Source organism: Colius striatus, chromosome 4 (genome assembly GCF_028858725.1).
Source record: "Colius striatus isolate bColStr4 chromosome 4, bColStr4.1.hap1, whole genome shotgun sequence".
In the NCBI taxonomy this organism is placed as follows: Eukaryota; Metazoa; Chordata; class Aves; order Coliiformes; family Coliidae; genus Colius; species Colius striatus.
Window position 1 is genome coordinate 82224997 of NC_084762.1, and position 144179 is coordinate 82369175.

Consider the following 144179-nt stretch of genomic DNA (forward strand, 5'->3'; position numbering starts at 1 on the left):
GTTGGAAGGGGCCTTTAGACATCATCTAGTCCAACCCCTTACTAAAGTAGGTTCACCTTGATCAGGTCACACAGGAACGCATCCAGCTGGGTTTTGCAAAATTCTGGAGGAGGAGACTCCACAACCACCCTGGGAAGCCTGCAATGTAAAGACTCAGCTGTTGACAGAAACATCCAACTGTGTAGTAACAAAAGAGTAAACACAAGTTTTTAGTCTGTGAGATTTATTTGTTCATGAATATAGTTCATAATGTTTAATGGTAATAGTGGTCTGTAGAAGAAAATGAATGAAAGAGTCATATAAAAGTCTTCATGGCCAACATTTACAATGGAAAAAATACCACATATCAGTGTTCAATAGAAGCTGAAGAAGCAGCAGCTAGGTGATTACTGGAGCAGAATGAGAGCAGTTGCAGTATAGAGTGGAGAGACTACTGATCTGTGCTGCTTTGTGTTAGAGAAATGCATCTGAAAAGCCAGAGGTATACTTGTAAGACTGTCAGGTGGCACTGTGTGTATACTTTAGACTGGGGAATCTTGGACAGAAGAATCCTGCCTGCTAGTTGGATCAGCCTTTGACACGTGCATATAGCTGGAAAGTGGTGTTGCATTTGTATTTGTTCATTCAACCTTAAAATCAGTTGGTATTCAAGGACACTTCTGATCCAAGTGAAGTGATCCAAATATTCACTCTTCCTGAGTGCAGTAACAACTGGAGTCTGTAAAAGATGCTTTTTTCTTGATTAGTTTTTAAATGAATCTTCTAAAAACAAATCCTGTTCAGGTTGGCTTTGTTTGGGTTTTTTTTTTTTTTTTTCCCAAAATCCTTCTTAATCTTTGTAGGAATTGGTTTGAAGATTTTAAATTAGTACCAGGCATCTTAAAAAAAAAAGGCATTTTACCTGAAACAATGCAAAATATTGTCTGTTCTTCGGTCCAGGTTGCACTAGAGGTCAAAGCAATCAGTGATGTCATTGGTCCTCAGATGTAGGAATCGAATGATACAGAGCAGAAGAATAGAATAAAAAGAGTGAAATGTCTTTCTCATTATATTCCCATGAAAAATAAAATCATTTTAAGAATTAGCATGTAGTGTGGTCCTGGCTCACTTAGGCAGATCAATGTTGTGTGGTGAAAATATGTTCCTTTTTTTAAAACAAAACAAACAAAAAAACCCCCTCTTTATCTGCAGGATGAATGAGCCCCTTCAATACACTGTAAATGTTACTCTGGCTGTGATCCAAGGGCTGTGATGTGGAAGGACTAAGTTGGTTAATTTATGTATTTGAAGCCTTTGTTATAAAATGTTTTAATCTTTTCTTGACTCCACTATAGTTTAAAGCCTGGTTTAACATTCCAGCTGGGCCACAACAAAGAGCATCATTGTTTGACATGCTTTTCCTACAGAGTCTGTCAGATGTGCTGCATTATCTAAACAATGTTGGCAGCAAGTACACAAGTAGCAAGTGTGAATCAAATCAATGATGTCCACAAATCCAGACTCCAGGCCTGAATGTTCCCAGACTTCAAGGGTATAGCAAGAGTGTTTTCTTATCAATAAGTCTAATCAATGATAATCCTATCATTTAGGAATCAAATCTCAAACTCTATGGCTTCCTACTGGTGGGGAATAAACCATGACACTGAGTTCCAGTTTCCACCTCACATTGGAAGCACTAAATTAGAAACTATTCAACCTTGTTCTTTACCTTAAACACCCAAAAGGAGGATTGATTGTCAAAGAATGTTGTCTGATCCTTGCTGACACACAAGAATAAGTCTTATTGCAGAATAAACAATGAAACTACAGGCTTGGCTGCTCATCCTCTTTTGAGTGGCCTGAACCTCACCTTCCAACCTATCCTATCCCGCTTGGCACAATTCTAGCAGCAGTAACCACCTCGATAGAACCTGCCTACTCAGCTCTTTGAGTGAGTTTTTCCTCATCTATTTCCATCCAAATGAATTAAGCTAGCAAAGACCTCCCATTTAAACTTTGAAACTGGTCTGACTCATGATGAGTAAAATGCATTTGGGATGGGTTGTATGAACAGTTCAGCCTGAAGGTCTTAGAAAGCAGCACAGAGAAGCCAGCTACGTTAGGTCTTTGATGCTATGAATATAGGCACCTTCCAAGTAAAGAAAAGTGTCTGTGGAAGAACTTCAGAACTTCATTATCTTATTTTATTTCTGTATCATCCCTACTTTCAACATATGATACTTTGAGAGAGATTTTAGTTTTCATAAATACAGTTTTGAAAGGATACTTCAGTACAATAAAAAACAAAATCAAGTGGTGAAAACAAGATTAAATATATTCAGTGCAATCAACTAATACTAGTAAATATGAATTGTGGTTACATATGTTTGTCATGCAATAACAATTAGTTTGAGGTTCTGTGAGAATACTAGAACTTTTACTGTGGGAGGTGCCACCATATAACACACAGATCAAGAGGCCAGGATGTGGTAGATCCTAAATGAAGATCCTAGTTTTTGCAATAGGGTAAAATTAGGTTCAGCTGTGTGGTCTCAGAAGGGATAGAACCTGCACTCAATTTCAACACATCACAGCAGGCCAAATCATGCCTCAATAACCTCTGTGAAAGGGGAGGATCTTCTCTTTACCACCTCATTACTCCATGTTGTCAAATATTTTACTTTCTACGCTTGCAAAAAGAAATCCTAATTAATTGTTATACAGGATTTCACTACTGTGACTAAACTTAGGCATAATTATGAAAAGGACTTGTCTTGTATTTGCACTGATATTATTCATCAAAAGCCAGCTCTAACTTTCAGATTTTTACTTTCTTTTACATAAAGAAATATAATTTATATCATGATATTAAATACACAGCAATAAATCTAGTAGGATTCTACACCATGGGACACATTTACCAGAAATCAAAACCATGTCAAGTTCAGTTGTTCTTCAATGTCAGGTCTGCATTCTTCCAAGGAGTTAAAAAGTAAATGCAGAATACTTACTTAACAAACAATTTCAGCAAAAGGTGTAACTATATATCTTTCACATGTACATTAAAAAATAACACACAGACAAAAAGACTACTTTAAGTTTGAACAAATGAGAAAAAAATCATAGAATGACAGGGGTTGGAAGGGACCTCTAAAGGTCATCTAATCCAGCCCCTCTGCTCAACCAAGTCCACCTAGATCAGGTCACATAGGAACTTTTTGTCTTCCAGCTTTTGTCCATTATCCCTAGTCCTATCACTGGACACTACAGAAAAAATTGTCTCCCCATCCTCTTGACATATTTGACATTCATTCTTGTTCTCTTACTACTGTATGGAATTTGATTTTGTGCTCAACAAAAAAAAGAAAGTATATTAAAATGAATATAGATATGGACAGTCTTTGTCTTTGTTGAAGAGTTGAGGGCCTAAACTTCAATAGTTTCACTGTTTCTTGGAAAAATAAGCTGGTCCAGGCAGCTAGAAAGAAATAGAAATATTCTTACTAGAGGTAGGAATAAATCTGTTCTTTTGAAATGGATATTCTAACTCTTATTTTTGTTCTCATTTTTTTTATTATATTATTTTGCAATGATGAAATAGAGCAATTTATAAAGAAAATAAAATGCCAGCACAAAAATGGAGAAAGTCCATTAGTATATAGTAAAAAAGGATGACAGCTTGCCAATAAGTGTGTATGTATCATTTCATGTACTTTGTGAGCAGGACAGCGAGTTCTATCTTTTTAAGAATTACTGATTTTAAATTAAAACAATATTATGGTAAAACTAGATTAATTTATGTCTGAATCTCCTTATTTATTTTTATACTTTAGTTACTAGTTTGAATCTTCTAGAAGATTTTAATTCTTGTATTAAGGAGCACTGCACTTCAACTTCTAAACGTCAAATCTTGTAAGAAGGAGATATGTCACTAAAAAGCCATATCAACATGAATAAAGCAGGGCAAGAGACTATTCAAATGAAGAACAAATGACATAAAGAATAGTAAAGATATTTAAGAAAATATTTGTTAATTTGCCAACTCAATTTTTTTTCTTCTGCCTGCGGGAAAACCATAGCTGACCATTGAATGTAGATGCAATAAAATGGTTTATGTCTAAATTCTTATCCTAACTTCATTCCAATTCACAAAGAGAACAAAGACTTGTGGTTCTGCTTTCTCCTGGCTTTGAAATTTTAAACAGGTTGCACTTCTGAGAATTTTCACAGAATTAGAAACATGATTATCTCTCCTCTCCTAACATGCTTTCCCCTCTGTAATTATTTGCTAGAATTTTCCGAAACTTGACTGCATACAAAAAACTTAAACTACTAGAATCTTTGCAGTCAATGACTAAGAAAATGGGCTTTGCATGGTAAAACTGGAAGAACAATACAACTCCTTTTATCCCAAAACTTGGAATACTCTTCCAGATCTAGAAAATCTTCTGGAATCAGATCATGAGCTATGTTACCCAAGTAAGAGTGCACATTGTATGCAAGGACTGCAAATGTGAATCTCATATCTGTGGTGCTTCATTCTCAGAGTTACAAAATTTTCACTTCAGGCTTCCTTTGTTCATCAGAAAAAGACTAAGATAAATAATGTAGCATGAGGGATACACTAGGCACATACTGTCAACTGTGCCATATGCAAACACCAGTCATGAACAGAAAGTTGTCTATTTTCTTCCACCTCTGCTTACTCTGCAAGTAGGGCAGAAGACTTTCTCTGTCAGCTTAGGCAGAAGAACAGTCTGCAAAGCCTGCTCTCTCTGCTAAGCACAAGTCATTAGGATGGCTGATAATACCTGGAGCACTCATGTCCAACTACCATTAGAAGAATGCAACATTACCTCTTAATCACCTAGGGTTGCTATGTGTGATTTCCAATCAATATTCCAGCTGAAAATTGTATTAGATAATTGTGACCAAAAGTTATTACATTTTTACATGACTATAAAATATAGATAATACATCCGCCCTCTTAGATGGCATCTCTAACAATTGCTATTGAGAAGTAATCCTTTATTGAAAAGTCTGGTTGGAGTTTAATGAAACCTGTGTAAAATTTTAAACTGTAATTATTTTAATCTTGCTTCCCTGGCAGATTAATGTGAAGCATTTAACATCCTTTCTCACTGATCTCTTTTAATTTATTTTTGCAATATTTATTCTCACTTTGTTTTAAGACCAGCCAGAAATGATATTGGGTTAACTCAGCAGATATGGAAGAAATCAGGTAACTGCTTTGATTCTTTTGATGTTGTGTTAAATTGCCTAATAACTGGCAGTGACCAGACGATGCTTTGTTTTTAAAGTGCTTGTAAACTGGCAACATCCATTTGTCTAACACAACTGAGTCATTTTTTTGGGTCACAATCCACTTACACAGCATAATCTTACTGGCAGAAGGAAGCACAGGCCTCCACAGCCCCAGAGGAATTTTCAAAGCAAGGTCTCCCCAGCTTCATTTTTCACATGAACTCCACTTTTTCCCTTCAAATTGAAGAAGACTAAAATTTGAAGAACAGGTTATTAGAAGCCATAAGCATGGATGCTTTTTTAGAAGTTAAATGTGTGGCATGAAATGTCACAAAAGAAAAGTCCTAGGTAACAATGTCTTGAAAGAAAAAAATGTTCTTAATCATAAGAGAGCTAAATAACTCCCTATAAAGCTCATTTTCTGTGATTTTAATGTGCAGTGACATATTTCAGGCTTTCCGGGAGACTCCTAGCACAGCAGAGTGAAGACACTCAGAGTCCTTCTCTACAGGTAAATGTCGCATAACAGGGACATCATTAAAAGAGAGTGCAAAAGATGGCATTGACAGGCCTACCAGTATTTTGAGGCAGACAACTGTTGTGGGAGATCATCTGAGCCCACATGGTCTTCTGGGTACTTCATATATATGGTCTGGCATTAAACTAGCAGTCAGCTCAGGTTAATCTCATAAATCTCTGATTAAATATATGTGGGTATCTGTGCCTATACTTCTCAGACTCTCTATTTATCTTACTATATTCATAATTTTTGAACCTGTTGTCCAATCTCAGTCAGCGAGAAAAAGGTGCCAAGGATTAAATTCCACAAATTTAGTAAAAAGTCATTTCACTCCTGAGGAAAAAGCACTCCTTAACATGCTCCATTGCTTCAGATGAGCGCATTCCATGAGGGAGAGATGGCCTAAGTGCTTGAAACGGAAGAAAAACTTTTTACTAGGCACCAAAGAATCCAGCTGTTGGCAAAGGCTTTATTTGTTCTGCTCACTGCACAGGAAGCTCCTTGTTTCTGCTAAAAGATCACTTTCTGCAGATATTATTTGTTTATACAACATTACAAATGTGAGTGGCATTTTACCTTTCCTCCAATGTTTCTATCTTGAGGAACTTCGCCCACAGGCCAAAATTTCATCCTCAAATTCACTTGCTTCAGGAATGATTCACTGTTAACTTGATATGGGAAGTATGTCTTCCCATTGAAGTCAATTAGAATATATGCCTCTTCCTGCCATGGCATGACGAGAATGGATGAGAAATGTCGGATGCTCCAGACTTTTCGCCTTGCATTCTGGGATTTGAAACAGTTAAGACACTAAGGTGACTATTTTTAACCCATATAAAGCTTGTTTTTTGAGATATTTTATTTTCTTCTTGAATTAAATTCATCACTAAATATATATTTGCAGAATATTAGATATGTTACCACTTCTATCATAAATTGAAAAAAACCATCACCAAAGACAGTAATGTGTCCACTTTTACATTCATGGACTCTGAATGTCAAAGGAAGTGTTAAAATATCAATGGAAGTGTGACACAGCCCACATGTTGAACTGAAATGCTGTCTTTCTATGCAAAGGTCAATCCTGCCAAATGCTCAGTGCCTTTGATTCACACTGGAAGCAGAAGATACTTGGCACCTTGCCTGGTGCTCAGCACCTTTCTCAGCACTGATTTTCTCCACAGCTTTTGTCAAAAGTAGAATTATTGACTAACCATTATATTTTTTTCTTACCTAAGTAATACAAAGGCTTGGTCATTTTGCAAAAGAGTTGAAAGTAGCACAGCTGATGTAACAGCAGTTCTGTGTTGTAATAAAAATGAGGAGTATCATTATAAATACAATGATATGTTAATGCGTGGTTTTATTTCAATTGCTCCATTTTAAAGCCATATTTCATCTTAGTTTGACACAGGAAGTAAATTTTTCCAGGTCACTCCTACCTTTATCCCTACAAACCATGTTCCATATGCTTTTGCAGCCACAGAGGCTGACTCTCATTTGTGAAGAAGACAGTTTCTTAACACCATTCTTTAAATTTTTTGAACCATTTCAAGGCTCTTCTGTATGGGAAAGAAGCTATACAGTTTTACTAAGTATTCCAGCCATTATATTTAAGCCCTTGCATGGAGCTGAATATTTAATAAGTTCTAAATATATTGCTAGTAGGCTTCAATTAAGGCATGTTAGAAGCATAATGTAGGTAGATCAGAATATACTTAATGCACAGTAAACGTACCCAAATGAGCTTCTCTCAGAGCTTACTCATTAGCTTAGCTAGTATGAAAAGCAAACTGCAGTATGTATTTAGACTTATCACATATAATAGTACACTCAAGCTAGGAAAAATAAGAGGTGTGTTCTGACCTTATGCCAGGTAAAAAGAAATACCTAGTGAAGATACAATTTTCACATGTTTAAACAAACAGAAATGATCAGTTAGGAAGTTTGGAGTTTATGGATTATCTTGATTTACCGGTATTTAGTTAATTTACGCCTTCAGATTTCACTACATGTGAATAACTGTAATCTTCACCAACAAGATAAAATGTATCTTTTATGCCTAGTGGAGGCAAGGACTCAGAACAAGGTTGCTCAAGTAACACAGTTGTAGCATGGTATATGTAAGAAAAAAACTTTCAGATGTATTGTCAGTTTAGCATCCTAAATCAACTATCACTTCTCATTCAGGTGTCCATGAAATTCTTAATAAATCAAGCACTTGCATTAATCAAGTAATTAACACTTATCTTTCAGTTTTGGCAAAATACTCGATTTCACTAAAGAAAGGTTATGTCATCTGTGATGTGAAGATGGTTACTAACATATACCAATTGTATACCAATATATATCTATAGGGTCAGAGATGACTGTAATGAATTGACAAAAAAAGAAGAAAAGGTCACCTTCTTCAGTTCAGGAATTTTCTTTTACAAGGCAGGCACCACAAAAACCTCCAAGTTCCACTGGCTCCTCTCTGCTCTCCTCCTTTTTCAGAGAAAGACAGGGCTGATCTTACTTCTTTTACATGGACTCTTTTGGGTTCCTAAGCTTCCTTTGTTGTCTGCAGAGAAAGACTGAGCAACAAACAAAATCTCTAAAAGATCCAGGTTTGGTCAGATGAGTTGCAGCACAGAGGTGAGGAAGGTCCACTAATATGCAATAGCTAATAGACATGTTCTGTGTGAAGAGCAAGGAGGCTTTTCCAGTAAGAGGAGATGTAGCTTCTCATTGAAAGTGTAAAAAAAAAAATCATGTTTTGCCATATGTTTAAGAATTGTCTTTTTTTAGAAGATTTATTTTGGGATTGGTCATAGAGTATTGCTTTATTAATATCACATCATTCTTGTCTGATTTTGACCTTTAAAATATTTTACAAAGCTTTCCTATATATTTAAAGATAATTAATTCTGTTACAAAAAACCTTTTGAAATTAAAATCTTAAACCTACTTGGTCATTTCTGACCACCTCAAAATGCTTTTTCCCTTTTTATCTTTCTTTGAAACAAAATGTTGTAAAGACGACATTTTGCCTTCAACCCAATTAGTAATTTTCCATCAAGGAATAATTTTTGTTCTGACTTGAAAGACATACAAGTCAATTGGGCACTGAGAGCACAGGGGAAAAGGGCAGGTTATCCTGTGGCACTTGCTTAGCTGGTTCTACAAAATAATGCAGAGAATAGTATTACATCAGAATCAAAAGATGTCCTACTTCTTACAAAGAGTAATATTCAGGGAAAGTCATCCTTATCCTTCCAGGAGACTCTCATGTGCTGTCACTTTGAAAAGAAGTAGTGAAGGAAAGCAGGAAAAGAAAGTTTTCAAATCAAACTGGAAATGAGTGCCACAAGGAAGTCCCTGAAAAGTGCATAGTCTGTGACATCTAAGAACCCTGGAAGACTCAGTGAGTTACAAAGGGATGTTGCTTCAGCATGAGTGCTGTCCCATACTCCAGTTCAAAAATCCAGCAAAGAAATGAGAGACTGGGGCCAGAGGGCTGGAAGGATCCAACCAAAGTGAAACAATAACTTGTCCAAGCACAGATCAGCCCAAAAAATTAAGAAAGCTAAGGTTTTACATAATTAAAGGTGTGGCTGCTCCAGAAAAGTACATGAGCCCAGGGGGATTAAGACTGGTCTAGACCAAAAAGGGTTACTCGGTGATAAATAACTCTTAGAAATGGTAATTATGTTATGCCCTAGTGTTATTTACTGCCTAATATTGTTCACTGTGACTCCTTTAATTAATCTACCTGACATTCTCACTAACTCATTCCTTTTATCCTTTGCTGAGATTAAAGGTCCTTTTTATCTTATTGCTTTTATGTTCATTCTTGGATGAATCCAGTATGAAATTAGATGCCCATGTGCATTTTAAACACACATGGCATTCACTTTTGGGGTTCACAGCTAATATTCTAATATTATTGAAAGTTCTTGACATTCCTTATCAATTTGAAACTTCTATGGCTCACACAACCCCTAAAAGCAAGTTCCTAGAGTCACTCTTAGGCTAATAGAAGACCTCCATCCTTTTTCAAGTAAAGATTTCTTACTAGGCTCTAAGTCACTTTGAGAAACCATCTAGCTAAATTACACAATAATTTTCCTTGACTGGTTTGCAAAAAAAAAAACCTAACCTCACAAACACCCCACATCTCGCAACACTGGTTTTGCTCTTTTAGGATATCTTTGAACTATTTTCAATTACTCTATCTGGTCAAACTCTCTGCTAAAAATTCTCCAATTCCCTGAAGCAGATCCTCCTGATGACTTAGGCAAGAAAGAAATGTAATCATTTCACCTTGTGGTAAATTGTCCATCATCAGCTCTATACTGCAAAGCACCATCTCATAGCCCTTTGTAATTGTGGTGGCTAGTTCATCAGCAACATTCTAACACATACTACAGGGCAGATTAAATGAACTCCTTGTTTACAAACAGTTTAATGAGGAGTAGCTATGATGCACACAACTGCTTCATTTCCCTCTGTATACGTAAAGGAGCTTGCTTCCTATTTTTTTATACAGATGGCACCAGCAAGATTCCTCTTTTGATGCCTTTCAACAAGTGACCCTGCAGCAAGAGAAACCTGTGTCCTGCTGATTTACATGTCAGTGCTCCTCAGCAACTGTGAAACAATGGCCAAGTCCAGCACTGCCCAAATCACTGGAAAGTATCTCACCTGCCTTCAGCCTCTTCCCTGTACATTACACACAAACTCAGCATTTGTTACAAAATAAGCTACCAGGACTGTTAACAAGGGAGCCTTTTCACAACCCCCTGTGGAGCTTAGCCCCAAGCTCTCAATAGCTGACATAAGCATCCAGATCTCTCTCTGTTTCCCCTCCCTGTCATGAGCCCTCCTTCTGCAGCCCTAGCAGATGTATTTGATTCCACCATCACTCAGAGAATAGCCTTCTTTTCTCCCATCACTTAATTGCCATTTTCCTCCTCTTCACATAAACCTGTGTGGTATTTTAGCCATTTTAAACCATACGCAATAAAAATTTCTCTGTGGCTTCTTCACAAAATGTGATGGTGAGCCAGACTGTTGCTCATTCTTTTACCTGGCTTGCCTACCAATGTTGTCTTGTGCTTTGATTTCTAAGCTTTTGGCAGGGATATCTTTTTGTTCTGACTTAATATACCACTAGGTGCAAAGGGAGATCTTGCCCAGGGGTAGAATGGTTAGACATATATTTTCTGGAAGTACAGTAACAGTAATAATAATAATAATAGCAGCAAAATATCTTCAAGGCTACCACACATGAGGAGTGAGACTGTAGATTAAATAGTGAGAAGTTTCAGTGGAAAAAAAATATAATGTAATGGCAATAATTTTTTCCCAGTTTCTGTCTTATCAGACATACTGAAAACTCAAATTGAGTGAAAAATTATGTTTTGTGATTATTTTCATCATTCTTGTGGGAATTTTCTTCAATAAGTCTTAAGTTAAAATGAATTTTGTAACTTCCTTTAATGATCATGTTACTATTACATCTTATCAAATTGTTTAACTAAAAGACATGGAGACATTCAAGATTTTGATGTAAAACTGCAGCTGTTTGAAAATGTGTAGTGGTTTTCATCTTTGTAGCACATTTTGTGATCATCATCCCACTGGGCACTTATGTATCTTCTGTTTTTCATATTACCACATATTTAAAATATATAAAGCAGAATGAAATTCAGAAAAGATAGATATCAAGCTACTTGCATGACATTACAACTTTCCATGACTACCACCATAATAATACCCAATACCCAAGGCTATGAGAAGGGATAATTATACTAAGTCTAGCATAGATTCTCACTAAACTGATGATCTCTGTTCTGATGCCTAGTGATATTAAATACCAATAAAATTTGAGCCCTTGTTGGGAGAAACTAATTGAACATATGTTCTGCCATTCTGATCTATCTCCACTATTATCATTTAATGATGATACTCCACAAGGCCCACAGAGCAGTACACAGCTTGATTCATTCCTCATTATCAGGTAATACACAAACTGTACTGACTATAGTATGAAATTTCTGGAGACAAAAGGGAAAAGTAAGAACTACATTAGTGTTAAAAAAAAGGAACAAATAGGAGGGAACTGTGAACTTACATCTATTAGCTTACGGAGGCCGAGAGTGCTATAGTTATATCTTATTGCTTGTACTACCTGTCACTATGTAAGATGACTTGTGACAGGATATAGGTGATGAATAGAAAAAGCAGCTTCATATCAGAGATATATTCCACTGATACGTACTTATAGTTCCATAAAACAATAGAATAAAACCTGAATGATTGGCATCCAATTTAGAAATCAGAATGGTAATTTTAATCCTAAAAGATACTTTTATTTGTTTTATAAAAGTGTATTTCCCTTTCTTGATTCCAGCTTCATTTTTCCCTTCCTATCACTCTTATGCTATAGGCACTTGTGTCTCCAAGTTAGGGGCAGGAATGGCTACAAACAGAAGCTGTGGGGTTAATGTGCAGTGAGGAACAGTTTTACTTAATTTACTTTGCCAGTTGTTACTAGTTTGCTGAAGAGACATCCCTCTCACCCAGGGAGACATTAATAATAGTAAAAAAAGTGAGAAATACCTCTGTAAAAAAGGTGAAACAGAAAAGTGTCTGTCTTGCAGGATGATACAAACCTTACTAAGACCTCTCAGAAATATTAGCCCAAGCAAGGAGCTTGTGGCAGTGTAGCTACAAGTTCAGAAATAACAGAGCTGTTAATCATCTTTTATTCCTCTCCTCCTGCATTGTACTTCATTCAGTAACATCAACAAATTAATGTTAAACAAGTCAGTGTTCTGGTGGGCTATATCAAAATGTTTCTCATTTTATAGTTTCTTTCCTCTTATTTTTAGGTTTTCAATCCAGTGTTAACTCTACATTGCTTGGAGACTGTCAGTTTTTGCTGTCTTAGCCATTATCGTTACTAACCAATGCATCTTACAAGTTAACATAGTCAGACATTGTAAACAACTATAGTCTTGAAAAGCAGAATTAAAAGTTGGCCTAGCTCATGGTTACAGCTCCTCCTGGGGCCATAGATGTTTGTCTTAGTTTCTGTACTTTGTACAGAAAAAGAGATTAAAGACACTAAGCCAGACAGAAAGCAGCAGTTGTAACAAGCCCAGGCAAAAAGGATGAGGGGACCTAACAAGCCTAGGCAAAGACTCAGCCCCTATTGGCACCAGTTCAGCAAGGCTGTGCAGAGAGTCAGAGATACAGTAACTTCTCTTTACAGAGCACATATGGTCTAACATTAACCATCTAAAGATTCTGCACTTGGCATCACGTTTTAGCTATAGTTGGTGGACAACATTCTCATAGGATGTGATTCACTGCTTTTGATGACCCGTATACAAGCAGACACTTCCACTACATTGTTAATCACACTTAGTTTTCTTCTTTTTTCCTGATTTTCTCCTATGATACCATCATTTATATTTAAATAGTGCATAGGTCTGTATGCAGAACTTGATGATTTTCTAGTTGCACAGTTTTGAGGGAGACCATGTGTTTTTGACACAGGTGAACAGAGGTGTTTCATATTCTGAGGTTTACAGCTGGTGTAACATTAGATTCAGTATTATACCTATTTGCAATAAGCATTGGGGTGCCAAATATCTGATCCAGGCAGCTGGGCTTTTAAGGTACCCTCATGAACTAAAGGAAGGAAACTTGGAGCACAACTTCCTTGCAGCATCCACATTTTGCAAGAGACTCTCTGTGGTGTTTGTGTGCAGATAAGGGGCAAATTCAGAATCAACTTTCTGTTGCTCACCAGTGCTCTCTTATTGAAAAATAAACTTTACATGGCTGGATGAGATGGAAAGACGAAGTTTCAAATATCACCAAAGCTCAAACTTAATATTTAAGTAGCTGAGCTCATATTCACATCCAGAATGCCTCTTTGTTGAAAATGAAAATGTTTATCGTCCTTCCTTCAAGAATTTTTCAAAGAAATTGGATTGTCTTTGTTGAAAATTGGATTCTGGAAAATATTTGGTTTTAATACTGAAAACCCAGTTTAAAAAAAATATAATTAATATTTGAAAACTGTCTTTTTTCCTGTTTTCAGTTATGGGAAATGTCGTATAATAACAAATTAAAAACAATCCTTTTTTCTCTCTTTTCTCAACTTTCCCATGAAAAACAAATGGTAATTTCCTTCAACTCCACTGGCAACAGAAATGTCACAGAATCACAGAATCATTATGGTTGGAACAGACCTTTAAGATAATCAAGTCCAACCGTCAGTGTAGAAAGCCTTCAGGCTTCTCTTCAAAAGCTTGAGGTTAATGAGCGTATTGAAAATCACCAAGAACTCACAAGTCTGAAGGAATTTCAGATTCATCTGTTGGACTGTTTGCTCCACAGCTTACAGGAGGGTGAAAGGCTGAATTACCAGCCCTTTCCTTCAAGATGATAGAAAACACTTTCTAAATCTATGATGACTGATCACTCTGAGAACCGGATCATGCACCTGGCTTCCAAGAGAGTAGAAATTCTCTGGAGGATGCAAATGTAATCTGAATGTATAGAAAGTTTCACTTATCTACCGATCAGAAATGTTTTCATTGGTAATAAATAAAACAAGATATCAGAATTGGGAGGCTTTGAAAATGTGTTGTCAAAAACCCTTATGTTGAAAAATAATCCTAAGAAGTACTACTAGTTTAAAACATAGGCAGCAAATTCCCTTCCCTTGGCTTTATTTAGAACTATTACCTGCTTTTCTAAATGCTATTAAAAAACCCCAAACAACAACAAAGCAAAACAGTAACTGTAATACATATAATTCCACATGCTAATGGCTAAAGATAGCCTTATGGGATGAAACGGTAAAGTAGCTGTTCTTGAGAACATCCTCTGGAGTAAGAAGCTGTTGCTTTTCCTGTTTTGTAGAGTGGGAAAAGTTTTTCATAACCCCTTTCACACTAAGGAGAACAAATTGTCAGTGGTAACACATTTGAATAGCTGCAGAAGTAGTAGCTGTCAATGTACTAAAAGGTACTATGAATTCTGAATAAAAATCTCACTGCCAGGCTCAGTGACACTACCTAAGTAATGTTAAAGCCTGAATCAAAACTGAAGAGTTTTATTGAAACTCTGTGGCATATTGTATTAATGAATTTTAATCTTGTTTGGAAAAAATGGAACTGCTCAAAAAATAAATTCTGGGTTTTTTTTTTAAATTATGTTGTATGAGTGGCTACAATGTTCTATATGAAACAGAAATATGGTAATACTGCCAAATATGCTATTTGCTACAATTAGATCACAGTTACACTTGAATCAGACTTTAGTGATTTTTTTTTTTTGAAGTAATTGCTTTTTAAACAAAAACCTGTCTTATTCTTAAATTGCAGTGTTAAGCTGCCATGCTAATCAATTAATAACATTTGTGATTATCAGGCAAATTGTTTTTGTAACACTGATTTTTATCATGATCATTGTTCTGGATGGGTACCTGATTGTTATCAACCTGTAGGACATGTCTGTGCAGAGACCAGGATAATAGTAGATCCTTACAGACTAGAGTAACAAAAACTGAATTGAAAGCTCTAGGCACTGTTGGAGCACTGCACCATGGAATAGAAATCAGTTGAAATGTCACACTAAGATTCCTTCATGTAATCTTAAATGCTCAAGGTACTTGGGAGACTATCTTACGTATCTGCACAAACTACCACAGAGAAAATCTCAGCAAATAGTAATTTTCTGGATTTACTGCATGACAGGAACATCAGGTGGTAAGTTAAATAATGCAACACACAGAAATTGAGTAAAAATCTTCCTGTGAGCCTGCTCATCACAGACATATGAGCAGCTGGTTCCCACTGCAATTCCTATTTGCTTCTAAGCCTCCCCAGCTGGGATAAGTGAAAGCCTTATCACGGTCACTGACAATCTGACAGTCATCTGAGATAGGCTGCAAGTCAGTCCTCTGTACGATGGGAAGGAATAGAAACTTCCTTGGGAAGTATTGACAGCAGGCAGCGTGTTTCTCACTTTAATTTCCAATTACAGGCTACCGTGCCTGCTCATGAAAAGTGCTGCACCTCAGAATGGAAATGAGAGAAGATTACGCTGATATCTCTCACATAGTTCAAATAAAGGTTAACATGCAATGTCTGAGTCTGTTATCCTTCTCACGATATAACAGCTTTTCACAAGAAAGGTGAAGAGATCATCCTAAAAGATAAGGGATCAAATAGTCAGAGACATTTTCTCTGTGAAGATTGGTGGCAACATTCTCATATGCCACACCATAAGTCGTGTCTTGAATATACAGGAAGATGGTTACAGGTTTGAGCACATCAGGGGCCTGATTCACAAGTACTCTGCACCTTCTGTTGGAGGTGGATTTGTGGACTTGTTCAGCTTAGCGTGAGATATCTAGGTGCAGATCCAGTGTCACCACTTGTGCCAGTAAGGTATTTCCTTCTGACTGGTAAATCATTTGAAAAGTAAAATGTTTACCATGGGCAAGAATAATTTAAAAAAAATCACTTTTCTGGTAGACTAAATAGTTCCAAGAGTCGACAGAGGAATGACTTACTGTGAAGACCAGAAAGATATCTGCTGATTTCCAGTAAGTAGGCAAATTTCTGTGTCATAGCTGGGAAGAGATATCTCCTTATTCTACAGTTTGATGACATGCATAGGCAAGATGTTAGAAATTTCACAAAAAGACCCACTGTATAAAGATGCTCAATGACATGCCTGGCAGGTAGTCAATGGAGACTTGCTAAGGCCGACTCTCATCAGGTTCTTAATGCCTGTAATCACAAATCAAATGAAGTCCTTCTCCAAAACTTGCTTCAAGTTTTCAGTATCTAACAGGATCCCTACATACATATGACAGTGTAGTGGTTTTGTGTGGGCCAGGTTTTGGTAGTGGAGTGCTACAGGGGTGGCTTCTTTAAACAAATTGCTGCTAGAGGCTTCCTCTGTATCTGATAGGGCCTTGGCCAGGTGGCTCTAAGATGGACCTACCACTGGCCAAGGCTGAGACAATTAGTGATGGAGGTAAACACCTCTGTGATTAAAACATTTGAGAAGGGGAAGAAGTTGCTACGCAGATGCTAAAAGACAGCAGCAACAGAAGGGACTGAGAATGTGAGAACATCTCCACAGACACCAAGGTCAGTGGATAAACAAGGGACAGAAAGTGCCCAGATGCTGGAAAAGAGATTGCCCTGTGAACTGCGGAGAGGACCATGGTGAGGTGAGTCATCCTCCTGCAGTCCATGGAGGTCACTGGGAAGCAGAGATCCCCTCACAGCTCATGGAAGACCCCATGTCAGAGCAGGTAGGTGCCTGAAGGAAGCTGTGACTCTGTGGGAAGCTCACTCTGCATCAGGTTTCTGGCAGGACCTGGGAGACCATGGGGAGCAGGTTTACTGTCAGGACTTGTGATCCTATGAGAGACTCAGGCTGAAGCAGTCTGTTCCTGAAGGGACTGTTCTCCTGGTGGATGACCAACATTGGGGCAGGGTGTGAGGAGCTGCACCCACGGGAAGGACTCATGACAGATCAGCTTGTGAAGAAATGTAGCCCATAGGAAGGACTCATGCTGGAGGAGTTTGTGGAGGACCATCTCTTTGGGAGGGACCCCACAGTGTAGCAGTGAGAAGTGTGAGGAGGCTTCTTCCTGAGAAGAAGCAGTGGCAAAGTTCAATCTCAAACTGACCACAACCCCCATACCCCTGTATCCTTGGTGGGGTAGAAGGGAGAGCCCTGGGAAGAAAAAAAGGGTGTGGGGAGATGTTTTAAGATTTGGCTTTCTTTCTCATTTTCCTTGCTCTGTTCAGATTGTTCATTAATAAATTAAATCATTTTTTCCCAGGTCAAGTCTGTTTTGCCCATGATGTTAATTGCTGAGTGATCTCTCTATCCTTATTTTGACTCATTTTCCCTCTCTCCTGTCCAGTTTAGGAGAGTGAGTGATAGAATGACTTGGTGGGCATCTGGCAACCAGGCAGGGCTAAACCTCTACAGAGAGGTAAATGTGTTAGGATACAAGAGGGCAAGAAGCTGACACCCATTTAATTAATGCTGGTTGCAGAAATGTATGTGTTCAAGAAATGCAGGATTGGGTTCAAAGAATAATTTTCTAAATCACAGCAAGTAGAATATCCTGTGTAGCTGAGCTAAATAGTCCAGAGACTTACATATGAAAAGACATCACTAACAGACACAGAGCAATGTTAAGTTGTTTTATATCAGTGAATATTTAAACAGGAAACATGAGTAACAGGTATTACAACTAATAAACTAATCAGTTTAGATATGTACTGTTCAAACAAAACATTATATTTCTCAAGCAGCCATAACCTGATACAGTGTTCCATCAAGAACGCTGAATTAAGCATTAGAATTTTTTTCCCTTGCTAATATCAGCATAAGTTATGTCTCCATAACAAAAAAAGTTAGAAGCCTCTTCATCAAGCAGATTGTGTCTGGGTGCAATTTTATGCTAACAAGTAAGAATTCCAAGTTTGATTTACTTTATTGATAATATAAGAAGTGTAATAGTGAAAGAGAAATACATTTTTAATATACTGTTCTGCAGACTCTGCAGTAAACCAGCAGATTAACTATAAAATTTATTTTCTGGATTTCATTATGATTGTATTAAAATGTATGAAAGATTATTATCCATATAGGTAAAATAAAATAAAAAAAGTTCTGTCTATTGTGACAATTATAATTTTTTTCTAAACTCCTTTGGGGTTGCAGTTTGTTGGCAGGTTGGAAAAGCTGGCTCGACTTCATCTCAGACTACAGGAGATGCAATAATTTACAGTATCTGAATGGTAAAACAGTATTCCAATATTTAAATTAGCCTTTAATAGATGGCATGAATCATTTTCATACTCATGCTTTTGCACATTGTACTGCATCACTAGAAATACAATGTTCTTGGTGACATTGTTTAAAGGTCTAATCTTATATTGCTGCTTCAATAAGTTTCCAAGAGCTGCAGAAAATGAGATGGGGTACACTGAACAAACTAATGCAAAAAGAACTTATTACAAATAAAGCATTACTCAGCTGTTTAGATAACTCTTTTGGAAGAAGACATTTTTGAGTTGTATTTCTACCACAGCACAGGATGCGAAAAATTATTTTAAATGAAAATTAAAAGCAGAAAATGACAAATTGTATCCAAATCTAAGATTGTGACTTCTTGCAAAGCAGTAAGTTTGAACCACGACTGTTTGTAATGTGATGAAGTATAATGTAAATTTAATGGCTTTCAAGACACAAGCTATTAAATGCCATATAAACCTGGTAAATCTATTTCAAAAGTCAATTGCTAGGCTTCTAGATCTTGCTACGCTTTCAGAAACTACAAATTTAATTTCCATCACCCCCATATGGGATTCAGAACTATAGCTAGAACAATGACTTTCTTTTAGGTTTTACATACCAGTCAGGAGAGTCACTATTCCAGAAGATTGCCAATATATACAGAGACAAATATATGCAAGAAGGCAAAGCCACATGGAGGGAGAGATGAAGAGCTGTCTCATCACTGCTAACCTGTGGTACCTCAGTCTCCAGGCAGCTGAGCTGCCATCACAGGGCTGTGAGAGAGTTTTGCCCAAAGACATTCCCCAGCCATTGGCTGAACTGAGACTAAAATGAAAGAGGGTAACAAATATACAGCTTAGAAAAAAAATACTAAACCTTTCTTCAACAAGGAACAACAAAAATGCCCAATAGACAATAGTAATAGCAGACCAAGTGATTCAAATGTTTTTTTCTGTTCCACTAAAAAGGAAAAAAAAGAAGAAATCGACTGCAGAACATTTTATCATTCTGAGTAGAATGCAGACTGACTACATGCTGCAATAAAGCAGCCACAGGATACCTGTCTCACCAGCTTTACTCCCACGGAGTTATCTCCCAGTTCTCATGGGCTAAGTTCCTTAGCATCAGCAAATAAATATTTCTCTGCCTATTCAGCTGAAATGTGTATGAATTTTTAAGGTTTTGGGTTTAAGACATTCATTGTTGAAAATTCAGGAATTGCTATTAAAACCCATGAAAAAAAATAAACTATAATTCCCCCCAAAAAACACAAAGGTTTCACAAATCTGACAGAGGTACATCCCTTGAAATGCAGTTCCTTTCATGCAGATACTAGGCTTGAATGAGCAGAGCACGAGCACTCCCCTCCTCTACCATGGTATTTCCTCCTTCAAAAGCAAGCAGAACTGGTGGTAAACACTGCACCTGTAATTGCTACTGCACATTGCAATCGTGCCTTTAGACTTCCTATCCACTTCCTGAAAATTATGATACAGGATGTCTGCCCCTATCTCACTGTGATTTTTTGGCCTTGGACCCCCTTTCATAACATCGAAATCTCTGAAATGATGTTTCCCATCTGCAAAGAAAAGATCGCCTAGAGAGGTTATATTTCTATCCTGTGATATTATCAAACAGTAGAGTTGTAAAGCTACAATTTAAATCTGGATGCTGAGCAAAAAGTTTAAATTACTCTGCTTGGGCAGTGACAACAAAGCCTTGGAGTGAAAATGTGGTTTCAGAACAAGACATTTAAGTTTTGTCTGTTGAACCTGATCCACAGGCAGATTATTTGGGTGAATATGTCTAGCTACCAGACACCACTGCTTTCAGTTGACTACTGTTCTTTATCCACACATAGGTAAGAACATCCAAGAATATCAAGACTGATGTTGTATGTCTTTTTCTTCTTTTTTTTTCAAAAAGTATTTTACATAACCAAGACAGAATAAATCAAGATTTTCAATCCACAATAAGCAAAAAAATCCCTGAGAGAGTATATTTCTCCTATAACAGAAACAGCAGTTTTATTGTAAAATAAAGCCAATGTCACTTTCACTCCAAACCTCCTGTGCCTATTTCACTACAGCATTCTTCCTAGGATCTCCCCTAAAACTTCCTAATGCCTTCTTGTCAGTTAAAGAAGCACATCCTAACAAAAACCCAACCCTTAAACATCACTAACTCCTGTATTGGCTGCAGTAGTCTAGGAAGACTAATGGCCAGTTATTCTCCCAAGGTTCCATTCTATTTCCCTGCTATATTGTGGAAGTGGCATGTAAAATTGTTTTGCAAAAGATTAAGAGAAAAATAAGTGTTTTATTACATGACATTCATGCTGTTACCTTGTCAATTCTGTGTCTCACAGACTAAGAAGTCACAAATCTCCAAAAGAACAAAGCAAAAATTTTTCTAATTCCACCATTACCAGGAAAGTAAATAGATGAAGTAAATTACAATAGTGGGCTGAAACTTTGGATTAAATCCTTTGCATCTCCATCCTAAAGTTAGGGTGTTTATTGAGTCTTCATTAAAGTCTGCAATACTTGTATTTGAGAAAAGTTTTCAACATATTCTGATAATTTCCACATTTGTATATATCATCAATAAACATCATTTTCACAAACCTTAAAATGTCAGCTAAAACATACAGCAAACTCAAAAATCACTTTTCTGTTTAGCTTCTTTGAAGCAATTATAGTTATCAGTAAAAAGTAAGGCTCCCATTTAGATACACCTATGCTCACACACAGCTCTCCCTAAGTAACCCCAAAGAAGTAAACTGTTGAAACACCTTCTAATTTGCAAAGTATACCCCTTGTAAGTCCAGCAAGAGAAAAAAAGCTCAGAACATGCTGCTCTGTTGAGATTCTAGCATGACATTGAAACTATTAAGACACCAGATGACAGTGACTCGAATAATTACTTTCTTTAAGTTCTCCAAGACCAAAAAAAAAAAAGCTGACAATCTGCAAAAGTAGCTAACCAGATCTCAGATGCAGAACTGCAAATGGTTATGAATTGTTAAAAATAATTTCTTAAGCAAAGTTTGCACAGAAAAGTAAGTACTGAGGTCAATTGATTTAACTGAGGAAAAACAAATAGGACACAAAATATTTTTTTGGATCCAGAGAGTTTGCATCCATTATTTACAACTGCTGTGTGGCTCTTTAAAGAATCTTTATTCACATACAGATAGTGTCCAAAACTGTAGGGGGGAAAAAAAAAAAAAGGAGAATTTGATAAGGGGGAGTAAGATGATGTTTTATTTTCTATAAAAATACCTCATGTATGTAGGTAGGTGAGATTTCTGATATCAAAGAAATCCTTGATAAGAAGCCAGAGTTAACTTAGAAAGGATATATGTTTGCCAGAACTTAGTTAATTTCTCTAAGGAATTACTTTGTAATTGTAATTTATTTCCTAGCCTCCCTATAAACTGGGGATACCACAGTAGAGACTGTTTTTGTGGTATTTACAACCCAGTCAGAATCAAAAAAATATTGGAAGTCTCCACTAAAAGAAGCCAGTACCAGGCAAAGAAATAAAGGAAAGCATTAAAATCTGTTCTACACAAACAAAATAACTCTCTGTCTTTTCCCTCTATCTAGAAACATTAATAACTCAGACAAGTGCCCAGTTAGCTTTGAGATGAGGTGGCTCCTGGACTGAAGTGAAAACTAATTTGCCAAGCACTCAATGGATTGAGGCCGAACTGGCATATTTCACTTTACTTTTAATTCCTAAAGATTGACTGACTTGCTGCAAACAGCCTGGCAGAGGATGTATAATTTTGCTGTCAGTGCTAGGCAGAGTTTTAAAGGAACTCAATGTCGTTCTTACTTGGCACCGTTTTCTGAGTGAAAGTACCTCTATGTGGACCCTCATGGAGTTTTATGTCTCAGAATACTTAAAAATTCTTCTGCCAGAAGAAAGTTTTCCCCAAATCAGATAAACATGAAATGATCAACGATATGGTTCTGCAAGGACATTTTTTGAAACTGCTTTTATTTTATAGGAAAATATGATTACCCATCTTTCACCTGTGCTCTGCAAAGACATTTTACCTTGCATAATCTTAAGTGTCAGTTGCTGGAACTTCAATTATTGTTCAAAGAGTAATAAATCACTTCATGTGTTTCTACCTTTTCTTTCCCCTGCAATTTGGTACAGTAACGTACTAAACTGTTGAAGAGGAAAGAATTTCCATGAAAGATGGGGGTTTTTTTTCTGGAGAAACAGTAACACACATTTTGAGTCTGAAATACAGGTTGTTACAATGTCACTAGCCCATAGAGCTTTTTCCATGAGATGCAGTAAAGTTACACTGGTAAGTTTGATTCATTATATCCTTTAGGTGTATGTGATTTTAAGCAAATATTTACCCAAACAAAATGTACCAGGTAACTGGTTTAACCTCAAAATCCTCCTGAGAGGCCACCCCAGTCTCATGGCCTGTGAGATACTGGCAATCAGCCATGGTAATCTAGTATTTTAGGAATGAGAAACACTTATCTCATTCTTCATATCCTTCCTATGTACCAGTCTCACTGCTGTATTATGAAACAAAATCTCAATTTGTTTTGGGTGAGGCTGCAGCAGCACTTGGGAAGATGATGCCTCTAATCCAGACAAAACCTCTGGCCAGTTTAAGCAAATCGATAATGAGCATTTTTAAAAGGAGAATGCCAAAATGGTGCCCCTGCTTTCCTGAAATAAAATTTGAGAAATCGTGCTGTGATGTCAAAGAAATTCCTTTGAAACTTTTAAAAAGATCACTTAAATTATAACATTTCTGTGTTTTTAAGAGAGATGGACATTAATCATTTGAAAAACCTGTTGAGTAAGCTGATTGTTTTCTCTCTATTGAACGTAATATGTACCCACTTAATGATAAGGCCTTTGTGTCACATAGGGCAGTTCTTAATAAAATGTTCACTTAATGGCTCTGAGACAAAATACTGCAACACACATAATCTTGAGGTGTACAACCAATGCAATACAAATATGATTAAGTGTTGTGCTCCCTTTTTTCCCTATGGCATTCAGAACAGCTCAGAGCTAAACACAAAAGGACAGAGGAGGTTTCTTTTTCTTCTCAGCACATAAACTATTACATTCCCAGGACATAAAGTAGCACTTATAAACTCTTGTTAGCTATTAGGATTGCTAACAGGATATCTATCTGTTTGCCTGGTGATTGTATAGCTTTGCCCAATTGTCTTCCTTGCTTCCAGGCCACCAGCCTAAAGCCAACATTGCTGTTAGGTTGTTAGAATTATGTCAGGGTCTGAATGGATCTTTGTCACAGTAATCATAATCCAGTGTTTGCCTCTCAAGGACTGTACTTGTGTAGACAGGGCTGTCTTGAACTTCTCCCAAGTACCCTATGCCTTTTGGGGTTTCCTATAGCTGTTCAACGAGGGAATAAGAGGAGCTCAGTATCAAGAAGGCGATGTTGATTTTATATGCAAGCTTTCAGAAAGATTTTTGTTTCATATGAGACCATCAGCTGTAGTGACTCAGCTAGGTGAGCAGGCAGAGCAGAATCACTTACAAACAGCCTCAATCCACGGTCAAATCCATTATAGAAAAGGAAATCCCAAAGAAGCTCAAGCTAGCTCAGCCTTTTATGGCAGTAGGACATTTCTTTCCCTCCTCTCTATACTGAAAAGGACAGTTTGGCCTGAGTCACAACATAAACGTAGCACAGCAAGACAAACTTGACTGATGAGCATAAGAATAGAGCAGTAGTTCATTTAATCAAATGCTTTTATAAGCAGCTAATGTAAATTAAAACGCTGAGAGGAAAAAATCAAAGTTACTTAGGCTGCTTGAATCTGCTTTAAAAGCATACCAACACCCATATCCACACCCTTTTTTTACTTCTTTAGTTCCTCCTGGAACTATAATATGGTTTTTTATAATTAAATAAAAACCACAAACCAGATCTTTTGAACAGGATTTTACTTTACATTAACAAAATGCTCCCTCATGAGTGAGTCAGTCTGCAATGCCCATTAATGGCTAACAGCTCCGTTAAAAAGGGTGAAGAAAAAAGCCCTAGAATGTTTTATTGTTTAACGTGAAAGCACCCAGAACAATGGATGGGCATTTTTTTTCTATGAATCAAAATAATCACATTTCATTAATTAAATACACAGAGCATCTGATTCTGTAGCTGTTCTGTGCATGGAAGTCAACTGAGTTTAATAAGATGCAACAAAAAAAAAAGAGTCAGTTAGTGCATTTGCCTCTAACCTACAAAATGAGGGCAGTTGGTTTTCTTGCAAGTTTACTCCTGAACAAGTATCTATGGTCTCCAGTGACAGATACTCCAGAGAGGTTTGGTTTTTTTTAGAAGTGGCTACTAGTTATGGGTGTTTCTAGCTTTAAATGCCAGACCAGAAACAAAGCAAAGGACCACCCAGAAAGCCACTCAAATTCATCAGAATCAGTGAATTGTTTTTATCCCTGAAAAACAAGACAAAGTGTCAGAAAGTAGATATTTCAAAACACAAAACCAATTTCTGAAATTTCCTATCTTTAGACTATGGCACATTCCTTCCACATTTAGTCAGGAATTTTCAAGAGATTGGAGTATTTATGTTGAGTGCAAGTACAATCAGAACAATATAGAGTAAGAAACCAGCACAATGTCTTGGATTTTTTTTTAAAAAGTGTTTAGGGCCTTATTTATTCTGTTTATTCTAGTCAATATGATTGCCTCCCCACAGAAAAGCAATCAGGGAATTATAATACCAATATCCTGACCATGCAGTATACCTACTGGGAAGTCTATTAATTCTGTGTTAGTCTATCGGATATAACTGTCTATAGTACAAGGGCAGGGATTGATTTTCAGTGTCACGTTTGAAAATAAAATAATCAGGTCACCCTAAGACAAGAATATATTGGCAACATTCTCTCGTCCCATCCCAAATAAATCCCAGCTTTCACACTTAGTTTATCTTGAATGAGAGGGCGATTTAACTCAGGAGAAGGAGTAGGTAGGTAACCAGTAAATTAACCTTTTAGAATATCTGTTGCCATTTGGAATTAGTGTATAGGAACCAAATATTTACAGGCCAAATGCCTGAAAGGAATGCACTCTGGAACTAAGGTTTTGCAAATGACTACTCCTAGAGATAATCTAAGCATCTCTTCCTTTAATAGCAAAATGGTGGCTAAAAAGGCAAAAAGATTATCTATCCTGGCAGCATTTTAGGCTTTGAGAAAATCCAGCTGAACAGGGAGGGTCAGAACAAATTATAAGACATCATTCCTCCAAATCATTTGCACAAGAAAAAAAATTTGTACCATAATCCAGATCTGCTAAAAGAAAGCTGAGTCATGGTATGAGGCGTTAGAGGAGATTCAAGTGCTGACCTGTCTTTCAGCAACAAAGTAGTCATGAATTATTGATTATGTGCTAGTGTGTGTGCATGTATAAGTGTCAAATAGGGAAAATAACTGGCACAGCTCATTTTCCATCCACATCCAGCAAACACACAGTCATATCAAATGTCACCACAATAAAAACCAATAAACTGAACTCATAGCAGTGAGAAGAAGGCTGTTGGTTCACCTTGCTTTACAACCATTGCATCATTTTGCCTCAAGCTAGTTTTACATTTCTTGGAGACAAAGAGATTAGTAACAAAGCAGCAAGCTGGTGTAAGCTGACTTTGGGACAGATAACCTTCAGAGGACCCTCCCAAACTAGATAAGTTTTTGGCTCTCACATTAAAAAAAAAAGCTGGAAAGTAGTGTATTATGACAGCCATTTTTAAAGGAATGATATTAAAGTATATGTACAATATTCTATTCAGTCATCTGTTCATGAGATGTTATACATTTCCAAATATCTATCACAACATATCTACTTGAACATTATTTTCCTTCCTGCACAGTTTTATTTACAGTACGTCTCTGCATTGGAAATCCAGGTGCTTTGATTTTCATATATTTTTACAAATGGGAAATGGCTGTAGCTGCCAATGAATCTTTGAAGGCTGATGTAGGGTACCATAGCCCATTTACAGCTTAGCCTTTCTTTGTCTACAACACAACTTTTTATGTGTAGAGGTTTTGATCACAGGACCCTCTGGGGTTGAAAGAAACATCAGCTTTCTGCAGCACAAAAACTTTCATTGTTGGGAAAAAATGAAAATTGAGAACCAAAATCCTTTCATGATAAAGTTCTGGTTTTGCACACAGACACCAGCTCTGGTCTGAGAAGCTATTTTGAATTGGTATTATTAATGGACTAGATTTCATATTTAAATCAAAAGGAGATAATTCTTTGTCTCATTAACATTTTAAAAATTATGACCGTTTGGTAAATATAAACCTTTGCAAAGTCTAAGGGAAAGGTATGAATGGACAGACAGCAGATGAAGTGAACAGAAATACAGAACAAACGTTCTTATAGAGTTTTGAAAATTACCATATTCTAATTTCTATATATGGTGAACATACTGCATTTCCTCCTTCCTTAGTCCTTTCACTGAATTTCCATCCCTAAAGACACTCACAAAGTGTGTGAACCATTTCTGAAAGATTTGTTGTTAATCCTGATTTGATCGTGAAGTTAAACAAGACAGTCCCTTCCATCCTCTGTGATCACATGATTTGAATTGAGTACTTCCACTATACTGAAGAGCTTTTTACTTATCTTTGTACACTTTGTGGTCATCTCACTCACCTGCTAACTCTTGTTTCCTCAAAAGCAGTGTTAGCTCAAGTATAGCCCAGGACCGGTATCTACTGCTATGCTAAATTTTATTGGATGCTATAGACCTAATGGTCTTGGCTGAGGTTATTATTCATCAATATTCTTCAGTTCATCTTATTACCCTACACATAGCTGGTGGCACGAAATGGCACTTAGAGCATATAGGAAAGGCATCAAGGTGATGTGGGTGGCTCAAAATTATACTGCAGCAGCAGCTACTAAACAGTTTTCTTAGTAAGTGCCCAGCATGCATATGTTAAAACCACGGGTTAGGCAATGGCATGCTACTGGAGTTTGCACTCAGTTATCTGGAAATTGAAGTGATATGTCAACACCATTAAATGAGCACTTCTGGGAGATTGTGAGAGAGAACTTGTTAACCTCAGATAGGAACATCAATGTTGTATTCTGGTAATGTAACTAATTTTCTTCTCCATTTATATACCTGCTTGCATATTTTATTTGCCAGAAACTTACTTAACTTCAACAATTGGTGAGTTTTCTCAATTTGCCACAATTTTTAATTGAAAAAACCTTGTTTTTCAAAAATACAAACGTTTTGTTTTGCTGTCTCTGAAATCAATTCTTTTATTTCTCACCTTTACATTTCATTAAGAAATTAATCTACTCATTAAGAAATTAATCCACTATCTTTTTTTTTTCTTTAACCAGGGATTATAAAACAAGGAATTGCAAATTATAAGTTTTGCTTGGACTGAAACAAATAATTTTTCATTACAGTAAAAAGAATTTTTAAAAAATCGTTTTTTTAAGACAACCTTTTATTCTCCTAGTTCAACAGTGAATTGCAAATGGAATAATTCACTCAGCTTTATTTAAACTATTCTGATTTCATGGGCACTTTGGCTCTGTGGTGACTTCATATTGTTCTAATAAATTACAAAGCCAAAAATCAATGGTATGGGCCGAATCTGCAAAGTAGATGCCCTGCTTGAGTGCTCACTGGTACACATAGAAAGATGCGATTATTTTGAATAACAGCTATTATCCAGCTTGTTTATGTCTGCTTTGAATGCTCCTAGAGAAAGTACTTTTTTGGCATACATGAGCACCAAAGTGCTACTAGTTCACAACCTTATTCATTCCTTATTGAAAAGCATCACCCTAAGCACCTTGGGAAAAAAAGTAACTTAGCCTCATGTCCTGAAGTTAATCTAACTATTAAGGTATCAAAGAATTTGGTACTGAGTTAATAAATCATTCTAGTAAGCATTGTTATGAAGTAGGGTGCAGAAAGAAGCGAATAACCCCATGGAAATCAATCTGTCAAGGGCTGAAATGAATTACTGTAGAATGGAATATGTTTTAACCGCTTCTCAACTGTTTGACTGCTGAGCTGTAAAAATACAGACCTTTTCTGTGCACTACAGATCATATCATGTCAATATGTCTAACTTCAGGATAGATTATTTATAACAGTGAAAAAGCAGCACCAAAGGATAAACTTAAGGGCTGGATAAGCAAACTAGAAAACTGATTTAGCTCCTCAATACTGTTATAATAAAAGTGTATTAAAAATATTTAAGAGAAAAGATAGTTCTACCTGGGTTAGAATTAGTTTACGTTGCTGGAGCAAGGCATGAAATCCTTTCATCATAGCCTTTCTAATGGAAGGTAAAACATTAGCAAACTCTGAATATGGATGTGGAAGTCAAGAAGTTTAATCATCAAATTACACATATGGGAGATTCAAACCACACACTCTGCACATACGTTCAAAATGGATGATGCTCCTATTCCCCATCCAGAATGAGAATAAACCTTGTGCAAGGACTGACTTCATTATATAGACTTAATACTTGAAAGAACTGTCATCAAGGGTCATTGACCTCCTCTCTGCTCCAACTGCACAGGCATCTTCCTCTTGAATTATGCATAACTATATTTATATTCTAATTTAAATATCATTTAATATTTAACTACTTGTTGTACATTTGCATGGTTAACTACATGGTCATTTTCTGTTTACTAAGCCTGCAGGTTTCAGGGCTATAGAACACAGCCTGCATTGACTTCCCTATAACCTTCCTATGTCTACTTGTGAGGGCTTACTCTCCTAAACTTGAAAAAGAGGTTAAATCATCTTCATAATTTGGGGGGGAAAAAAAAGAAAGAAAGAAAGAAAGAACAGACTCATGTTCTATCTGCCAAGGACCCAAAGGCACTCCTTTCCCTGGGAAGCACAAATTAAAGAAATGAATTTAGTTTTCTTAGGTTATTTAAAACTTCAATCATTTGGATGTTTATTAGGTGCAGGAAAGACATTGTGAAGATTTCTTTTTTATGCCTCACATTTTGTTAGGCAAGATGTTAAATCAGTTGTATGAGTAGGAAAGAAAAGATAAGGTCATAAAATATCAACAGTCCACAGTATATCTTATTCTAGTAGAAATCTGTGGAAAAAGAAGAAATGTTTGGTGATATGACCTTCCTAGTGCATCTTTCCCATAGGTGATACAAAGGAGCAAATATTCCCTCGGGAAAATAAAACATCTATGTCTACAGTGCACAGTGGAGAGACAGTTTAAGGCAGGCTGAGCACCATGATATACAGGCTGTCATTCCACAGCATGATGGTCAGCTGTAGCTAAGGCTCAGATATCAACCTTGACCAAGAACAGTGAACCTCAGGAAACCATAACCTGTAGCATGATTGGCTCCACACGTGACCACTGCCGCTAGTCTGAGTGAACAGGGAGTTGTATCTGTGCTGAGGGAGCTGTAGAAGAGGACTGTGGCTACCTAGTACAGTGTGGATATTGGGCAAGTCCTGTCATGAGACCAGATTTGCTCTCTCCTGGCTTCCCAAGTTACCCCAGAGGAGTGAAAAAGAGCCAGACCATTAATCCACTTGTCCTTGCACAAGCTTGCAAAACTGGCTGGATGCACCAGACGGATGGAGCAGCCTACATGCACAAACCTGTGCTCAAGATCTGCATGAGGGATTGTGCCTCAGGGGTCACAGTCCCTCCTCAGCTCCTCTGGAGTTTGTCTGGCTCCACATCACTGCCCAAAGGCCCCGGGCTCATGTGCCCACAACAGTCACACAAACCCCTGCCAAAACTTTTAAGATTCTTCAGGCCAAGATCAGTGACCTCTAACCCCACGTTATGCGTGGGATAAAATGCAATGTAATATGTTTAGATTAAAAACTCATCTGCAAAAAACTCTTGGCCAATTAAATACAGGAAAGCAGTTCAATGCAGGTATCATCAACTTTAAAACTGTGACAGGGATATAAGAGAGTTGTTAGCACTTCTGTGAATAGCACAAATTAAATGTGTGTTTTCAAAAAGATATACTCCCTAGTATCCAGCATATTACTGATAGAAACAAATAAATAATTCATCTACCTTATAATCTCTCAAAAAACACTATTTCTTGATTGGAACAAGTAAGCACTTTGTTTATGTTACAAGACAATGGAGTAGTGTATACCCTTCCCCTATTAGACCTGCTTCTTTGCAAAATAAATTGCTCCAGTAAGACTGCGAAATGCAAAATACAAAAGGTTTTGCCTTTTTTTGTCATAATTGAAAAATATATAAATATATATTTAGAGGGAGGTTTCAATTAAAAAAATTAAACCCCTCTCATTTTTCTTTGTACTTTAACTATTTTGCAAGTAGAAGGAGGCTTGTTGTCATTTCTGAAAACAAAATAGGGTTATCAAATCATGGCTATCTAATGACTTTCCTGCAATACTTTAAGAATACAGTTTTCTAAAGTGGGCATTGATATTTTCATCCCGTTTGCTGAGTGCAGATCCCAAGGCCAGGGAAGATCTTCGGGTTTTTTGTGTTTGCGTGTTTTGTTGTTTGGGGTTTTTTTAAGGGCTGCTGAAGTTCAGATATGACTCCATGGAGATGTATTTACAATTCAAAAGAGTGGATTATGGAGGTAGAGAAACTCTATCTGAACAAGCTCCTCTGCACAGCACCTTAAAGGGCTGTACAGGCTCGTGCTCCCAAAAGAGTCTCTGAGCAGACCAGTAGTCAGGTCCAAGTTCCCCAGCTGGGACATTAACCTAGGCAGCCTCAGTACACTGAGTTTAACACGCTTGAGATGAGCAAATGATGCTACCTAGGACTTTTTTTTACTAGTATTACTGGGTTTTTTAAGACCAGGACTGGAAAAGGGGCTTTCAGGAAAAGCTGAGGAGTGAACCTATTATAAGAAATGTCATTATGGTAGTAGGAAAAAAATGAGAAGATAAGCCAATTAGTGAAGCCAGGGAGAAAATTATGAGGGAATCCTGTGATCAATTGTGTTAACAATTGTATCAAAAACAGTCAAACAGGATAGTCTCCAGCTTTAGAGTAAATCTCATATCAACATTCGACATTATATATCAGAATACAGTCATTTTCTATATACATTTAAACATAAACTGTTAACTAAACATGGTATGTTAGCTTGGAAACTTTTGAAGTGCCAAGCAAACACAATTTGGCCATCATTTAATGGGGAGAAATGTACCATTTGATCAAGAATAAGTAATGATAAACGTATGGTAAAATATAACAGTGAAGAGAGAGAAAAATGCTTTCTTTTTCTAACTTACAGAGCGGTCATTTCAGCACTATTGCACATAGAGCTCCCTAAATATAAAATAACCAACAATACAAAATTTCTAGATAGTAAAAAAAATCAGGATAGGAAAACTCTACAGGAATACAGAATTTGGTATGCAAGTTGCTTACCTGATTGCCTATGACAGACTTTTCACTAAGACACCAACATCAGTATCATTTCTCTTGATAAAAGTCCTCATTTTAGACCAGAACATCCCTGATTCCTGCTTTGGTTTGGATTCAATCCTATGCTTGAGCCCAACCAACTGCTTCTGCCACTGTCAGCATCCCTTCATTTCTCTTGCTCTTTGAAACATTTGCAGATTATAATAGCTAGCAAATAATTCGCTGAGATTACCCTGAGCAGTAAATATCTATATACTGAAAACACTCAGATCCAACTGACAAGGTGGTTTGAATCTTTCTGGTATTCATGAGAATCAGTTCTGGGAACTAAGTAGGAAGGCATATACACTGTGGCCAACATGTGCAAACGCCTTGGCACAGTCAAATGAGAGAGACATCCAGGACAATTCTTTTTACCCATCTTCCACACTCCCAAACCACACTTTCTTGCTGCTTATCTAGATCACCACTGCCAATTAACGAATCTTCTGTATGTCAGTTCAACTGACTAACCTGAATGAAACCATACCTTGGAGAAACCTAACCTGACTGAAGAAAACTATTGGGGGAAAAAAAAAAAAGGGAAAAAAAAAAGGGAAACATAAATTAATGTTTCACCAGTTTGGCTGGTGAATGGAACTGGTTCTCCAAAGGTGTAAAGATTTTTAGGATCAAAGTAAAGCAAATGACTGTAGACCAGCGAATGAAAGACAGTTGACTGGAAGAGAAGATAAGAGCAAGTGGGATACCTCCTGTTCAGCAGTAGGTAATTGTTATGGTTCACCTTGGTACAGAATAGTATCTTCAGTTCATAATGGGTGCTAAGAATTTTGCAGGCTACTAGTCTAAGACCACTTTTACTTTGTGTTAAAATAACCCAAACCAATCAAAACACCAATTTAATAAAAAGAATAAAAGCTAAAAGGGTGGGCAGGCAGACTTATTGCATACTATTATTAAGTTAATGGAATTTAAATAATTAATGCTGAGAAGTACAGAACATCATTTATCTATGACAAGTTTTAACTTCTCTGGAAAAAGGTCTAAGTAGCTTCAAAGAACAGGTCAATGGAAATCTTTCAACCCCCCCCCCCCCCCCACACACACACACACTCTGCTTAAATGACAGTTTGCCAACAGAAGCAAAGTTATCTCTATTAATTGAAATTAATTGCATTATTGTCAGTTATATAACTTAGTCAAAACCATGGTAATATGTTGTAGGTGATGGCAAAACCCTAAGAGTTGTACCTAACTCACCACAGGGAGAAGAGTGGACTGGTGTGGATTCTGCCCTGTACCTGTTGCATTTAGGCCCAAGAACCTCAGCAGTCAGTCAGAGGAGCCACTAGAAGAGGGAAAATCTTCTCTGTGCTGTTATGCTTACTGACAAACCTGCAGGCTTCAGTTGTGTTCAAGTCATAAATGAAGATATTATTTGATATTTCATACCTCATTTCTGTTCCAGCTCAAGCAGGTAATGATGCAGGTCAAACTGCAGCTCTGCAGTGGAACACTGGAGAAGCAGATTCTTCTAGCACATAATCATGGAGGGAGAAAAAAAAGCTGTCTGCCAATTAAAGATGTAGTAAGAACTAACGATTTGCCTATCAGTGATACTCAGTACTCCTGGTCACTATTTGCTTTACCCTACCTGTTACTATTCAGCCACAGTTAGCTGCTGAATGGTGGAAGAGGGCTGGCAAGCTAGAGGATCATTATCTAATTAACAGTAGAAATAATTGTGTCAGCATCACGGGATGAGGTGACCACTGTATTAGCTGCCATCTGTGGAGCAATGGTCTTGCACTGATCCTTCCACCAGATGTTGGCAGCAGTAGGTGAAGATCAGAATACATGATGAATCAGAACACCTCCTTGGAGTAACATAGTAATGTTTAACATCACAGAACATGAATCAGATAACTCTGACTTTTCCCTCAGTGGATGTACTGCCAAACACCTGGGCAACACTGTAAAGACATTTGTTTATGGAAAGAATCATAGAATCACAGAATGGTAGGGGTTGGAAAGGACCTTTAGAGATCATCTAGTCCAACCCCCCTGCAAAGCAGGTCAACCTAGATCAGGTCACATAGGAACATGTCCAGGTGGGTCTTGAAGACCTCCAAGGAAGGAGACTCCACAACCCCTCTGGGCAGCCTGTGCCAGGGCTCCCTCACCTGAACAGTGAAATAGTTTTTTCTTATATTTAAGTGGAACTTTTTGTGTTCCAGCTTCATCCCATTACCCCTTGTCCTGTTGCTAGCTACTATAGAAAAAAGGGATGTCCCAACCTCCTGACACCCACCCTTTAAATATTTATAAGTGTTAATAAGATCACCCCTCAATCTCCTCCAGACTAAACAGCCCCAATTCCCACAGCTTTTCCTCGTATGAAAGATGTTCCATTCCCCTGATCATCTTGGTGGCCCTGTTCTGGACTCTCTCCAGAAGTTCTCTGTCCCTCTTCAGCTGAAGAGCCGAGAACTGAACATAGTACTCCAGATGAGGCCTCATCAGGGCAGAGTAGAGAGGGAGAAGAACCTCTCTTGACCTGCTGGCCACACTCTTCTTGATGCATCCCAGGATGCCATTGGCCTTCTTGGCCACAAGGGCACATTGCTGGCTCATATTTAGCTTATTATCAATCAGGACTCCCAGCTGTCTCTCTGCAGAGCTGCTCTTCAGCAGTTTGACCCCCAGCCTGTACTGGTGCATGGAGTTGTTCCTTCCCAGATGCAGGACTCTGCACTTGTCCTTGTTGAACCTCATGAGGTTCCTCTCTGCCCAACTCTCAAGCCAGTCGAGATCCCGCTGAACGGCAGCACAGCCTTCTGGGGAATCAGCCAGTCCTCCCGGTTTGATGTCATCAGGGAACTTGCTGATGGTACACTCTGTCCCCTCATCCAGGTCACTGATGAAGATGTTGAACAAGACTGGCCCAAGAACCGATCCCTGTGGAACTCCACTGGCCACAGGCCTCCAACTCGATTCTGTGTCATTGGTCACCACCCTCTGGGCTCTGTCATCCAGCCAGCTCTCGATCCACCTCACTGTCCACTCATCCAAGCCACATTGCTTGAGCTTTCTGATGAGGATGTTATGGGAGATCAGACCAAATCTCCCTCAAATTCTTTGATTTCTTCATAATATGGTTTTAAAGATGACTATCAAAAGAGAAAAACATCATGATCCTTAGAATCCTGGGTCTTTTTTAATTCTCTTGGCTGTTTTCCTTGTATTATGTGCTCACCTATTGTCACAAAACCCTAATGATTCATTCCGGTTAGTTAGATCTCACTTAGAGTGCCTGACTCATGGAGATTCCCTCAATTGCACAAAGAAAAATTTCTACTTTGGCAGCATGTCTCCAAGCACTTACATAATTTCATCCCGTTGATTTGACCTCCAGAGCTAAAAGATTCCACTCCTAGACCATACAACAAGATAAGCCTGTTCACAGCCAAGACCAGTGTAAGCTTCAAAAACTTAGGCTGCCTCCAAATCTTGAAATAGGTGCACATCTATGGGTAGGTAAGACCTTTTAAAGCCTCATTTCATATTGTTGAATGACAAGATGCAACTACAGAAGCCAGAGAGGCTCCATGTTTTGGTTTATGCAGTATCTACACTGTGAACACAACTGTAGCTATAAAGACAATTCTGGCCATGAAGTGGCATTGATCAGATTTAGAAGATGGCATGTTCTTAGCAGGCACCTAAATTCTCCTGTAGTGTAAGCAGTTTTAGTATTATGTAGAAGGAATGCATTTCATTAAAAGCATTGTTTCTTCTGATTCTTTTCAGACTCAATTTTGACTCAGAAGGTGGAAACCAACATTCAGACTCTTATGCTCTTTGTTTTTCTCTGAATCTACTTCAAAATTCCAAGTTTGTGCTCCTCCACCCTGTCTTTTTTTTTTCTCCACATCTCCTGACATTCAAACCTCAAGCCACACCCAAACCAAAAATAATCATTTTTTGAATGAGAGCAAAACACATAGCTTCTCTCTGAACGTGACCAAATGAGTCCAGCAGTTCCACTGCCCCTGGTGCTTACAAGCAGTCCCAAGGGCTCAGCTGAATGGCTGAATGGTAGTGAACTCACGGGCTCAAAGGAGATCATTTGTCAATGTCTAAATCTTTGGCAAGCATCTCACTGTGCTTCTCAAAATATTTCTGCAGTTACGGGAGATCTCCAGACTATTGGATCACTTTTTTGTATTTGGAAACATCTGTATTAAAGAAGCTCTCATCACCTCCACCAGTATCTGTTCTACAAGCCACTGGATAATACAAAGTCTGGATAGTTTGCTATACCTTATTCCAAGAAAGGACACTGCGTAGTCCGTAGTACATCAGACATTAATATTAGAGGAGATTACTTGGCAAACAGAATTTGAACAGTGCCAATTATAATTTAATAAGACATAACATAATATTCTAACTAGATTTTATCATTTAAATGCTTTTATAACCAATGGCTATATATAATGGGAAAACTTAACAGTAAGGAAAATTTTTTTCTTCTCATTCACAATTTACAACCCAGAAAGAGCTGAGGAAAAGAAATCAGCCATAATACTTTCTTGTGCTTATGCTGTACAGTGGATTTCATTACTGGTTACTAACAACATAATGCAATGTCCAGTCTAGTTTGGAGCTTTCTGATGCATTTCAGATTGTGTAGTGAAGAGTTCACTGTTTATCCAGAAAACCTTTCACACACAGTTTAAGGTACATCTCCCCTCCATAAAGACTTCCTATAAAATATTGCAAGCTTAAATACAGAATTATTTAATGAGGTTTTAGATGAAGAGTTATAAATTTCACAAGATTAATTACCCTTACAATATTATCTTTTCTTGTGAATCAGAAATTCTTGCCAGTTTTGGAACTAAAGTAAGACCAAAATCATGAAGATATTTCAGATTTTAGCAATGGTTTCTGATCACCTACCTGTTTCTCAGATAACTATTTTTTTATATTGCCAGAAAGCATATATTCATTTTTCTTGATTTTTAAAAGGCACATATCAGATACATTATCCTCTCTATACATTCATTTCTAAAAATATTTTGAGAAACATTCCTGATGGGAAGAGGACAGATTTGTGCCTGTGACAGGAGCAGTTTTGTTTGCTCTCATTCTCCACTGGTGAACATTGAGAAAGGTAGCTTCTCACCTAAAGGTATCTGTCACCCTCAGTTCAGGCTGAACTTTCTGCTGAAGCCAAAGATGATTAGCATTGAACAATCTGTCTTTAAAGGTATGAAACCCTCTTTTGAATGTATCTGACAAAGGTCCGTCTATATTTCTATTTAAGTATAATTTTAGTCATCTGTCCCTAAGTCATTGTCTTTCTATTATACTTTGAGCTTTTTTAGCTTCATGTCCTGTATTTATGCAATACCTCTTATTGGTGTGAGCCTGGAATTATATTTTTCTTTAAATCCCTTTTGTTTTGACAGCATCTGAAGTAGCAAAAAAGCAGAAGAGGAAATGAAGGATAATATTATTCAAGAGGAATCCTTTTAACATTTACCTCTTATAAAGGCTGATTTAGGTGCAGCAAAGCACTTCAAAGGATCAACGTTCTGATTTCAAATCACTACTAACCTTGCCTCATCATTTTTGATAGAATTTCTCTTGCTTTGCACACACGTAAATAAAAACACAGTCAGACCCAATTTATTTCCTTTTATATTGAAAACACAGCCTGGATTAAGTGGGAACCACAGGTCATCACAGTTTACTATCAGCAATTAAGATGTGTGCTGAGCTTTTCTTTTACTATCAGATTAATTTGTGTGTTGTATTCTCATTACTCAGTATTTGGTAAATAACCCTTCGTATCCTCATAACATTAATTTTGTACATTCATCGAGTTTATTCAGTCAATTGTATTAGACCTGTATTTTTTTACTTTCAAATTGATGCTTGATTTTATTCCAGTATTAAGAGGATTGGTATGTGGTACAGCTGTAGCATCTGATGTAGAACATACATCTTAGTGAGCTGACACCAGCTGAAGGACTAGCATCACCAAAAGATTTTGGTATCTATGTCTTCCCAATATCCAATGCCCCCACTTTTAATTCTCTCACCATGGATGTCTGGGCTATGAGACATTGCAACCCTATGGGTATCTTAGTGTGATTTTGGAAAACCTGCACAACCTAGAATTGTACACGTCCTGCACAACTATGCACAAAAATCCAACAGGGATCAACATAATATTTCACCTTCAAGGTTTGCAGTTAATGTATTCTCAAATAATACATACTTCAGACTTGACAAAAAAAATCTGGGGTTTAGTGTTCACGTTAGAGAGTAGGTTAGTAACAATGATCCTTCTCAAAGTGTGAAAGATGTGAGTTCAGTGACCTCACTTGCCAAAGAAGACTTCAAATTGCATTTTCTAAATTTTAGTGAATATATAAGTGACCAACATATAAAATACTGTGTAGCAAGATATTTTCATTCTTCTTTTCTTCAAAGTCTTTAAATTTTCATGGAATAATTAAATATTCACTGGGCTAGAACAGTGAAGTATGTGATTATGGCTCTATCAGACTAGTGTGTGCTTGAGAAAACTCACCTGACAAGGCAGAGATCTATATTGCAGCCCTTGTTTCAACTTATATCCAAGTATTCCAACTTAAGATCTAATTGAATCCGAAACATTGGATCAGTGGCTAATACTCAGATAAAACTCATGCGTTTTAAACCAATAGGATGTAGATTGGTGCTCACTCTCTTGTTCAAAAAATATTTGATCATTACAGTTTCAAGAAGAGGGATGGATAGCATCCATTTGACATGCATTCTCTTGCCTCCTTGTTTAAGCAATTGTATAGAGGGTTCAGGCAGGTTCATCTGAAAGAAGGAATTTAATCTTGATCTTCTACACCTCAGGTTTATTCTGTGATGATGGTTACACGAGAAGAAGGAAATGAAGAAAAGAAAAAGGAGTAAATGCTTCTGAATCTTTCTTATGGTGGAAGAGGTGAAGTGACTTCACTCTAAGACAGGTTCTACGGTTCCCATTTCCAATTGAAGAGAGACTCAACAGGGCCACAGCAAGTGCCTTAATTTCTCAAAGGCCTCAAGACAGCTGGCAGAGATACACTGACTGTCAACCACTGTTAATTTAGTGCAGACACAGCATAGTGCTAATGTAGCCACATCATTTGTGTGCTCAGATCACACTACTGTGCTTTCAGTCAGGTGTGTCTGTCCAGGGAGCACAACTCCTTTATTTCAAGGGCGAGCACATGTGGAATGACCTCAAGTGTTTTGGCACTCACTGGTCAGACTGACTTTTAGATGTCTGCTTCTGCTAAGGCAGTTATTAGGAAAACAAAAAAGGTCAGAGCTCTGGCTTTCATAGAATGACTGAGTCCATAAAGTTCTCAGAGTGTTCCTGAACTTCTTTCAACCTCTCATCGAGTTTTTACATTCTGCTGTCTGTGGTGGATTGACCTTGGCTGGACACCATGTGCCCACCAAGCTTCTCTATCATCTGCCTTCTCAGCAAGCCAAGGAGGGGAGAAAATAAGATGGAGGCCTCATGAGATAAAAGTAGTTTAATAAAGTAACAGCAAAGGTCTCACTCATTAAAGCGGAAGGACACAAAGATGTTACTACTTCCTACCAGCAGGTGAGGTCCAGACACTTCCCAGGAAGCAGGTCTGCAGCATGCGTAACAGTTGCTTTGGAAGGCAAATGTAAATCTCAAATATCTCCCCTTCCTTCTCCTCTCCTTGAGTATATATTGCTGAGCTGACCTCATATGTTATGTAATATCCTTTTGGTCAATTTGGGTCAGCTTTCCTGGCCATGTCTCCTCCCAGGATCCTGCCCACCTCCAGTCTACTGGTGAAGGTAGAGGGAGAAATTTTGGAGAGACAGCCTTGATACTGTGCAAGTAGTAGCCAATCATTGATGTGCTATCAAACACGTTTCAAACTAATAATAGAAGGCACAACACTGTGAGGTCTGCTATAGAAAATTGCCACTGTCTCAGACAGACATAATACACTCAATACATTTTTGGGGGTCTGATTTTAAGACCTTTGGGGTTTACATTAATCCTACCTATAGGCAGTATAAACCTGAAAATCAGACCAGCTTGTTAGGAAAAGTGTACATAATGTTTTCTCTGTTGTCCTTCATTAACGAACACTTCTCAGAAAACTTTTGATGTTAGGAACAAAAAGAAAATACTGATGGTTCTTTTCACTCTTAAGCCTAAGATAATTAGGCAAATTATTTCTATCTTAGACTTATTACATAACTTTCTAAACATATTTTTTCACTGCAAGTAATTAAAACACTCAAGTATTTAGTTGCACTCAGCTAATAAAAATACTTTATTCTACATTGATTTTTTTACAGTCTAATTAGTTGCATTGTTTTAATTTGCTGTCTAGGTGTCTTCAGTATCCTGGCTCAACTACTCTCAACTCTGTGGTTCAATTACTATTTTTGTCTTGATGGGAAGCTAAGCTGGACAATGTGGTTACTTGTCTGATGGCACTTGATGGCTTCCCAAAAATATTGTGGATAGATGCTATACCTGCTGATGTCTGGCTGGGTAAAAAGAAAATAACCAGTTACTATGGAACCTATGTAAGAATTTTATCTGATGACTTCTCTTAAATAATTCTCCTCTGGTTCTTCCTGGGAGTAGTTTTCCTAAAATACAACTTCACACTCTTGTATACTCCAGTTATATCCTTTTCATGGATACCTTAACATTGAAAATTGGACATAATAAGTTCCTATTACATTTGTTTAACCACTAAGGATTTATATTTCAGTATGAATAAAGAAAGGGGGGAAAATAATACGTTTCAATGAAATAACAAACACTGGGGAAAATTCACATAGCCTAGTTGTAGGCATATGACTGTTTTGTTTAAATAAAGACTAGTTACACTAAACTTCACAGGTAGTTAGATAGTAACAGGACAAGGGGTAATGGGATGAAGCTGGAACACAAAAGACTTAAACATAAGAAAAAACTATTTCATCATAAGGGCGAAGGAGCAGTAGAACAGGCTGCTCAAAGGGGTTATGGAGTCTCCTTACTTGGAGGCCTTCAAGACCTGCCTGGACATGTTCCTATGTGACCTGACCTAGGTGACTCTGCTTCTGCAGGGGTGTTGGACTAGATGATCTCTAAAGGTCCCTTCCAACCCCTACCATTCTATGATTCTATGATTCTAGTCGCTACAGTTAACTAAAGTGGTCTACAGCATCCACTAGCTAAAATTCTCTCTTTGTTGACTACAGAAAGACTGGGGAAATTTCTAACCTGGGTGTAAAGATTTTTTGTTATGCTAATTACTGACAATGGAGTCTGTAAAGATGAAAACGTTAATCTGAGAATAGACCAAAACAGTTTTTCCTGCTTTGGTGGAAGTCATTTATTCCAGCTGTGAACAGCGAATTGCACCTGTGGTATGAGTTAAAATGGATAATCTCATAAATTTATGGGTATTTTCAGACTCCTTTTGAAACAGGATTCACAAAATACCATCATTCTTATGAATTCACATACATGAATTGTACTTACTCAACATTCAAGAACGGATCTTTCAAATATTGTCAATAACTTGGGCAAAGAATTGTTAGTGAACTGACACAAAGAAAAGCCTACAGATAGAGGACTTAATGAAAACAGAACAAATAGTATCACATAATAAAATAGTCTATTTGTGTGTGCACATATGTGGCTACATGTTTGTTCAAAACCCAAGATGCGTTAACCTGCCAAGTTTTTAAAAAGTCATCACAGAGGGCTTGAATGTCATTTATTATGTCATTTGCAGGCTCAAAGCCTCCTTTTCAAAAGTATTGTGCTTTTTCAGAATGTCAATGGTCTGTCTGGTTATAAAAGTTTGCTTTCTGTCCAAGGAATGTCTGCTCAGCTTAATCATGCTTGAGTCTCTTAGAAAACAAATGAGAGAACTGCACATTAGTGTCTAAGCATTTTGTTCTGTTGTTTCTTCTCCTTCTTTTCTTTCCTACAAAGTACTTTCTCTGGTTTTGATGAAGGCGGCAACATACACCAGAAATATTCCACTACAATTGCTAGTACTCTCACTTTGTTATTTTCCTAGCAAGAAAGGATCATGTTCCTAATAGGCAATAATTCTGTTCGTCTGTGGCACTTCTAAGATGATTTCTGAAATTGCTGTTTTGGAAGGGTTTTTAAAAGAAATTTGGAAGTCTTCAGACAAAAGACAGTGCTACCTCTGCTGTCTGGATCATGTTGTAACAGAAAAGGAATGACAGTTGACCTAAAATTCTTCAGTGATAGTTCCCAGTCTTATGGTTTAATAAGCTATGTATCTCCTCGTACTTTGGTCTTCAAACAGGGAAGTTGACTCCATCACAGAAGTGCCTTTTTATTATGTTCTCTTTAATAGAGAATTACTCTTTGATATTATCACTTCACATCAAGATCCTGTTGCAAACTATCTAGTTTGCTCCTATATTCCGTTCAATTCATGCAAGCAAGCAATCAGTTCTATATCTTTTACTATACAGCAATTCTGTACCTAATCAGCATGGTCTTGAGTTAAATCCAAGGGTGGGGAAGGGGTCAAAATATCACACACAGTGTGGTAACTATTAGGAATTACCTGACAGGAACATGTCTTTAAGACATTTTGACACTAACAGTAGCATACATATAAATAATCTAAAGGCTGACTTAGGACACCTTAGGTAATTTGCAAGAGGTTGAAAATCAAGTCATTAGAAGCATAGGAAACTAAACAGAATCGATTTCCATAATCCAAAACAGCTAAACTAATTAGCAGATTATCTGTTCTCTTTGATCTTTGTCATATGTTTTGAAAGATATTAGACCAGATTGAACCTCTGGGTTTGTAATTGCTGCCTGAAAATGATGCTGAGAGCTTACCAGACCCCCTACACCACCTAGAATGGCAGCAAGGCTTTGACCTGAGTTATGTAGTTAAAATTTACATTTCCCATACCAATGCACTTTCTTCAGACTGCAAACTAGAGGGTTCCAAAACCTGGGTGGGCCACCATGCTCACTAGAATATCCCTATTGTGTTTGAGACTGGATTTCATTTAAGTTCTGTCTTTTCTGTCTTGCAAAGGATAATACATGTGGACATCTTATGTGAGATGAAGAAAGAGCATCCTATGAATTGGCTGGGATAAAATTGTTCAACACCAGAGCTGGTCTAATCCTATTCAGGAATGTTTTCCTCACTTCTAGGACAATCTCAAGATCTGCCCATAAGGAAAGGAAAATTTGGTTTAATGCCATCTTTGTGCTACTGCATAATCAGATCTATGAGAATATGCTGTAGGTGGCTTCATCTGGTTTGGTTAAATCTGCATTGCACAAGCTCTGCTCCTTACTACTGGTGCTTCTTTCCTTGAAAGCAGTTCATCTAAATTCAACTCAGCAATTTTTCCTCTCTCCATCAGTCTAGTCAACTGACCCACCTTATGTGGGAAGACAACCCTCAATAGGTCCTTGGCTGGATCTCTATATTTCCTCACTCATAAGGACCTGTTATGTCCCTTTTTTAGTACGGACAGTCTGACAGTAGAAACTTCAAGTCAATATTTGCAAAGTTGCAGTCTGGACACAGGTAAAACATTTTGCAGCAGATGAAGGGCTGTGAACAAGAAATATCACTTCAGACTCATGTCAAAGATTGCTTTTGGCTATGAGATGATATCCATCTGAAAGTAAGCAGGATTTCAAACTTACTAAGCAAGCAGAATAACATACAGTGACTGCCAGTATCACTTAACAATATGCTGTCTTTTACAAGCATGGCTGGTAGTTTGTATCTGGTGGCTAACTAATTAATCTAGACTGAAGGCAGAGCTTGCAATCTGAAGCAACCACAGATCTCTTACAATTTTACTCAAACATCTGTAGCTTCAGACCGTTATAGCAGCCACAAATATCCTGACATGCTGGCCAAGACCTTCTGAAATACAAAAAAAAAAAAAAGGTATAATCCTTCCACTGTGTGGAATCTTCAGTCATTTCTAAACACCAGAACTCATGTGAAAGGGCCATTTCACAGCCCACAGCTGTCACAATCTGCAACAATCATGTCCAAAATAGCATCTCGGGCTAAAGTAAAACCACAGGAAGATGAACACAGAGGAATCCAGGGATCAGTAATCTGATTTTTCAAGAATTCTACCATAATTGATGTCTTTCTGGTTTTTGGGTTTTTTTTCTAATATCTGTTGTAATATTGGCATTTTTACTTAAACTTAATCACAGCTGCATCATGATTAAACAGGACACTACAGTAACTCAGCTCACAGCCAGGAAAGTCATATAAGCATAAAATCTATACATAAATCTCAAACAAAACTGATTCAAATACCAAGTACTAGAGGCCCTTCATCATTTGTTTTCTGCCATAAATCTCTTCTTCTCATAGATTCACATTATCTGTATGCTGACATATTAATCATTCTTAAACCTTTTCATCTGATACTGATGCCGTCACCAATGACTTTACTCACTAGCTCCCTGAGAAGAATTTTGTCAAATGTTTTGTTAACATCCAAATAAGTGATGTCAAGCTTGTCTCCTTCTGTTATCAGCCACGTCATTGATTATGTCTGCAAAAGACAAAAAGAGATATTAATCTGAAACATCTAACAAGATTTTTGTTCATTCAGTGGTTTCTCAATATCTCTTTTTCTTTCTTCTTTGACAAATCATCTGGCTCATTATATCTAGATGTTCTCCTGCTGAGTATTCAGAGGCACCTAGAGTAGCCTCCAAGAAAGATTCTGAGGAAGAAAGGAGAAATCAGGCAATGAGAGACAGAGTAGATATTGTTCGGGGCCTCAGAAATGTTATTTCTGATTTTGCCACTGGCCCACCCTGGGATCTTAGACAGAATAACTTCTAGGATTGCAATTTTCCTCTCAGTCTTCTATCTCTTTCAAAGTTTTGCTCTCTGGAGCATGGATTGTCTTTTCTTAGGTATTTATAAAGTACCTTGTAGAGTAGAACCTAAGCACAACTTGATATCACTGAATTTTATGTAACCTATTACAAAGAATTAATAAAAATAATAAAATGAAGATGGACACGGGGAATAATAAAGAGTAGTATTAAGTGAGGTTATAACATCACAGAAGATGAAAGGAAAAAGTAAGCACTCTGAGTGATAAAGTTTGAAAGCTCAGGCCTTGGAAGTTATACCCCTTAATACAGATGTAAAGCCATAAAATTTTGTCCCCATTGTTCAAAGCTAAGGAGCATATCAGGGAAAAGATTTTTGTAAGGATTTTCTTGGAACTTTCTTTAAAAGCATAGGCTCAAGAAAACAAGCTTTGCCCCAGCAGAGGAGGAATGAGACCCAAATCTCTGTGAAATGGCCTCTGATTTATTTAATTTTTATTATTTTTACTTCCTGAATGACTTCAATACATCTGTAAAGATTGACTTAAACCCTCTGTTTTCCTTTATGACCATGCACGCTATTCTCTTCTATGTTCTGATTTCAAACCATTTAAGTTAACACAGAAGAATTCTTTTTATTTTTATAGAGTAATTTGCTACGCAGAGGCTGGTCTTTTCATTTTCAGATTTCTAATGTTTTCGAGTATCTAAAACAGGAGGGCTTTTTTTTCCACTTTATGGAAAAAAGCCACGCTGGCAGATTTGAGGGCTTAATTTCTTTATAACAATAGATTTAACACAAAACACATTTTTATTGTAATAAAAAAAATAAATAAAGGAAGCAATATGCATTTGAAAATTCTGCCAAACAAGGCAATGTTTGTTTATTCTTAACAAGAGCATCTAATATATTTTATGTTGGTATAGACTTTTTATACGTATTGCGTTTAGATATACGTGTAAGTATACATATAATGACTGCAATTTAATTTGATTTAACTATAAATGCCATTGTATCTAGCCCATTAGACCAAAAATAAGATTTATGTAGAGGATCTCTGTACGCTCTTATTCCTTTTTTGTTGTTCTTTGACTAATCAGTGTGATCTTTTCTTCTTGCTACTGGAGGGTTTTTTTCCCCCAGAACATTATTCCTACCTTGTTGAATAACATTAGTGCTCTTCCTGTGGTCCAAACACAATTGAAAGGGTTAGTGTCTTCCTCAAAGACCAAACAATTCAATTTTCTGAATAACCATTAATATGTAGTCATTAATTTTGTTGGAAACCAGCCTCCCATTGACTTTCATAAAAGTTGGCCTTAAGAGAAAAAGAGACTTGAGGAAACTCGAGACTCAAGTTTCTTCAATGCTAGACTTCCTTGCCAATGGCGTTGCACAAATGTTCTGAGCTCATCCAAATCTTAGTGAAATGTGTCCATTGACTTCACAATCCCAGGCTCAACACCTTTAGTGACCATATACGAGGCAGTAACTATATCCCTGAATGTAACAGACATTTCTTTAAAATTGTATACTACCCTTTTCAGTAGTATGACAGAAATCTAATGAATTTGACAGATTATTAAATACTACATATCTGCAAGAATCAGTAGACTTCATTAGACCTGAGGGCCTCATGTATTGGTAATAAAATGGAAGAATCATCACTGAATCAAAGCCAGCATTGCTCATTAGTGGTAGAATTTTGTAACCATCTGATCTGGAAGTATTTTATCCAGGTTAAGAGTCTTAAATATATTTTTCAGCTGCCTGATAGATACTGGATCTTATCAGTATGAGGAGTGGCATCTATTAAGATAGAAAAGTCATTGGAAGTTATTGTCAAAAGCAAAAGTAAATGAAGGTTTCTTTTCCAAGTATGGTCATGTTATTAATCCTTGAAAGCATGGGGACAAAAAGGGGCCCCCAACTTGTACTGTTCACCTAGTGTATATTGTAAATAGTTCCTGTAAAGGGATTTTTAACTCCAACTTAAATGCTGGTAGGTGTATGTTCATGCTATTTTTATTGGAAATATATTTTTAAAAGATGTTTTCTGAAATGAAATGCAACGTTCTAACTTCCAGATTAAATATGCTGATGACCTAGCCTGATGTACAGGCTGCATAGACGAATGTACAGGAGTGTTACAGTACAATATAAACCCATATGAGAGCTTGTCTTCCCTCTGAGATAATACTGCTGTAAATTCAGTGACTTTTCATCGTATTGCAAAGGAATACACTGCAGCGGGAGGTAAACTTGGTGGAAAATAACTTTCCTGTTCCAGGAAAGTTTTTGAAATTGCAAAATTCACATTCTACACTGAGCCAAACCCAAGACCTTTCAATTTTTTTGTATTTTTTCCATGGGAAAATAAGAAGAAAACATGATCAGAATAACTGCAAGTCCAGTAATTTAGGACCTGCCTCTGGGACATAGGAAACCTGGGTCCAAGTCTATGCTGTGAAGTAATCTAAACAGGGACTTGAATTTCATTCTCCCACATCCTGGGAGTTGTGCGTAACAGTCAGGTTACTAGTGGTTCTGGGTCAATCTCTTTTTGATCAGAAATTCCACAGTAGATTCCAAAAAAATCTCTCCTGTTGAAATGGAATGTGCTTCCCATAAAAAGAATGGATACTGATGGACCAACATTTTTAACAAGAAATCACGTTGCTGAAAAAAATTCATTCTAACTGAAGATAACAGTTCTTAGATGTAATGAAAAATTATGTTCTTACCACACTCAGTCCTTAGTGTTTTGGTGGCCCACTGTGCCAGAATAGCTGAGTTAGTCTTTGTATTCTGATCATTTTACCAATTTGGGTAATTATTTTCCCCCCATCTAAGTTTAATCTTACATTTCAATTGGATACAGGATTATTCTTCATTTCATGACTTAAACTATAATGTACTGTTGTTTTGTACTGTTAAACAGCTGCTTAGCTCTGTGAAAATAAGAACCATGTGTTCCACCCCAGAGGTGGCTGGCATTTCAGTGGTAAATGAATTCATCCTTGCTTTTTAAACTGTTTTTGGATTCAAGTGTTATGTAGATATAAGATATTTATTGTCTCAGTTTTATTAAGCCTAGCTCCCAGCTAAGAGGACTAGAGCCAGAATTTGGAAAAGGGACCACCCCTTATGATCAATAATAAGTCAATATAGGATTCAAAGAATTCCTTTATGGTAGGTAACTAAAAACATATTCAACAAAAAAACTTATCTTCAGACAATTAAGCCTGAAAGTGAAGGAAGAGTGTGACAAATTTCTAGAAAACATAGTATCATTAATCATTAAAAGATAACCTCAAGATTCAGAAACCTGTAACTTGCAGGTCACCCAGAGTCAAGATGTAAAAGTCAGTAGTTGTATTGATAATATTAATCTTGTTCTTCTCCAGCATGAAAACGAATGTAACTAGTCCATGTAGTATTTTTCTAAAAAAAATGTCCTTCTCTTGGAAAAGGTCTCCATAGAGATCTGCTGGGTCTCTGTAGGAAGCCATCCTCAGGAATGGATCTTGGAGATTATGAATTCTATGTCAAAACTGTTATGAATAGCCTAGTTTTTGTGATTCTAGTTTCATCTAGTTAAATTAGTGCCATTCATAAACCAATGGCCTTCAAAACTGTAGAAATTTTCACCTACTGCAGTGCAAATTGAATTAGATCTATAGGCTATGGTTAGACTTGCCCACAATAAATCCATATCATTCAGAACTCATGGGAGCGCCTCTCTCCAGACCATATTTCTGAGCTTCTGAAACCTGGAAAGGCAATAGAAAGAGCACAATATAGTTTGACCTTGACAAAATACAAAGATGGATCAGGACAACAACACACATTTGCATTTAAGAGCTGGGAAACTCTGGTCAAAAGGTCTTGACTCCATAATGCAAAGTGCTATAGCAATTTTCAAGTATGTTTTGGCCCAAACACAAACAAAGCTCTCACCAACAACATGAGTCATGCCAAGAACTCTTCTGCAGATGCTGAAGCACTAGGAAGTTTCTTCCTCTGCTGGAGTGAGGGATGCCCTGAAGGCAAAAAGTTCCATGGCACTCAGATGCTTCATGTGCTGATGGCTCTGGCTGGCTGGAAGGCCAGCAACAAGTATTCAGGCCTGCCAACTGCAACTGGTCATGATAAAAAGGCAGAGTCTGGTTTGATGAAGGAACTGTGTATAAGGAAGAAGAGAAACAGGATAAAGAAACTGCCTTCTCTTTTTGCCTGGAGAATTAGACTAAATAAGAATATATGCACTTTTCTAAAAAGGAGAGATAAAAATAAGTATATAAGTGATCCTTCTCATCAATGAATACTCCTAAAAGATGTGTATTTTTAAACCTTAAAGTTCAACTTGACTGACTTCAGTACACATGAATTAAAAATCTTTTTTTATTTGTAAAATACATCTAAAAGCCAAAGTAAATCTTAAGCTATTAACCTGGAAAATTATGCTGAAAAAATATTTTAAATTTTCAACTGGTATTACAAAGAATACACAGAAACTATAAAGGATGGTTTACTCAAAGACGTTTCAGCCCATTGACCTATTTGTTAAAAGAAAGAAGGCCAAGCTTGCAGTTTTGCATGTTGATCTATGCACCATCTAGAAATGTGCATCTAATAATCACAGACATTTGTAAGCTGTATGTATGTATAAGAGCTGATTCCATTTACAGTTGTGCAATGTCATTAACTCAAATGGATTGGTATAGCTTTAACTGGGGGCAGAATCTGTCCCAGATAATATTATTGAAATGTTTGGAAACATCTTCACATACTGTTTATTTTTATTTTACAAAAGAACAATGTGTTTCTCTGTTCCAGTTTCAAATCAAAAGTAGTAGGGTGCAACTCTACTGACATCAATGGAATCGCAATTACTTACAGCAGGTCTGAATTTATCCCTGTGAATCTATATTCATTTAGCCCTTCTCCCCTGGGGAGAGGAAGAGGGAACTAAAATGTGACAGATATTTGTCATATTGCCTAATGCACTACTGGAAGGAGATCAGATGCTATGCTGATGAGTATGGTATAAATGAAACTTTAAAGCTGAAATGTTCACCAATAAGCATGAAGGAGGGACACTTCAGACTACTTTTTCTTCTTCACTGAAGGGCTGCCACTGTCAAGGCCATCAAGAAAGGCATGGTGTTTGATAACCAGACATCTACTCTGTATTATCCTCCATGAAGGACATGAAGTCAACAATACAGTTACCATGAATGGAGATTTATATTCCAGAGTGAATAACAAATAGTTCTTTTTACATGTAGTGTCTTTTTTAAGACAACACAGTAGGTATCTTGTTAATTTGCTCATTACTAGTTGGATGAAAACATTTATCTCATTTGTGAATACCAATTATTATTCATCTTAAATGAGGCAATGTCAGTAAGACGGAGACTCTATTTATGTTTGCTTCAGTAGTTAGTTTGGCATATATGGTGCAATATTTTCAAATGCATTTCTAAAGTGGCTGTTACTTCTTTGTTACTTCCCCAAATCAGCAATTATTTCTCCGTGTAGGAAAATTTATGTAAGAAAGGGAAAGAGAAAATAAACAAAAGATTGAAGGTTCTTTCTGCCTTAAAGTCATTAAGAAAGAGTTGTTTTGAACCGTGGGCTACCTCAATGCCTACTCCAGTTAGGAAAACTGTTTAAACCATTGATAACAGCTGAAGTAAATTACTTGCATTGTTCACCTCTATTCTGACTTTATTCTGGTTCTTTTGTTATTTTTGCAAATAGATCCCATCCCTGTAAAAGTGAATAAAAGTATGGTACTGACTCAGTGTGATCCTAGAGGATGTGAAGTGACCTCAATCTTCCTGCTTAATCTCAACATTTAACAGCACACAATGGAAAAAAAGGAGAGCAGCCAGATTATGCTTATTATTTATAATTGTAGTCCAAAACTTTTGATTGTGGGAATTAAATCACACAGATTGAGATAGGCTGAAGCCAGCTCTTCACATCTAAACAGTATTAAATTTGAGAAGAAATTCCAGTATGTATCTGCAAGGTATTAGTTTACATAATCTCACCACCATAACCAAAACATTTCAAAAGATAACACTTAATATTTTCATGTGACAGAAACAAATCCAAAGGCTGTTTGTTTTAATAGTCATTTCTATAAAAGCATAAGTCCTGCACCTTTGTGCAATAGTATTCAAAGTTTTTTAAAGCATTTGAATTTATGAAAACCTCTTTGTCTTTATCATGTCCCCTTGTTTCCTGTCTTCTATTTTACCCCAAAAATAAACAAAAAACTTAAGGCTGATTAAATTAGCCATTAACGTATTTTCCCAGAATGGTGTTCCACATGGCCTACTATTATTAATTATCTCCATGTGAGCAGACACAATCATTAGGATACCACAGTAATAAGGTGGGTTTTATTCTTGTGATTCATTGAAAATTTTCATTACTGTGTATATCAGTGTTAAGTGACTAACATAAAAAGAAATGCAGGTGAGGGGACAAAGGCCAGACTCTTCTGTGACTACACAGAACATCTTGATTATTCTACAGTGTTTATCAAATAAATGTATTTTCTTCAATATTTCATCAATCTTCTGCTTAATTTTAAACTCAGAGGTTTTCAAAAACAGAAGTATCTTGTAAGATACTTACAAGGGACCTTTAGAGATCATCTAGTCCAACCCCCCTGCAGAAGCAGATCCATCTAGATCAGGTCACATAGGAACATGTCCAGGTGGGTCTTGAAGACCTCCAAGGAAGGAGACTCCACAACCCCTCTGGGCAGCCTGTGCCAGGGCTCCCTCACCTGAAGAGTGAAATAGTTTTTTCTTATATTTAAGTGGAACTTTTTGTGTTCCAGCTTCATCCTGTTACCCCTTGTCCTGTTGTTAGCTACTATAGAAAAGAGGGATGTCCCAACCTCCTGACACCCACCCTTTAGATATTTTAAAATGTTAATAAGATGCCCCCTCAATCTCCTCTTTTCCAGACTAAACAGCCCCAGTTCCTGCAGCCTTTCCTCATAAGAAAGATGTTCCATTCCCTGATCATCTTAGTGGGCCTGCACTGGACTCTCTACAGCACTTCCCTGTTTCTCTTGAGCTGAGGAGCCCAGAACTGGACACAGTACTCCAGATGAGGCCTCATCAGGGCAGAGTAGAGAGGGAGCAGAACCTCCCTTGACCTGCTGGTAGCACTCTTCTTGATGCATCCCAGGATGCCATTGGCTGCCTTGGCCACAAGGGCACATTGCTGGCTCATATTTAAGATATTTCCCTTTTAAGAAGGGAAAAAACATCCAACTGCATGTGACAAAAAATTTAAGTGCGAATTTTAGTAAATCAAATGCAGTTACATGGCTAGAAGTTTGCCTGAGTTGGTTTCAGTGCATCCCAGCTTCTGCTGTTAGTGGTCATGCAGATGTAAATGGATATAAATACAAAGATGAAGGCACCATTTTCCCTTAATTACTTTCCCATGGCAGAAGTTCAATACTCACTTAAAGAGATGATTATTATTGACCAAGACACCAATCTCACTTTAATATCTAGGGCTTCCTTGAAATCTTCCTATCCAAAATTGATCTCTCCAGATAATGTTTATGAACTCTAGCAAGACCGTATTGTAATTAAAAATGCAGAAATCTAATTAAGTTCAAATAAAAGATCTGAAATATTTGAAAGAAATAGAGGAGAACCAGCATTCTATTCAACTGATTGATCTGTGAGTTCTTCTCCCTTCCCTCAACATTGTTGGTATTAGCTCTGCCATAGAAGTTTTAAAAGATAACAAACCAAAAGTTGCCACTCAGCATTAAGAGGCAGAAAAGAGGACAGATTGGGAATTATTATACCATCTGGTTTAAATCTGAGTGAATATGTGTCCACCAACATCTACTTCAGATCTAAAGTAAAAATGAAAGAACTGTAACCAAAGAAACTGGTGATCTGTTTCATACTAGAATATCACAGCCAATAATCTTGGGTGTGAACATGATCTTTAGACTAGAAAATGACCATGTCTTTATTCGGGAGTCAAACTGTAGGTTGACTGTAATCTTCTCTGATGTTCTATCATGGAAGACACTCACCAGAGACATGAAGACAATAAATAAAAGGAAGGATATCAACAGGGACATTACAGGCTAAATCCATTTGTGATTATCCCAGGCTAGTGAGTTTAAGGGAATTGTCTCTTCCTGACTTATATAGGTCGTAGCTTTCTTGGAAACTAGAGTTTGAGTTAGGTGGAGACTTCTTTTGCCTTGCAGAGCAGGTCTGTCTTGTTTCTTCCCATTAGTCAATTTGCTCTTTGGAAGGATCTAATGTTTTACAGTTGTGTCTTTGAAATGTGTTTTGAATAAAGCTCTAGCCAAGAATGTTGTGTATGTCATTTGTGGGGAAAAGCTAAAGACTGCAGGAGCCTGCCATGGTTATGTAACTTGCTTATTTTTGTATCTGTTAACTACTGCTTTTGTTAATAAAGTTTATAACAAAAAGTTTTATAGATTTATAAAAAACTAATAATTTTAAAAACAATCACATATTTTGGCATTTTATATGAAGATTCAACTGTACAAATTTTGCAAATAAAAAACAAAATCCCAGATGATTAACAAAATATGTGTTTATTTAAACATACAAATAAATACATTTTAAAGGGTTTTTACTTAGAAAAATCTGAATTCAATATTTGTCTTGCAAGACTTAGAAATCTGAGCCATGTCTTTGGAACTTTTAATGCACAGCAAAACAAAGGGAATGGAGTTTCCAAAACTGGAAGGCATATAGGATGACACTTGAGACAATAGGGATATTTCCCAGAAGCAACATGAAAAGGTATAAACTGAACTAAACCAGACTGTACCCTTTTTGCCTCGTGGCATTGATCTTGTACTGTAATCTGTGAAAGTCTAAAGATTAATCAGAAATAGCAAATTTAGTCAACATGTGCCACACACTATTTGGATTGACAGAGCAACATGACTGTAGTAAGAAAATGTAAAGCCTCATCCAGCTAACATGAAACAATCTTTTGTTATCATTGTCTCTACAAGACTAAATAAAATCGAGGACTTTGTAGGCACCAGTGAACTCATTTTCATTCTTAAAATGTGAGAACCATAACTCAAAATACCACTTCTGGATTATGGTTCTTTATTGCAGCACGTTAAGATACTTAGAGCTGCTTCACACCTACTCTGTAGAAGAATTTGCACAGTCATGGCATAAAAACTACATGCTAAAGTAAGAACAAAAGAAAAACTATTGTGCCCAAAAGCTGATGTTGTCATAATCACAAGTCAACAAAGTTTTCAGTATGCTGCTACTTAAATCAGAGCAACCAGACTCGATTTACTGGCAAGAGACTATGTGGAAATCTGAAGAACAATATCTAATTTAGATGTGACTAGCTTGTCCCAGTGTGTGGTAGTCAGTATAACACAAAAGACAGCCTATTTACCTCAGGACTGGAGAAGATGGTCAAGAATCTACATACATACTCTAAATTATGAATCATGGTTATGTTCTGGAGCCTTATGGAATTTTTTTGGTAATTACTGGGTTTTGAATAGATGTGTAGGTATGCTCAAACCATTCTCAATTCATAAATGATCTATTAATTTCTTAAAGCACTTTATATTCCAAGCCATAATAAAAATAGTTCTGGATTTCTATCAAATGGTTAAAAACTTGAGATAAATTTAGATGAGAAGTTAGAGATTTTATTCAGATTTACAGTAGCTGTGTGGAAATTCTTTCTAATATAACTTTAGACAGGAGAAAAAAAAAACAAATCTTGAAAAAAGTTTCTGTAAATAGCAAACATATGATTTGTTTGACTCATTTCTATTTTAAACACTAAAGTATATATTATCCATTTCAAACAAAAGCAGACAGCTCTAGAAACTGGATTTCACAGTCATCTTCAACCTTCCAAAGACACATCAGAAGTGATCTCAATGGACTCATAGTAGAAAAATAAGCAAAATAAAACATCACAACCACCAAAGTCCCAGGTTACTTGAATAGCATTATTATCAAACAGCTTATAACAAGAAATCGTGTACCAAGTATGACAAATCATTATTTATTGAGGTAATATCAACCCAAACCTTTCTAAATTCCTCTATTTTTATTAATATTCAGATAAGTGTTTGAATTCAGTCTCTGTATGAAGGTGAATTAGATTTGTCCTGGACAAACCACAGACCATTTCTTTTGTCTTTATTTGTATTACCTTTACTTTTTCCTTTCTACTTTGCAAATTATGCCAGTCTTGACATCCTCTCAATTACTACCTCTGGACATTTCTTTCACCTCCACTCTATACTATTAATTCTGTTCTCTCAGAATATGACTTTCCTCAAATCCTTCACCAAAACTCATTCCAGTTGAAACATCAGAAGATCCTTCCCAAACATAATGTTTTATTTACCAAGAAAAGTAAACACATGCACTTGATTAGAATGACTCATCATATTATCAGATACTTGACAACATCTCTAAAGTTTTCCCTGTCTAATCTCTTGTCTCATTTGATCATCACATCTAATAGTAGGTTGCAAAATTCTCCAGGTTGGGTATCTTGCCCTTTTATCTATTTCTGTACAGAGTTAAGCACACTCCTCAACAATATTCACTGGATAATGAAGCCTCCTAAACTTATTTCTCCAGTCAGTCTACTGAAACGCAATACAAGCTTCTTAACACAGAACTTGAATAATAATCAATGTTTATCATCATGTAAACAACATAATCAATACAGAATTCTACATCTCTGAGAATTTGAATAAACTCAGTTTCCTGTATAAAAACTCGTGATAACTTCAATACAGTTTCAAGCAACATAAATTGCATGAATTGACATAATAATTCACTTTGACATATGATAGAGAATACTGCTCCATAAGTAGCTTGCAAGAGAAGGATCCACTCTGATAAGTTTGTAATATGTCTTGGATTTAACACAACAAGAAAAGGTAAAGTGAAGCAGTAGTAATTTTAAAAGATGTACAGTTTATGACCTCTCCAGACAAATCCTTTCTGTCTGTCTTCCTTCAAATATTTCCTACCTAATATGCACCTATCTGTGACTAAGTTAGATGGTGAATTACTTGAGACAAATCATGATAAATAAATGGTAAATAATAATTATAAATACACACAGAAAGAGAATGAACCTTCACTGGAGAGAACTAGATGTTTGAGGCTGCTGCTAACACAGCCACCGGGTAATATTTCCAGCAATATACAATATTTATCATGTTTTCAATCATAAAAATGATATTCATGTAATATCGTCTAGCTTATCTTATCCAAGTTAAGCAAGTTATCCACAATATATGGGTTCATCCTGGCTCCTAGGCCTATCGCATCATATATGTAAATCACTCCTGACTTAATACTGCAACTGTACATCAGTAACATATTCCCTTGGGACAATATGTATGAACTGAAGCTCTGCCTAATTAACCTGATGTCTGAAAGGTTAAAAGAGGGATGGTGAGGTTATTCTCACTATAACTTTAAGGGTGGTTATTCATGATGTACTCAAATAGCTATTGTGAATAGATGCCATTGCCCTCTACTGGATCAAGTCAAAACAGCTCAGCTGTTTATCTCACGGGGTTGACATAATTATCTCTACAATTTTTCCACAATTTAAAAAAAATAAGTATCAGACTCATGTTGTTAGACAAACAAACATATTAATGCTATTCTTGCAACAAATCCTAATGGCTCAAGTGGACTTAAAGAAACACAAATCTCAGAAAATAAAATACCTGGAAAAGGTTTAAATGCCCAAACAGTTCAATTTGCATAACTTTTATGTATATAGTAACATCTACTCCCATTTTGCTCTCACTTGAGTTATATACAAGCTGCATTCTTCTGCAATCAGCATTCCAGTTTGGTGTTATGTTTCATCATCTGACAGTCTCTTTATGTCATCATTGTTTCAATCTTCAAGTCACTGAATCCTTACATATTGTACACAGACTTTCAGCAGTTTGCCCTGTTACTTTCATTTGTGTCTCCTCAACAGCATTTCTGATTTCTGCTTGCCTTCAGATTCCATCCATACAACTAGATCAATAATTGTTGTTGTTGTTTGGGTTTAATTTGCCTTTGGACTTTTGCCCTGTGGGCTTTTGAAACAAGTTTAAAGCTCTTTTTGCTATGTTAATAAGTTTGTGCCTCAAAATGACCTTCTTGTCTGAGGGACATCATCTGTCTTCCAGACCTTGACATGAAACACTTCAGAAAAGAAAGAAGCTAAAAACCGTGCAGACAAATAGCCAGTTAGAATCAATTTCCATGGGTTTAAAACCAGTAACCAGTTTTAGGCAGAAGATATGCAAAACTCTTTCCTACTCCTTATTCTGGTTTGTTGAAGGAAACATGAGGTTTAATTTGCTCCAAGTTGGCCAGGTCATAACAATTACAAAATTTTTTAAGACCTAGAACTTGGATTGGCATGGAACAAGTATAGCCACTTCTCTAACCACCACAGTTATTTTCTTTTAGATCCCTTTAAGGTTACAAGAACACTTGGGAGCTCATATATGCAAACAATCAGGCAATAACTTAAGTAGGTAGCCCTCAAAAATACACAGCATAATTCCTAATTTTTGTAGGATAGTTGTACAGTGAAAATTACTTCTTCTGACTGTTCTTTGTTTCATTGTTTATTTGTGTGCTGCAAAAGCATAGTCCTGTTCCAGGCTTTTCCTCCTTTTTCCCAATAGGGAAAGTTTATAGATAAATATGAAGGGCAATCTTGCATATGCTGGTGGCCAGATCCAATAGAATTCTGTATGTTTTCACACTAAACTGAAAAACCTCTTTGTTTCCCACACTTGACCTTGATTTCCAGCTTCTGATTGACCTCAAAGACTGACTCAACTATTTAGTCATTCAGTTACAATTCATTTAAAGGAGTAATCATACCTGTATCACGTCAGCTATTTTAACACTTATGCGTTGCAGAGTATGATGAAGAGAAATCTTCGTCTTCTCAGACAATGAGAAAGGCCTCACTTCTCACCCTCTTCAGCTTTTTTAGAAACTAATGTAATTAATTCAGCAATGGCACTACCTACTTAGCAGCTCCCTCCAAGTGATGACTTAATAATAATAATTTAAAAAAAAATTAAATAATCAAGCCTCATTTTTTTAGAGGGAAATGCCAGAATTTGTCTTATTTCTACTGATAGGAATCATATTTTTAATGAGTACTTTGAAAATCAGGCATTTTTGAGTTACATAGCAAAGTTCATCCAGAATTTTCATCCAGTTTCCAAAGAATAGAAAGTTCAAGATTTTGGCTCTAAGTGTTCTCAAAATTCAGAAATGTTGAGAACTAGAGGTATAACTCTTGTTTATCCCTAATTGAAAACATAATGATGTTGTCCCAATATTTCCATCAGGCGAATACACTTTATCATGAACATTAAAAAGAATCCAAAATCAGGAAGATGACACACAATAACACAAAAGTTTAAACACAAAAGATTAAAAGTTCACTTGGATAAACACTCCAAGTTTATGAAAATTATCCAAACTATTAAAATCAGCAAAATATGAACTGATGTCACATGAGCTCCAGCTTTCTGCTTGTTTCTGCCTAATTCAGGGTTAGTATGAGAAAGAAAGAAAAAAAAAGTAATGATAAAGTACTCTAGAAGAGACCTAGTAATGTTATTACTAAATTAGAGCTATTCTGTCTTTACATATAAGACTTATAAAGTTACTGTCATGAAACAATTACTCTTTCATTTATGATTAAGAAATCACAGGGTAAATTAATGAATAATACAAGATACACGGAAAAGTCTGGTAAGCAGAGCAGTTTGGAATTGCCATGAGGAGGCCTGGATTCTTCTTCTTTCAGAAAACTGACTTCAAGGTCATGTCCTTTTTTAAGTTACAGTGTGTCAGCTACTTTTCAGCATGAAGTTATCAGTGTTTTATTGTATCACATCCTTTCTGCAGTCCTATCCGTGCCATGAGGCTAATTCAATGATATGGTCATCTTCTGCAATCAGTGGACAGGTCCCATATTAGTGACAGCCATGCATTGTTTCCAAGAGAGAACATAATATTCTTTTTCAAATGTCAAGACAAAAAGGTTAATCAAGATCTTATATGTAAAGGGAAAACACAAGTCTATTCTTCCCCCAATTTTGTGGACTTTCTAAGAAATTGTCTTATTTAATACCTTTTTTCTGAGATCACATACATCCCAGAGTTTATAATGTAGAGATCTCTGATGGAAATACAAAGATCAGTATGAATGCAGTAGAAATGCATTCCTGTGGTTCAATGATACTGTAAGACTTGTGGAAGATGGAAAAAGCAAGATTCTAAGGCAACAGGTCATTTTAAGGGTCTAGGTCTATTCAAAAACCAGTTTGTTGCTGCCAGTCAAGAAGAATCCAATAAATGAAGTGAGGACTGAGTAGCTGGTAGACTGGGCGTCTCCTGTACTCCATATGTGCCACAAATGATCCTAGTCAGACCACTTGGTGTCTTGGTGCTTGTAAGTATGTGAGTATGAGACGGTGAGTAAGTGAAACTGATGAGAACACAAGGGTAATGGAATTAAAAGTTTAGCTATAAGTGTTACCTGCCCCTTCCAGAAGCTTACTCATTAACTTCTCACAGATGTCCCGTTCCTAAGAGATAAGATGGATATAAAAGTAAGAAGGTTTTACAGGGCATTACATTTATGGCAGCATCTCTGTATTTTAAAATAGATAATTTCACAGGAATGTGTATCAGACTTAAGCTCTAAGAACTGTTTACTTTCAGGAAAAACAGAAAGAGGAAAATGTTATTTTTTGACCATTTTCATTCTGCATTTTATAATGGGAAGCATGCCTAGCTGTCACAGGGGCCTCTGGTGCATTTTTTTTAGGAATCTTGTCAGGTTTTCAGAAGTTACCAATGTAGACATGTAGAATCTAAATAAGAGCATCTTGGGCATAGGCTGAGATTTTCCTTTCCAGTCCACAACCAGGAGAGTGCTGAAGTCTTAGTAATTAGTAATGGATGTAGAGTACGGATTTCACAAAATATTCATATTATTTTAAGAATGGCAGAGTTTTATGAAGGAAAACAAAGGTATTAAAAACAAAAGTCTCCTTCTCTGAAGGTTTTCAAAATCCATATGGATGTCTTCCTATGCAATCTGATCAAGGCTACTTTTTACTACTTTAGCTGGGAGTTGGACTAGATGATGTCTAGAAGTCTGTTCCATCCTCTACTGTTCTGTGATTATTTGTCTTTGAATGGCTAAAGGAGTCTTCACTTTACCTGTCTTTGCCCTTCAGTTCAAGAAAGATAGGGAGCTGCAGAAGAGAGTTCAGCACAGGGCCACCAAGATGATGGAGTGGAGCATCTCCCTTACGATGAAAGACTGAGGGAACTGCGGTGATCTCACTAATGTTTACAAATATGTAAAGGGTGGCTTTCAGGAGGATGGAGCCAGACTGTTCCCAGAGATGTCCAATGATAGGACAAGGTGCAATGGGTACAAGCTGGAACATAAGAGGTTCCAAAGAAATACAAGGAAGAATTTCTTCACTGTGAGGGTGAGGGAGCACTGGAACAGGCTGCCCATGTGGATTGTTGAGTCTCCTTCTCTGGAGATATTCCAGACACACCTGGATGAGTTCCTGTGTGACCTACTCTAGGTGTCACTGCTCTGAAAAAACTGGCTAGCACTAAGAGAAAACTGATCTTGACTGAATTAAACCAAAGGTGATGGTGAACATTATTCTCACATGGTACTTTCCACCTTCTGCAACAAAGAGGGATGAAGATTAGGCTCCAGACTTGTTTGGGTTGATATTAATGATTTGTTTCTGCTTGTTAGATCACAGGAAAGATAATGATAGTGAGGTTGGACTCAGGTCTCAGTTCAGACAAATAACTGCCAGCATCTATCTAAATTACCATTAAAGGTAGAGCTAGTTAATACATTTACTGGAATCTAGAGCTAGACTTATGAATTTGTAGGTGTAAGTAAACATAAGTATAGTTACCTGCAAGATTAATTCTACCTTATATGTCAATAAACTGGTTGCAATGAGGATTGAGGGAGTCTGTAGTCCATAAAGGATAAATCAAAATATAAATGCTTTCAAACTCTTATATAAATTCAGCCAATCTGGAAAAAATCTAAAAAAATATGTATGTGCAGTTTTAAAACAATAGTACTGAGTAAAAGGAGAATCATCACAATTTTTCTGAGAAACTGAAACTGTATAGGAATGTACAAAAAGACCACCTTGTTTTGAACACCTTCTATCTAAAACCATATTTTGGAGCTGAGGAGTATGTAAGAACTGTGATGGAACTGATTCTGGAAGCATAAGAATATATATGGACCTGTTCTGGGAGCATGAGAAGCTTGAAAGACACTAGCAGGTAGCAAACATTAAAGTGTTCATTAGCAAAATTCTGCTTTAAAGTGTACTGGAGCAGACACTTAAGTTTTGAACATGTTTAAACTGCTACTGAGTAAGGAGACTAAGCTTGGGATTAAGTATTTTCTGAAATCAGATCAGTGAGCGATTTGATACATACATAACTTAGAAGTTACAGGAATGGACAAAATAGCAATGTGCTGGAGTAAAAGCAGATTAACATCAGAGATAAACTGAGCTTGGCAGAATGGGCCAAAGGACATTCTCCTTAAAAAGGAGAATTGTACTGGCAAGATCCTTCTAAAGTGCCTATGTTTTAATAGTCTGTTCCTTTTAGAAGTATATTTAAGATTCACAACATGTATATCAAGCATTAAGTTTACTGATGTTTGGTATTCTAGATTGTGAATAAACTTCTTTTTCTACAGTATGTTAAAACCGTCTAGCAGGTGTCATTTTCTAAAATAGACAGGAAAGTAAAAATATGTCCATTTACTCGAATTATGCTTTTGGTGAACATGTGAGATTTATAGCAGTGATTTTATCTCCATGTAATTTATTTTATTTCCAATTTTATTTGATTGCATTAACGAAGAAAATGGCAACCAGAAAAAATGGTTAAAAAAAAAAATAAAGCCAAATTCTAGATGTGAATAGTTTGTTTTCCAACAGTGTGTTTTTGAAACAGATCCATTCACTAAAAGATTTAATATTTTTTGAGAGGATAAGTGAAAATGTTGTCAAGACCTTCCATTTCTAGCTGATGGATTTGAGACTGATGAGAAGTAAAGACCATTCAAATAGTAGTGGCAGGAGATAGGAAATATGATGACAAGCTGGAGAAGTATGTTGAGCAACACAGGGGAAGTAGACCATGGTAAGAGAGATAACAAATAGAGCTATCTCCACGACAGGTGAGATGATCAGAACATGTGAACTAGAATTAAAGGAGTAAAAATTTTGAACCATTGCTATAAGAGAGTGAGAAACCAATCCAGCTATGAAGCGATTTTTTTTAATTTCTAAAGCCCTATGGGAAAATGTAAGATTAAGAATATAGAGAAAATAAAGCCTCATCATCAGTTTTCTCTAGGCTTCTTTCTGAGCATTTTATTCAAGACCTTACTGCCCCTGCCTATCAGAGAAATAAAACACAGCCTTATCAAATTTTTCTTTTTCTGCACAGGCTGCCAGAGAATTGTATGTGTTTCCAGTTAAAGAGAAGCTGCAATGCCAAAACCTTTGAGGATCCACACAACCCCTGGGACTGGTAGCAGCACAAGGCCAAGCACATGCAAGGGCTTTTTGCACCCTAGATTTGCAATGCAGTTGCTTTTTTCAGAGACAGGAGTGAGAAGGTGATCACTTTTAACCTCCCCCCAAAAAAGTACCATCATTAAAGATTTACCCTTTGGACAGAACAGTCATTGGTTTGGCTTCCTGACACTATTAGGTTAAGATACAACAAAATATGTTCACTTTCTCCTCTAATCCAGTTGTGATTAAACATTGTCTACTATAATCTCAATTCTTCAGTGCAGTCTACAAGTGGGTAAGAAGGTAAAACTTAAAGGCAGATCAGGAAAATTCAGGTTATGGATGTCAAAGCTCTGGGAGGATGAGAGAGATGAAGGTTACAATGAAGAAAGAAGATTAAGAAGAATATCAGACGAAGTAGTTCCTTCAGGTGAAGCAGTTCCTTAGCTGAAGACATTAATGTTTTGCATATTTGAAATTCTGCTTTCAAATTTTTTAGCGAATGTTTTATCATCTGAGACAAGTTTTAGACTGTGTTTATATATCATAGAATCATAGAATCATAGAATCATAGAATCATAGAATCATAGAATGGTAGGGTTGGAAGGGACCTTTAGAGATCGTCTAGTCCAATTTCCCTTCCAAAGCAGGTCAACCTAGATCAGGTCGCATAGGAACATGTCCAGATGGGTCTTGAAGACCTCCAAGGAAGGAGACTCTACAATCCCTCTGGGCAGCCTGTGCCATTGCTCCCTCACCCTCATAGTGAAATAGTTTTTTCTTATATTTAAATGGAACTTTTTGTTTTCTATGTAAATAAATACAGCTGTATATAAAAGTATATCTTTAAATAATTAAATAAAATCTAACTGTAAAGAAAGCATCTATGAATACTTAAGCATTAACAGTCATCTTTAGGAAACAAAAGGTCTATTTATATGTGGTTTAATGTGTTATAGCATAAAATGTCTTGCAAAATAATTAATATCATAGAATCATATTTTTATATGATAGAATTCAAGAATCCTTGAGACAGGAAAGCACCTCTGGAGATCACCTAGTCCAACACTCCTGGTCTCAGCAGCATCAGCTAGGCCAGGATGCTCATGGGCCATGTCCAGATGGTTTCTAAATACGACTACAATCTCTCTGGGAAAGCTGTTCCTGTGTTCAACCACTCTTATGCCGAAAAGTTTTTCCTTACATTTAAGTGATTCCACTTAATGATTTTTTTGTTTTCTCAGCTGTGCCAAATTACCTCTTGTCCCATCACTGAGCATCAGTGAAAAGAGTCTGGGTCTGTCTTTACCCCACCTTCCAACCCCATCAGATATTTATAAACATGGATAAGGTCCCCTAAGCCTTCTTTTCTCCAGCTTTTTCAGCCTCTCTTCATATGACAGATGTTCCCATATCTCAATTACCCTTATGCCTCTTTTCTGCACTTACAGTATCACCTGACCACACTGAAAAGTCTAAGTGTTATTGACTTCATCTGGAGCAAAGTTAGAGCAAAGCTTCGTGCTCTTAAAATCCAGCCTCAAAAAGCTTGTAAAGAGCATGGCTTTACACTGGCATCGATCACACTTTTTCTGGGAATGAGCCAAGATTCTTCCCAATGGAATATTTTACTCCAGAGACAACCACTGTATTGTACTGTCTTCCATCATCCTGTTTCAGAAGGAAACTTGAGTAATTTCTAAAAGAAAATTTTAGTGTCATGGATTGGCTGATGAAATGGAACTCCAAATCTAGTGCAGATACAACTGGGTTGTTTAGTTCTGATTATTTTTTTCTGTTTTAATTAGTAGTAAAGACAAAGACTACTTTAGAGGTAAGGGAGCACCTGGGGAAAGCTCCTTACATCTTTATCATTTGTTTTCTGTATGCTCATGTCTAATGACATCCTGCGTAGTGATCTATGTTCCACAGGAGGGGAGAGAGAGGTGGGGTCAGTGTGCTGTGGCACAGTGTGTCTGAAGACCCTATCAGGACAACCAGGCTCCTGGGAATGGGGTGGCATGTGACTCATAACTGACTCATGGATGTGACAGCAGTTAATACCACTGTCTTAACCAGCTTAAGTATGTCAGACTTGTTCTGAGTACACAAATCCATGGGCCCTGATGGGATGCACCCACGAGTACTGAGGGAGCTGGTGGAAGCTGTTGCTAAACCACTCTCCATCATGTTTAGGAAGTCATGGAGAACAGGAGAGATGGCTGAGGACTGGAGGAGAGCAAATGTCACTCCAGTCTTCAAAAACGGTAATAAGGAGGAGCCGGGTAACTACAGATCGGTCAGCCTCAGCCCCATCCCTGGAAGGTGATGGAATGACTTATCCTGGGTGCTGTGTCAAGGCATATAAAGGACAAGATGGTCATTAGGAGAAGTCAACATGATTTTATCAAAAGGGAGTCATGTTTGACCAACCTGAGAGCCTTTTATGAAGATGTAACCAAGTGGATAGATGGTGGTGGTGCAGTGGATGAGGTTTATCTTAATTTTGGTAAAGCATTTGACACTGTCTCTCACAGCACCCTCGCAGCAAAACTGGGGAAGTGTGGGCTGGATGATCAGGTAATGAGGTGGATTATTAGCTGCTTGAAGGGAAGAAGGCGGAGAGTGGTGATCAATGGGGCAGAGTCCAGCTGGAGGCCTGTATCTAGTGGAGTCCCTTGGGGATCGGTGCTGGGACTGAAACTGTTCAATACATTCGTTAATGATCTTGATGAGGGAACAGAGGCACTGTCAGTAAGTTTCCTGATTATACTAAACTGGGGGGAGTGGCTGACACACCAGAAGGCTGTGCTGCCATTCAACAAGACCTGGACAGTCTGGAGAGTTGGGAGGAGAGAAATCTAACGAAATTCAACAAGGGCAAGTGGGAAAGAACAACCCCATGTACCAATTCAAGTTGGGGAATGAAGAGAGTAGTGTAGGGGAAAGGGACCTGGGGGTACTGGTGGACAGCAGGATGACCATGACTCAGTGTTGTGGTTTAGCCCAGGCTGAAACAAATCACAATGACAATCTCTAGCTCGGTGCCCCCATTCACCCCCACCCTCGTTAGGATGGTGGAGGCCCCAGTGAAATGGGAGTAAAATGATAACCAAGGTTGTTGTGGATTGAGACAAGGACAGGGAGGGCTCACTGCCAATTATGGTTCCAGGCAAAACAGATTTCAGTACTCAACTTAGAGAGGAAAGTAAGGAAAGTTTGTTCTACTACCTACAAGAAACAGAACAGAACAAAAAGCAAAAACAGGGTAGGATGATGAGAAAATTGCAACCAGCACTTTAAGATTTCCCTCCCCATCTCTCCTTTCTTCCCGGGCCCAGCTCACTGCTCCCGATATCTCTACCTCCTCCCCCCGCAACAGCTCAGGGGGGCAGGGAGTGGGGAATGTGGTCAGTCTCTCACAGATGGGCTCTGCCACTTCTCTCTTCTCAGAGGAGGATGATTCCTGGCATTCTTCCCCTGCTCCAGTACAGGGCTCCTTCCCCAGGACACAGCCCTTAACGAACTTCTCTGGTGTGGGTTCTTCCCAGTAGCTGTGACTTCTGCTGATACAGGGTCTCTCATATGGGACACAATCTTTAGTGAATATCTCTCGCATGGGATCTTCCCCACAGTTGCAGCTTCTGCAGATACAGGGTTCCCCCCTTGGGACATGGCCTCTTCTGAGTATAGTTTTAATGAACTTCTTTGGTGTGAGTTCTTCCGCACAGTTACAGCTTCTATGAATATGGGAACTTCTGTCTCCTGAACTTCACAGAGCCTCTGGCAAGAGGTAGGAATCACTGCACTAAAGGTAGGGACTCCTCCACACATGATAAAGAGCACAGTTTTAGACTCATTTTTACCTGAAACACTTTATGTGGAATATGTTTGAGATATATCCAGACATTAAACAGGGTTTCCTAAAAACCACTACAGAATATTAGGGTCCTGAAATAGTGCCTTGTAGAGTTCCAGTATGAAAATATTTTATTGATTGTTGGTTCTTAGGGCCCAATATCTGTGTGTAAACTAACTACACACAACTAACTACAAAATCAGTAATATCCCACTCTCAGGAGCAGAGTGAATGTCTTTCAGAGTGACAGTACAAGGCACAGGCTGCCTCCAAACTGGAAGCTTGCTTAAAGCACTCACAAACCTCTGGCCTTGAAATTAAGATCAGCTAACACCGAAAAGAATTTCTTGCACTCAATCTCTAAATGCTGCAACACTAACCACTTAAATCTGTATGAGTAAAAGAGCAAACAGACAACCAAAACACTGCTCTCATTCTTCTTGTCTATCCCACTCCCAAGACTCTGAGAGATATTTCTCTGAAAAATGACATTCAAGACATAGAATTTCTTTAATTAAAAATAACAATTTAAGTGAGGCAGAGTGGGACCTTGTATCTCCAAGCTTGCCATTTATAATTGTGAGTAAGTCAGTCACAATCAAATCTGTGTGCTTTAGAATCCTGTTTTCCTTTCCAATATGTAGCATTGAATTGGAAAGTGGATGTAGTGGGTTTTCTGTATTAGATTTTGCTTTTCATATTAATTGCCATCAGATGCAGTGACACTTGCATGTGAGAGTACATTTGATCAGCTACAGACTTTCTCATGGCTGAGCTAAGCCAGAAAAACCCTCCTGACTGTAGCAGAAATGTTTGCAATAATCCTAGAGAAATTATGTGTTGCCAGCACTTAATGGCTATCTCTCTGATTGATAATCTGAGGTAAACAGAGGGCACTTAATAACATAAACCACTGTGGTTTATAATATCAATATAATGCCACAAAACAACCGAGTTTTGGAGAGCTATTGCTGCTAGAAATATGTTCAGCAACTTACACTAGCAATGTTATATATTTAAAGGAAGAAAAATGAGCTGAATGCAGCATCAGTTGTTCCCCACTATTAACAATCCTATTTTTCCTTTCTTAATACAGCTCTTTTGGCTATGTTTACAATTTTACTTTTGGATCAATACAAACTTTATAGGGCAGCATTTTTTCTCTGCTTCTCTCACAGCAGTAAGAAGTGCCAGCACAGTCAATATACAGAATTGCCTGGCTCAGCACCAGGGGAGATAGTGCTAATCAAAGTAACAGCAGCAAAACTTGAACCAGCCCTTAGAAGGAGAAGGTATTACAGACTAATTCATTAATCTGTTAAACCCCTGTGTCAGCCAGAAGTATTCTCTTTAGTCGAGTGTCCTTAATAGGATATATCAGGCTCTGAACCCAAGGCAGTTCAGTTTTTAAATCCAGCAAAAACTACCGGGACAGGGATCTGAAATGTACTAAAAACATTTGCTATATATATATATATATATATATATGCATCCGGGCATCATCTAAGCGATCTCTACTGCTGAATGAATTATTATCAACTTATGTCTGAGCAACTACAAAAATGCCAATTTTTTGTCTTTGGATAAATGATCACTAGAAAAATAGATCGAAAAAAAACATTTATATAACAGTGATTGCCTACTATTATTACACACATGCTAAACTTATGGTGCAATCTCTTTTAATAATTGTGAAGAATGTCTTTCCAAATCCATAGCAGGAGCAATGAAACCAGGAAGAAGCATGTTCTCAGAAATATACTCAGTGATGAGATCCTCTGCAAGGCACAAGTCAGTTAACTCATGCACCCATGTTTCCAGTTTTACTATAAGATAGTGTTAACAAGCCTCCTCAAACACTAAAGAATTCAACTAGCTGAAAACAATCAGGCTTCACTGAGGAGCCAAGGAATAGCCATTTTGTCTCCCAGTCCTTGCACTCTGAGATGGAAAAGCACAGACTTCCATAAAGCCAAAGTTTTGCCTCAGTGTCAAATAAAATATATCTAATGAGAATTTAAAGGAAAAACTGTGGTTTTATTTTGGGGATTTTTTTTCTCCTTATAAACTCTGAAAGCCATTAGAAAGATGAAGGAAATTTTATTCATGCTTTTAATACAAACCAAAAAAACTGCTTCTGGGTGACACCAGTGATGGAAAGTTTACACAAAAGGATTTGATTGCAGAAAGTTTGCAATTTCATTTAAAAAAAACAAAAAAAATTAAGGGCTATCTATTGGAATCTGGAAAACAAACTTGTATGTGGCTGAAAGGACAGCAAGAGCTGATGTTCCACATTGCGTTGAGTACCTACAATAACACTCTTTTCCAAAATTTGTTGTAGCAGAAAATGGAGAAATTACTGGGGTGGCAGCAGCAGGGACAGAGAGAGGGAACATTTTTTGCAAATAAAATCTACTATTGGTTGATTTTTTTTTAATATTTTTTTTTTTTCTGCCAAGGTGTCTACATTGGAAAATGAGGTGAAATAAAAGAAAAATTATTTTCACTTTGGGATTTTCAACAAGGAAACTCAACATTTAGGTTTTCAATGAAAACTCTTAAAAAAAAATAAACTAAATGTTTCCTTTTGTACTGAATTATTCTGAAAGAGAAGAAGGGTAATTTCTCAAGCAGCTCTACTGACAATGAAATTCTTCAGGATTTCACAACATTGCTTCCTACTGTGTTTCTTCCAATTCCAGAGAAAAACAAATGCAAAGATTTCCAAAACATTAAAATAATGGCATGCATATGATTTATTGTACTACAGATGACTTAGAGCGCCATGTTTATTCCAAGCTGGTAGCACATCTGCAATGCCATTACATGACTTTTGTCAATAAAGGAGAACAGTAGCAGGAAACAATTATATAGAAAGTCCCATTAATATAAGGCATGTAGCCTTTAAAAATAGGAGCCATTAGTTTCTATATAAAAGTTAAATTGAATCATGAGGATCACTCTGTAATTATTCTGTTTTCAAATCTTGTTATATATAAAGATTACTGATACTTGGGAAGAAAACAGCAGGGGCATTAACAGCAGTGACAGCTTTGCATTGTTCATCAGATTCAGAAATGAAATTAATATTATCACTGTCTTTTCACTGCAGTTTACCTGATTAATATGAACCTGACCAGCTACTCTCTCCTTGATGTCTACGCAAGAATGGCTAAAAGGAAAATAAAAAATCTCACTCAAAAATGTGCCTTACTGATCTTCTTGCAGCTCCTGTTGCCAAGGAAACCCAAGCAAAGTCCTCTCAGAGAATACCCTGAACTGCTTAAGCCAGTCATGCTTCAACCCGGTATCAGGAAAGGAAACAAAGACTGAAAACAAACAGGACAACATGGTTGTAAATCCTATTGGGAAGGGAGAGAAAAAGAAAGTACAGGACAAAGCATCTGCTAGCAAAAGTATCTTTCATTTAGGTCAAATCAAGGCTTTTCAATCTTTGTCTATTGTTCCTCTGCTGGAGAAACCCTTTGCTTCAGACAAATGGGAGAGAGAATAGGTCTCTTGTTTCAGTTATGGAGTTGATGGTGTTACAAATCATCTGTCTCTCAGAAAACCATCTATTAGTGTTCTCTGATCCTTCATGAAAAGGAAGCTGATTAAAATTATTAACAAAATTATCTTCCACTTTTTATTTTGAAGTGTGATCCTAGCTTGGAGAGGAGCAGTACCAGTAATTATCAGTGGTTTAATCAGATGCCTTTTGTACAGTTTTCTCTCTTCCTCTTCCCTCCTCCCTTTCCTATTTTCTTTTCTGCTTTTTCTGATTATAAATCTCAATGGTTTCATTAAATGTTTAGGGCCAAATTTTGGCACTCTGAAGAGCTGGCAAGAAAAACAGCATATATTAATGTTGCAAAAGCATTTATGTTACAAGCCCAGACCCTGCACACTTCATATCCCTCCCCTGCAGCCTCATTGCCTGAAAGGGTGATTAGTTCCAGGACCATGGGTTGGGGTACTCAGAGCCTTGTGTGTATGGCTTTTGAACTATGATAATCACATCTTCTAATCTTCTGGGCTCACCCTTTCTATCCTCATCATCATTGCACAGGAGCACTCCACCACCCTGGAATGCACCTCTGTCTGAGGAGCAGGACAGCCAAAGTAGACAAATATCTGATATCAGATATGCACTCGCAATTGCAAGGGGCAGGAGGAATTGCTCTGACCATCAGAGGTGGCTCCCAAGAGCTCTCATGCCAATCAGGTTTACACCACAGGATTTTTTCTGATATAATAAGAAATTGAATAGAAGCAATTGATCTCAAATCAAAAGACAAAACCTTCTGAACTGATGCCTTTTCTGCCAGGTTTACAGCAATAGAGTCTATAAAACATGGGATGATCATAAGATGGAAAGCAGTCAAGGATAATTTAGCCACTACTTGAAATAATAATTAAAAATAAATGAACTCTATAAAAATGTTTCAAATATATATTTGATTAAACATCTCTCTGATCCTCTGGTACAGTAGGAGAGGGCCTCTGAGGAGCTAGAAAAAGAAGGGAAATCACAGTGAGTTTGGGAGGGACGCCATAAGAAATCTGGGAAATAAATTGAAGAATTTCTGAGGCTTCCCTGGCAGCTTTAAATAGTCACTTGCCTCACTTATGCCGCAGTCCAGACTTGGCATCTTCCACTCTTGCTTTAATGTTATTTAAATAAATATAGAGTGTCTTTTCCCCCCTCTGTGAGTTTCCTTAAGGTTTTTTAGATAGCAGATAAGAGGAAAAGAGGCAAGAATGTGAAAGAAGCTGTGTTAGAGAAGCGTGTGAGAGTTGGCAAGAAATCTTTGGTGCTATTGTGATTGACCAGCTAAGAATTCAGCAAGAGCCAAACAGCCTTCTCTGTGGATTATTTCTGCACAGGGTATTCATGAGTTTGTGCTTATGGAATTTCTGCCTGATCCTTCCATTGGGAAGATGGGATTTGCTCTCCACGTGGATTGGGAGGAAAGTTCAACCGCCCAAACCTTCAGTTCCTGGCAAACTTGCGTACAATCAGAGCCATCTATGAAGTCTGTTTGATACTGGAGGAAAAATACATTTTTAAATACAACATAGCTAATACAAAACTCCATCTGTATGAGCAAGAAAGGTACATTTTGAATACTCAATAGTCAGCAGGTTTTGAAGTATTCAAAGCAAATTGCATATTTAATGCATTTTAAAAATTGATGTCGAAGTGTACTGTCTATGCAAAAATGTTTATTAGGTGTCAGTTAAATGCATTTGTAATTAAATACATTCTCTTTTTAGCATATTTTTCTGCATGTAAAACTGAAGTAAAATTCATAAGGGAAAAGTTAGAGTCAAAAAGCCCTATTTCTAGTCCCTCCCATTAAGAACCATACAATAACTCTTCTGCTGTTCTGGCTATTGTAGCTTATGAGATCTGCTAGGGTGTGTTCAGTAAGAACGCTCAGAAACCATTCACAGGGATACTAAAATTCACCCCACATGCTCTGCCATATCTGGAAGCTTTCACTTCTCTGAGTCCTGTGGAAGCTCTAAGTAAGCAACAAACCCCCATGAAATATCTGCCTTGTATGGCTTTCAGACAACCTTCCTGGAGAAGGAAATGAGAAATAGTACCCTCAAAATCACGCTGATTTGATAAATAGGAGTAATAAGACATACAGCAGCATCGTATTGCATTCTACAGCAAGTGGTCAAGAAGGTAAATATCACCTTGGCTTCCACCAGAACTAGTGTGGCCAGCAGGATTAGGGAATTGCTTGTCCCCATATACTAGGCACTGGTGAGACTGGAGCACATGCAAAGCAGGGCAATGAAGATGGTGAAGGGTCTAGAGCAGAAGTCTTATGGAAGAGCAGCTGAGGAAGCTGAGGTTGTTTAGCCTGGGGAAAAGGAGACTGAGGGGACACTTTTTATACTCTATATCCACCTCAAAGGTTGTAGTGAGGTGTGAGTTCTTATCTTCTCCCAAATTACAAGTGACAGATCAAGAGGAAACAGCCTCAAGTTGTACCAGGGAAGGTTTAGATAGTATAATAAGAAAAAATTCTTCACTGAAAGAGATGTCAAGCATTGGAATAGGATGCCCAGGGAAGTGGTTGAGTAACCATCCCAAAAGACGTCAAAAGATGTGTAGATGTGGCTCTTAGGGACACAGTTTAGTGGTGGATGTGGCAGTACTAGGTTAATGGTGGGAATCAATCACCTTTTCCAACTTGAATGATTCTATGGCTATCTATTGCTACCTACAGTCCTTCACGCTCTCAGGATGGAGAGAGCAGAACTATGCTTCATTTTCTGCCCAAATCCTCTACTTTTTTCTTTCTTTCCATTGTGCAAGATTCTACAATTTTTTAACTCCTTGTCTGTTGTTTATCTGATGTTCTGAATAATCTTACCATAATAATAATCCTACCATTATCTAAATTTTCCAGTTAGAAACAGTCAATTTCTTCCCTAGTGATTATGAAACAGAATATTTTTACAACTGGTAAACTTTGGTTTGATAACCTCTTAAATTCTGATCTGCATCCTGAAAGGATTCAAGCTACTGATTTTTTAAAAGTAAACTACTTCTCAACGGATTTCACTGGGTGGAAAGGGTATACTGCACCTGAAGCCACCACTAAATTTCTCATTAATAACCCCTGGAAAGAGAACAGTCAGCAGTTCAGCTCTTCTCTCCAGACCACCTATTCCTATCACACTTTGCTGGTGGTACCATCAAAGTATCAGCAGCTCCACGCAGCTCTTTGGATCCCTTGGTGGCAAGTGGTGCTACTGTACCTGGCTATCACATAGGTCATAATATCTCTTTTACATAATGAGGGCTGACATGGGAAGCTGTAAGCATTGCTGAGGCAAATACTAAAACATTCCTTGTGAGTGGCTCAGGGCAGCTAGGGTAGCTCTCCTTTTTTGTGATTGTATTTACTCAGGAGAACTGTTCTAAATTCAGTTTTAGAGGAACAGAAGGAACACTCTGAATGCTGGGGACGTGCAGGAGCTGGTCACAGACAATGAACCTCCTTCCTGCAAGACATGGCTGGAGATGCAGTCGCTTGGGATCAAAACATCAAACTCCCTTTGATGATATGAACTTTTGTGACAGGTTTGAGGCAAACAACATTTCCACTCCCTCATACATAGAGTGAAATAAGAAAAGAAACAACAAGGGAATTCTTTGTTGAAAATGGAAGAGGATAAGAAGGAAAGGAAACATGAGATCCATTTTAAATCATCGGAAGCATTCAGCTGTCAAGGGAAGGATGCTGCAAAAGGACCCCACAAAACAAACATTATTATCCTAGCTGCAAAAGCTCACTTAATCCTTATTACTGGTGAATCTAAAAGGCATGGTTTCTACATGCTTTTAGTATAACAATTAATTAAAACTTTTTTAAAGCTTAAACCCACAAGTTTTTAAAGAAAAAGTACTGATGCACCTTATTCAGTCCAGATATGTATTCCTGGACGTGTGTAGCCTGGAATAGAGCATGGAAATGGCATAGAGTAAGATGGGCAGTAACAGATTTCCTAATCTCCTCAGCAAGTTCTTGAAGGACTAGGTCTGATGCATTATCTGACATCTTCACATCTCTACTTTCCATAGTTTTAATATGCTGTTTATATGTGTTTATTACTCCAGCTGGAAGTCAGAAGTGCTGTTATTTGAGTGCTGTTTGTCTTCCTTTTTGTTTATGACTGCAATCAGTAAGATTGATCTTAATTAAAAGTTTAAAGTTCAATGATAGTTTAAAAATTAATATCTGTAGTTTTGATGGACTCTTGAAAAGGCTACCTCAATTTTGTTTAAAAAATGAGAATGCTGTATTTTTTGTTTTATTTTCTGTATTTTTTGTTTTATTTTCTGTATTAAGTTCTGCTTCCATGTCTGGCTTAAAAAGTTATTTTCTCAGTGAAAACAGCTGTACGTGTCTCTGATAAGCTAATTCTGTACTGAAGTCTCAAGTGCATTCTCCCTGGACCCCACATGCACTACAATCCAACCACTAATAACAATGTCAATTTTTTAAGAGTGAGTGACACCATGAAATAAAACTGGTACTTATTAAGTTTACAACTGTATTGTATGATTACAGTTTTTCATAGGATTTTAATGTAGTTTGATGCAGAAAAAATATAAATGTGCCCAAGTTGTTAACTACAACAGTCAATACAACAAAATTCTTTACAGGTATGTCTCCACCTTTATTGGCTCCTAAAAAATACAAATTGCAAAACATGTAGAAATTTAGTGTTTATTTCAGTCACATTTTCTATTTCCAATATTTAAATGTCATATCTCTGCTTAATTGAGGAAAACGCATCAGAGTTATCAACCTCACAATGTCTGGATTCAGGATGACCTGTCCACATCTTAGAAATGACCCATTTTACAATGAAGGCTAAAATTAATGCAATTCCACAGCACAAATCAGAGAGCTATATTTGTTCACATTTTTTCCATAGCTTTCAATCTTTACAAAAATCACCAAAGGCAAGTTTTAGTAGTCACATGTGGTCAAGATCCTAGTCCCCACAGCAAAGGATGACCCGTTAACAGTAACCATAAATAGCTCTTCAGGGCAGATTACTTCTGTGATGACAACACAGACTCTGGGAAGGCAGAAAACCCAGGTCCTGGCTGCTCTTCCAGTAACAGCCTAGGTCTGTGGAGGAAAACCACGTACCCTATCTGGTCTGTTGAAACACTGCTATCTTTAAATAGTTTGGAGGCTCTCATGTTTGTTCAGTCTCATGGCAGCCCTTCTTAGGTTTCATGTCTGCTTATAAGAGTCGCCCTGGTCTAGGCCCATCAGGGAACAAAAGACCACCATTAGCCTCAAGTACCAAAGACCTGAGGATTGCCAAAGGGCAGGGAGAGCTTAATTGCTGCTTAAGGTCCAGGACAAAACAGACCAGGCTACTCAGCTTGGGGAAGAACACAGAAAATAATTTAATACATCAACTAAAACATAACCTTAAAATCCCAAAACATAACCAAAATAAAACAACACAGAGTGTTACAACAATGAAGAGTTCAACCAGTCCTTTATGAACACCTTCTCCCCACTCCTCCCCCCTTCCCCTGCTCAGAGCCCTGATCCGGGTGTTTTTAGCTCCTCCCCTCCTGAACGGCTCAGGGGGACAGGGAGTGGGAGTTTCAGTCAGTCTATTCCTGATGGCTTCTGCCCTTTGTCTCTCCTCAGGGCAGATGTGCTCCACACCTGTCCACCCTGCATGTCCGTGGGGTACCTCACATACACGGCAGCCCTGCACGGGCTGCTCCTACGTGCATTTATCCCAAAGGCTGCAGCTCCTCTCTGCCTCTGGTGTGGGGCTGCTCTGCAGTGTGCAGGCTCCAGCATGGCCTGTGACATGGCCGTCTCCCCACACGGTCCTTCACCCATCCGGGGCACTCACAAAGAGCTGCTGGTGGCTCTCAGTCCTGCCATGGCCCTGCATGGGTTGTAGAGGTACAGCCTGTATTCTTGCCATGGCTTTCAGAGGGGTCTCTGGTCTAGTGCTTCTCCTTCCTTCCTCCTTCTCTGACTGTAGGGTCCATGTGGTTGCCTCCATCTTGTATCACTCTTACACCTCCTACCAGCACTTCAAATTCCTGTCCCTAAATAGTGATGGCAGAGGCGCCAGATTGGCCCAGCAGGGCCGGAGGTGGGTGTGAACCCAGGAGCCAGGGGAGAGTGCGAAAACTCTTTACCGGGTCTTCACTGCAACCCGCTCCCCCTGTTACCAAGCAGAAGCTGCTCCTTGCTAAACCATGTCAAGAGTGCAGGCCTCTGTCTTCTGTTGCATATTTTGAATGCAGAAAGTATTTTTATTATTAATTAGGGTAACAATTCCTTCATAATTTGAATTTTGAGAAGCACTTGCTTTTTATGTCTTATTAAACACATCAGTATGAAAATAAAATGCAAATTAACAACTTGTACATTCATTATTTGTTCTTCCTTTAAATGATAATGTGGTTAAAACATCTCATTCTGCACATGGCTTTCTTTTTGCTTTCTCTATTTGTCAGTCATTTCATGTTTGACTGGAATCAGATACAGAAGAAAAAGCTGTGCCATGCATTTAGAAGGATTCAAGTCTATTTTGAGTTATATGCACACTTTTGAGAAATAATTTCTCTATTATTAACAGAAAAGACAGTGTATTTACATAATTTTCACTCTCTTGTTTGGGGAACATATACCTTTTTTGCATGGTGTCACAAATTCCGTTGCTGACACTTGGGTATATGTACAAATTAAGATGTACAGAGTACTTCTGTAGGACACAGTCTAATTCTGTGTCATTCATTATCAATCTATCTGACCACATGTGTTCAAAACTAAGATGAACATAATTTTCATGATGAGTGGATATTGAGCCCAAAATATTAATGCAGTAAAATGTTTATGAGTAGATATTACATTTATTCTAATTTAATACTGATGTAATGGCTTGATGTTCTTCTGTCCTACTGAAGTATTACTGAATATTCAAAATACATTTTCTGTCACTTCAGCGCTGCAAATCAAGAGAAAAATACTCCAATACACAATGCTATCTACCTGAAGCTCTCAGGAACTTTAACATCAAAATGAGACTTACTTCTATATATCTAGATATATACTGACTGATTGCTTAACAAAACAAGGAGATTAAAAATTCAATCCAGCCAGAAGGAGGTTCCACTATTCATACAATAATGTCTGTGTGTTGCATTATATGAGAAATAAACATGAAAGGTCTTCTACAATGAGTGTAATACACAGTAAATAAAATGGAAATGTACTTTTCCCCAGGAGATCTGTCTAATCTGAGAGAATAAACATGCTCGTTTTGTCCATAGGCAAATCAGCTAAACAATTACGATAGGGATATATTTTCTCAGGAGGGCAATTGTACAAAAGGAAATAATGTGCACTCTATATACATAGATCATATTCCAAACCGTGTATGCCACAATGCGCTCATGCCAGAAAGGGTATCAGCAAGGTGAACAGACTTCTCCCTCTGATGGTATAGAAACTGAAAGGAGAAAAGATGAGAGAAAAGGGATAGTCAGCAAAGTTTCCTAATCTCTAAGGTGCCAGATTTATCCTCTCTGCTCCCAGCATAGCCATGTAGCATACTGGTGACAGCAATTTGGGCTGCCAGGATGCCAGGATGTCTGATGCAGATGTCCAAGGGCTCTGCTGGGCAGTGACCTTTGCAGGCAGCAGGTGCAGGCTGCCTGCTCAGAGCTCGGCCCAGAGAAGGTCAGCTTCTAACTCAAACCCTTTTTTCATTTTCACTTAGCCTCCAATACTTGCTTTATCACAAGTCAGTATCACCAGTGCTGCAGCAAGTATGTTTTGGTATCTGTAGTAGACGTTGCGGTATGTTTTCCCAGTAACAGGCAAGTAGAGACAAAGGTTCATCAGTGAGTAATGAATCAAATGCTAAGGTGGAGACAAGATTTAATTGTTTGAACATAGTCATTTCAGGCATGTATCAGCCTTCCCTTTGAAACACACTGAACTACAGACGATGGGCAAGAAAATTTTGAATTTTTTCAATTTAAATCTTGATCATATCAGTTGCTCCCAGTCTGAGCAGTTACAGGTTCTTTATTTTACTAATTATAAGAGTAATTATGCCATTAGTTCTCAGAAAGTAATTTTAATAATTAGGTCAAACACAAAACGACTCCAATCTCATGACATACTAATTTAAATTGTTTGGATATTGTAATTTAGTAGGAGGAGTCAGAGCTAGAGTCATTTTGGGGATTGTAAGAAGGAAAATACAGCTGGAGAAATAACAGAAGATGAATTCTCTGTCGGAGACGTTAGTTAAGTTGTTTCTTGAATGATGTTAAGTGAATAAGATTAAAGCTATTTGATAGTGATGACAGATAAAATTATCGTGTATTGAAAAATACATTAAAGATTTGATTCAGAGGCCATAATTTTGAATGAGCATGCCAACCCCCTTTCTTTATTACTGTAGCCACAGAAGAAAACACTTTCAATTCACCCATCTAATTTTCTTGAGAAATGAATCCATTCATATCTCTGAAGGATACATGCTATTCTCTAATCCATTTTCTAATCTTAGTTACATGACCATAAATCTTGAACAAAATTTACAGATATCAGGGGACTTAGGCCACCAAAGCCAATTACACTGATGTAAAATCCACGTATGTGAAACATTTGGGACAAAATAAGAGAAAGAAAATGAGAGATTTTTCTACCTAGAACAGGAAATCAAAGCAATGCCAATAGCATTTCAGACCTGGCTTCCAGTAGTCTATCTTTATCAATACTTCTATCCATTCATATCCAGACTTTTCGTACAAGGAGATTTCATTCTAGTGTGTTCTTATGAGATTGCTTTCTCAACAGAGTATTTTGCAGTGAAAGTAATTATGAGTGAGTGAAGTCCTTGCTACTGCATGACCCTGGACTTCTTTTAACTAGAAGTTCAAAACATACCTGCAAAAGCCCAAGAATTAAGGAAAGCTACTTTCAGCCAATCATGCCTAACATGATCTGGTCTTGAGCCTTTAGCAAGGTAAATAACCCAGGAGATGTCTAGCTCCCAAGCAAATCCTGTATAAATCCTATCAATAACACATCAAATCCTTCTGATCACACGGAAGTAGAAAGCCACGTTTGACATCTCTCTATCATGTCAAATTATTCAGAATTCTCTTCTCCAAAACCTTTAAAAGACAGAGAACAAGTACATGGAGTCCACACATCAAACAGTTTTTAAATTCATGACTGCACTGCCTGCTTCTATCAAGAAATGGAATACAATGACTATGTCCTCTAAAGCTTTGCTGACGTTCAAAGATTGCTTGATTTATTTACCCCTACCGAGAGTGTAGTGCTATGGAAAAGCAGATACAGAGGCTTTTTACTTGACACATGAGGAACAGAGGAGGTAAAACTTTAAAATTCCATTTTGTAAAATGTTTTTGCATGATTTTATTTAACCGGTAATCATTGCAGTGCACAAATAATCTTTATATAGAAAACATGTTCTTCCCAGCCAGCAATGACCTCTTAATTTGACATTTGAAGTTAAAAGTTAATGGTGCTGGCAGTTTGGTCAAATAACATACCTTTTTACCGACAATACAGACAGTTGCTGGTAAGTTTCATTATGTTTATTACAACTATGATTGTCTTTAAAAGCATATCAGTGAGCAGTGTGATTTTAGAAATTAGAAGCAGCAGTCTTGTGGAATTATGAAAAATTTCTGCATTTCCAGTTTGTTAAATAAATCAAGTACCTTTATTCATTTGATTAATCGGTACAAGACACCATTCAGAGTTTAGTTAGCATTTTCTGAAAATCCTTACTATTTAAAATTTGATAGGAAATATTAAAATAAATGTTACTCATGGATCAGATTGAAAGTTTTCAAATTCTCACCAATTTTGTTTCACATTTTCATGGATATTTTTTCAAAAATATTTGAAATCCAAAAAGGTCCTTGAGTGATTAAAAAGACTTATATGTTTATTTCTACAAAAAAGTCCTAAAAACATTTTTTTTTCTACTGCCTGTATAAAAAACTAAGTTTTAAACTAACAATGATAAGCCAAGTGTGTCTGGAATTGTTTGGGATTTTTACTGTCTAGAAGGAATGTTAGTGCTGGTTAATTTTTAAGCATGTCTACACACAACAGTTATGCCATTTGAAAATCATATGCAAAAGAAACTGATTTGCATGCAGCATGGAACATGAGATTTAGACCAACTACAAATCCCACAAAAATCCAGCCTTGCATTCCACAAAAAATAAAGATGTTTAGGCACTGTTTTCATTGAATTAATTACTTGTGTTCATAGAAACACTGACCATGCTTTCAAAATCTAGTAAAAGGATTCTTCCAAATGGGTCAGTATCTGTTCTCTAAAATAGTTTTGCAGAATTGTTCCCATAACTACCTCAAAGGCTGTTATATTTTTGGAACAAGTTTTGTGGTCTTTATACAAGAGAACCCAGATTTGTTTTACATAGTACAAGAACATGTAAAAAAAATTATCTTCCAATTCATTCCGTGGAGTGGAAATCTCCCAGGAAAAGCAGGTGGTGTTGACATCACAGTAATTGCAGTTTCCACTGAAGGATTCTATAGAAATTTAGCTGAAGTAATTTTTATTTCCCCTCAAAGTGAGTACCTCACTTCTTGGACAACTTTGAGCACACTCATGCAGTATTTGCAGGAAGATTTGAATACTCATATTCAAGATATGAATACTCTGAGATTCAGTTTGTGATGGCTCATGGCATAAACTAGTTTTGTAAAAAATTTTCACTCCAAAATGTTTCATTTCTCTCTCATAGTTAGAGCTAAATCAACATGGATTCAAGACTTTCGATCAGCCACAGACAGCAACTGGAAAAACTTAGAGGAACAGGGATTTCTGTTAAATTTAGAGGTCATTTAGTTATGAAATCCTTTACCACAAATTGTATGAGGAACCAATCAATTATAATAAAGCAGTTAAGACATCTTGCTAAAAGAATCTACAATTGGAATACAGAAGACATGAAAGTTGTTTTGGTTTTTTGTTGCACCTAATAGCTACTGAATTTTGCAAGGATATTTCTGACAATCCTTTTTCAGAGATCATCGTACCTACCTTGCAAGGCTCAAGGTAGATACTCCCTAAAGTCAGTGTTGTGAGGGACTAGCATCAGCAGGAGCATCATGCACCTTCCAAAATGCCCTCCCAGTTCCTGCTTGCCACAAAATCCTTACTGACAGCACTTGATGGTGGAGATCTCAAGAGGATAAGGTATCCAGCTCTCTTTTGCTACACATCCTAATTCAGCTTGAGTCACCTTCACCTAATCAACACAGCTCCTGACATTTCCATCATCACATCCTTCTCTAGCTTCTGAGTCAACCAGTGCCTGTTTCATACATTTTATCATGCTGCTTCTCAGCAGTCAGTGTCATACGCATATATATGCATGCAGTGTGTCCTAAGGATGTGCTTTCTCAACGCATCAGTTCTCTCCATCTCTCCATCTCTCTGTCTTTCTTCTCTGACGATTCATGGTTGCAGCAGTAAGGAAGAAAACTATTCACTGCCTTCACATATTTTGCTCTTCTTTCTCATTATTTTCATTATGGTGAGGAAGTGACTCCAAGATCATTGTAGAAGAGCCTTCAACCTAAGCTGTTGTGATTTCCTTAGAGGTTGTCATGCCTTACAAGAAGAATCACGACCAGCTCAGTTTCAGGTCTCATACATTTTTTATCTCAAGAACATCTGATCCATCCTGATGCCTATGGTAACCTCAAAGTAAAGTAGGCAAGTAAGGTCTTGAGCATGTTAGAGTATGCATAATAGGCTGAATGTTGAGTCTCCAGGTTTATCTGCATTGCACAAAATCAAATAGTTGCATAATGAAACTTTTCTGGCCAAATAGACCCACTCCTCCACACTGGTAAGATGCATCAAAGCAATACTTTCTGCTGTACTTTTAACCAACATCTTGGACTGCCAACTCCATATCCTGAAATCTTACAAATAATTTGCCAAACATTCCAGATATACTAGTCTTGAGGATTTCTCTGTTAAACAAAGACATTTAGCATTTGAGCGGGGAAAAAAACTCAATAGAAACAAAAGTGAAAATGCAAATCCAGCTCAGTTTGATCATCTGATAATTACTTCTAGTCTAGGGGTGAAAAAAAGTCACTATTTTTTGGTGCAGTCTTGAAATACAACAGTTGCACATACAAGTGACTGCTTTCAGAACATCTCATGTAGGAACAGAACCATATGCTTCAGAGATGCAGTCAGTATCCAACGTCTCCAGCATCCTTGAAGCCGCAGACAATCCTGGTCTCACCAGAATAAAGGTCTATTTGCTCTGGCAATTTGGATGAGTTTATTGCAATTTCACTATTTTGCAATAGTTTTATTGTAGACTATTGTTTATGTGGGTCAGAGGGAAAGTTCAAGAGTGTGATAATCAGGGCTTCTGCATGGTTGGAGAATGTGTGCTTTAGGTGGGATACAACATATTTAACTCTGTCATAAATAAGGGAAATAAGGGAAATGTCATTCCCTTAACAATGCAAAAGTAGTTTAGTACTCTTCTAATATTCATCATCGCTTTTGTATCATCCATGGTCTCTCTTAGTAATTAAAATCCAAATAGAGAAAGACAGGTTCACTGCCCCAAGGAATTCATGATCTAACATTGCAAACAGCGTGCTGAAGGTAGCAATGGCTCAAAGCAAAAGAGTCATCTACAAAACTAAGCAGTTTACATTGGGAACAAGTTCGTATCCCAGCAAAAAGAAAGGTAGAACAGTTTGTGTTGCTTTTGACATTCTGGAAATGACAGAAATGAAAGGTTTTGGTAACTCATTTCTTGTAGGGCTTCATGGAAACATATTCCCTAGTTAGGACCATGATCAATACAGTGAAATCCATCCAAACCCTTTAGAAGCCCCATCACGACAGGAACGTGCTTCTCAGAAGATGTTCTGATAATATTCATACTATTCTATTTCTATTGCCCTCACTTTGTCCTGCTACAAAAGACAGCAAAGTTTACTGTTTTAAATGTGGTCATTGTTATACAAAGAGCTAGAGTAACATTGCGTGACTTTTTTATTTGCACTCTTTTTGCCAGAGGTAATTTTATAGAAGCTGGCACGGCAATGACTTGTATCTATTTCTTTGGTAATGAATATGGTATGGTTCACTCACATCATTGTTTGAGCAATGGAGGAAATGTTTTACCGATTTTTAAAAATACTGAAAAGTGCCTCAAATCAAAATTTTAAAAGTGTGAAGAGTTAATTATTAGGGACTCTCATATTCTGAGCTCAAAGAAAACAATAGGCCAAATTAAAAGCTGAAAGCACTTTTTAGCTTAAGTAGAATTAATCTCAACAAATAATTTTGTTTTACTGTATCAAACTGGATTTTTTTCTTTTGCTTAACTAATTATTCCCCACTTATCCTTCAGAAAAACTATACATTTTCCATAACTATGAACTACACATGATATGCCATAGCACTGGCTCATCTTAGCATCTTACCTAGCTATGGGGGATTTACTCCTCAGACAGATTAAATTAAGATCATCTTATTCCTCTGTGTTGTTGATATCCATCACTGCATCTTATTTAAGAATGTAAATCCAAATCTCTGTGGGTCTTCATTCTTTATTGCAGCTTTGCAGGTCATACAGAGCTCTTCAAGTCACAATCTCTAAGCTCTGCACTTCACAGAAAGACAAAAACCACCCTATCTTTCTAAAAATACAAACAAGTCTTTCTTGTATGAAAAAAAAAGTATGCATCTGACTGCTGGCTCTGTGACTGATGTACTATATCACATCCTACATCACATGATATATCACATACACATTGCACGAAATTCCTTAGACCATTCTCTTTCACACAATAGGATTCAATAGAGGATGTTTCAAAGCAGAGGGGACTTCAGCTGAATACATGGCTCTCTGAGAAATTCACAGCAAGACCTCCATAGCAACAGATTTTAGTCTAAAAGGAAAAGTTTCTTCAAGGTTGTACCTCATTTAAGGGCCACAAATACGTACAGCAAGACTCTGCAATTGAATGGAACTATCAAAGAAAACAGTAGAATCACACAGGTAATCACAGCAACTTTTATCCAAGGATCCACAAAAGAAAAGGGACAAATTAAACATTCTGTTCTGCATTTTTAGTGATTTCAACACCGTAGTGTTTACCAATCTCAACAGTGGTAATGAAGAAGGTGACGGAAGTATTGTAGAGACCAATGTATTAAATGTCATTTATTTACTACTTATAAGAAAAAGTGAAAGTGGTGGATTTTAAGGTGAGGAGACCATAAAACACTGGCATTAAGTCTATTACAGAGCTCCCCCTGATGGTGTTTCTTTAAATATAGCCATGCAGTGGTGGAGGTTCCCAGGTGCTTCTCTTTCTATTTGTGCAGTAACAAAGACTATTCAGACCAGCTTTGTTTGTAAATGCCTCACACTGCATCCCCTGCAAAACAGCTTATGGATACTACACAGCAAGGCCCATATTTTTGTCCTCAGATTTCAGAGATCTCTCTCATCACTGAAGATAAATAGACTAGTTGTGGTGGTGGTACTGTACGAGGGCATTGTTGAAGATCTCATAGAGAGGAGACAGAGGAATAAACGTTAAGAGCATTTGGTCTGTTGTTGTTTTGTTGCATTTTCTCTCACTAATCATTTTTCCATGTAGAATAAACTAGATCATATTTTTCGAATCCTTCAGCTTGGTAAAACTATTAACATGTATCAGAATTTCTGATGATACACCAAAAACTACCTGTATGCAAAGTGACAGGACAACTTGTCATCAAAAGCAAATTCTCCACTGCAGGTTAACAGTATTTCAGTCATGAGTCGGATCCCCTAAAAATCACAAAATTGTCTTTAAAATCCTGACTATTACATAAACAAACACATTTTGGTTTTGATTGGTTTTTACATTGTCTGCTGGTCCTTGGAGCCTTCAGGCTACATATGAGTGATATTTTTTATTTCCAGATTTTTCCCATGATATATGGCCTCAAAACGTTTTTCTTTAATATATGAATACTGACATTGTAACAAAAATCATATGGTCCCTCAAACTAGGCCTTTAATGAAGACACCAAGACCCTTGCAATAAAATTGTGCTCTGGACAATTGCATGTTCTGAACATAAGACCACTAAATAAAAACTTCGAATTATAATCTTGTCTGAGACAAAAATCTTTACTTCGATTCCCACATAAAAATCTTTACCACAGTTCCCAGAAAAAAATCTTTGCCACTAGTTCAACTCCTGTATCCTCACAACAGATTTAATAGTATTTTATCCCAGGACTTAATGCATATGGGGATTTTACTATTTATCTTACTCAGATATCTTGAATGCAAAAACACTTTGTAAATTCTATATACTATTACTCTATACTAATGCTGACAAAAAACACAGTCATAGCATACATTCAGGTTTTTAATTTTCCTAACCAACATGCCTACTAACAGTTTCTTTTCATAGAGCTGTGACTGTGGAAAACAGAAGTCGGGGGCACCAAACCCAGCACCAGTGGGATGTCTGAGCCCTGTTTTGCAGTCACCCAGGCCAGCTGAGATCCCGGGGCTGACTGTCTGGCCTGGCACAGCTCTGACTGTCAGTGCTAATGGAATATTCCATTATACATTAAACAATGTTTTCCAAAACAGATGAGTTATTTCTTACTGAAAACAACAACAACAATCCAATCCCCTGGAAGAAAACTTAAATCATTTCTATTACTCAAACAGAGGAACACAGACTATCAATGCAGCTTCATTCACAGTGCTGTTGTCAGAGCCACACCTAATGACTTCCTGAGGTGATCTTCATACTCTAAGATTGTCCCATAAGTGTAGGCACTAATTTAGCATGACAAGTCATAGTGATTAACTTCAAATGACCAGATAAAATTATGTGGTGAGATACCTCTGAACCTGTGTCAGAACAACAGGCCAGTCAATAAACACTGGCTATCATGGTTTGCATTTATATTACTCCCTTCATCCAAAGCACATTTTTGCCTCACTCTTGACTGACACATAAAATATCACTTAAGAGATCCCACAGGGAGTGAAGTCAGGCATTTGCATTTGCTATTAACAACCCAACTGAGTGGTTTAAGGTCCAGCAACTCTGTCACCCACGTTTCCCCAAATAACCAAGTGCTGCAATACTGCTTCAGCTTAAGGACCGAAGTTCGAAACTGAAGTCAAAGTCTCTTGCACAAGATCATTAGTGAATGACTCCCTTAGTCTGCTAATGCCCTGGTTTCATACCGTAACCACTAATTCCTATAGGAAATGTATTACTCGTTATCATAGAAGTAAAGTACATGATTCACACGTTCTGGAAGGTTGCATTTTATTCCTGAACAACATAACTTTCATTTTTCAGATTTTCTGATGTGATCCTATATAAATTACTCTTTAGAGCTAGGAACATGCTTTAGGGGGGCAACTTCCCCTTTATTTTGAGTTGCACGTCTCCCGGGGGCATATCCAAAGGAAGTTACTGTACACATGTTGGATATGGGATTTAGTAAATAGGAAAGACATGAAATTTAAGTGATTTTTGGCAGTTATCCCTTTGTAAATGTTAGTTTTCTCTCTGTGAAGGGTGTGTAACCCTTAGTGAATCAGCCTTTTAGTGTTTTATTTGGTAACAGACTTAATAGTATGTTGTACAGTGTCTAAAGGCTTAAGATTAAAATGATACGTATCCGGTAAAAGGACTGAGCTAATCCCCACCAGCTGGAATACAGTGCTGAGGGGCCCTTCTCTCTGGATGAATTTTACATTGGAATTAAGACCTCTTCTTAAAACAAACGAAAGAAAGTTTGCAGAAGTGAAGACACACAGTAGTACAGCAAAATGAAGTTGCAGCAATAAAGATGCAGAAATCCTTCTTTTGACTGGCTCCAATCTTCCAGACTAGCTCAGACAGAATACCAGTCCCTGCTTGCTGCGACGTTGGGGCAGACAACCCTCTCTCTGCTGTATGCAGGCATTGGTCTAATAAAAAGCCTTCCCGATTTGGAAGACATATTACTTTTGGATTCAAACGCTTCCAGAAATATATGGGATGTAGAAAACACTCCTCATTTGCCAGAAACACATTGGAGTTTTGCTTACATTACATTCTTTCCTCGTATATGTTTAAAAAAAACAAAAAGAAAGAAAGAAAAAGAGAGAAGGGGAGGGAAAAAAGATACCATAATACACTGAACTAAAAACTTTCATCACAATGATAAGATATAACTTCGGGTAAAGAGACTGGGAGACAGCTCAGTCAATGCTGTCTTGAAATCTTCTTTTACACCTCTTTCCGAAATATAAATATGGACCTCATCCAGTTTTCCCAATCTGTACGACTTTGGCTGGGGGAGGTTGGTATGGAAGTCATTTCCCTTTTAGGTGCAGTAGCTGCTTTCCACAGACTCAACAAAGACATGAAATATCATTAACATCTGATTCTGAAAGGCTGACAACCACTTCTTTGTTTTACACAGCCGTCCGGGAAAAGCTGCTGTGTATTACCATATCGCTAGCAAAATTGTACCTATTAAGCTCTGATAGGAGCTCTGGAATATTTCTCTCATTTGTTCTGGGATACAGTGATTGAATATGTCTATTGTTCTCACAACAGGCATTTCACAATTTAAATGGGTATGATATGTAAACATGACTTCAGTTAAGGGTGAGTATTAATGGGTCAGCCTACTAAGCCCGACTGACTTCTTTGGGACACAATTTCAAGGATAAGGGCTAAAACAAGCATCTTTAAAAGGCACAAGGAGGTGAGAGAGTTTCTCCAATGAGTGCTGAATCATACCAAATAATATTCTCCTCCTTCAAACAAGCTGGAAGGCTCTGCAGGCCTCAGCAGCGCTTCTCTGTGCTGCGATGGAAGGAAGCAAGTTGAAAGCCTTGCCTGAGGGATTTCTCAGCTCCATAACTCATTGGAAGAGAAATAGGGAAATGTCACTTTTTATGCGCGCTTATTTCTAAAAAACAATCAAAGCATTCCTCTAAGTCTAGAAGGTGCAAAAAGTATCTTTGTTTTCTTCTCATTCTCTAACAGCCCATCACAATCGCCATCTCAATGTCAAAATCTTCTATCAGAAATTAAACTTCTTGGTCATATACAAGATAGAAAAATTATCACTGTCTTTTTAATTTTTTTTTGTAATTTGGTTGTGCGTAGGAAGAAAAAAGTAGAATTTTCATGTGATGGACTTTGCTAATTACTTGCAGAACTGAGTAAATCACTGTGAACTCTCATTGTTTTTTAAAATACACATAATTAATGTAAAGTTCTTCTAATACTATAAATGAAATGCTTTATTTGAAGGAAATACTTAAATCTGCAGGTCCAGACCGATCCAGTTTTAATCTCACTCACATTCTTAAATCTTGCAAAAAGTATAAATAAAAACTTCCCACTTCCTCTGTCAAGAAGGATAGTTAAGCAGTGTTATCAACTGTTTTACAGAGAACTTGGTCCTAAAGCAGGGAAATGCTTTGGTGCAAGGTCAAAAAGAGCATTGGTGCCAAATCTGAGAACAGAACTATTATCTGCTGCCTTGTAGGAATTTATTTTTACCACATCCTTCCTTCCAATACACTGCAACTTTTTTTCATCCTGAAAATCAAACATTTCTTTGCTGCTTATCTTTCCCTATAAGGTTTGTGAAATCTCAACTGGAAAAAAAAAAGAATGCGAAAACTCTGTGCAGGACCTTTATGTCCCTCTCATTCATTTTTCTGTAATAGGCTGGTGAAAAGCTTCTCCTGGAAAATCACAAGAATGATGCACAAAGATACCTACCAGCAGTATCATGGCATGTTCTTTTAGGAATATAAGTAAATATTCTGTGTTGTTAAGCTTTGGTATTTAAAATTCAGACATTGGTGGTATTTGCAGGGGTGGCAATGAAAGCCATTGGGGATACTCTGGTAAAGACTTGGTTCTTAAGACACCTTGTGCTCACACTAGTAAATAGCCCTGGAAGACATATTTGTCTCTGCACAGCGTAGTTTCCCCTCTCCCAGAAATACTGTATGTATGTGAATAAGATAAGTTACATTTGGAATCTAATACTCCTGCACCACTTTTTTTCTCTGTTTACAGGAAATTGTCCTTCAAAGGGCTGGTTTTCCCTTTGGAGAGAGGTAAGCTCGCTGTCAGAGCATGTCAGAAGACAGTTTAAATTCCCACTCATACTTCTCTCACATGAAGTATAATTTCAAGATCATAATTTGATTGTATTTGACATATTGCAATGAAAAATAGCTAAAGCTATATTTTGAAATTCCTGTTAATTTATCTTAATGAACTACCTCCACTTATTTTGATAGATATGTTTATGTCTTTCTCAATCACAGAAAAAAGAAAAAAAAAGAGTAAAATGTGTTTTTTATACTCTCATTCCCTGGTTTCACTAGCTAAATAGACCATTTACAATCACTTTATTTAGCCTCCTTGCTGCCATTATATGCTGAAAGCCCTTCCACTCCAGCTTCTACCATTTCCTGGTGTCAGGCAACTGGCTGCAAGTTCTCTGAAGTTTCGAAAATTGCTGCCAGTAACTCAGTCACTCTAAAATTTTCAGACAGTGTATTCAGCTGGAGTGTGCACAGATGCAGTGCCATTGGGGTTTTCTACCTGCTAATAGTGGCTTTTAATTTGGTATATTAAATTAATAGCCAATTTAATAGGGATTTTAATGCAACAGATTTTCATGTGGAGTTTCTTATTTGCACTACAAATCACATTGGGACCTGTGTAAGAATATGATGATTCTCATCCAGACTGGTAGCACAAAGTCTAAAACACAGATCTGTTTTTTGAGGAGTTTCTGTGATTAATTTCAAAAATCTCATGGAAAAATTACACATTTTGTACTAGATTTAAAACAAAAACTCCTTAAATGGTGCAGTTTATCGTAATACCATGTTTCACACCAAAATAAGCTGGTAACAGATTCTCTGTTAGGACTTCTATCCTTAATTACATGGATAGTGTGAAGCGGTATCTGACCGTGGAAATAACAAATATCCTTTCTTTCCTTTTAGTTCTCTCAATTTATTTGACTTAACAATTTGGCCTGTTAATATTTTAATGAAAAAAAAAAAAAGAAAAATTAAAAAATCATGTTTAAATCTTTTCCAAAGCTCCTGCCACTTGTTCTTTATTCAATTCGATTAGCTTCTCTGAAAAGTCTATCTAAATTCCATTAATGCTTAGCCCGTCTCATTAGTTCTTTTTCTCCATTCGTCTGAAACAGCCCATGAGTTTTAACCTTTTTCTGACATATGTTTTTCTTTATGAAGTCTCGTTCCTGGGCACAGTTGCAAATCCATGTTGGCGATACCTATGTGGAGAACAATATGGAAATGAGAGCTGACGTGACCAGACAAGCAAAGCACCTACCAAGGAGTTTGGCATCTAAATACTTCTGTAAATGCAAGCTCAACTTCAAACTAGACACCAGCAGTTTGTTAAAGGTATAATTCAAATATCTCCCATAGATATTCAGGGCATTTTTAGGCTAAAAGATTCTATGCAAGGCAGGATTTTCTGGACAAGACCTCTGCCTTATTACAAGTTGTTTGATTTCAGGACCGAAGTTCCTCACAGGTAGGGATTATCCTGAACTGTCATTGCCAGCATAGGGATTGACAGGGATGCCGACAGTTCAGCTGTACCTCTGTTACTTTTTGGTGGACCAAATCTCACTTTTTCATTAGACTGAAAGTAAAGGTCAGGTGCTAGGCATCTTTCTCCTTAACTAAATATTTGCTCTTTTCAAGCAGGCTGAGGTGCGAGGGAGCCAACCTGCACCCTCAAATGAGCAACAGTAAAAGAGAGACTTCTTTTGGTCTAGAATAGCAGCTCTCCAGCAGCAGAGATACAAAGGTGGTGTGACATGTTCAGCTGGCACTGCTATGCTGGAAACACCCTCCTAACATGAACTGATCAGTAAAGCTTTGAGAGATGTCTGAATCATACATATATAAGTCGTAAGTCAGCTAAAACATGGGAGTTTCATGCCGTATATAAAACCAGTAAAAGTGATAGACAAGAAGGGAAATTGCCATGGAATTAAAATTTGACCTCTTTTATCCCTTTGCTATCAAAACTTCACAATGCTGCCAGAGGAAATGAATTGATAGAATTCAATTTATAAACACGCAAGATCAGACAAAGCTGGTATTAATCATTTACCAAGCTTTCAAAATAGAGGCAGCAGTTAACATATCAATACTTAACAGGGAAATATACTTTTAGACTTTTTCTTATTTTATAAGCAGCTCCAGGGAGTAAAATATTTTGGGAATTTTAGGGGTAAGTTACAATCTATGTGCATCTGATACGATTTCCTTCAGCTGGAATCAGGTAGGAGTACTATATCAGAAAGGAAGCTATAACAGAAGGTCCTGTCACACAGATGGGGCATACATCAAGTGTTTATTTTTTCAGATTGGATGTCCAGACCCCAAGGTGAAACAATAATGAATGACATCTTGCTGACTGCCTAGCCAGATCTTATGTTGCATTTTTAGATAACATGTAGCAATATATATCAGTACTCATAAAATCTTATGTTCATGGAAACCAAAGAAAATTAAACTGCCTTTCTCAAAGTATGTTTCCAGTTAACAAGTTAAAAGTTTATTTTTTAAATGCGTTATTTGTATTTCAATTATTTTTTATATATTTTATTTTATTTTATTTGTGATGTGTTGGGTTTTCATACTTACATTTTTCTTTAAATACACTTGGACAATGTACTATATATAGTGTGATTTCATTTCAAATCCTTAAGTTGCTCTTTCTGAGAGAGGCAAAAACCACACAGGCTTTGATTTTCAGAGGTACAGTTATATTTGCACAGACACTATTAGTCTGCTAGACACATGCTTTAGCTTTGGGTCTTCTAAAATCATACATTAATCTTAATATTGATCAAAAAAGGAGGACTCTGCCCATGAAAATATTTTGGGAAAAAATTAATAGTTTTTCAAACAGATTTTCATAGGCTTATTTTTCCTTAGTTCTGACAAAAAGTCAATGTTTTTGTGGAAAAGAAACATGATTGATTAAAAAAATTATTTCCTTGGGAAAAAAAAACCACAAACTAATCCATTTCCTGTAGCAGACCATCAGAATGTCCAAGCCATACCTTTGGACAAGTGTATGCCTGCACTGAATATCAGCCCACCAGGAAATGCCCCTACTCTGTAGAATGCAGATATGTAAATATGTTTGTCACGTAAAAGACATATGCTTGGTAGTAAAAAGGAAAATATTTATTTAGAGTATAAAATGTCCACTACTGAGATGGAACCAGTCCAAGCGTCAAAGCAGCTTCAAAGGAATTAGAATGACTGTTTGATTTCCTACTACTAAATAAATGGGTCATATCACTATAACAGTCTGACCACTATCACAATAAAAGCAACTTATACATGTCCAAAGAACCATAGAGATTCCTAAACTTACACAAGCCATTAACAATTGAAAACCCAGAGGCAGGTACAGGCCTACTGCGAGCTGGTTTTGGTAAATATGTAAATGACATGAAAAAAGCAAATACTTTCAACAGAGTTTCCATCTGTGATTAAGCTGTAAGGCATATCAATGTCATGTAATGCTGTTTTGGAACAGAAAATCATTGTCTGTAATACTGAGGATATTTTTTCCAAATACAGACCTTAGTGATTCACATCTAGGAGTCTTCAAAGACTTAGCTAATTAATGCACAGAAGTATTTAGACAAGGGAAGCAAGAGAGCAAGTTTAACTTTATTTCTGAAAATGTGATGTTCAGAAGTTGAGCTTTTACAAAATGAAGGTGCTACTTCCAAGAAATTATAACAATCAAATTGTTAATCAGCTTTTTAGAAGAGGAACTTGATATTTTTAAAATCTAGTTATACGTCTTTTACTAAAACAAATTAATTTATTTTCCAATAAGATGACTGCACTGTTCTCCCCGGAGCTTGGGCATTCCTGTAGACCCCTTTCAGTGGCAGGTCATGGTAAGAATGTTCTCCTTTCTTAATATTTGTTTCTTTACATTTTATGTCTCCTTTTACAGTGAGGCAGGGAAAGGAATTCAAGCTGTAGTGAATTTAAATAATTATATGTACAATCTATATATAGCACAAAACAAAGCTTATGTATTAGTGCATGATTAAAAAAACCCAAAACTGAAGATGAAACCCCCAGCTTGTTATAATGTTGTCTCACATAATATTAGTAATACTTGGCATTAACTTCATGTTCAAAGCAATTCAGAAACATTAAGTAATTAACCTACATACAATTCAAAGCCTTATGCCAAGATTGCTGTATACAAGCAAGTAACTAGAATAAAAATGAACTAAAATCAAATTTAATCCGAGAATACAAATAACAGTTATAATAATTTTTCATTTTTTCCAAATGAATATTGCAATAGATTTTTGTCAAACACATTTTACTTTTTTTTTGTTTTAATGAATATACAAAAACTTCTGATGCTTAATTGTTCAGGAGTCACGCTGAACTCATGAGCTATAAAGCTTGACGACTCACAACTGGGTAGTGGAAGACTAGACCGACTGAATTGGATATTGTATACAGCATTTACCCTCTAGAATTCTGTCAGTAAGCTGAAATGTCTACTGAAAAAAGAACTAGTAATCCATTTAGATCAGTAGATCACTACAAGTAACTGTAAAAAGCAAGAATCCACAGCAGCAGCATAGAGCTACTGGCCGTGCCTCTTTGCACACATCCTGAACACAGAGCAAAAGCTGTATCAGTTTTTTCCACTCCTTAAACCTTGCAACTAGGGGTACATTTTTATCACTGATGTAGATATGTGTCTACCTCTCCAAGCAAAATATTCTTGTAACTATTATTGTCTCCAGCTTCTAAATATGTGCCATAGTTTTATGAGGTCTTTGGTGAGTGTAGGGTCAGTGCGAGTTGTGATGATACAGGTAAATGTTTATGCTGTTGTAAGAGAGAAGACAAAGATGGAATTGCACCAGCCACTAGGCAGATGTTCTCAAGATTCCCTCATTTCAATATTAATTAAAAAAATACAGGACTACAACAAAGTATGAAGCCACTCAGGGAAAAACAAGCAAAAGCAATGGGAATAGGCCAGAGGAATGAATTGTGAAATATAAGTCTTTGAAAGAATGTTACCTTCTATATTTTTGTTAAACAGGCACCAGAAAGATGGAGCTTGGTGGCAAGTTCAAGTGAGGAGGAGATACTAAAGATCACTTGAAGCCACAGAAAGAGGCAGATTGGTGCAAAGAGCAGTATTCTGCAAAACCTTGTAGAACTAGTGTATCCCTTGCACACTGTCATAGTGCTCAACCAAACAGTAGAGAACTGTCAACAAAATCACTGCAAAGAGCTGCAAGAGCAAAGTCAGCTCCACTGGTTCAGTCTCTCACCCACTGGAAGAAGCTGGGAGGATCTTGGAGACAGGATCTCCCTCCCCCCTCTTCCTCCCCAGCACTACTGGCACTATTTCTCTCTCTGTGCTCACTCTTTCCATGAAACATGGGGAAACAAGGAGGAGGAAGAAGGGGAGATGGCAACTGCTGTTGCCCCAGGCAGCAGCCAGGTGGTCTGTGAGGTCTCGGGGAGCTGCAGGAGCCATGCAGAACCACACTCCTTGCACGTCCATTGGTGCAACTCTGTGCTCATGGGGTGGGGAGGGGAATATTGGATATCGTTCTGGTCAGGGCTGAATCTATAATTGAGAAGATGAGAGTTCATTACAGATTTTGGCCTTGGAGTGCTTGTCTTGGCAGGAGGCTTGGCTGAGTGTTAAAATCATTACCGAGTGGCCTAAATCTAAACAAACACCCACCTTTTCCATTTATTACCAGGATGAAATGACTGGACTTGTAGAGCTGAAATACCTATAGTTGTCAACTTCTCATTTCCCAGTGGTGCATAAAATTCCCTCTCTTATGCCTGTCTTTCCCTCTGGTCTAGCTTTCCCTTAAGTTATTCTACTGACAAGAATATATATTAAATTGCAAGTTAATTGTCACAGAATAAGAATTCCACTTCACACCAACAGAGATCTGTTGTACAGCATTAAGAGTTCCTGTTTCTCTGGTGCAATGTAGTAAAGCAAAGCAAAGGTTAATATTTTTTTTTAATTTTTTTTTAAAGGCAGGATGATCCTCATACTATGGTATATGAAAATTCAGGCATATACAGCCATTTTTCACCATTATGAATAGGTAGCTGGAGAGAACCAGACAATATTCGTAGAGCTGTGCTTTTGCTGCTGTAAGTAAACCAACTGTTGGGATCATATATGTGGAGGAACTACTATTGTTATTTCTGAGCTTTTTACCCCATTTTTTGATGGTCTGTCTATATTGTCCCAGGCCTAATGAATGCTTCAAGAACTGTGACCTATTTCACAGTTCACTGGCACAGAGTACGGCCATCAGCTTGCAGAAACCACAGCATTCTTCCTAACAGAACAACTTTTTATTATTGCAAAACAGATATAAATGATGTATTATACATTATATTCCATTGCTGAAGACCATAACATATGAAATATATTTCTGTCTCTACTTGCCTATCTAAAGATATATTGAACAGTTAAGAAATTATTTGGGGACTTTCCCTCCAATTTTTCTGTGCGCAAAAAATATACATGAAGAAACGTGCAAGCAAATGACTCAAAGAGTGATTGGAAACAAATTTAAATGAGTAGTGTTTAAATAATTAACACCTGCCAAAGTAGGAACAGAGGCCTTATTGCCGATATTAAATCATATCCTTTAACGTCTGAAACAGATGACAGTAAGTAATTCCAAAACAGTCAAGACAGGAAACCAATTCTTAGTTCTTGGAAAGTTGAATTTGTTTCAATAAAGTTGATAAAAAGCCTATTTTGATTCTGTTAATTCTAGTATGGAAAGCTGATTTTACATGAGACTTTTTTTTTTCTAATTTAATATACTGTACCTTAGCATTTTTGAATCATGATTTAAAGTATATTCATTATTCAGTAAACTAATGATGTATGTTCCACCTGGTTGCTGCAGACCCAGCAAGTAAAAGCTGTGGGTAGTATCTTGTTACCAAGAACAAATACTGAACTTGCCAAGTTTCCAGTCAGTAAATATAGCTTACAATAGCTGTGCCAGGTAGGCAAATAAGGATGTTCCTTAACAGAAAGAAAACCAAAAAAGAGATACTGTGTTGCAGTTCAGTCCCAAAACACAAGTTTCACAAAAGCACCCATTGCAGAAATTGGCAATTTTGTCTGATTAAAGACTGTGGTGTAATGGCTTGGAGCACTGCCAAGATTTTTTTATTCAAAAAGAGTCAATTGGAGACTGTGTGACTCTGTGTGTGTGTGTGTGTGTGTGTGTGTGTGTGTGTGCATGTGTGTGTGCATGTTAAAATAACATTAATGCTGAAACACATGAGTAAAAGCAAAGCTATTCTGGCTGTCACCTCACTCCTAACTCACCTTTCTGTGTCTTGGTATTTCATCAAACTTGCTGCTGCACAGTTAGATCACAAGTTGTGTCTATTGGGAAATTCAAGTAAATAAATACGTCAGTTCATTTTAGATATTATTATTTTACAGTATCTGAACTTCCAACAGTAATTAATGGATGCTACTAATGCAGCATCAGTTTGAGGTAGGCCTGGGCACGCAATGGGCTCAGCCCAGCAAATCTGAATGACTGTCGTGTACCTCAAAGATGTAAAGCACAGTCAAGACATTCACTCCTCTGGCACAAGGAAGTTCTCTGCTAGAAGGATAATAGGTCACTTTCTGGAAGGGAGGACTTTCTAGGCACAGAAGCAGTAAATTCATTCCACCAATAAAACAAAGACCATTACAATTCTAACCACCTCCTGTTTCAAACACAAGCCTTAGTTCTTTGTCCTGCTGTCTAACACAAATATAAAGAGATATCTATCTGAAATAAAACACATCTTAAAAATCTGACTAAACTCAGGTGGCAGTGCCATCTCCAAACATAAACCAGGTGCCCAGAGCAACAGCTGCTTTGCGTTGCAAATCCGTCTGAGCAGGCCTGGCAGTGCTGATAGCAATAGCAAGACCAAAATTGTCCAGGCCAACTGGAAACTCAGGCGAGTGGCAACCCCAAACCCGCAAACTGTGTGCACATGTTCTCGAATGAGAAAAGGATGAAAGAACCAACATCATTTGAATGATGCATAGTCATATAGCTTAATGTAGAGTTGGCAGACATTCAGCTCCAGTAGCAATGGCTGTGGTATAAAAGTTAATATAAAAGAGTACTTTACAGATGAGGTAACTAAATTACAGACAGATCAAGTTGTCACTTGTTCCTGTAGGATTTGAACCTACCTTGTCAGTTAAAACATCCTTTTTTGTATGCCTCATTTCCAAAGCACAGCAGAGGATGCTTGAGTGGCTACGACATTCCTGAATGAGAGCTACAGAGTGGGGGAAAGTCTGGGAGGAGAAGGAATATTTCACCCCTTTGGTCACCACAGCTGCAATAAACTCAAAATACCGAATGTACTGACATCAGACTCAGCCTCCTTTTGATTTTATGGTGATCAGAACTGAGGCTCTTCTTCCTATTTACAAAAAGCTGGATAAACTTCCTTAATGAACAACATTTTTTTCTAAAAAAAAATAAATTACTTCTTACTGTCTCTTTTCCCTCTTTTTCTCCATTTTCTAGTAACATTTAACACAGAGAAAGGGAAGAGAAATGCTCAGAACTCCTTTATTTGTATTTGAAGCAAATAGACACAGAAACAAGACTCAGAGTTTTTGAGGTGGAAACAATAAAAGCTCTACTGCTTTTGTGCTTCCCCTGCAGTGAAAAAGTGCACTCTGCGTTCATTTCTTCTCTCCTTGCCCACTGAAGCCTCTCATTTGTAGAGCATAGACATGTATTACAGAATAAAGTACCTTCAGAGACAAATTTAAAAGTATATATTTCAAAAGTTGTATCTAATTTTGTAGTTATGGCAGGGCTTTTCTGTATTAGAAACTAAGTATTGGTAAAATCAACCAAGTTCGCCTTATGTCCTCACATACTTTTATTTTTTGTTTTGGTTAATTAAGAAACCATTTCCCAACTGCAGTCCAGCAAAATATTTGGGTGATAAAATTAACAACTTGAAACCTTTTTTTTTTAATATAAAAAATACATTTAGTTAAAATGTAAGAAGAGTTTTTCCAGGTTGCTTGAGCAGCTGCATACCTGCAGGGTCCCTGGGGCTGATTACACCTGGCAGAGCAGAGCAGAGCAGAACCTTCCCACTGTGGCTAGTCCTACTCCTTGTGCCTCAAGAGAGGCAAGAGCACTTCAGCAGCCAAACCAGCAGCACTGCCATCACATTGCACCCAGGAAAGATGCATGCAATCCCTCCAGCGCTGTCAAGGCACAGTACCACCAACCTTTACAGATCTGCAGTGCAGTCAATTGTTTTAACTCTTCCTCCATTTTTGCACATATCTGAGAAACTAGGATGCTTTAAAAATCCAGCATCTTCAAAGTCTAAGTGCAGTGCTGTTATCTAGGAGACATACCACACTCCTGACGATGATATTCTTTTAACAAAACCACTTTTAATGGAATATGTGAATTAAAAATTAAGTCTATAAATTAACCTAGGAGCTGGATGGGGCTAAGTTATTGCTGGAGAAGAGAACAACTTAACAGTATTTGTACAGAGAGGAACTGACAAGGCTTTGGCAGTTCATATAATATTATTTTCATTAGTTATGAACTAATGACAAGAATAGAAATGAGGTACTTTTAAATGAAATGATATTTCCCAACTGTCTTTGATTTGGCACCGATTTGCCAGGTCATTTCTAAACCTTGGATAACTGCATCCCCTCCAGCAAAAATGTGGTCTTAACTTCATACTGTCTTTGCAATTCCCCCTCTGCTCTCTCTTCTTTCCTTGTCTGTATTTCCAGTTTAAGTATCTAGGTATCTCACTCTTTTTTTGCCCTTTACTGGAAACATGAAGTAAAAAATATCAGTCTAGCAGCAAAACATCATTAACTTTCTTATAGATCTTTATTTCCTCGTTTCCTGTTTCTCCTTTCTAACTACTTTGTTTTCTTAAAAAAAAGAAAAAGAAATCTTTTGGACAAGTGAACAAATTCAAATGCTGAAGTGTGTTCATTGAGCCCATCAGAAATGCAAGGGTAAGTGCAGTGACTTGGCTATATTTACAAGGCTTTGCTCCTCACCCTCTATTGATGTGCAAACCAAATGATTCACTGTATGTTACTCACCAATCTAGTTTGTTGATCTATGTTTGACAATGTTTTGCATGACTACAAGGATTCAGTTAGAGAACAGTATCATACGATGTGGTGGCCCATTTAACATTCAAAATAATGGACAGTTAATATCCTGAATTAAAATTATCAAAAGCCACCATTACACATTGATCATACACATGTTTTGTTGCATACTTACTATTAGTAAAAACAATTAATTCAGCTCATCACACAGACTTTGAGAACACTGGAAATTAAACACATCAGTCAAGTACTTGACTAGATTTTGTAGATTTCTTTCCTGAAACAATAAATTCAGCTTTCCTGAAACTTGTTGTGGAGAAAGCCTCCCACTTTTTCTAATCCAAGAAGCCTGTAATCTTTCTGAAGAAAGCTCATAGGCTGTCTTTCACATCAGACAAAAATAACACACAAAACCCAATTAAAAGTATACTAAGCTCTGATTGTTTACTATCCATGTAGGTGTTTTACTGGTTGCCTTTATATGGATTAAAGTCACCACAGGACCACAAGTTTAGAAAAATCCAGAAAGAATATTATACTGAGAATAAACCAAGAAAGCACTACCTTGTCCCCAGAATACTGTCTGCTCTGTCATAATTTTTAACAGTGAAGGAGAAGAAATAATTGCTTCAGGCATGTTGCCCACTAATATACTATAAAGTCGGTGAAACTTCAGCCTTAGGTTCTTTGTCCCTGTGGCTACAAATGGAAAGCTATTAGCAAAGGGCTGACAATGGAAGAGCAGCACTTCCCACTGAACCCTGGAGGTCGCAGAGAGTCAATGCTGTTCTTATTGAGGCAAAAATATTGAAAGCGGTACCTTATATAGCAAATTATATGTTCTGGAAGTGCACAGAGGATATTGTGCTTTAGATCTGTGAAGAATGTAGACTTCAGCATCATTAACTAATTTGATTTATAATGAAAATTAATTATTATGGTCATTAGACTAAATGGCTTTTGTCATCTCCAAAGACATAACTGGCACAGAAAACTGTTTCATACCTGAGGATCAATCAACATGAGCTGAAATGCACATACGTTCTTTCCTCTCTGTTCTCTCTCATAATGAAAACCTAAAAACAGAGTGGGGGCCTGGGATGTAAACCAGCACTTCCCATAGTGAGTGATGTGCTGATGCAGATACATCCCAGACTAGATGAAAAGATCAGAAATGGGATAGGAAGGGAGACATGGGGCTTAAAGGGCTAAATCCACGTTACATACTGCTGCAGTCAGTACCACCTTGGTCAATGCCAGCAAAGGACTGACAGCTCTGCAGTTCCTCCAGTAAATATGCATCAGATATAGGTTTATACTTATTTATTTCCAGTCTCACTGGCATTTAATGGAGGAGAGGAAATATTACAGAGCTCAAGTGTAAAGAAATGTGTTCCTCCTTTCATTCCCCTCTTCGGAATCAAAACACTTAAAAGGGTAATGACAGATGCAGCACTAAAATTATTTTTTTTCCTTCCAGTCTCCAGCAGTCTCTCAGAGGCATGATACGAAAACTGTTAGTTAATTTTAATTTACTTTACTATTTGGTTGGTTGCCTCTGTTTCAGAAATACATCATAAGCAAAGGTGGGAATTTTCCAAACCACAGTTGATAATAGATCAAAGATTAAATGAATAATTTCAAAAAGTTATGATTAACCAGTCTTTCAATTAAAATCTTCCAAGGATATAATGTCTTTATTCAGCAAAGTTTGCTGTAAAAAAATATATCTTCCACATTTAAGAAACTGTAAAATACAGAGACTCAGAAAAGCAATGTGGGGGAAGCTAAAGGATCCTGGATATTTTTTAAATGTTTTGAGCATTCTTTTAAGAGTTTGTATCTATCTTCTTTAAAATTTGTCTACCTAAAAATTTGAGCTGATTTATGTAAAAGCTAAGCCCACTGTGTTATTTTATTTTAGAAAATTTAGCAAAATTGGTGAAAAAATCAAAGCAGACATTGCTCACATTGTCTGTTTAATATTTTTTTCTTACTAGTCTAAACAAAACCAACCAAATCTTGTATTCATATGAACCATTCTTAGAACTCTTAAAATATAACTACTGAGGGCTTCACAATAACATAGCTGTGTTAGTTTGAAAATAGTTAAACTGACGCAATTCTTTGTGTGTCAAATGGTTTTAGAGAATGTTGTGAGGTTGCTCCGTGGGATAAGAGATTTCTTGTCTTAATCTGCTCCATTCCCCAATCTGTTCTTTAAACCTATTCCAGATGACCTGGAATATTCAGAACCATAAATGTATTGAGACTGGAAATTTGGAAAGAGAAAGTATTGAAACCAGAAGATCTGATTTCCTTAAGGAAGGCTATGGGAACATCTGAGCTCTAGCCAAAGGGCTTGTTCTGGGTTCTGTGTTCAGCTTCCGGGAGGTCATTTAATATAAAAGCTGTTCTTTCCATCTGAAGATATGCTATTGTTCTTTTTATAGCCTCATGCCAGAACGAATAATTAGCATTTTAAGAAGGAATTGGCTTCACAAGACACTGTAGCATAATCACAGCATTTTCATATCTATGTGGATCTAGTTTCAGTTTATCAGTTGTGATAACCAAACCTAAATCTATCAAATACATTTATTTTTGAACACTGAAAAGAGTAATAATAAAACATTGAATGTGAATATTTCCTTGAAAGGACTGCAGAAACGGATGAAAGATATACAGGCAATAGCTGTTATTCTTGCTTTGCCAATAGGAAACAAACTTACTCCAGAGAAGTAAGGCTGTATAATTTTTTAAGAGTACATACTGAAAGACAGTGAATAGGGGGAAACTATAAAATATACAAACTTGGATTTAGGCAGATGTCATGCCCTGAAAATTAATCTCTGCCTCTTCTTTAAGGCCACAAAGTAGAATTTTTCTACAAAACTGAAACATCATGAGCAAGCCCAGCAAACAGGCAAAGTGATTCACTCAATGTCCTCTACCCGAGAACTCCTGAGTGACAAGAGCTGGAAGCTGAAATGATGGACACCTAACTTTTCAGCTCATCTCCTTCATCTTCTGAACTTATAAACATAATTTCTTCAACCATAGTAATAAAATTCCTAACTGGTATTGATGTCTTTTACAATATGCAATGTTGAAATTATTCAATACTAAATAGCACTTATCTCAGTTACTATAACCTATAGAAAAATAGCTGCCTGCACTGAGGTTCAAACAACCATGAGCAACACAGATGTTCTTTTTTTTCCCTTTTAACCACTGGATCAGTGCGTTTTTTAGTTTAAAATGTTTGTGATCTGCAGAAAATCCCAGTATTGGCACTAGATAATGTCAGGATTTCAGTGAAATGCAACATTAGTGAGCAATTGGCAACAGTGTCTTGTAAGTTAACAGCAATCAAAATAAACAAGGGAGTGGAAGAAAGGAAAAAAACCCAAAACCAGATTGTTTTCAAGAAAAAAAAAATCCATGTTTTGGGATGCTTTGGCCTATGGATGTCAAATTGTGGTCCAATAACATTGGGTCTTTCCCTTGGCTAAAATGCTTTGCAGTTTGCATTATAAATTATCACAGCGCTAATAGTATTGAAGAGGTAGGTAGGTGGCAAAGATAAATACACCATGTGTCAGAGGACAGGGTTCATCATTTGAAGCATGATGGCTGACAAGCAACTGTTATCCAAATCTACTGTGTGCTATGCTAAAGATCAGTGAAGAGGAAGAATGTATCGAGAAAGGAACATTTGTATATTCCCTCCCTCTCCAAAGCTCCAGCATTTACATTCACAGATCCTCCAGATCTGCCGTGCTTTCCACTCCTTATGCTGTTTTTATGGATTCATGCACATAGGGGAGAAAGGTTTTATGTATCCAATAAAAAATGTGAATGTGTCAGTAGATAAACATGTAGAGTAGCTTATAATGATTTCCAAACTGTACAAACTAAGAAGAAAGAAAAAGCAATAAGAGAATTCGTCTAATAGCTTTTATGAATGTGCCCCTTCCACTGTTGTTGCCTACAGCTAACAGTAGCTGAACAACAAAAACACACTGGAAGACTAACTGGAAGTCAGTATTTCCCTGACACAGGTGCTTCTAGTCCTTTTTCTACTGGCAAAATCTTTAGAAGGTATTAGAAATTGCAAGCAGTGAAAATACAAAGGGAGCAGCCCTGTAGATGAATGGAACAAAATTTAAGTAAAATTGAATCTAGTAGAAAAAAGCAGAAGCACAGTGCTTTCATTAAACTTGCAGGGTGAAGCGCACAATAATAAAAATGACATATTTCTGTTGTAAAAGAAGAGGCAGAATTCTAACAGTTTCTGTTTGATCTGACCAGTAACAGGCATTTTTAAGACAACTTCCATTTATATCTCATCCACACAACTGTTCACTATTTTATGTTCATTTACCCTTATGCAGATCCAATGAAGGTGATCAGAAGGGTTGCATTTGAAGCCAGGCAAGTAGAAAAGTTCTGGGAAAGGAATTAATCTGAGTACCAGAACATTTACCACTGCTGTCAATCCACAGAATAGATTCAGCTCAAGTCTGAGGTCTCAGGGCAAGATGGCATTTGGGGAGCCATCTTCTTTTATTTGTCATCTCATACAGAAATCATAGAGAGGCAATAAACATCAAACATTGCAAATTCTGTTTCTATAGAATAAAATGCAGCATCCAATGATTTTAATGCTCCAGATAGGTAACGTCTCAGCTTGCCAGTTTCAGAGTGGAACCACACTTTAAATATTCTGCAGACTGTAGTTAAGTGCTGTAGTATGTTAAACTTTCCAGTCTTACATATTTCAATTGATTCTTTGTTCTCTTTCAGATCAGGTTAATGAAGCTAAAAGGAAGGAGAGGGGGATTGTTGGTCATTCAGTCAGACTGCAACATATGGAAAATCCAGCATTTCAGTGAATTCTTGGAGTAAGCTAACACACCTATTCTGGTGATAATGGTATTAATAGTTACTTATTCTTACCTGTTCCATTTTAAACTTAAGGATTTACAAGCACTGTGCAAACACAAATGAAGTGTCGCATCAGTTGCCTGAAGAAGAGATTGCAATTTTTATTTTTTTTTCCAGAAACAGAAACTAAGGCAGATAAGATTGACTCAGCCAATATCACAGTAGAGTCAGAGATGGACTCTACATCCCTGAAATTCCTGTCTCATCCATGAATTCCTGATACCACACTCCTTCCCTTTGCAAAGAAAAAGTAAGAAAGTGAGGAAAGTTACTGTAAATTAATCCTGCTACATTTTCAGGATCCTTGTGTTGGAGTGTCTCAGTTATGTGCACACAAACAGACAGGAAATCAAAATACTTTCCTTTTCAGTTTAGCTATTACAAAATTTCCCATTTCCACACGTACATAAAAAGTGCATTTTGAGTCGAAGCATTTAAAGGGATAACATAAAAGTCAGGAAGCAAAAAACAGTACCTCAAAGACAAAGTAATTAGCTCCACATGTCTAGCTGATAATTAGTGATGTCTTTTTTTCTTTTTTTAATAAAGAAAATGAAGATACCAGAGTGAATGTTGTTTCATTAAATAAGCTATGTAATTGTTATGGCCATATAATCACAAAGTCAGGGCACATCCCTTAGCTGAGACCATGTGTGCATATGTGTCACATGCAGATTTTCCTTGTTGTGCCAGTCCCCTCTTTCCTCTGCTCCTGTACACAGAGGAGATAAATAATCCTTCATAAATAACCCTGCTCTATGACTGCCTCTGGGAGAAAATTAGTTGTAAATGTCAAGAATGGCTGATAAGAAAGGAACAGTGAAGTGCAGAGGAGAAAACTGTTCTCTGTGTTCATTTACAAGCTGGTTTGTCTAGAACATGATCAGTAGGTCACAATTTGGCACAGTAGTTTCTCTTTTAACTAGCAATCACTCCCAAATATGCAAAACAGGAGCTTAAGAGCTGTGGGACCTCAGCATCTTTCAGAGGAAGCTCTGCAACATTCTCTCAAAGAAAGTGAAATTAATCATTTTCATGTGTATGCTTTGAAAACAACCATTGCCAGTGTCTGGAAAGGTTAAAACAACAACACACTAGGAAATTACTGTAAAATATATCAAAAAGGTACCTACTGTAGTTAGGACTCTAACACATCTCTTCTAATTAGAAGTGCTCCTTTTGCAAATAAAACTACTCTCATTATCCCAGTTCTACCACTGCTGCTTAATCCCATACTTTCCTCTCTCTATTTACCTGCACAATCCCTCACCCACTACTCACACACTCCATAATATAGCAGTTACTTTAGGTTCAGCTGTAAATAATGCATGCCCATGCCTGCCATCTAAATCCTCTTAAGTTAGAAGTTATTTCCAGTCATAAAATCATAGAAATTAGAGGCAGAAAAGACCTATTAGGTCATTTAGACCAAAACCCCATGCCAATGCAAGATTGTTCCCTGAAGTAGACTTTCTACTGCTTTGTCCAGTCTAGTTTTAAATGTCTCTGGGGATCACTTTAAATGTCTCCAGAGTAGTGTTTCTACTACTTCCCTCTGAAGAATTTTCCACAGACTGAGCGCCACACTTGACAAGTGAGTCATGCTTGCTTGAAAGTGCTGGTCTTGGTAAAGCTCTACAGCTTTGGCTTGTGCCTTTTAATGCCTGATTAGCATTGTCTATGACATGTCAGATGAGGTCTTTGAGATGGAGAGGTGTATACATTAATTAGGAGTAATTTAGTGGTGGAAGGTTGGTAACCTCTGCAGAGGTTGCATTGCTTTGTGATGTCACATGTTTCAGCCAGCAACCCCTGCATCTTTACCTTTATCTTTTAGTGGGTGCTAACTGCTACAGGGGGAGTGTACTTCGGATGGGAGGACTCTGCAACATGTGCTAAGGAGAAAAATACTTGACAAGGGATGGGAAAAAAGGGTGATGGAATGTGTACCAACATATTCCAAGTTTGGGGCAGGAAACTTTAGGAGGAAAATAATAACAAGCTTTCCTGAGAAGTTTCTGGTACTTCAAGCACTAGCTGATGTTTAGATGGGAAATGCATCAGTGCTCACTATGCAACAGCTTCTGGACAGTTGTCTGGGAATGCAGTCTGATGGTAGCTGAAGCTGACTGAAGCATGTGTGAAGGGCTCTGTCAGCTCTCTAGTGCATAGAAGAACCTTAAAAAAAAAAAACAACCAACCAACAAAGCTCATCTGAACTCACTCTGTGACCTGTCTGTCTACTCTGCCACATGAGCACTCACACTGGGCAAAGGATGGTTTGGAATGGGATAGGATTGGGATGGAATGGAATGGGAAAATGGTATGGGAAAAGGAGAGGAAAACTGCTTTTCAGTAGAGCTGTCACTCTGATCTGGTCATACTTGCTGTGAAACCGCTTTCAATCAGTACAGCCTCATCCACAATCTTCCCAAACCAGGGCTCACGAAGGTAGTGACAGTAGAACAGTGGGAAAAGGCCACTTGTTTGATTCAAATACATGAAATTCAGTTTTGAAGAGCTGTTTCAGATTTTGACCAGAATTAGCTGAACTTCAAAACCTGTGTCAAACATAATTGACAAACTGTTATGCCTAACTTAATTAACTTTTAGAAATATCTGATCTTTTATGAATATCTTAAAGCCAGATAGCCTTACCCAGAAGGTAGTATTACATCTACATGGGCAAACAGAGAGAGGGGTAGGAAACCCAGAATTGATTCTCTGCAGTCAGAAGCAAATGGAAGCAAAACAGAAGATCATATAAACAAGCAAAGAAAAGAAGAAGAAAAAAAAGCATTTACCCTAATGAAAACTCATGCAAAAAGTAATCTGCTGCAACCTCACTCCAGCAGTCACAGACATATTCCGGGTTAGCTACCCGTTAACACCAACACAGACCTGAAAGCATTCACACTGTCCTAGTCTCTCTCCAGAGCCAAGCGTCTCTCTGTACCTTTGCTTCCACAGAAAGCAACAACCGTCAGACAGAACTACTCAGAGAAATTAGTTTCCAAAGAAATTTGGGAGGATTTATTGTGGAAAAGCGTGTCTGTGCATGTGCATGCATGTGCACTTTGTGGGAAGGGGAGGAGAGTAAGAGAAGGTGATTACGTGGCTGGTGATCACTCGTCTTCTCAGGAATGCTTGTACAGGATGAGTGAGCTGTCAGCACTTCCTCTGTCCTTTGCCACGCTGTCCTTCAGCTCGTGTCCCAAGCCAAACAAACACAAATGTAAAATGGCATATGACTCCTTAAAAGCTTTACCTGACCATTTCTGTTCTGCAAAATTGCTTATGGGCACAAAGAGAAAATACCAAGTTAGTAAAAAAGATCACAGTTCTGCACAAAGGCCCTCTATATCATGAGCAATAATGCAAACTGCGATGAGGGAAAATTTTAACTAGTAAATAGTTCTGCTGTGGATCTGCTGGGGAAGTAAATGTTCCTCCAGCCTACATTCTTCTACAGAAGCATTCATGTCATCTCCTATAGCATGATTCATTCCCCACTTCAACTAAAAAGTGCAACTGTGGAGGGTTGTCTCACTGTAAAGAAACAAATAAATAAATTAAAACTCAGCCAGCACTTTCAAGCAAGCACCGATGCACTTCAGTCTGCTCCTGTCTGTATTTCACTCTCCATACTCAGTCCATGCATTCTGAAAGAAAGGAGATGCAGGTTGCTTGTAGGATGTGGAGACTTTTGTGACAAATGGATCTACAAACTTCAGTATCAGCTCAGATACATGTCTCCAGCTGCTGAAGTGGTAAAGACAGCAATAGAGGATTGGCAGAGTGACTTGATGACTAGCTTTGTCACAGGTAAAGAGAGTCTGGGAGAGGCAAAGCGGTCAATAGAGGAGATAGGGTGCAACCTGGTTGGTGATCTGGCCCTGAGTTTCCTCTGAACATTCTCCCCACAAGAGCAAGCTGTTGCCACGATGGCTGTGACTACAGCAATTAGTGAACACCTCAGTCACCACTAGCAGGTGAAGATGGTAAGACATGTATCCCGGAAATCCACCTTCAAGCTGTGCAAGGGTACAGCAGAATCTATTACTTCTTACTAAACCTTTATGTTCACCTACAAGGAGTCTTTCCATCAAGAATTTTGGCTCTATATGTAATCTTTCACACAGATACAATCTCAATATGTCATGGTCATGAGCTCTTCCACCACCTATGAGCCGAGCTCAACTAATGCAATGTATCTTAGTGGCAGCTAAGGAGCTGCTGAGGAAACAGCAAATCAGATTGTGTCACACATGGCCTTCATGCCTGTCCTGCAGCACCACTGGCCAGCAGCTGGGTGAGAAATGAGAGGAAGAGAGGACAGTCCATGGTAAAACCAGAGAAGGAAAGCAAAGAAGGAAGTAGGTCTTCCTACAGTCTCAGTACAGAAGCGGATAATGCTTCTTGAAAGCTTCTTACTCGTGGGTCTTTCTCTCCTAGGTTTTAATACAGATTTAGTTTATTTAGCCTTCTCTTTTTTTAATGGGAATATCCATACAAAAATATGGGTTCAAAGATGCCCTCAGTGTAGCCACCCATGCTCTGACTGGCAGCTGCTCAAAACCCATAATTTATTAAATACAAAATAGTAGGCAACATCATATTTCTCAGCTCATGTCCCACCACAGTTTCATTTCAGCACAGCGAAACCTCATTAATTTGCACTTTTCTTATCCACACACCTTATAATTCACACATAAAAACAGCAGTCAGCAAAGATTTAACAACAATGTGCTCTATTGAGGTCTCATGTTGCTGAGATTTCATTATTCCTACAAAATATGCTACCGTTCATTCACTTGTGCAGTGAGATTTCAACATCACAATAAATATCTCAAACTAGAGATAGGTTGACACTAGCAAAGTTTGGCCCTATAGTCCATGTCTAGGAAATGCCAAAGTTTCAAGGCAGAGGTAAAGAGTTGTGAGTAATGGCAAATTGAAACTTGATTAGGATCACAGTTTGTGGTGGTTTTTGCATTATTGTATTTCCTTGCCTTTTTTAAGTGCTTTTTGTTAGGTTATACACTAAGAAATGGATTCCTACTTGCATCCAGACAAGTTTTTATCACAGAGTACAAAGGAGACTTACACATTCCTACTTCTTCAGCTCTGGAAAAAATATTCAGATCTAGACAAAGAGTCTTAAAGGGTCCCAATGCAGTTTACAGATGCTTTTATGGTAGTTGCTAACCCTTGCCAAGCAGGTTTCCCCCTGCTCCCTAGCAGTTATTGATTATCAGAAAGCAAATGAGAACCTGGAGCTTGGAGAGGAGGTCGGTGACTGGCAAACAAATGGTAGGCAGGAGCCATGTACAGCTGCTTCACCCCAGACCCAGTGCAGCAAGGCAAGACACAGAGGTCCAGTTACTTATTGTGCAATGGCACAGAAAGCTTAGGTTTTGGAGATGTTGTATAGTTTAGGCTTACAAATTAGAGTTAAAAAGTCTGGAGATACTGTAGCAAAAGGGAGAACAAAGGTGATCACCACTTTTGGTGTTGTGATGATTTAGCCTTGGCTGGATTCGACGTGCCCACCAAGTCATTCGTATCACTCCTCCTCCTAAACTGGACAGGGGAGAGAGAAATACACTGAGAGATTTGTATGTCAAGATAAGGACAGGGAGATCACTCAGCAATTAGTGTCATGGGCAAAACAGACTCAATCTGGGGAGAAATGGTTTAATTCATTAATGAACAATCAAAACAGAGCAGGAAAAATAAGAAATAAAACCAAATCTTAAAACACCTCCCTCTTCCCAGGACTCTCCTTCCTTCCCCACCAGTGACATAGGGGATGGGAGATGGGGGTTGTGGTCAGTTCATTACAGATGGACTTTGCCGCTGCTTCTTCTCAGGGGGAGGCTTCCACACTTACCACTGCTACACTGTGGAGTCCCTCCCATGGGACACAGTCATTCATGAACTTCTCCAGCGTGAGTCCTTCCCATGAGATACAGCTCCTCAATAACCACTCCAGCATGGGGCATCCCACGGGGCCAGCTCCTCACACCCTGCTCCAACATGGGTCACCCACTGGGAGAACAGTCCTTCAGGTACCGACTGCTCCAGCCTGAGTCCCTCACAGGATCACAAGTCCTGACAGTAAACCTTCTCTGGTGTGTGCTCCTTTCTCTCCACGGGCTCCCAGGTCCTGCCAGGAATTTGCTCCAACATGGGCTTCCCACAGAATCACAGCCTCCTTCAGGCATCCACTCACTCTGTGTGGGGTCCTCCCTGCGCTACAGGTGGATCTCTGTTCCCCCATTGACCTCCATGACTGCAAGGACAGGGCTTGCCTTAACATGGGCTGCACCACAGGTCACAGGGGAATCTCTCTTCCAGTGCCTAGGCACCTCCTCCCTCTCTTTCTCCACTGATCTTGGTGTCTTCAGAGATGACTTCACATTCTCAGTCCCTGTTGCTGCTGCTGTTTAGCAACTGCACAGCAACTTCTTCCCCTTCTCAAACATGTTAATCACAGAGACATTACATCCATCCCTAATTGGCCAGGCTTTGGTCAGCTATGGGGCCATATCAGAATTGACTGGTGTTGGCCCTGTCAGATACACAGGAAGCTTCTGGCAGTTCTTTGTTTAAAGAAGCCACCCCTGTAGCTCACCTTTACCCTCACCACCCCTCTACAGGTATTTGAAGGCCACAAAGAGACGTTAAGATATGGGTCTCTCTTCTACATGCTGAAAGAGTATTATTCCCAATATTACCCAGCTCAGTGCCTCGGGCATTAGTATTGGTGGTTGTTTCTGAATATTTCCTTTAGAAAGACTGTATTTTCTTAAAGTCTAAGCCATCAACTGTTTACTGCCAAGCCTGCCCTCTCCCTGCTTCTAGGCACAAACACACATTGAGACCACACTTCTAGCCTGAGGGCTGCCACTGCAAAATAAGCAATAGCATGACCAAATCCTGCCTAGTTACACCTCTCCTCACCTTCCTCCCTCTGTTGAAGCCATGGAGCACCAAAATCCCATTTTCATTCCTTATAACACTGTACCCCACTCATTATAATATTATCAGGTTGTATACTATATCTCTTTCTTTGTCTGTTTAAAATATGTTGAGCAATAATATTTTGTAAAATGCTAAGCTAATGAATGCCTAAAGATGGAGAGGTGTCCTTTCACAGTGCATGAGTGATTGCATCAAATTTTCAGTCACTGTTCTGCAACACCATTAGACTTACAGTTTTGTCCTAACTCCCATGTTCATTTCTATATCCTGTTTATTTCCAGAATAGATGTAGCCATTTTCATCCTACTTATATCAGAAGTTATGGGTTTTTTACTATTGCAATACACTGCTTGTCTGTGATTTCAAGAACACAAAGGCTAAGTCCTTACTAAGAAAAATGTTTGTATCTACTCATTGACAATAGAATGACAAAGTTTTTACCATTTTATCAGGTTTACCATTTAAATTTCACATCATCAATTTTCTTTAGCAGAAAAGCTGAAAAACTGCTCTCATGTACAACATTTTTATTCCATAACTATTTTTCCATACTTCCTTCTGCTCACTTTTCCACCAACCTTGTGCAAGATTCTAATAATTCACCATCTTCTGCAAATTTCAAGCACAAAATTTAAGTCACATTTTTGCCATGTCTACATTTTAGTAACTTTTGGATACCTGTAAACTTTTTTCATCAACATCCAAAGCTTAAAGGAATGAAAGTATAGAAGCAACTGTCAGAGTAGGGTTTACATCATTGAATGAAAGGATGCAAAACGGTGGTCAATACTCTGTGTTTTACAACAACATGCAAGAAAATCACTGGCACACACAGAAAACTCCATTCCCTGCAAAGTTCACAACATTAAAGACAGTATAAGGGCAGTCCTGATGGGATGTTCCCAAGAGTGCTGAGCGAGCTGGCCGATGTTGTTACTAAACCACTCTCCATCCTTTTTGAATAATTGTGGAGCACAGGTAAGGTGTCTGAGGACTGGAAGAGGCCAATGTGACTGTAGTCATCAGTAAGTCTGCAGTCTTCAGATGAGGGGAGGGCAGTGGATGTCATCCACTTTGACTTCAGCAAGGCTTTTGACACTATCTGCCATAACAATGTCATAGAAAAGCTCAAGCAGAGTGGATTGGATGGGTGGACAGTGAGGTGGATCAAGAGCCTGCTGAATGACAGAGTCCAGAGGGTGGGGATCAATGGCACAGAATCAAGTTGGAGGCATGTGGCCAGTGGAGTTCCACAGGGATCGATTCTGGGGCCAGTCTTGCTCAACATTTTCATCAACGACCTGGATGAGGGGACAGAGTGTACCCTCAGCAAGTTGGCTGATGACGCCAAACTGGGAGGACTGGCTGATTCCCCAGAAGGCTGTGCTGCCATTCAGCAGGATCTCGACCAACTGGAGAGTTGGGCAGAGAGGAACCTCATGAGGTTCAACAAGGACAAGTGCAGAGTCCTGCATTTGGGGAGAAACAATCTCATGCACCAGTACAGGCTGGGGATTGACCTGCTGGAGAGCAGCTCTGTGGAGAGAGACCTGGGAGTTCTGGTGGACAACAAACTAAACATGAGCAAGCAATGTGCCCTCATGGCCAATGAGATCAATGACATCCTGCGATGCATCAAGAACAGTGTAGCCAGCAGGTTCTTCTCCCCATCTACTCTGTCCTGGTGAAGCCTCATCTGGAGTACTGTGTCCTGTTTTGAGTCCCTCAGTTCTAGAGAGACAGGGAACTTCTGGAAAGAGTCCAGCAGAGGGCTACTAAGATGATGAGATGACTGGAACATCTCTCTTACGAAGAATGGCTGAGACATCTGGGGCTGTTTAGCCCAGAGAAGAGAAGGCTGAGGGGGAATCTTATCAACACTTATAAAAACTTAAAGGGTGGATGTCCAGAGGATGGGGAGAGTCTTTTTTCTGTAGTGCCCAGTGACAGGACAAGAGGTAACAGGCACAAGCTGGAACACAAGAAGTTCCACTGGAACATGAGGAGAAACATCTTTCCTGTGAATATGACGAAGCCCTGGTACAGGCTGCCCAGGGAGGTTGAGAAGCCTCCTCTGGAGGTGTTCAAAACCCTCCTGGATGCACTCCTGTATGACCCCATGTAGGTGGACTTGATTAAGCAGGAGAGGGTTGGACTAGATGATCTCTAAAGGTCCCTTCCAGCCATTACCACTCCGTGATTCTGTTGTAAAAAGCAGATGTCAGGAGGATGAAGTCAGGCTCTTCTAAGTCATATCCAATGACAGGACAGGGAGCGATGGGTACAAGCTGGAACATAAGAGGTTCCAAAGAAACACAAGGAAAAAAATCTTCACTGTAAGGGTGACAGGGCACTAGAACAGGCTGCCCAGATGGGTTGTGGAGTCTCCTTCTCTGGAGACATTCAAAACCCATCTGGACAAGTTCCTGTGCAACCTACTCTAGGTGGTCCTGCTCTGACAGGGGGCTTGGACTGGATGATCTTTTAAGGTCCCTTCCAACCCTTGAAATTTTGTGATTCTGTGACTCTGTGACCTTCTCAGTCATACAAATATCCAGTCTTTACTGTGTTTGATAAACGCTTGGCCTGAAAGATATTGCAATAAAGTTACACAGTCCAGGTCCAGGAAAGGAGATTTCCAGGAAAGGAAATGTGTTACTACTTATCCAAAATCAGTTCAAACAACCATCTGATTTCTCTCCACATTTCCTAATAAGGTCGTATCACCATGCTTTCATCTGTTAGGAGCAGGAACACATCTTGAGACAGCTTTTGAGATGACATTTTGTGTGGTAGATTGATGGGCAATGAGTCTTTGTCACAGAAAAGATAGTGGGTGTCCTTCTGTAGCTAATTCATTTCTGTCCTTTGGGGAGAGCAGACAGAACTGCACAGTGGCAGCAGTGTCAAGAGTCTAAGGAGGCTACTTAGCTGCCATTAGTCCTTCACATTTCCTTTGTTTCAAATGCAGATCAAAACACCTTGCAACAATAATGTAATTTAAGCTTCAAATATTATAATTTGCTTTTTCTCTGATAAGAAAATGAGACATAAAGGGTCATACTTTAACCAATTAGTAAACTGGTGCCTGTTTCAGTTAAGTTTTCCTCAAAGTGTTAGCTGCAAGCAGATTTCAGCAATCCAGATTCCTTAGTCCACTATACTAATTTATTTTTACTTTTCTTTCTGTCAGTGGAGACATAAGTATTTTTAGCAAAAAAATGAAAAAAAGGTTATGCAAATGAGTAGGCAAAGACAAGTGTTCCACCTGTAGCTAAGATTGCCTGTGTAACACTTACTTACATTGGTAAATTCTCAAAAGCTACAAATGGATGTACTATTAGAAAAGACTGGTTATTCCTACTGGAAAATGGAAAGGAAAGGAAAGGAAAGGAAAGGAAAGGAAAGGAAAGGAAAGGAAAGGAAAGGAAAGGAAAGGAAAGGAAAGGAAAGGAAAGGAAAGGAAAGGAAAGGAAAGGAAAGGAAAGGAAAGGAAAGGAAAGGAAAGGAAAGGAAAGGAAAGGAAAGGAAAGGAAAGGAAAGGAAAGGAAAGGAAAGGAAAGGAAAGGAAAGGAAAGGAAAGGAAAGGAAAAAAATACAGAGTTGAGATACAAGATTTTAATGCTTCAACAGTGAAAGTATCTTCTTGCCTTTACATTCGTAATATTTTCACAGTTCAGAATTGCAATAATGGCATCTAGATTAGGTATTTCCTGACAGCTAATGACTGTCTGGGTTAATGGCTCTGTTTTACTTCAGGTTCTCATCTATGCCATCCAGTCACTGAGGCTCAAAGAAGCCCCACTGTGTAGTCCAACTACCTCAGATGAAAGATGGAGATCTTCCCAAGGGTAAAAGTCTTTCTCCCAGTGCACAAAAAGGTTGAGTCTTTCTGACTGACTTAGTCTCCAATGTATTTTAGGCTGCTGTGGGAAGCGTATTAGAGGGAAAATAGAAAACCCATACTTTGCTACTCTTGTATCTCTCCAGCCTATTTATGTGCAAGATTTATAGACAGAAGTATGTGACCACATGCCATGAGATCAGTGTATGTCAGAGTCATGACTTGCATGGGCAGAAAGTACACAAGAAAATGACAGTTAAATTTTTAGAATTTTCATACTTTTACAAGACTTTTACAAGATTTTTGTGCTTGGAAATATCAGAAAAAAGCTTACTGCCATTTGGAAGCCCAACAAGCCTATCAGTAAGGACAGAGGAATCATGCAGAACTGATTTGGTTTTGTCAGCTTGTTATTGGAGCCTGCTTTGCACCTGCTAGAAACATGCAGCAACCAAATTCAAAGTTAAGATAGCACCAAGATCTTTGCTGTGAGATCAGTTCCAAAATTACCATGGTAAAGAACTGGAGCAAATTCAGGACCTGTCCTTCCCCATGTGTCCTTTAAAATCACAGAATGTCTATTTAGCTACGTTTGGTGTACACCGAAAATAGAGGGAGAAGAAATTTCCTACAGCCAAGTGTACTGAGGTAGTTTTAAATCTCTCCTTGGAGCAACCCAGAGGCATTGAAGAGGCTCTAAATTAAAGGCTACAGGTGTTTTGTACCAGCCATACCCATTTAGAGACTTTGCCCTGATGCTCTTTTTACAACGTTCTTCTCTAGGATCTTTTTCTGTCTCATATTCTTTTATTGCAGTACCAATTAGCTGAAACAATGATATGAACCCTTTACCCTGCTGTGAATATTAAAGAATGCTGTGGAATGAAATAAAGGGCACTAGAAGAGAAATAAAGTGGATTTTATTAGTGAGAATTAAAGGACGATAGAAGTCTTTTTGGGTTGTCTTGATTAACTGCATTTCAATGAGATTAAGGAAGCCTATTTAGGGAATGCTATAAATGTATGCACTGGTATATTTGTTAAGACACCTCATTATGTGTACAGCTTCTGGCATATCAGGACTTTCTATTCACTGGCACTCTCAAGCTCACATAAAATTCGATAATAAAACCTCCTCTTATCTGCTATGAAATATTTAACTTTGGTATCATTATCCACCTGAAAGCAGTCAAAAAAAATTTTGACAGAATAGTTTCTAAATCTCCAAGAAAATTGTGTAGCATTACCCACATCCTCCAGAAATTAAGAACAACCAATCTATTAATTGATTAATCTATCCTCAGAGAAATGAGGAGCTTCTGGTTCAGTCCTTCTGACTGAGTCTTTATGAGCCCTTAAGTGTATCTCATTACCTCCTCTGTGTGGGACAATTTGTAAATTGTTGGTAGAACTGTTCTATCTCTCCATGCCATAGAAAGAGCATTAAATACACTATGACTCTCTTGTCAATGCAGATACCTATAAGATACCTTTGTCCTTTCATCCCCATTGCCCCTCTGCTATATAACTCTTCATCTCCTGGACATGTACTAAGCACCTTCTTAGTCTTCAACCAACTTTTGAAGTAAATGAATCTCAAGACATTTTCCATTATTTCTAGTATTGAGTCAAGATCAGACTTTGCCTCCTTTCAGAGCTATCAAGAGACTAAGCAATAGGGGAGAGGAGCCCTATCTCTGTGTATTCAGTTAGAAAGCACTTAAGTCATGCAGGCATGTTTGGTTCATGGGACAGTATGGGAAGGAGAAGCTCAGTCCTGAACATAGACCTTGTTTTAGCCCTTAGCACACGCTAAGTCTGAGCCAATGTTGTTTTGGTGTTAGCGACCTTTCAAGTCACTCTGCAGCTCCAGCGAGTCTGTTCATTTTGAGGGCAGCAACCTCACTAGAAGTTCCTGGAGACATCAGGTATATATACCCTGGAGACTGCACCATGTTGTCTCATAAGTACCAGGGTGTAAACTTTGGCTCCTTAATCTTACAGGCATCAAAAAATGTTCCTCTTTAAGCTAGTGATCAATGAATGACACCAATGACCAGACATTATTCTCTCCTATTTTGTAGTAGATGCATTCACAGTATTAAAACCAGTATATTACTGAAAACCTCCCAGTTTGATTACAGTGGTTTGTTATTAAATGTCATCATATTTTGCCACATCTGGGAGGTTGATTTGCAACATACTTGTCATCCCAATAATAAAAAAACAGAAAGATGTTAAAGAGCTTCCTCCCCTCCAAACTAGAGGAGAGCAGTTTCCAGCAATGCTGCTTCTTCCCCAGAGAGAAAAAGCCCACCCTGTAATGATTGTAGAAGGTCTTATTTAAATGGTTTTAAAACAATGGGAAGGAGAAAAAGGGAGTGAGAAAGGGACATTTAAGTGTTCCAAAACTTTGAACAGATTTGTTCTTCTCATGTTGATGCACACTGTGCAGCATTAGATCACATGCTGCTAATATCATGTTGATTTATGGTCTGCATAAATGGAAATAAATGGTATTTTCTGTTACCCAGAGAATAATAGATGGTCCTGGAATAAACACAACACCACATTCACACAACAGGCTCTGTTCATGTCACAAGCAAGGGGAGTGCAACTTTGTAATGGTCCTTTCTACCATTCTTACCAAATATCTTTGATACCCACTGATTTTAATGAGTAGGAGTGGACATTTAGGACAGCATTTTCCAAAGTGCCTGAATGATTTAAAAACCAAAGTTATGGTATAACAAAGGAGGGAAATGTTGGGTGAATTTCCCCCTTGAATAAGAAACTAGAGACTCCCTAGATCTTTTCACAAAGCTCACCAGCCACACAAGTTGGTCAGGATCCTCTGCGTCATTTCCTCCACTTCTTCCCTTCCCCAAAAACAACCCCAGGGCTTTTTCTCATCACTTTCTTCCTGGCCTGAGTGACTTGAGCTCCCTCTTGTGAAAGATGAGATCCCCTCTTCAAATGTGATGTGGTCACTTAGACATGGGAGAGCTAAACCTCTAAGTCAGCAAAACCCCCATGTCACCTTTGAAAATGTGACTTTGGATGCAAAATCACTCTGAAATGCTTTCAAACCTTACCCACAGTGCCTAGCAGTTAAAGCATATGCCTCAGTGTAGTCCATGATTATGGGCATATAAACAAAAGTGATGAGTTACTTTGCTTTAATGACTCATTATTTAAGCTAGTAGATTTTCCTTTTCTATCAAGGAGGGTAAGTTTGTGCAACCAGTCAGTTACCATCTCTCAGCTGATGAGCAATACCCTGGTAAGATGTGGCAACCTTGTTGCTTTTGAACATCTGCCCACACACTCCTCCATTATAATGGGGCCTAATAGAGCTCTAAATAGCTTGGGTTCCAAAACAATCTCAAACAAAACTTGTCCTTTAATAGACTTACAGCATTGCCAAAACATTCACATTTCAGGCTGAAAGACTGAGTATTTAACCTCAGGACACAGATGATTTTCTGTTATTGTTGCTGTTGGCAGAGAAGGGAAGGTTAAATAAGTTTGAGACAATTTAATTTTTGATTCTGTATAAATATAGTCATGTCCATAGTGTTTTCTATTTCTCTGGTTAGATGATTAAAACCTTACCATTAATGTGTGCAAAATTCCATATTGTAATTACAGAAACAGCTGGCAAAGAAACGTACTATTAAGGTTGCCTGATGCATCACGTATTAATATTTTGCTTCCTTATGGACAACTTTGTGCTACAGCTGAATTCTTATCTTTATTTTTTACTTCCTGAGATGCTTACTTCTTAATTGTATAATCTTTATGGGGGTTTTTTTGTGTGTTCTGAATACATAATTAATTATCAAATATATTAATAGAATGTTGAAATTACTGACACCTACTCATAGTTCCTTGAACAGGTGTTATTATGTATTGTGTTTACACACTGATGACAATTAAAAGATCTAACAGTTCAATTGAGCCCAATAAGACTGATATGCTGTCTCTGTACAACATTATTCATTTTACTTGGCCACTGTATCCCCATATGGATAACTAAGAGGAATTTAAGAAGTTTAAACTTCTTCTTAAAAGCTATAGCCCTGTCATACCCAATATCTTAAAGTCACCAGTATCCAATACTCCAGAGTTAGATGAAAACTGACAACAGCATAACTGGATGTTTTGACTGTGGTATAGTGGGAAAAATGTCTTCATACCTCCTATGCTCCTTATCTTTTGGACCTGACAGAACCAGGAGAAGGAATTAACATAAGACACTTAGTTTTGTTTACTCTGATGTTCTGTGCTTGCTGAGACACACAGGGACTCAAGCACAAAAAAAATATCAACTCCTTCCCCCATTGCTTGCAATAAAACTAGAATCCTAATACAAACTCTTTCAAAAGAGGGATTTTTGAAGCTCCTCTAATGTAGACCCATACTAACTTAGGCCATCACCAAAGGAACACGTTCCTTGATTTTCAGAGGCTTGAATTATTATGGCTCAAAAGGCAGAGAGGACAAACTCAAGCAGGCACATATGCACACTTCCTTTCCAAATGCCACAGCTAAATCTGACAGGGATCATGAATCACAACCCATAGTGACACAAAAACACTCACATCATCACCAATGAAAGCAAACTTGTGTCTACTTTCTGATAGATATTTGTCAAAGAAAAATGTAAGAATACACTAATTAGGAGTACCATAAATTCTGGATATATGCTGCACACTAACAGATAGTCTCTACTTGGATAACTTGGAAAAGTATTTCAGAGATAGGAAGGGTAGAAAGCAGTGCAGAGATAAAGTTAAGTGGAATCTCCAGGGCTCCTTAACAAATAAAATCTAAGGTCCAGGACAGATATTTTCTAAATGTTTTCCTGCTGAGAAGATTATATAAGAATATTCAGTTTCTCAGGGAGGAGGTAAATGAGAAGAAAGTTCATTTCTTCCACTATGACTTTAATAAGGAAATAAGCCCTATTATCTTGTTTCTTCAGCATTTTCATTAAAAAGTGAAGCCAAACCTACCAAGGCAGACACTACTGAAGCAAAGCTAATCGAAGTAACCTGTACTGCAGCTTCAATTCATCAGTGTCAGTCATTTATACATAATATATATACATATGTATTTATCTTAGATTATTGCAGTTAGTAGAACTGTAAAAAAAATAAACTATTCCATCTTCATGAAGAGAAGCACTGCAACTAACCACAATACTTGTAAAGGGAAAACAAAAAAAAATTGTTCTACTTTTGACCAAAAATAAATGTTGATCTTCAAACTGAATCTGCAACACTTGTAAGTTCTACTTAGTTCAAAGTAATTACAGTGCAGGAACTAGCTCACAAATAGATTTTCTACAAATAACATCTCTATTTTTTTACATTCATTAGAGTTCTTTCAACTACAATTCTACAAATGCAGCTTCTTCCTTTTTAGTAATAGTTTTCTTCTATTCAGGTAAGGCTAAATCCAGAAAGGTATAACTGAATGCACCACAAGACTTTGGAAGCACTGCCCTGAGTAAAGTACTGATTCATCCAAGGCAGATAAATTATGCATGTCCAGAACAATTCTTCACCTCTTGGATGTCACCCAGGCAGACTCGATACCACTTGCAATCTAGAGTGGCTGTAGATGCACACAGGCAGTTTGTCTAAGGAGACTTTTCTTCTGATGCAAGGTGAAAGAGGAATGTGCCACCAGTTTGTCATACAGCTTCAGTGAATGAATGAGAGGACAGCAGTGCAATCTGGCTTCCAGGAGCACACCTCACTCACTGGGGCAAGCCACATAGAAGACAAATCTTTGAGGTTGGAAGGAAAATTCAGGACGGTTCTCATTCTAACAGGCAATATATATGTCTACCTTTGGTTGGCTGAAGCCCTGACAGCAGAGAAGGGTTGTCTGTGTTATTTCCTCCTTCTCTGCACTTTTTGAGAAGGGGACATTTGACACTTGGCTGGGGTATGTCAAGCTTTTCGGGCAGGTGGGCTATTCCCGTGGTTAGGAAGAGTCGTCTTTCATCTGTGCTGCAGATTTGGTCTTCTGGGGAACAGAGACTCTCCTTGAGACAAAGTATTTCCTTTAACTGCAACACGGTTGCTCTTGCAAGTTGGGTGGTACAGTACAGTATGACAGCACTTCTTTTTAAGTCACAACACTCTACATAATACAGATCCCCGGAGACATCAGAGTGTTGCATTTTATTGCACTTTAAAAACACTGTGCTAATAAATTCCAGTCTCATATAAACTGCATGGACAGAAGTGTTCTGCTCATGCAATATGCCTACCCAGTAGAAAACGTGTGTTATTGTGCAAAAGTCCACAGCTGAAGGTTGCTCATTGTAGCACTACAAATGAAAAGTACTATGTTACTCTTTCTCCCCTTGGAAAATAAGGGCATCACAAAATATGCCAGATATAATAACTCATGGGCCTATGGCTCCAGTGTTCTTACATAGTTTCTTTTATTTGCAAATTACATTCTCTACCTGGTTTGTTCTGAAAACATTCCCTGCAGATTCTTCTCTATGCTTTCCTCAAAACAACAATGTACCCAAAATTCTTCAGAATTTTCTTTTTTTAATTTTAAATAAACATGAAAGCTTCTTTTTATTGTCTGGAAATTTCTGCATTTTCACTTTATAGCTAACTCATACAATTAAATCAAACCTAAACTGAAAAATTCTATTATCTATCCTCTTACATTTTGCAATTAAACAGCTTTTCTGAAGGCTAAACTCCTACCCCACAAGAAAATAAGTCACTTGAAAAGCTAACTGGTCTGAAATAAAATGATAAATGGAAGAGCAGACTGATGATATGGTACAGTCCTTAATGTTTTCATTTTTGTGTCTCAGATCCTTCTGACTCAGAAAAACACAACTGCCCATCTTGTCAGTGACAAGTCTTGCTTCCGTAATCTGCCATGAAAATGTTGTGTTACCTTCTCACAGAGGTCATCTTATTTGGCATCCTTCAGTCATGTCTCCTTCCCACGATCAGACTAATCAGGTTACATTCCGTTCCTCTCTCCTTCCTTTCTTGTATGCATCCAAATCCCCTTTCTGGTCTTCAAGAGGGCCCTTGCCATCAGCAGGGACGTTCTCACAGATGGTCCCAGAGCAATGCTCCGCTTGGTTGGCAGTGACACAGATTTCATCAAGAATATGCTGGTTTCATGGCTCAACTCTGGCCAAGCAGTGTTTTTTGATGCTTCTCTTACCCAAGACAATCATTCCTCATTCAGAAGATTGGAAGGCAGCAAAGGAACTTAGAAATTGGTCTCCCAGCTTCTAGCTAGAACCAAAACTCCTCCAACACAGAGGAAAGTAAGGAAATTATTTATCTAATAGTGTCATTAAACTCTTTTAAACAGTCAGACTGCACTGGGGTCTGTTACTATAATTGTCAGCTAGTTTATTTACCTTACTGTGTTGTGATTCATTCAGTTACTAAAAACTTTTAATTATGTGTTCAGCACATTTCCCTTGTTAGCAGACTGGTATCTCTTACTCTGTGCATACTTTTGCAATGTGCAGATCTCACAAGGGCTCAGCTGTTTCTTCTGCACCTGTTCTACTGATGCTCCTTCACCTGCAACAGGCATTCAAATATTAATACAACTCTTTGTAAATTGCAAATTCATAAACACCTGAGGACGAAGGGAAATTATGTTTAGGATATATTAACTGCATAATCCTTCGTTCCCTCCTCTGGGATTATTACTCTTATCCTGGTAAAAGGTGACGATCTAATATCTTTATATCTATAAAGTTATTCCCGTGTCAGAACCAAAATCAATTTTATCAACACATACAAATAAGTTCTTCTGTATAAATGAACTTTACAATGGGGTGGCAAGACTTAGACAACTTTTGGACACTACAATCCATTCAAAGTAGTCCATACAGTAATCATGTCAACAGTAAAATCAGAGATCCTAGAGCTCTGGTTGAAGGTCACCATCACTGTTCATGTTTTGGTGCACCCTATCACAATTTTGACCTGCACCAACTACACCATCCAATGCCAGCACACTGTTTACAGGTAACATAGATCATGGATCATCCCTCACAAATAGAAGGGACAAGGCTAGACTTTTTAGGGAGAAGTAGAAAGACAAATCAGCCATATGAATACATGTATGTCACAAAAGCTGTCCAGCAGTCTCTGGTCAGTTTAATTTGCTAATGAAGGTATAGCTAAAGATCTCTCCCTTTGTGTTTCCCTTACACGTTGTTCCTGTGGGACAGGGATCTGCCCTGATGCTGCTCAGAGAGGAAATCTACATTTTAAAGTAAGACTTTTCTTAAATGATGGTGCCGAGACGATGAAATTCAGTCAACCATTCTCTTAGTTCACTGGTTATATAGTTTCACTAAGATATGAAGAACATTTTCTAGACATCTATTCTGTCTGGAGTACATGAGTACATGTGCTTTGATCAAAATCCCAAGCTAGTTGAGGCATTTCTTATTCTTTCCTGATCTAGCCATAAAGCATCTATAACATGGGATTGCATACAATTTTTTAAAAAATTATTTCTCCTTCCCAGTGAAAGAAGGACTGAAGGAGATCCAGAAAGTGTAAAAAACACTATAAAATAAGTCCTTTTCAGTGAACGCGTTGGCCATCCCTAAAACTGAAGGCATCAAATCCATCGCTATTCACTTACAAACCTTCAACGATATATGGTGATAATTCATTCTTAGATTATGAAAAAGAATAGTTCTCCACTGTGGAGATGGGGTGGGCAAGTGTGTGAGAGACATTTTTCTTTTCTTTCCATCCCTTTTTTTATTGATTTGCAGCTCTTTGATGATACATCATTTAACTGTTTGGTGAGAAAAGCAGAAGGCATTTATTTACATTTATAATCATGATTTTAATCATTCATGTCGTTAAAAAAGGCCATAGTCAGTCAATTTTATGGTTTTTACTCTGGTATTCTATTTCAGCATGAGTGTTAAAATGTTAGTACTTCTCATTACTGACTGATTATTTTGCTCAGGATTTTTCGTTTTCTTTCTCGCTCCCTGTGCCTAAAATCCAATTTACAACCTGCTAAAGGCCTCATAAGATTTTAATGGATTATTTCCTGAAATCACATTAATCTAACTCCTGTTACTTTGCACTATTTTCACCTACCATTGTATGAAGTAACTAAATTCGATTGCTTGGGAATGATCCCCTAGAGACTTCTTCCTGAAGCGAGAAAAAGAAAAAAAATTAACCCTACCTTGATGAGGTTATAAATGTAGTGGGAACAACAGGCTTATAAATTCATAGTATGTGGACCTTTATGAGGGACAATTTTAAACTATGGTAATCAGAGATCTTCAAACTTTCAGATAAGATATAGATCACAGCTTGGATTAGATTGCACTTGGCTTTGCTTCAGCTACCTGAAGAAGTCAGACCCATTTGTTTTCAACAAGTAATACACTATTTATCACTCTTTTAACAAGCAGAGTAAACTGCCCAATAGTCAGCTGCACCTTGGTTCATTAGAACAGCAGTTCAACCAATATTAACTGTGTTGGCCATCAGCTATCAATTAGATATGCCTCTTATTTTAGGGACAGTCTGCTGATAACAGTGCAAGCCATTGGAGAAAAAAGGTATTTAAAAACTATGAAGAAGTTCAATCTCCCTGGTATATTGTGCTGTCTACTCCATTTGTTTACATGATAAAAAAAAAATCCATCTCCTCTAAGCCTTGTAACTGGGTAGTTTAAGAGCAGCAGGTATCCTTGAGATAGAGCAATTCAATGTAATTGCTCAGGGTCGTAAGAAAAGTTATCTGACCATACATGGCTTCCCAGACATAGTGAAGCTTTTTGTGCAGTTGGCAGGTCAATGTTCCTTTGAAATGAGGATTCATTCACTCTGAGTGCAGTCAGGAGATAAAGTGAAGATTAGGGTCTTTGATTCCCTGTGCTACAGGCCAAGCTCCAGAAAGTTGCCATGAGGACTCCCATAAACAGTCTTTCTGGCCTCTATGCTGCAGCAAGCAGACTGGGGTTCTTGGCTGCCATCCTCACTTGCCTGTGCTGGGCTGTGCTCTGTTCCCTGAGGAGCAGGAGTGTGACCACAGCACTGGGAAGGGATGAGTTTTCTCTTCCTCAAATCAGTGCTGAAGATGAGTCAACTGTAGTGTGGACCATGGACTTGTCCCAGTCAGCAAGTATTTTTTCTTAAAATCCTTTTGATTTTTGTTTCTTGGAGTAGATGTTCGTTCTACTGACAGATGTACCTCAACTAACCCAGGATAGCCACACTGAAATTCTCTAATTTATACTACCTTAATGTTACCTGGAATCAGAGTCTGCCCCTCCTCTGCCTCATACTTAATATTTAGAAATGCCCTTTTCTAAGCAGTGTCAGATCAGTGCCACACAGGGGAAGATTGTTTCAAAGTTATGCAGCATCTCCCATCTACAAATCTATGTAGCAGAGTAACAGGTAAAATATACTATGTACTTCTAGTTTAAACCAGTACAGTAATTTTTAATGTAGAAAATGCTGGTCTTATAGTATTAGGTTCTTAGATGGCAAGAGTAAGATGTGTATCTTTACAGATGATTCATTGATTCTTGAAATATATCTGTACCAACACACTTGGGCAGTCTTGTCACTGGGGTTCTGCCCACAAATTTCTTTTCACTGGAAAGTCATTTAGAGCTCAATTTCCCAAAGAGGTTGTCCTTTATGCAGCCTTAGTCTTATCCTTTATGGCTAAGTGATTAGAGTGTTTGCATACAACACGGAAGATATATTTTACTTCTCAGCCTCAGAGGAATCAAACTGAAATCTCTCACTTTTCAGAAAACTGATCGCAATTTTAGGCTGTGGGCTAAGTTTGTAGAACTGATGAGAAGGCATCTGTGAAGCCTTCCTGCTGAAGCTGCTCCATTTCACATGACGGACTTAACCATTCCTTGAGACAAAGCATAGCATGCAAACAGGAACCACTTCAAGAGGACTGACTGAGTGTCCCCCACCCTAAGAATAGTCCATAAGTTGGTGGTTATGGCACTCTCCAAGGAAGTATGGGATGTGAGTTTACAGTCCCTCAGGCAGAGGAAGGAACTGAACTTGGGTCACCCACATCCTGGATGAGTGTACTAACCACTGAGCTGAATAATAAATAATAATGAAAAGAAGCACTGTCCCAGAGCAACTCTCTTCTCAAAGAAAGAAAGATCTCTGCTCTGCTTTTTCAAAGCATATCTATTCTTAGACTCCTCACTCCAAAAAGCTAAAGGCTGTGTAGGAGTTTGAACAGAAGCGAGCATGATTCTAGCCCAAACCAAGGACTCGCGATATCCAGCTAGCCTCAGTCTTTCTTCACAGTTAGAAAAATGAATCTGTGGCTGTTTGAGATCTCACTCAAAACCCCCAATGTTCTTTTATATAGATAAGCAGTTTGGGTGTCTAATTGGGGGCTGTACATTCACTTAATAAGCAGGTGCATACAATCTTGATGCTGCAGCAGCGAATGTAGCAGTGCTTACAACCTTTTGTGGTTGATTTCATCTGTGGGCTGGGGTCTGGTATATATTTAGGTGTTTAACTCTCAGTGATTCTTTTCTCATTCTCCAAACTGGTCCTACTAGAATAACCCTGTTCCACGTTGGGTGACTCACTAGCCACTGTGAGATATTCAGATATTCACAGAAAAAGGGAATGTCTATCCTCCTAAACCATGAGAGAACTGTATGTGTATTGTGTGCTGTGTTTCCAAGAGCCATTTAGCCCTTATTTATTTATAATTTTATATTTTAATATAGTCCTTGTTGTTCACTATAAACATTCCCCATTCCCAGAGGCTGGGTTATTTTAGAAAGAAACAGAAAAGGCAAATTGTTTTACTTCAGAGTTTATCAAATATTCATAAATCAAAACCTTTAGTGTGAAGAATGTTTAAGAAATACAAAATACAATTACAGGCAACTGCATATTTCTAAACACCCTAATGTTTGAATATTCAAAAGACACTTCATGTTCTTCTATATCTTGCCAACAGCTGAAATGCTGAGTCTTTATTAGGAGTGTTTATCGTAAAATAAGCACATGACTTTATCTTCTGTCTGATCAAACAGAGTAAACGTACTCCTTTAAAATGTCAGAGGTCTATTTCTGCAGCTTCCAGTAGTTATTGTTGTAAACACGGATTGCTGTATTTGCCTGTAGCTTAGCCAGAAAGTTAATGTTTCCTATTAAACATTTTCTTCTTTCTTTCTTAGACTTTGTACAACCACACCCAGCTGCTAACATCTGGCTCCAAGCAGTGACACCAGCTGATGAGAAATGGCATTCCTGCCGCTTCTCCTTCTGAAGACTCGTCCAGAGGTGGCTATTATCCAGCAGACAACACACTGAATGTCAGTGTCTGGAGTCCCACTGGAAAAAGGCTCCTAGAGGAGTTATTCACACCAAACTGCGATATAAAGATTCAGGAGTCTTAATCTCAGAACTGCGGTTCTACAAATCAGTAAGTTCCTCTGGCCAGTCACCTCAAACACTGTGTCATTCAGCTGATGTATGGACTGAATCATTTGGACATCCAGTCTGAAGTACAAGACAAACAGTGATTACTAATTCAGACTGGTCTCCTGGCAGAGACTGTGAATGTGCCAGTGGCAGCTCTGTGTTTGAAATCAGCAAGAATGACAGCAGTCCAACTCTGACACTGCTTTATGTAATCTGGCATGGGACAGGACCTCCACTTCTCCACCCAGTAACACTGGGGCAGATTCTGGAGAGGAAAACTCTCACCCTTCAGATCTAGGCTCGTAATGCTACTGGAAAGCAGAATAACACTGGGTGTTAAATGTTTAAAATTTCTAAATTTATTTTGATATATTAATTGATTAATATTTACTGCGTTTAAATATGAATATAAATTAATAATATGTTAATAATAACTTGCACTCAACAGTCATTTTAAGAATGTCAGAACAATTTCTATCTAAAACTCAATTAAACTTCCCGTTATCCTCCTATGCAACTTGTCCCACTGGCTGCTCTCAGGATGTCTTACGAAAGGCAGGTACCTGCCATAATGGTTAGAAGTGATAACTTATAACTGTAGAACAAGGAAGTAAAGCACCTTATTTACATTCTCTCAGGAAATCAGGGCTAAGCTGAGAAAAGATCCTAGGTGTCTCAATATGCAACCTATAGCTATATGAGGCAAATTGCTGTATTACTTGAATAACAAGAAATGGTTTCCAAAAGGTCAGCCTTCAAACTAGTGCTGAGGTCATAACTGAAGAAAGTTTTGAAATATGTCTGACTGAAGCGTAAGGTATGTCTGTGCAACTTTCTGCAGTCAGATCTATGCCTGCCTCAATCTAGCAGGATGCAAGCAAGTGCTGGTTCAAAAGCTGCAAAGCTTCCTTAGTTTGGGACTGTATCTCTGAAGAACTTACTGTAACTATTCCTCTTCAAGGCAGGGGATGGATGATGTTCAGCTGGCTGTTTGAAGGGAGAACTAGCACAGATGTGTCTGCAAAGGACCGAGCAACCATATTTATTTAGTATTGCACGTCTGTGAATCTCAGTTCAGACTTAGCAGGGACGCTTTAGAATTCAATATTCTGGGCACCAAATCCAAACCTGAAAGTGTTATTTGAATACAGCTTTTACCTGAGTGAGCCAACTACAACCAGTTTGTAGCCATGTCCAGACAGTGTATAAAAAGCATGTGTGTGCTAAAGCAAGGACTTGAGCACTATGATCTTAGAAGATTTCTCTTGCATTGCCCAACTATTTATCCATCTATAGTAAAGGAACTTGAAATATTTTTAAGTTAATTTTTAAAAATCTGAGTTATTTTTTTCCTTCTGGATGTCCAGTTCAACACCCAATTTACATCTAGTGAATTACAGATTTTTCTGATCTCAGTGGTGTTCACAAATACATAAAGGGCAGGTCTCAGGAGGATGGAGCCAGGCTCTTTTCAATGATGTCCAGTGATAGGGCAAGGGGTAATGGGTACAAGTTGGAACATAAGAGGTTCTAGATAAACATAAGGAAAAACTTCTTCACTGTGAGGATGAGGGAGCACTGGAAGAGGCTGCCCAGATGGGTTGTGGAGTCTCCTTCTCTGGAGACATTCAAAATCCATCTGGACAAGTTCCTATGTGACCTACTCTATGTGGTCTTGCTCTGGCAGGGGGCTTGGACTGGATGAACTTTTGAGGTCCATTCGAACCCTTAAGATTCTGTGATTCTGGGTATAAAATAGTCCTCAGTCCTGTTTATGTAGGAATAAAAAAAGCAGCACCCAGTTGTTAATCTGTAGGTATTCAGTAGCAAAAGCAGGAGTCTTAAAACTAAAGGTGCTGTTCTGCAATTACCTTAGTGCCAATTAAGCTACATGAGATGTAAAGAAGATGTCAGTAAAATATATTCTCTACTTAAGACTGTTTAACCTAGAATGAGTTTCTTGGCCCCATGGTCTCTCAGCTCTGAATCTCTTTCTTAAGGTAGCTGTGTCTCTCTATGGATCGTCATGTGATATGAATGCTTTTACTTTCCTGAATTAATTCAATTAAGTACCTAAGCACAGTAGGATGAATCAAAGACCCTTATGTAAACACCTAAAAGTAGAGGTTACTTTAGAAAGCTTGGCTGAAAGTGCCTCTGCCATAAATTACTCAAAAATCCTTGAAATAGCCAAGTAAATCCATAATGCAGCTCCTCATGGCACAATATTGTCCTAATTCTCTCTGTAACACAGCTTTATCCTTAATGACACTCGTGTTAATTCCTTTTTTTTTTTTGTTTGACAGATTGTCTATATAATAGAATTCTTTAATATAATTTTTCAGATGCCAGTAAAGATAGATCATGTCATCAGGGTAAATAACCTGTGTTTTAAATAAAGTGTCCTGAAAGCGAATGGCCAAAGCTATCTATGAACTTTGCAATCACAAAAGCTTTCTTTGGAACAGATTGAACATAAAATATTTCATTTGCTTTGTTAATGTCCTTTCATTTGAGTCATAATTACATCCAAACTGCAGCTTCTGAGGGCCACACAGAATAATACAAACGCCTTTGTTTTCATGGATTCATGTTCTGTTGTTTCCATTCTCATTGCAATCCTGGTTACATGAATGAGGAATCTGAATGGAAAGGCATGCAGTGTTCTGGGAGTTAGAAGCTGAAAAGCTTTGATGTTTTTTTCTGAAGCCTGTAGTTTAATTCACTGTTCTTTCTCTGCCCTATCATGGACCATAACTTTGTTTGGTCCTTGTGCAAGTTATAGAGTATCATCCAGATCTGAAGTACCAGAGAGATGTTACTGTGTACACACATCACACAACCAATTTGAACAATCTTACATAAAACTGCAGTGCACCAGAGAAGTCATTACCTCAAATGACAGGACCATGTCAAACCTGGATTTCACAAGGACAAGTGCAGAGTCCTGCATCTGGGAAGGAACAATTCCACACACCAGTACAGGCTGGGGGTTGAACTGTCGAAGAGCTGCTCTACAGAGAGAGACCTGGGAGTCCTGATTGATAATAAGCTAAATATGAGCCAGCAATGTGCCCTCGTGGCCAAGAAGGCCAATGACATCCTGGGATGCATCAAGAAGAGTGTGGCCAGCAGGTCAAGAGAGGTTCTGCTCCCCTTCTACTCTGCCCTGGTGAGGCCTTATCTGAAGTCTTGTGTCCAGTTCTGGGCTGCTCAGCTCAAGAGGGACAGAGAACTTCTGGAGAGAGTCCAGCGCAGGGCCACCAAGATGATCAGGGGACTGGAACATCTTTCATACGAGGAAAGGCTGCAGGAACTGGGGCTGTTTAGTCTGGAGGAGATTGAGGGGAGATCTTATTAACATTTACGAATATCTAAAGGGTGGGTGTCAGGAGGTTGGCACATCCCTTTTTTCTGTTGTAGCTAGTAACAGGACAAGGGGTAATAGGATGAAGCTGGAACACAAAAAGTTCCACTTAAACATCAGAAAAAACTATTTTACTATGAGAGTGACGGAGCAGTGGAACAGGCTGCCCAGAGGATGCTGTCCTTGGAGGTCTTCAAGACCCACCTGGACATGTTCCTATGCGACCTGATCTAGGTGAATCTGCTTCTACAGGGGGGTTGGACTAGATGATCTCTAAAGGTCCCTTCCAACCCCTACCATTCTATGATTCTATGATTCTATGAAGGTGCGGTACTAACTTCTAACAGTGAATCACTAAAAGGGACAGTGAGTCCATGCTTTATCTGTTAAATCCTACAATCTTAAGTTAACACCCCTCCCTTCCATTTTTACCCATGATGTCAGCAGTTTATGTTCATATTTTAGCTTAATAGTTAGGGTTTAATGTATGCACAAATTAAACAAAAGGGAAATAATAGAACCATAGACTCATAGAATGCTTTGAGTTGGAAGGTCATCAAAGTCATGTAGTTACACCTCCCTGCTATGGGAAGAGACACTTTCTGCTAGACTGGGTTGCTCAAAGCCTCATCCAATCTGGCCTTACACACTTCCAGGGATGGGGCAGGCACAGCCTCTTTGGGAAATCTGTTCCTGTGCTTCATCAACCCTCATGGGGAGGAGCTTCTTCCTTATATATCATCTAAATCTCCCCTCTTTCAGCCAGAATCCCTTAGCCCTTGTTCGATCACTACACGATGTTATGAAAAGTCCTTCTTCAGCTTTATTTTAGGCCCCTTTAGGTACTGGAAGGCTGCTGTAGGATTTGCCCAGAGCTTTCTCTTCTCTAGGCTGAACAACCCCAACTTTCTCAGCCTGCCTTCACAAGAGAGGTGCTTCAGCCCTCTGATCATTTTTGTGGCACTTCTCTGGACTTGCTCCAACAGTTCCATGTCCTTATTATGTTGGGGGCCACAGACATGGTTGCAGCACTGCAGATGGGGGTCTCATGAGAGTGGAGTACAGGGGCAGAATCACCTCCCTCAACCTGCTGCCCAAGTCCTTGATGAAAAATAGAAAACCTGAAGGTTCAGAAACTTTTGCAAACTTAGACACTGATCCAGATCCAGAATGATTAATGTGACTTGTCTGTGATATGGGGCTACAAAAGTTGAAACTTATCTTGAGAATATTAATATCACTACGTAAGCCTTGCAGCTGATATGCCCTTTCTTAAGAGGCTGTAGAATTCCCTGCTTCAAGGCAATACCAAAAGCATGGACTTTGCCTTAATTTAGTCTTCAGAATACTCACTCTTAGATGACAGGTATCCTGAATAAAGAGGAACATGGATTTGATCCCAGAGAGCTAAGATGTTTCTAAAAAAAAAGGACATTCTGTTCTACTGTAAGGATATGAGAACAGCATCATTCGTATCAGAGCTGATACACAGTCCATTATTTCGAAGAAGCACTCAGAAAGACTTTCAAGTAAAATCAACAGACGTTATCACTGACCAAGTAAGATGTAACACATTTCTAAGATCTAATTGTAGTAATGTAAAAAGAAATAGAAAAACCAAAGTAGAAAGATCACCCGCAATACTCAGGTTGAGAATACAATTGTAAACAATCAGACAGGGCTGCTTTAGATTGTCTATTTGGTGTTTTAAATTGATATTTCTTGTTCCTTTTCTGATAGCAGTTTAGATTCAGAAATTCTTTTCATCCTAGATGTATTATAAAATATCTCTCTGCATTTGGACATTTCTGATACAGGAAATTCTCCTGTCCATACTGCAGGAATCGTGAATATTCTGCATGTGGAAATCATGGTGATAACAACTGGAGCCCTGCACAGAGGATGAGAACAGAATATGCAATTGAGATCTGCAGTGCAGATAAGGTTTCTGCACTGAGAATAGAAGATGTGAATTTTATCCATACATCAAAAATGTGCAGTATTCTGAGACTTGCCTATCCTTAAGTGGCATGAAAATACAATGAGAAGAAAGCCCTTCTGATGTCTGATAATGAGAAACATGGCTGCCTTTCAGACCTGAAACTATTTAGCACACACATACATACCAGAGAGAGAAATCTTTGAAAAAAAATTGGAATTAAATGAGAAAGATGACTTATTACAGTAGACATCAACTAATGGATCACATTTATTTTGTGTCAATTTGAAATGGCAGGGGGATTTTAATTATTTTCCTTACTAAGCACATCAAAAAATATTCACTAGAAAACACAGCAAATATGTTACAAACTCATTTAAGCCACAGAGCTCATCAACACTGTTTGCAATTATGAAATCATTTGGGAATATGGTATTTTTTTAGAAGGAATTGTTTTGCTGTTAGATGGAAACCACATCATAGTCCTTCAGACATAAATCTTTTATTGTATCTTCAAGAAAGAAACTGGAAATTGTGCAACAAGGCGCCACTGATAAAATGTAAGTATCCCCTTGGAGTAATCTGGATGAGCTCATCACTTGGGGAAGATAACAGGGTATGTCATGGTTACAAAACACTGCTTTTGCTTTTCAGCTAATGGCAGAGGAACACAATGAACATAATCGTGTAGCAGGACTCAATGAACAACATAAAACAAAATATTTAGCTGTTCAAGGCACAAACTGCTTCTGAGCCTTGGCATTGATTTGCTTGACTTTACATTTGGAAATACACCCCATTAGGTGTCAGGTGGACTATTTCCTTTTCTTTCTTTGCAGGTAAATTTAGCAGCATAGCCAAGGGCTGCACATCAAAGCCAAGTAAAAGGAAAATAATGTATGAGGTAAACTAACGCCATGATCTGACAGAACTTGTTTCAGATGTAACCCAACTTTGGGAGGCTTTCAGGAAGATTAGTCCTGAGGAGTTCTTGTTCATTGTTTGTTGTCTCACTTTCATCCACATGTTCTGCATGCTTGCCCTCCATCCCCATTTGCTAGATTCCATTGCAAGGCTAAGTGGTTTTCACTGAAACTTCATGGAAATGATTAACTCACAACACTTAGTCATTATGGATTGCTAGACCATGAGGGACTGTCCAGATCACAGTGTCAGAATCACTGCTGTGTACTCTTTCCTCTGTACCTAGTATGCCAAATAAAGGTATAGAGGAAACTGCAGACCCTCTGAACACAAGTTAAGACAGAAGACAGATACAGGTTCTACAGTTTTTTACCTATTCAGATGGATTTTAGGAGCAACAGTTACCAGCACCATTTCCACCAATGGCACCACCAGGGACCACTCACTAGGAACAAAACAAAATGGGGGAAATTATTTCACTGGTATTTCACTTGCACTAGTAGACAGGTATACTGTACACAGCCTTTATCACTGTGACCATTTTCACGCTACATTTAGTTTATCGTCAAATGAAACTGCAGCAACTTAAGTGCTATATTGTACATGTTATCTGTGTATACAAACCCCGAGGCTGTGCCTTCAGTATGAAACAGTACTGGAGCCGGAAAGGCCATGAATTCATCTCTTTCATCCTCCTGAAAAAGAGAAACCTACTAGACATTGTTGTAATTAAAAAAAATCAGGTGGAATTTAATTCATTAGTTGCATAATTAATATAAACTACGATTCTTTGGCCTTGGATGGGATTACAGCAACAACCTGTCTAGATGACAGCTCTACTACCACTGCCTCAGTTTTCTTAGGCACTGAGGTAACAATCTTTCCTAGATGGGTGAGAGAGTCTGTTCAATTATGATCTGATACACAGGTATCTTATATTCTATATATCATAAAATCATAGAATCATAGAATGGTAGGGGTTGGAAGGGACCTTTAGAGATCATCTTGTCCAATTCCTCTGCAGAAGCAGGTCCACCTAGATCAGGTCACACAGGAACATGTCAGGGTAGGTTTTGAAGACCTCCAAGGAAAGAGACTCCACAACCTCCCTGGGCAGCCTGTTGCAATATTATTATTTAACCATATATAATCTTGTTACAGATGTAATCTGAGATACTGACAATAAGTAAAGATTTAATTGACAATAAGAAAGAAGTCAAGGATAAAATTTAAGCAGGTGAAAACAAACAAATGCTTAGTAAAAACAATAATAAAATCTATAACTCCAGATGCAAGTTAGACATGTCTTGAAATATCAAATACTGTAAACAATTAAAAAATTGACATGTTTTCAGAAGTCACATTTAATTTTGGTCCCAGTCCTCTTTGTAAAGCACCCATCCTACATTGAAGAATGGTAAAAAGCCTCATCACAAATGATTTACCAACAGGATACCTGTGCAGTGACAGCAAGACGGAGGACATAAGGTTACAGTTCTTCTTCTGTGCCACTTCTCTTCCCGTTGTCCCAAAAAGTAGCTAGGTAGCTATAAAGGTACCCAAAACTAGGGAATCTAAACAAAAGCAGCTACGTGGGGATCTCATTAATGCTATTTAAGAGTATTTCAAAGTATAAGTATTTCAAAGGTGCATACCAAGAGCAGGGAGACAATTTTTTCTGTAGCATCCAGTGATAGGACAAGGGGACAAAAGCTGGAACACAGAAAGTTCCTCTTAAATATAAGGAAGAACTACTTTACTGTAAGGGTGAGGGAACACTGGAACAGGCTTCCCAGGGAGGTTGTGGAGTCTCATTCTCTGGAGGTTTTCAAAACCCACATGGACATGTTCCTGAGTGAACTGATCTAGGTGGACCTGTTTTAGCAGGGAGGTTGGACTAGATGATGTCTAGAGATCACTTCCAACCCCTACCATTCTGTGATTCTGTGATGATTCTGATATATGAAAAATAAAGTAAGCATGATTCTGAATAAAAGATTACCCTATAACAACTGCTGACTCCTGAAGGGTATAAAAGACCTATCCAAGAAACAGCTTGTTGTTGCCAATCAAAAGGTAAAGAAGACTCAGTGGCTAGTGTCCTTTACCCTCAAAGTCCCTCACGAGTGATCCTGACCAACCCAGTTAGACAGACACATCTTGGTGCTTGGGAGTCTCTCCAATCGAAATGTGAGAGATTATGTGTTTTAGAGTTGAAATCAGTTTGATTTAAAATAAATATTATCTTCCTTTCCCATAAGGTCTCTCACTGAGTTTGTCACACCATACTCTGTTCTAATTAATTCTTACAGCTAACCTGATATTCCTAACAAACTCTTATTGCTTCTGAAAATAAACAGGCACAAATGCCTGTTGTTAATGTGCAAAAGTCAATATACATTTTATCTTACTGATAAACAGCACTGGTATATCAGTGAAATTTCTTCTCGTTAAAACAAAATCTTTCATCAGTGACAAATATCTTCAAATCCTGACTTGAAAAAGGTGCACAATGTAGTCATCACTTCAGAAAACAGGTTCACATATTTCATTTCCCAAGTATTTCTGCTCTAAATGTTGACATTTGCAGTCATCTAGTAGTTCTATTTTCTGGACCTAGCTAAAAGTCAAATCACTGATGTACTGTATATCCATACTACCTGAAACTCTTCACATGCAAAGGATTCTTAATGCAGAATCCAATTGCAGAGTAATCCACCTCTATAAAGTGAGTTGAAGTCTTCTGAGGAAGAATTTTACATAAAAGATTGGTGTCTGTTAATACTTCTAACCATTTCTTAATATGTTCAGACAACACTCAGCTCCTGCAGAACCTAATTGATTTCTTTGGTTTACTTAAAGAGAGGAATTCCCCTGCCTACTGCGTTGCAGACACTATTTGTTATTGAAAGCTCCACTGTTCTCAGTGTGGGACTTATCACTGCTATATGTCCACCTTTGGTTAATACACTTTGCCTCTTCTCTGTCAGTGCAGTCAGCCACAATTGGTTTTTTATTTCACTCCAATAGGCAGGACCTATTCTCAGTTTTCAGGGATGTTTCCCCAGAGTAATACATAGGCTGAAATGCAAGGAACATGGACCATGTCTTCAAGAGTGAGGATGTTTCAGTTTCCTTCAGTGTATGAAGGAAAACGGGTCCCAGAAAACCTAATATACCATGTTGGACAATAAAATAGTTGAACTGCCTTGTAGGAGCACAGTTTGCAAGAAGAAATGTAAAAAGCATAGTCTAGTGCAATGTTGTACACTCTTGTTCAAGACATCTGTCTAGTGAAGCTTACTGTGTCTGCCTGGGTTAGGAGGGATGGATTAGACTCCTGTGGGCTTTTTCAACTCTGCAGTTCAATGATCTTGTGTCACTGCATGAACAGATCTCACTATTTACTCTGGTTCAAGATATGGCTCAGCTCCATAAGAAAAGCATAATCCTTGGGTTTTATTACAATCATTTAAACTTGGTGGTTTCCATGCATTGTAGTAATGGTATGTTAACCAGTTCCTACTTCCTTCCAGTACATTAACCTTGCTCTACATGCGGCTTAAATGTTACAATTGCCTACAGAACAGACCACTAGGCTTTATTTAGAAACATGCATAAAGCAAACAGCCAACAGGTTGAAGAAAATAATAGGTCCATCCAATGCAGTAAAACTAAAATTGGCAGCATGGTGCTGGTTGGTAAAGAAAATATAATTAATAAAATACTGCAACATTAAAAGTATTTAACTGAACCTGTATCCATTAATTGCATTAAAAGATTGGGCGGGGGGGGGAGATTTCTGTTAAAATCTCATATTAAGCAACTAGATGCCAAAAAGCAAACTGGATTAAGATGTCGGCTTAGTTGTAACTAAATGCTTTTCCACCTTCTGGAGGAATAAAGAACATAATTCAACTGGGAAGTAAGTCCATTTCTTGCAAATGCTGGCAATCAAATATCATTAGTGCATCAAAAATCCTGACCAAAGGAGATTTTTCTGAAATTTCATTTACATTCATTACTACATAGTTTTGTCTACACTGAGCTAAGGCTCACATAGCTGAGTCCTTCCTTGCATGAAATCCAGGCTTATCTGCAACCAGCACAATTAGGTAGCATAAAGCCATGGTCCTTGTCTTGCATATAAGGTCACGGACCAAAAGACAGGACATTTGAGTTACACTACAGATGGCAAAATGCTGAAAGCCACAGTCCGCTGCTCAGAGGAGCCTCTGAGAGACCACAGAAAGCATAATCAAGACCATGAGATGCTCTACTGTAAGAAAACAAGGAGTTTGGTTTGGATTGGATAGACATAGTGGGTAGATACATTTATCTATAAATATGTGTAGTGTTCAACCCACTGAACAGCAAAAGCTCTACAGTAAAAACACATAGGGGATTTCAGTGTCAGAGACAACTAAAGTTACCTGCAGAGCTTGGTCTGCACGGTATGCAGAGTCTCCTTTGCTACCAACCAAAGCCTGCAATTCTAACAGATACTTTCACGTCTCCTGAGGGTTTGATTTGCCCTGAACAATGGATAAGACATTTGTCTGCTGGCAGGCACAGCTTTGCAAGTCAAGACTTAAATAATTTGATAGATCTGTCTGATGTTACTACCTATGGATTACAGTCTAAAACCCACTGAAAATAATACATAACAATAACAATGTATGGGTTAAGATAGCTTTTGACAACCTTCTTCAAGCCTGCATACTATACAAATGGCACAAGTTAGGTCTATTAGCAATTATAAACCTCTTTTTTCTATTTCCTTTTTTACCCCATTTTGTATTATCTGAGACAAACTTTCATTAGCCAAGGGCAACTACTTCTTGCCAACTCTACTATTACAAGATACTGTCTCAGAAAAGAAGAACAAAGATACTCAAGTCTGCTGCTGCTTTGAAAGGAGTATAACCATTTTTATGTGCTATGGTAAGGAACAGCTTGTACAATCCTAAACTGCTCAAGTTGAACCGACAACAGATATGGCAGCTGGAAGTTACTCTATCTTTTGAAGGTGAATTATTCTCATCAGTGTCTTTCTTTGTGTGTTTAGGGTGGTTTTTTTCCATTTTAATGGCAAGGAAAGATGTACAAAGTCAATCACTGCCATTCCACTGACAGGTGACCATAAGCATAGGAGTAACCACACTGGTCAGCTGAGAAGTCCGTCTTGCTCACTTCCCTCTGTCCAACTGTAGCCATCAGTGGATGTTTCATGGGAAAATACAAAAAATACAGTAAATACAGACTGCTTTTCCCCCAGGGTATTCTCTTGGTTTTTAAGAAGCAACAACTTCAAAAGGGACCTCCTGGTTCTATATCATTATTTTCAGTAGCCACCAATGGGTCCCATCTTCCATCTGAAGGCAGTAACTTTTGAAAGCACTCGATCTCGATTGCTTACAATTGTCTATAACTTCTATGTCCTTCTATCTTCTATGATCATCTGCTGTTTCTTCATGACCTTGCCTTTACACATTCAAAAGCACCTAATGGGATCACATAGTTCGTCAGTTGCAGACAGGTATGTTTTTTTGAGGACAGGACCTAACTTCACAAAAAGCCTAACTTCAAAAAGAAACTTCAAACCTTTTCTGTGGTAAGTTACAGAGTTACTTTTGAGAAGATCCATGCTATTCCTGACTCATAGCAGGCTCTGGAGTCCTTCATCTGGTTTAAAATTATATTTACCTCCAGTTAAAAAAAAAAAAGGTAAGGATAATAAAGACTACAGGGTGAAATACTCAGACCACGGGCGATTTAGAGTTCAGGTTTTGGAGTAAGATTCACATCCTTGAAGGGAAATGACTCTCCAAAAAGCCTGAAATATTCCCCATAAGAACCTTGGAGGAAATAACCAAGTATATTCACCTGACAAGCAGGTATACTATTATATTTCAAAAGAAGTTTATCACTGCTATTATCACTAGGTCATGCACTTCTGTAAATAAACAAGAAACAAAAACCTCATCAGTGTTATAGCTATGTCATCCGAACCAATTGTTTTTCTCGTTAGGAAGTCCTGTATGATTGACTTTTAAAGGCAGTTAAAAAGAAAACCCATCTAGTCTACTGGATTAAAAACAAACAAGGCATTAAAGGAATAACAGAACTGATGGATTAAAACGCACAGAGGAAAGACAGCAGTGAATTGCCTGGCATTTTTGAATAGCAAAAAGTAGGATTAAAAGAATTCCATTTCCAATCAACAAAATACTGGCGAAAAGGCAGGAATCCAGACTCCCTCAGATTTATTCTTTATCTGCCAATTAGCATTAACACGTCTGATCTAGGTGTCTCGCCAGCTTGTGGTATCATAAAAAAACAACAAACCTTGAATGTGTTATCACCACAGAATGTGTAATTACTTTGAGCACCAGCTGAAAATTACAGAGTGATGAATTCTGAAATTTGTGTATATTTATTGCAGAGATAAAGTTGTTAGAGTAGATACAATCTATACTTGTATTTAAAATCTTGTTTTAAATTTCTAAATTTAATTTACAGCACCAGCAAACTCTATTGAAAGTAAACAGTGTAAAATGGTAATAGATTACGAAACTGCAGCAATGTAAAGATTTGCTGGGCAACTGCCATTCATTGTCTGAAGAAAATAATCTTGAATCACTGACACAGCAGAAACTTATCCATGGGACTCATGCATTGAAGGATGTAAAGCTAAACATGTGTTTACATCATTGCAAGATAGGATCATCTGCCAATATCAACCTGATCTTTCAACCATGTCACTCAGAGATTACAAGCAATAGCACATATAAATCTGCTGACTGATATTAACATTATAAACAATAAAACAAATAATAATTAAACCCTAAATTATTCAAATGTGAATTCACAAGGCCAATTTAAAAGAAAAAATAAAATAAAGCCACCAATACCACAATTCGAAAAACCTAACTTCACTTTGCCCAAAATAAGCAAAGATTTGTCTATGCCAAGTGCTATCCAGCATCAACTAAAGGTATGTGTACAAATGACCTGAAAGAAAAAGGCCTGCATTATACTACATAGCAAATTTGATATTAGAAATTACCAGTTTTTCCACTTTTCAAACCTATTGCATGCTGAGTGGTTACGTTTCAGTTTTGTTCCTACTTGCCTCTTACTACCTGTCATCTCACAAATGCCATGTACACCACAAGCCTTATAAACAGGAGCCATCTTTTATTTTTCTGCACCGTACTTCAAGCAGTGGAGTCATTTTTTTCAGTTAAAACTCTATACCATTACTACCTAACTAAATAACAATGGTCCTGTGGATTTGCAGGTGTAATTCGGAAAAGTTCTTCAAAATCTTCTCCGCTGTGTTGACCTGAAGTATGTACTCCTTAGCTCCCAGTGACACTTATTTCATAAATTTGGACGAAGAGAAGAATTTCCTCTTCAAGCTAAGGCTGCAGAATATTTTCCAGCTCCTCAGTGAGATGAAGCCAAGGTTCTTTGACACTATTCACCCAAAAAAGAATGAGACAGCCATCTGGGGACAGGCAATAGCAGGGTGGATCCAAGTCACCAATCTGAAGCAAAGACATTTTTGTCAGAAACCCTGCATTTCTGTAAAATGTTAGTGGGTTGGCAAGTTTATTTTTTAAATATGTAATGGTAAGAAAAACCTATTTTTTTAGCAGAGTCCTAATCAATTCTGAGAGTATTCAAGGGAAGAAGTAGAAAGTAACTGTAAAGTTTAAATGCTTTCCACAGATAACATATCACCTTCAAACAGGTAACTGCAACAAGTGCCCTTCAGGTCAGAGTTAATAATCTGGAAAATGAAGTTTACTTCATGGCTATAGCAGCTGGAGATGTTTGCCTGATTCTCCCTCATCAATACTACATCTAGTGGCAAGGCTAAAGAAAACAAAAAACCAGCAATGGAAATACTCACTGAAGGAGCAGAAACAAACAAAAAAAAACAGTTGCATATTCAATGTGGCATAAATCCACATACCAACAGGGTCCTCTGTAATATACTAGAAGAAATATCACATGCAATATTGAGATTGAGATAAAAACAGTAGAGCAGAAGCAAAAAAGGCAGCTGAGTCCTACTTCTTATGTTACTCTAGAGTGGACTTAGTCTCATTTCCTTGGAGGAGAGCAAGGTGGAGGATGCTAATAATTAGTTCGTGGAAGCAGGAGCTGATTGACCTAATTACTACAAGCAAATCAAGAGGGGAAACTTAGCACTTGAGCTGCACACAAGTTAAAAATGACAGATCAAAACAGCTCATGTGAGTCCAAGCAGTACCTAGTAGCTCTTGGGCTTGTTACACTCCAAGCATGAAGCTGGGGGGAAAAAAAAAAAAAGAAGAAAAAAAAGTGTGGTAGCACTGTAAGCAAAGCAGATGGAGCAGCATGCTGCTCTTTTCTTGTATTTCCTTACATCTTCAGCTTGGGGTTGATTTGTTTGCAGGATGAGCCTGCTCAGGGAGACAGGAATAAAGCAGATCTGTGAGGTGCTGCAGGTCTGACCTGCTGCTCAGGGCTGCCTTGCAACATTGACCTGCTTCCAACCCTCTCCACTTCAAGAGTTTTGTTAAAGGAGCTCAAGTAAGAAATCCTGTCGTTGTAAATTTCTCTGCAGAAGAAGGTTTACTTTCTGTATAGACCTGCAAGCACTTTCATTAAGTGCCTGAAGTTAGAGTGAGTCTGGGCTCATAGTTAAAGAAATAATAGTTATCAGTGGTGATCTAGGACTGTGGCTTTTCTTTGTCTTTTCCACATCAAAGGTTCCTTCCATTGAGAAAGGTAATGCCAAAAAAACCATCCTGACAGAAAGAAGATCTAATACATCTAAACCCCAGATCTAGGGTTATGGTTCCATCTTCAGTGCTGAAACATAAAAATTGCTCGGTGATTTCTTTCTTCTAGTGTATACCTGCCTTGCCAAGCAAGAATATGTGCATTTTTCATTGTAGAAGACTCACATGGGAAATACCTCCCAGAGTGTGAAGCCAGTCTGTCCCACTAGCCCTGAGGACACACTACTGTGGGCGCTTTGTTTGTGCCATGAAGCCCATGGCATTAGTAACCTTTTTTTCTGAAGAAAAAAGGTTTTTTGAAGATAGGAGCACCCACACTATCTCCCACACCTTTGTGGATTCTATAAAAATATCCCATAACCATAAACCCAGATTTCCAATTTTTTCCTAACAATTTGTCCAAAACAGTTACATTTAGTGGGTTTTTTTCAACAAAGCTGCAGAGATTAAATAAATGAATATCTGCTTTGCATCCTTGTGACTGCAGCCAGTAAATCTATTTCATGATTACAATGTTACGAAAACAAATATCCTCTACGGTATTTGCAGTTGCCAAAAATAAACAGAGGAACGGGATGATGTACTACTTCTGTGAGACTAACACCTAAGCTGCTTGTGGGAAGATATCTCGAACACGATATGCTGATAAAGACAGATAGACCTATGCGTACCAATAATTGGACCTCAATCTATATTTCCTCAAATATGCTGTACAGCCATATTTCTTACATACGATACTTTCTCCCCTCATACTTCAGAAAATAGCTTGGAACATCAACAGTTGGTTCACTTTGAATTTAAAAATTAGCAGTTAAAAACTTAGAGAGCAAAGACAAATATAAGTAAATAAAAAGTAATATTAAATGGCAAAACAGAAAGAATATTTGACTGACTGAATTACCTCATTCCATATTTAATGCAATAAAATTGGGTTTTTTTGTACCTCTGAAGCTGTCAGAATTTCAGCTGTGCAGTCCCAAAACTCATTTGTATTATTTATTGTATTTTATACAAGACATACACAAATGAAAGTAAATCATATGCTGCTCGTCATAAAGCTTACACACACTTTTTCCTTCCTTCATAGCTATTAATGAATACATATATACAAACATGCACACATTTCTAGGGACAGTACAGCAGGTATAGACCTGTAACAACCCCACCCTGTCAGCTCCTCATCCTCAAGTTGCCCACATTGGAAACAGAAGTTTAGGTTAAACTTGCACAAGGTGGTTTGTTTTCATAATTTCATCCTAGCTTTCCCTGTCATTAGCATGTGCTTTTTTTCTGCTTACGTATTCTGTCTTCGTAAGCCAAGATCACACAAATCAACTATGGAACTAAAAATCTACAGTTTTAAAGTAAAAGAAATTTATGTTAGGCATTAACAGGTAA